Below are 102,500 nucleotides of genomic sequence, written 5' to 3'. Positions count from 1 at the left end.
CAAATATCATTGCCTCAAAACTGTATACTATATACCGTTTATATAGCAAAGAATAATGGGTTATGGTTTATGGACATTATTAAATAATAGGCTATACACAATATTTACCTATATTTACAGAATATTATATATAACATAACGTAATCATTTTATGAGCAGCTTTTTTTCCTTCTATTGACAGGATAACCCCATGCATCAAACAGTAATAACAGCAGGTTTAAGGTGGCCATTATATCAGAATGTAATTTGCATATAGCCTCATTCAGATAATGTTAGGCTATAATGATCACTTTAAAATATATATATATATAAATATATATATAGGAATGTAAAACACCGTCCTTCATGAAAGACGCATGAATTTCAAGGGGGGGAAATTATGAGATGAGAATGTAAAAAGTATTTTATGACATTGTAATGTATAGGCCTACAATATAGCCATATATAGGCTACCGACACCATTTTTATTATAAGCGTATAAGCCTAATGCCTATATAGTTTAAAGAAGGAACATATTGTTTGTTTGTTTTTTAAATCAGATAAAAAGAGAACGAAATGTTTAATAACGTTATTTTATTTTATTTCTATTTATTTTTATTATCCTCCCTGTTAACATGAATCACAAATTTTCGTATATAATGTCAAATTCTTCAATAAAAGATTGATTATTTGATTAATACCCACCTGTCCAATAGAAACAAATTAAGCCAGCTAGAGAACTATAATGATCTTTAAACTTTCACGCGCAAGCACGTGCACGTGCACACGAACACACACACACACACACACGCACACGCATGCAAACGCACGCACACACCCACACACACGCACACACACACGCGCGCGCGCGCACTTCCTGAGAGGAACACACCCAGTTGTGCGCATGCAAGACTGTTTTGGTTGGAAGCACGCGAGCGCACGCGACGCAAGTCTGGGCGTTGGTTTTGACACTGACAGTGAAGTTGAAAAACCAAAACATCCATGTTGTGTCGTCGAGGTCTGGTTGGTTATACCCTTGTCCTTCTTTGCTTCTTGTCTGTTATAGCAAGGTGAGGCAGCTGATGTCAATTTCATTGTTTTTGGAAACGCCATTTTAAGATTAAGGATTAATTGCCCGTGAATGTTTGCTATAGCGGCCTATACATATTTCAAATGAACTGCATAGCCTATTATTGGAATAGGCTAAAAAAAAAAAAAAAAAAAAAAGAAAGAAAGAAGAAAAAGAAAAAAAAAGAAAAAAGTAAATGGGGGGGATTTCCCCAAGATATGAATGCGGATAATAACAATAGTCTGAAGTGTGCATAATTTCTGGTTGCAATCGCAGGGGATGAAAATGAAATCAAGATGGAGAACGTGCGTGAATTGTCCAGGCCCATATTATATATATATATATATATATATATATATATATATATATATATATATATATATATATATATATATATATATATAATAATGTTCATTCCCGTTTAGAAACACTGCCAGGACCATTGCTTTGCAGACTCCCTTGCTTGCAGTGTATATAGTGTTCCACAACAACTGTATGCTATGCCTTCTATGCAACACAGATATATATATTGTGCACGCATTCGCTCTTCTATATTCAAACCTTCAACAGTTATATATATATGTTCAGAAATAAACAAACCCACTCCGATCAGGAGGTGATCATCTGAAATGAGGCGTTGCTGTCGGGAGGAAACCTCATCATAACTCCATTTTTGAGGTTTTTGATTTATTTATTTTCATAAATCAGTGCTATTGAACACCCTTTACGTCTGTGGGTTGTTTATAAACATATTGGACCACTGGAAAGTAGTAAAAACGCTTTGGACAAAACCTCTTAACGCCATTGGACCCTCAAAATGTCTGCTAAAGCAACTAACTCCATTATACCTCTCCCACCTCTCATGGAAATAATTGACAATATATAAAGTCCCAACACCAACTTTGATGAGGCAGTATTGCTTTGTTTAAAATATATATATATATAAGGTTTTCTTAATTTCCTGAAAAATGTATATATTTTTCATTTCCTGATAAAAAAACATCTTGGAGTTATATGAGCTTTTCTCCCGACAGCAGATATATTCTATATACACGCCGTTCTCCTCCTCCTCCTCCCTCGGCTATAATAGGACCCTCACCTTGAGCAGGTATCTGTCCAGGATCTCCAGGCCGCAGCTGGCGCACACGCTCTTCGTCTTCCCCGTGTTGGACGGCACCGAGCTGGCGGTGGAGGTGGGCGAGCAGGCCGAGGGCGTGGAGGAGGACGGGGGACTCGGCGTGGAGCGCGTGTCCTCCTCCTCCTCCTCCTCCTCCTCCCGCTCCATAGCGGACCTCTGGGACTCTCCGTCCGAGTGAGACTACAGTATGTATGAGGACATCATCACTGCTTCCTTTAGAGGCCTGATTCATAATTATATTACAAACCTTATATATATATATATATATATATATATATATATATATATATATATATATATGCATATACAAATTAAAGTATAAACAGTCCAGTGCGGCTATATATACTCCAGGTTCGTAAAAGGCCGCTTACAAAAAAAAAAATATATATATATATATAGGCTATAGCCGATTCAACATGCTTCTAACAGACAGTGAATCTCGCACATGAATTACAGATATAGGCCTATTATTCGTCGATGCCATCGGAGAAATATTGAGCCTATAATATATATTTTGAATTCGAGCGTATATATAGCCTATATAAAATCCTAGATATCAATTTCAAGTATAACAAACATCTCACCATTGGAGTGTGTTTGGTTTCTACACAGCGCGAGGATCCCGGCGTGTTGTGTCGCTCCGTAGAGATCACCTATGATAATAATAATAATAATAATAATAATAATAATAAGACAATACGGTTCAGTCACTTTACTCGTCCCATCTATAGTCCGCTGCATGGATGTATGGGACTGTTTGGGACACATGCATCTGCAGACAGCTCCCCCCATACGCTTCTACTTATAAAGTAATTCTGACAATAATACAAGTCACAACTATATAAAGGTTAAACTCGTGATGTGTGACTGAGGGCCCCCGCAACAAAAGCAGTCGTTTTTTTTAATGAAGCTAGTTCAATTTGGACAGATTTTTTTTCTCTACCCTTAACCCACCCGTGCCTCTTATTGGAGTATAGCTTCATCACATTTTCCTCGCAATTCAGGATATGAGGGAAGGACAAAAAATAATAATAATACCTGCGATTACAAATAGCTTAAAATGCGATGGATAAGAGAAGAAGTGTCAATTTCAACTGTCAATCAGGGGGGAGGGGGAGGCCAACGAGCCATCCAAAGAATTGCACATTTGATTTTTAATAGCTGCAATTAAAATCCAATTCTTCTCGGGGCGAATTGGCGAGGCTCAAGTGGGCTATGTGGACTGCAAATCACGCTATTCATAAGAAGAGTGTTGCATGCGGGCCTCTTCACACAGGCGGCCTGGCATGGCGCGCACAGCTGATCTTAAACACACACAATAAGCAGTGATTCTTTATGACATCACTATAGACACAACAATATCCACACACACACATGCAGTCGAAGCTGCAGGACAGAAATGGCTGAGTTGCAGCTATATAGGGAAGGAAGGAGGGAGGCGTCAAGAAATACTATCATTATCGATTATTTCGTATACTATATTTTAAACGTTATACGTGCAATATATTGGGTGATCCATAAATGTAGAAAAGGCGGTTCAGCTAGAACTGCATGGCCAAACAGAAAAATAGGCCGAACCAGTTGCTCAATATATCAGCCAGCCTCCATGATTGAAGCCATTTTACGCACAACAAGTCATGCCTTTTCCGAGTTCCAAACTTCCAAGACAGATCGAGATTACAAAAAAAACAACGACAAAAAGAAAAACAACAACAAATGTAGTATACCTGCTTGGTGGGAATTCCTTCGGACAGGATCTTATTTCCCTCGGACAGAGGAGGGGGGGACAACACCTCATTCTTCCAATACATGAACTCCCGTGGGTTACTCTGCGTGCGTGCGGCGGCCGGGTCTCCAAACTCGGCGCGTCTTCTTGGCCGCCCCGGCAGCAGCTGGGGAAACTTTCGTGCTGAAGAAGAAGACGAAGAAGTAGAAGAAGAAGCGATGGTGACCGTGACCACTTGTACCATCCGTACCATGGGGTCTTCTGTAGGCAGCGCGCCGTCTTCTTGTTGTAGCGCAAAAAATGTATTTTAAGTTGTTTATCGTTCTCCACAAGGCCAATGCAGTCTCTCCCTCCTTTAGACGATCTTCCGAATCCTTCCCCTTCCTCTATATACTCACAACCTATCAAACGTCAAAAAGTTGTGCAAAGGCGACCAGGGCTATGCTCGCTTGCTGGCTTGATCCTCCTGCCTTATTTAGAACAGACAGAATTCCTCCTTTCCTCCGTTGCTCTCTCTCTCTCTCTCTCTCTCTCTCTCTCTCTCTCTCTCTCTCTCTCTCTCTCTCTCTCTCTCTCTCTCTCTCGCTGACTACAGGAAGTGAATCAAATTGAGAGGTTGGCAAAGTTTTACTCCAAAAGGCTCCACAGACAGACTGCGTTATGCGAGACGAACGGCGAGAGAGAGAGAGAGAGAGAGAGAGAGAGAGAGAGAGAGATGAGAGAGAGAGAGAGAGAGAGAGAGAGAGAGAGAGAGAGAGAGAGAGAGCATAATATGACGAAACGAGCCCCTATACTATATATGTGTGTAAGTGTGTTGCTCAGCAGTGCTGAAGTGAAAGTTGATCTGCATATAGTCTGTCTGGCTCTGGCATCATGCTATAGTATATATAGGCTATAGTTATGTATACGGACGGGGGAGGGAGCGGGCGAAGAAAGACGGTTTGCCGTTATGATGACAGTCGATCCACTTTCTCAGCATCCGATCGTGCATGGATTATATCATGTCTGACGGGACGCGGCGGGCTTATCATGTTAGAGAACGCCTTCATGCCAGCAAACTATGCTAAAACATATGTAGAGATGTTATGAACGTGTCTGTTACGATGTTATGCAAATAATGCCATTAAAAAAGATCAGTTGCTTTATATATATATATATATGGTATGTAAATTAATCAAACGAAGAAACAAACAAACAGCCAGCGAAATTATCCGCATGCAGTCTGTCTGTCTGTCTGTCTGTCTATAAAGCCATCTCTTTCAAATCCATCTATTAATAATTATGATTGAACATCTGAAAAAGATATAATACAAAATAAAGTAGTATCTCTCTCTGTGACTGTCTGTTAAAGGCAAGCTTCAACTGAATGGTATTGGCTTATAGGCTATAGGCCTATACGTTTCCTTATAGACTTTCTAAGAGGTCTGCTCTGCACAAACAAGTTCCAATTAGACCAAACACATGCAAACAGTATCCTACCCTATTATCACACTCTTCTTCAGCATCCCTGCATATAGTTTCAAAACAGCTCAAAACAAATGGAAATTATTGACTAACCCATGCGATGCGGGGTCTCCTATAATTACAGCGAAGTGGCCCGCACTATACAGCTAGGCTTTGCTCGAATAGTGCATGTTATTTGTTATTAAATGAAGACAACGTTTCGGCCGTGAACGGCCTTCATCAGGTGATAGTAATCAGTAGGCTATGTGATAACCCCCCTTATATCATTTATTAACACAAATAAACACTATTGGAGCAAAAAGCCTGTGTGCATGCGGACCACTTCTTATAGGCTGTATATCTACCTTTGTCTAGCACCATGCCAAGAACTGGATGTGCGCAAGCCACGCGCTTTTTAAACTATTATCCTATAATTAGCATAGATTTCATGTTTTTTTTATTTTTTTTATTGTTTTATGAAGCAAAAAAGATCATGTTGAGGCTAACTTCATGTAAACAAAAGTGCAAAAATAATAGGCCTATTCAAGACCGTTGTTATTTATTTTTTATTTATTTTTATGTCAAATGGCACAATGCAGGATCTTGGTTGCTCGTAGCCTCGTTGGCCTTGGATTCCCCGTGACGTCACTGCATGGTGGACGGATTCCCCATGACGTCACTGCATGGTGGACGGGTTCCCCATGACGTCACTGCACAGTTGGTAAAGTTGCGACTCGTCTGGTTTTCCACCCACAGCCCTCCCATGAGGTCCACAGAGTAGAACTAAATTGTGGCATTTTATCATGAACTATTATTTATTATAGTGAGGACCAATTGAAGCAGACCTGGGCATTAGCCTACACGGCCCGGGGGCCAAATGCGGCCCTTTTGGCTGACTCTGGACCGGCCCGTGAAAGGTTATAACTTGGAATTGTTGGAAATTAGAAAATAAATCGTACATTATTTTTCCTGCCGTGAATTGCGTCATGTGATTGACTTATGTTTACCATTGTTTTGGAAAATTGTATTGAATAAATGACATATTCTTGTAAGGCAACCTCACTTTTTCATTGCCTAATAATAACATAGCTATACTCTTAACAGCTTGTCAAAACAATGCCATTTAGGAATTTATTGCTTTTTATACAGACATTTAGTATGTAGAATTGAGTTCAGCCTTTTGGCCCTCAACAATATTTTTTGTTTCTCATTTGGCCCCAATTGAAATAATAACTTCCCTCCCCTGCAGGTATGGTTGAAAAGAGGTGAAGTGGTCCTTTAATGGAAACGTGGTTTTAAAAGCTGATCTCCCGCACTTGAAAATGAGTTTTTCTCACGAGTCACGTGAGTATAGGCTATAACCGCTATTATCAATACCTTTTAATATATTACCCTAAAATAGTTATAAAATAGATCAAAGTGCACAAGATGATTTCTTAATTCCACAAACATGTTATACCCCAAATTAACCGTCCTTAATTTTCATAATTTAGGGCCTAAATTATGAAAATGACCTCACCCCTATATATGGGGTGGGGTATAGGAGGATTAGCTCGCAAAATAGCCTATGCATGGGCTCCATCTTGCGCCACCCTTATCCCTAAACTAATTTGCCATTTTTTACTATTTTGAAAATAATTTCAAAATAGTTCAACTGGCCGAACTACACCTACGTGTTGTGAGCTTGTCCATCAGCTATATTTGAACTATTTTAAAAGGTTTTTACTTTTTTTAAATAGTAAAAAATGGCAAATAAGTTTAGGGATAAGGATTAAGGGGTGGCGCAAGATATAGCCCTTTAAGTGTGCACTGCACCTATAGGCTAATAGCCTAAATCTTAGATATATGTAAGTGCAGTGCACACATTTATATAGGCTATTTTTCGAGCAAATCTCACCCCATTTATATATATATAAGATAACGACCAAAAAACAACATAAAGGATATATTTTGAGGCATAATACGCCTTTGATATTCTTTAATTTGTGGAATGCCGCATGCATGATCCAATTAATTCTTTCCATTAATCCTTTCCAATGGCCGAAATGTATAGGGTGTATGTTTTCTAATCAAAATTTAAATCTCCAAAGTAACTAATAACTAAAGTTTTCAAATAATTGTAGTGAAGTAAAAGTACACATTTTGGCTCTGAGATGTAGTGGAGTAGAAGTAAAAGTATTGGAAATACTCAAGTAAAGTACAAATACCTCAAAAGTATTATATTATATTTGTCCAAATATTTGCATGGTTTTGAAATCAGTTATCTAATACAGTGCATGTATCCTTGGGAGAAGGGGGGGGGGGGGGCATTAGTGGCATTTTTATCTCTGGGACCCCCAATTTATATTGTAAAATCAATGTGAATTTTACTTTGAGAGTGTATACCCGTTTGGTTCCATTTGTACACTCTCAGTATACAGACCCATGAAGGGTCCATTTGGTTCCAAACTACAGTGCATCCGGAAAGTATTCACAACCCTTCACTTTTACCACATTTTGTTTTGTTACAGCCTCATTTCAAAATGGATTAAATTCGTTTTTTTCCTCATCAATCTACACACAATATACCCATAATGATGAAGTGAAAAAAGCTTTTTCAAATATTGTGTTAATTTATTAAAAATAAGAAACTGGACAATTGTACATAAGTATTCACAGTGCCTATACTTTCCTCCAGACGTAACGCTTGGCATTCAGGCCAAAAAGTTCTATTTTGGTTTCATCAGACCAGATAATCTTGTTAATAATGGTCTGAGAGTCGTTTAGGTGCCTTTTGGCAAACTCCATGCACGCTGTGACGTCCGGCTGTCATGTGCCTTTTATTGAGGAGAGGCTTCGGTCTGGAGGAAACCAGGCACCGCTCATCACCTGGCAAATACCATCCCTACGGTGAAGCATGGTGGTGGCAGCATCATGCTGTGGGGATGTTTTTCAACGTCAGGAACTGGGAGACTTGTCAGGATAGAGGGAAAGATGAATGGAGCAGTGTATAGCGATATCCTGGATGAAAACCTGCTCCAGAGCGCTCAGGACCTCCGACTTGGTCAACGATTCACCTTCCTTCCAACAGGACAACGACCCCATATAAGCACACAGCTATAAGATAATGAAGGATTGGTTTAAGGACAACTCTGTGAAAGTCCTTGAGTGGCCCAGCCAGAGCCCAGACTTGAACCCCATTGAGCATCTCTGGAAGGACCTGAAAATAGCTGTGCAGCGACGCTCCCCGTCTAACCTGACAGAGCTTGAGAGGATCTGCAGAGAAAAAGGGGGAAAATACCCAAAATTCAAGTGTGCCAAGCTTGCAGGATCATTCCCAAAAAGCCTCAAGGCTGTAATTGCTGCCAAAGGTGCCTCAACTTAGTACTAAGTCAAGAGTGTGAATACTTATGTACATGTGTTTTTCCAGTTTCTTATTTTTAATAAATTAACAAAATATTTGAAAAAACTTTTTTCACTTCATCATTATGGGGTATTGTGTGTAGATTGATGAGGAAAAAAACTAATTTAATCCATTTTGAAATGGGTTGTAACAAAACAAAATGTGGTAAAAGTGAAGAGGTGTGAATACTTTCCGGATGCACTGTATATCATTTAGCTGGGGACCCCCTGGAACTCCCTCAGGGAACCTTGCAGGGGGTCCTCAGTTAGCAGATAAAATACATGCAGGGTTTTTCAATGAATTAAACAAAAGTTGAACATAATCGTGATCCGCTCGTGATTCAGGCAGCTATAGTTTACTGAGAAGTTGTTTGCCACTTCACATTGTTCTATAAGGTCTATAAGGACCCTGAATAATAAGTACAGCTCTCCAATAAGGTAGGCTACTAATATTCTTTATTGTTCCACCCATGTCTCAGGCCAGGTCACATCATGGTAATGACACATTATAATATTATTATTATATGTCCTATACAGTCCAAATCAATACACAGGCTCTCACACAACACATAAATGGTTTGGACTATATATTCAAATTCTTTAAAACACAACATTTGTGAAAATGCAAAGACAAATATTTCATACACGCACGTTAACTTAACACAATATTTTAATATAATTTATAATAATATCTGACAATAGCATAGCTATATAGGATTCCATAACTTCAATCAAACATATTGAGAAACCTGAGTGTAGTCTGCTATGAACCTCTATAAGAAACCATGCACGTCTCTCATTAGACTGTTTGTCAGTGAATGGTGGACAGTTCTGGACACTGTGCTTCATCATTAGCCTGGATCCAGCCCAAAGGCCCCGCCCACTCTCTGAGTGGACTGCATCTCTTGGTCTGGTGTTGCACTGTGAACCTATCATTTCTTCGGTACAAAAATGTATTATCCAATGAGAATCGGTGGTGGGGGTGGGTCTAACGAACAACCAATCAGTGCCGAGGCCCGTTTTCAGCGTCAACACACATGAGGAAGGAGGGGAAAACAACAACAATGGCTATTGGTTGAGGGAAATTCTAATCCCCCCCCCCCCTTGAAATTGCTCAGACAGGAGACAATGTCAGACTGAAGCTTCAAGAAAGCTACAGTCTGATAATCAGGCTAGTGCTTCATGTGGTGTTCGTCCTTTTGGTGATTGCCATCTGGGGACCCCCAGGGGTCCTTGAGGGAGTTCCATGCAGGGGGTATATATACCCAGCTAAATAATTTGGAACCAAATGGACCCTTATGGGTCTGTATCTCTGAGAGTGTATACAAATGGAACACTCTATTCCATTTGTACACTCTCAGAGTTCAATTAACATTGATTTCACAATATAAAGGGGGGGTGGGGGGGTCCCCAGAGATAGAAATGGCATTGAATGGGGGTCTGTAGCCTATAATGCATGTCAAACTGGGGGTCCTTGAAATAAAACGGGTTGAGAATCAGTGCTAGTGCCGTAGAAATCTTCTTATGGGGGGTCCCTGGCATATCTCTTCAAATGGGGGTCCGCGGGCAAAAAAAAAAGAAGTCAATTCGGGGGTCCTTGACATGAAAAACCACTGAACTACAGCACAGTCATATTTGTCCCAGTGTTAACAGTGTTAGTGAGAATTTGACAGTTGAATTGCCTCCCAATAAACATATCTAAACCTTTTTGGAATTTCAGGGGCCCCAGTTTGACATGCATGAGGCCAGTGGTTCCCAAACTTGCTCATTGCAAGGACCCCCAAATTGACACAAATTAGCCCACGGGCCCCCATTTGAAGAGATATGCCAGGGACCCCCCATAAGAGAAGATTTTATGGCTAGAGCTGCAGTGATTCTCAAACCATTTAATTTTGACCCGCATTTAATGGCATTTCTATCTCTGTGACGCCAATTTATATTGTGAAATCAATGTTAATTTAACTCCATTTGGTTCCATTTGTACACTCTCAGAGTTACAGACCCATAAGGGTCCATTTGGTTCCAAACTACCATTTAGCTGGGGACCCCCTGGAACTCCCTCAAGGACCCCAGGGGGGTCCCTGGACCCCACTTTGGGAACCACTGCATTAGGCCATGCACCACCCATGGAAATTGTATTGTATTGTATTGTATTTTCTACACAGTAACATCTGCAGCTTAACTGGAAACAACCACTCAAGAGTAAGGGTCCACTTGGTTCCAATCAGTCATTTAGCGGGGGACCCCTTCAAACTCCCTCAAGGACCCATGGGGGTCCTTGAACAACACGTTGAGAAATAGGGGCTGTAGATTCACAAAAATGTCTTGGTCTTCAGGTGCACCGTCACCAAACCAGACAGTGGCCTTGTGGTTAGAGTATCCGCCCTGAGACTGGGAGGTCGGGGTTCGATCCCCGGCCGGGTCATACCAAAAAATGGGACTGTAAAAATGGGACCCAATGCCTCCCTGCTTGGCACTCAGCATCTAAGGGTTGGATTGGGGGGTCAAATCTACTAATCAAATGATTCCCGAGCGCGGCACGGCTGCAGCTCACCAGCTGCGGCTCACTGCTCCAAGAGATGGGTCAAATGCGGAGAACACATTTCACTGCGATAACGTATGTGACAAATCGTATGACTTTGACAAAAGCACGGCGATAAGACATTTAGACCTGAGGACGATTCTACAAATGCCTTCTAAATCCTGACAGTTTTCTGTCAGTGGCTCTCAAACATTTTCATGTCAAGGACCCCCAAAATTATATGAAATTGGCCGCCGACCCACAATCTGGAAATATGTTGTTCCAGGGAGGGACCCCCCCAAAAGTCAAGATTTTAGTTAAAAACGTTCGCTCTGAAAGAATATATATTCAAAGATTTGAGGCACATTTTCACGATTTTTCTAAAATAGCAGACCTACAAGCTCGTACCGTGGCACTCTGTGCCGCGCTGTGAGCTTGTAGATCTATTTTTCAATAGCTAAAGCATAACATAATGCTTAAAACACAAAAAGGGGTTTGCAAAACCCCGTTAATGTTAAGTGACAAAATTGACAAAACAGCACAGGTGTGGCATACAAACTCCTATTTATTTAATTTAAATAATAATCAAAAATAAAAACGGAAATAAAAAGCAAGAGTTTTTGGGTGAGGTAAATATCAAAAACGCACAGCGGGCCAGTAAAAAGAGTTTGGTTGGAGGATCACAAAAAAATCCCCTCGGTGAAGATGAGAGAAATATGCACACACAAGGAAGAACAAAGAATGTATCTCTGAGTTGCTATAATGTCATGTAAAATCTGTAACTGCACGTTCAACTCTTTCACAACATCAGGACATTAACTTCAAGTACAGGTTCATTATTGTTTACATCCTGATTAATGGACAAGCACTGCATAATGTGAAAGAACAACCTAGTAAATACTGTATCTGTGTACTGTACAATATGCTCTGTACATTTTAATGCAACTGGACAGTCCCGAAGGCAGCACGTCACCCGTTTTCAACCTCATCTTCGTATAATTTGACCTCTCATAATAAGATGGCACACTTTCCGCCAACTCAACGCAGCATCTCATGAGTTCAGAACCATTCCGTTCAGAATGACTTGCCCTGTGGAGAACCCAGGCCTAATGATAAACTTTATTCTTCCTGGAAAGTTTACACGCTGAAATAGAAGTCATTGTTCTTGCTTCAATAGCATAAAAGTTTGAAATCTTATATGTCCATTTCTCTCATTGGTAGGGTTTTGTTTACGGGCCTTCTTCCTAACATGTTAATAGGTTTTTTCCAATGTCCGCAAAGTGCATTGATTCAACTCCTCTAACTGCATGTATACGACCAAACCCTTTGGTGTGGCTAGACTGCAACACCTTCCTTGGTGGCGTCATCGATGACTCCGTTTGACAGCAGGTTGGGTCGGTCGACGTGTACGCCGAAGCCTTCACAAATCATGCCGACACGAAGCCCAGTTTCTGAACAGTCCAGAAGACCACAGCCCTACTGAACAGTCCAGAGACCACAGCCCTACTGAACAGTCCAGAGACCACAGCCCTACTGAACAGTCCAGAGACCACAGCCCTACTGAACAGTCCAGAAGACCACAGCCCTACTGAACAGTCCAGAGACCACAGCCCTACTGAACAGTCCAGAGACCACAGCCCTACTGAACAGTCCAGAGACCACAGCCCTACTGAACAGTCCAGAGACCACAGCCCTACTGAACAGTCCAGAGACCACAGCCCTACTGAACAGTCCAGAAGACCACAGCCCTACTGAACAGTCCAGAGACCACAGCCCTACTGAACAGTCCAGAGACCACAGCCCTACTGAACAGTCCAGAGACCACAGCCCTACTGAACAGTCCAGAGTCCAGAGACCACAGCCCTACTGAACAGTCCAGAGACCACAGCCCTACTGAACAGTCCAGAGACCACAGCCCTACTGAACAGTCCAGAGACCACAGCCCTACTGAACAGTCCAGACCACAGCCCTTACTGACCAGTCCAGACCACATCCCTACTGAACAGTCCAGAGACCACAGCCCTACTGAACAGTCCAGAGACCACAGCCCTTACTGAACAGTCCAGACCACAGCCCTTACTGAACAGTCCAGACCACAGCCCTTACTGAACAGTCCAGAGACCACAGCCCTACTGAACAGTCCAGACCACAGCCCTTACTGAACAGTCCAGACCACATCCCTACTGAACAGTCCAGAGACCACAGCCCTACTGAACAGTCCAGAGACCACATCCCTGGCCTACTGAACAGTCCAGAGACCACAGCCCTATACTGAACAGTACAGAGACCACAGCCCTTACTGAACAGTCCAGACCACATCCCTACTGAACAGTACAGAGACCACAGCCCTACTGAACAGTCCAGAGACCACAGCCCTACTGAACAGTCCAGAGACCACAGCCTATACTGAACAGTCCAGAGACCACAGCCCTACTGAACAGTCCAGACCACAGCCCTTACTGACCAGTCCAGACCACATCCCTACTGAACAGTCCAGAGACCACAGCCCTACTGAACAGTCCAGAGACCACAGCCCTACTGAACAGTCCAGAGACCACAGCCTATACTGAACAGTCCAGACCTACTCTGAGACACAGACCAAGTAGACAGAAATTGTGCCATCTCAAAAGGACCAATTATAGGACGATAGGTTGAAAACGGGTGAAGTTCTCCTTTACAAAAGGAAGAGAGAAAGAAAAAAATATATACTTTGAAAAAAATCTTTTTCAAAGTATATTTTAGGTTGTGGCTCCTGAACCAGTACTATAGTTAAACGTAACAAGAGTGATGAGATAGCCCGGATTATACAGCAGGCAAGGGCATGGCGTGGTTGGTAGGCAGATATACGGTAGCTCAAACTGGGAAAAAACAAACAGTTAATGTGTTTTAAATGACTGAAAAATGCGGGAATATAAATTAAAATCGTTACAGCCCTCTCAGTCTTCAGGAAACTCAATCGCCTGCATAAAAAAAAAGTGCATTATGAGTCACCAATACATATTTGACATTTACGATGTTGCCTCATTTGTATCTCCAGCTAAAATGATATTGAATACATCTTAATTCATTATTCATATCACCCTGTCCTACTACAGACTGAATTTAGATTCAAGTTTAGCAGCTCGATATTATTTTCTTGGGTGGTTTGGGCACTATATATAAAATATATATCGGTATACAGATTCATAGGTACAAAGGAGACCTCGTTTTCCCCCTTTGGAGTTTCCCAGCAGGTTAAATTTAGGCGGGTTTAGTGTGATTATGGTCTGGGTAAGGATGTGGGAGGGCTTAAAATGAGTGCCTCTTGGCAGCTCCATCTGGCTGTGGACAATTTAAACCTGCCTGGAACCCAGTTTCTAACTGGAGTTGGCTTTAAACAACCCTCCCAGATTCGTGACCTGAACTTACTTAACAAACCATACCTAAACATAACCATTATCTAACCCAGTGGTTCCCACATTTTTGTCATGTCAAGGGACCCCCAAATCGACACTCTTTAGCCCGCGGACCCCCATTTGAAGAGATATGCCAAGGACCCCACCCCCGCCTTAAGAGAATATCTTTACGGCTCTAGCACTGATTCTCAACCCGTTTTATTTCAAGGACCCCCCAGTTTGACATGCATATTAGGCTACAGATGCCCATGTAATGCCATTTGTATCTCTGGGACTCCCAATTTATAATGTGAAATCAGTGTTAATGTAACTCTGAGAGTGTACAAATGGACCCGTTAGAGTGCATTTGGTACCATTTGTAAACTCTCAGGAGTTACAGACCCATAAGGGTCCATTTGGTTCCAAAATATTATTTGGCTGGGGACCGCCTGGAACTCCCTCAAGGACCCCTGGGGGTCCCCAGAACCCCACTTTGGGAACCACTGATCTAACCAAACGCATAAAACAGAGCCATTTTTTTCTTTAGCTTTATACCTGAATTTAGCTCAGTGCCACTCGGCTCTGGCCTTTTGTGCAAAGCATTGTGGGTATGACAGTGCAGGTTCAAGGAGCCACTAACCATTTACTTCCCTTGCATCTTGACTGATGGATAACGGGTGTGCCGACTGGAGTCTAAAAGAACATCTCACCTTACTGCAACAAATATGTAAAAAAAAAAACATTCATGTACTTGGTACCTGGTGAAGAAGAAATATATGCAGTGAATCAAAAAAAAAAAAAACACAGACTGCAGTGCTGACCATTTAACCCATTCTGACCCGAGATCAGATTCTAAAAATGTCTTCTACATCCCGACAGTTTTCTGAAAAAGCTATGCTTTAGCAATTTAAAAATAGCAGATCTACAAGCTCATAGCACGCCACCGAGTGGCGCGCTACGAGCTTGTAGGTCTGCTAGCTTTGAAAAATCGAAGAACGACTGACATAGAAACATAGCTTTTTTAGAATCTGATCTCAGGTCAGAATGGGTTAAGCTTTCACTCTTATCGTTCATGATTTACATTGCATCGTCAACAAAGATGGTGAGCGAGTGTGTGTGTGTGTGTACTGTGTGGTGGGGTTGGGGTAGCTGAGGATATCCAGAGAGAGAGAGAGAGAGAGAGGGAGGAAGGAGGGGGTCATCTTCGATAGTTGCGGAAGGGCCGGCTCCGGTTGCTGTTGTTGTGGTGGTGTCCTCTGGAGTACGGCTCCCAGCGTTTCCTCTCCGGAGGCTTGTTGTAGACGTAGGGCGACGGGCCGGCGTACTCGTCGTCAGGGTTCTCGTCCATCATCTGCAGCTTGGCCTCGATGGCGCGGATCTTAGCACTCGTACTGGAAGGAGGAGGAGGAGGAGGGAAAAGAGGAGGCGTTGGCAACGGCAATAACCCATTTAGACCAGACGTCGAAAAAGTCTTCTAAATCATGACAGTTTGCACATAATTCCCCAGAATTATATGCATTTGTCCACGGACCCCCATTTAAAACTATGTTGTTCCAGGAAGCACATTTGTTTTGTTGAAAACGTTCGCTCTGAAAGAATATATATATATATTCAAAGATTTGCGACACATTTTCACGACAGCAGACCTACAAGCTCATAGCTCATATACGAGCTTGTAGATCTGCTATGTTTCAATAGCTAAAGTATATAACACAATGCTTGGAAACACCAAAAAAGGGGTTCCCGCCCGAAATGGGATAAACACAGGAGGGTTGCAATACAAGTGCTGCCGACGGTGACAAATGGCTTTGCGAGGAGACAATATGTGGGGAGAGTGTATGCGGACTGGAGAGAGGGACACAATTATAGATTTTCCCCTCGTTGTGGAACGAAAAAGGACAGGACATTCTTTCCCCCCCCCGGGTGGGTGAGAGTGGTCAGAATTAGACATTATAGATTACCAGTTGCACTGCGGGGAAAACTGTGGAAGAAAAACATTTGTTTAAATTAAAATGCAGAAAAGCGAGGGAGACGTCACGTTACAGTGGAGGCAAAATGGCGAGTGTATGAGATAGCAAATTAGAGTTTGAAAGAAAAGGGCTGACAGGGGAGGATGGGAAGAGAGAGAGAGAGAGAGAAAGTCAGGAGGGAAATAGTGTGTTTATGTTTCACCTTTTCCTCTCTTTCCCCTCTTGTGCTGTGCGGGGGAAGAGTGGTTTTGAAGTTTACATTAAGTGAAGTGTGGAGCCTTTCCTGAGGTGTGCCATGTGAAGGCCTGCCCCCACCCCAAACACACACACACACACACACACACACACACACGCACGCACGCAAATTCCGGACAAGCCGTTTTCTTACCTTAAACTGACATTATTATTATATTCACGAACGAGTAGTACAGGTGAAAAAAAAAAGGTCATAATTCCATCTCGAGCCCACCGCAACTCCCGAGCGTGAGCAGTGGGTTTAACGGTATAAATTGCTTATCTTTTTAGGTAGACATTGTCTTTCATGATGTTGCATTAACCCATTTTGGTGTTAGCATCATGTCGTGCTTTAGCTATTGAAAAATAGCAGATCTAACGGCTCATCGCGCGCCACCGAGTGGCGCGCTACGAGCTTGTAGGTCTGCTATTTTTGAAAAATCTAAGAACGACTGACATTTTTAGAATCTGTTCTCAGGTCAGAATTGGTTAATCAGACCAGTGTGTGTCCAGTGGAAACCTCGTATGAATCTGATCTCAGGTCAGAATGGGTTAACGGTATAAATCGCTTATTTTTTAGGTAGACATTGTCTTTCATGATGTTGCATTAACTCTCCACAGTGTTTTGTTCCAGCAGTTCAACCCACCGTGCGTGCTCGGAGATGCGGTGTGCTCGGGATGGAGTTATGACATCTTTCACCTGTACCATTCGTTCTTGGATAAAACATCAGATTAAGCTAAGAAAAACGCTTGTCCTAACCCTAACAAAAGAAAAACACACCCGTGTGAACCGAGTGATGCAACTCCCCTCTCCCCCCTCCTCTCTCTCTCTCATTAGCAGGCAACAGTGCAGCACTAATACTCTCTCTCTCTCTCTCTCCGTTTCTGGCACAACAGCGCCCCTACTGGTAGTCAGTCATACTGGTGCTCATGAACACACACATAGGCACATACATAGGTGAACCAACACATAGGTGAACACGGACATTGCTGTTCCTTGGAGTGGTTGCACCACTCAAAATCTATGTGTCTGCGTGTGTGTGCGCGTGTGTGTGCAACACCAACCTAAGGTGGTTGGTGGTCACAGGCCCCTCCTCCGCTGCGGCGCTGCTCGATGGCTCCAGGCTCTGTGGCATGGTCTTGTCTGTACGAAAACCTCCTTCAAACCTCTGAAGACACACAGAATGGCCAGGCAGAGAGACAACAAGGCCCCGATACAGACAGGAGGAGACATGTGGAGGAATAGACGGAAATGAGACAGACACACAGACAGACACACACACACACACACACACACACACACACACAGTTGCAAAAGGATGCAAATAAAGCAAGCAATGTATGAAAGACAGACGGAGAGGAGAAAAAGCAGAGGGAGGGAGACAGACAAAAGCAAGGTAACAAAGAATCAGACGTTTATAATTCTACCAGATCAAAAGGAACAAGGGTTTAAGTTGAGAATGAACTGCAGCTTTCCTCCCCACACGGTTGAAATGCCACCCCGTTAAAAACAGACAACAACAACAGACAATTACACATTAAACATGCATTATTCAAATATTGTGTTTATAAGCATGCTCAGCCCCAAGCTGGCGCTCAAGAATTCAAGTATAGGTTTTTAGCACAGACTCCAATCGAGTCACAAAGTCACACCCTCAGGTGAAGTCAGCTTGGGGTTAGCTTCCACCTCTTAGCCAGCCAATTTTGATTAGAAAACATACATTAACCATTTCGGCCATTTGAAAAGAGCCTATATACAAGCTCACAATGCGTCGCATGTAGATCGGCTATCTTCAATAGATTTTCTACACATTTTGAACTTGTGAAATGGGACATTCTGCAATATGAACACTACATTTTGATGCCGATACTTTTGTACTTTTACTCAAGTACATTTTCAATTCCGTACCTTCACTTGTAACGAAATGGTTCTAAATTGCAGTATTGGTACTCAATTGAGTACTTTTGTCCACCACTGCGTCTTACAAATCACAAGCTCAAGGGGGGGCGGGGGGGGGGGGGTGGATATAATGGGAGCAGCCGGAGGATCAATAATAACCCGGCGAGGCTGCATTAATTCTTCTCAAAAACATCCTTCCAAACCTCCCGGCACCACCACCACCAGCAGCCAACACAGCATGCTGCTAACAACCTGTGGAGGATAGAGGGGGGAAAGAAAACACAAAGGGAACCGTTAAGACATTTGATTATTAATGCTCGACTCTTGATTGGTCAAATCGCTGAATTCAGCTGTGTCATTTCTGGATATTGACTGATCGGGCCAATTCTTTGGTCGTTCTTTTGACCAAATACCTCAAAATTGATATTGTGACAATAATAAGAATTGCATTTACATCACATCCAGACATTCTTTTTGCCTTAAAAGAATGCCCAACATAAGGACGCCAACTTCAAAGTGGCTTTACGATTTGTTTAAATTGAGACGATTATAAAATTATTTCCTTTGATCCACATAAGGAGTCGGACAAAAGTACGAGAGCGTGCACACACACACACACACACACACACACACACACACACACACACACACATCTTTACATATTACAGTCTAAAAAGAGAAGTCTAATATATGTATGCCCAAGAAGAATAGGTCTAAAAACAATTAGGTTTCCACCCTCCTGGACCCTTCCCTAGATCCCTTCCATCCACTTCTAAAGCTATGCATCAACCAACATGAAAACAGATACTTAGTAGAGTTCTCAATCTCTGCCCGAACCCAACCCGGCCCGACATTTTCGGGCTCTGTGATTTTCTGTGATTTTCTTTTGTGTTATTTTATTTGTATTTTCTTTTTTTTTTTACATTACAATAAAAATAACAATGTTGTTGTTTGTGTAATGTATTTATGAAGAGGGCTGAGCTGGTGAATTTTGGCGATTAACTTTTACAGTTTAGGCTACTATATTATGTGACCGGACTGCATGGTGGAGGAGGAGGCAGCAGCAGCGACCCAAATGAGTTGCTTAGTGCTCAGCATCAAAGTATATAACTTAAGTTAACTTGCCATATGCTTAAATGTTCTATACGACCATCGCTTCATCTGCAATAGCTCGTTTTGGAAACGTCGGGGCTTAACGAGACACTGCCGTCTCGTTGAACCCAGCTGGGTGAATAACCTAAATTACCTAAATCAACGTCACCACGGTAAATGCTCCATATGACTATGAAAGCGCTAATGTTAATGTTCACTGCATACACGTAATATAGTTACATGATGACCAAGCAATGTTTTACAGTCCACTGTAGGCTACAGCTATTTGGTTTCCAAATCGTAGTGCGGTACAGCAATTTAATTTCCCCATCGTAGCGCAGCGCGCCTCATTGTCTGCCCAAAAGAACAGATCTGAAAGCTGTCGACACGCAACCGAGCGGCATGTTGATTGTTTGTATGTCTGTTAGACAACGCACATTACGCGTGGTGGTATGTGGGTTTGAGAGGCAATGACTAATGTAAACTATATAGGCCTACAGTAGCCTAGTAGATTATAGCCAAGTTAACAGTCATAATATTGTATATAGCTCTGTTCGGGACTGTTGCACAACGTTAGCCAACGGTGAATGATGAAAAAGTTGCACTTTGTTAACGAGGACAGTATTGGACATATTAACTGCGTCACTTCAGAGGATCGCTGCTACTTTGATTCAAAGATGTTTACTCTCCCCTGGAAATCGCTGGAAACCATTAGAATGTTGGAAATGGAACATTATCAGCCAATTAACGCGAGTTACATAAATCTTTTATTTCGGCGATTAGTCCGTTCACACTCGCCTCAATAACATTTGAACCATGGCGCGAGGCCATATAGTGGCATTTTTCTTTTTTTTCACTCTGGCTTTTTCGGGACTAACATTATGGTAATGTTTAGGGTCGGGCCTAGCCTCGGGCCGACCCAGTTAGGGTAGGGCCGGGCCTTAATTTTCAGGCCCAATGAGAACTCTAATACATAGTACAATAGTGCTCTCTCTGTGACATCTGACACCACTCCCTAAAACACACATTTTAAGACTGTTATTAATTTATAATTATCTGTCCCAACATTTTGCTGTTTGTACTTGTACTTTTAGTCTGAAATAGATGTAATATATAGTAGAGTGTTTATACTAGGCCCCTAGCCTAGTGCTATTGTGTGTGTGTGTGTGTGTGTGTGTGTGTGTGTGTGTGTGTGTGCATGCGTAAATGTTTCATGAACAACAATCATGTCCGTCACAAAAGTATAAACTACAAAACTAAAATGTGATTTCGCAGTGGCATCAAAGATGCATAGCCTGGTTTCAAGGAAAAAGAACAATGAAAATCTCACAGCCAACATTCCATCATTTGACATTCTTGGACTTGCATATTTGCATGCAGGTTAGAGGTTAAAAAAAAAAACCCCAACGGACACTAGTGAATGACATAGGGAGTTCAAAATAATGTAATGGTCAAATGAGTCATAATTAAAGATTGGGGATGTATTCCCCGCTTGTATACGATATGATATAGTGAAAAGAAGACTTCCGCAAAGACTGTTACTATTCCAAGCAGGTGCGTATAGCAGACAAGACGGTATAGATATAGGACGAATCTGGACAGATTGGACCAGCGCCTAACACTTGGCAGGTTCAAGAGAATACTTTACTAAAGAGCAATGCAATGTTTTGGTCGCGAGACCTTCCTCAGGCCTGAGGAGACATTGGAAGAGTAAGCCAGGTTAAACCAAAATGACTGTTAATGATCTGATTTATTGTACTGTGTGTTGTCTTTGAGGCAGCTGCATTGACCTTGACCTAGCCTTTCTTTCTGTGTGTGTGTGTGTGTGCACGTGCGAGTGCTTGAGTGCTGGGTGTGATTTGTCCCTATACAGGATATCCCTTCACCCTTGACCAGCACGCTAGCTGTCTATTGTCAAAGAGACATGGGTTTGGCCGCTCGTATCCGAATAAATGCACTGTACCTCTGACCGACTACTGTCCCGTTAGCATGGTGAGATACGATGACAAACAAAATGCTAAAGACGTGTACAGGCGTCTTTTGGTCTTTTTTTTATTGATATATCCTTTCCTTGACATATCCTCTCCTTGCACGCCTTGATTCGCTCATGCGTTCTGCCGTTCACTTCCCTGTTTGCGGCTCCGAAAGAATTGCTCCTAATCTAGGGAACTCTCCGTGGTTTTGACCAGATGGGCAATATGTTCCGTCTTCATTTCTGACTTCAGCATGCCTCTCGTTTGGAATATTAACGCTTCTAGAGAGAATTTAGCGTGACCAGCGCGAGGTGAGAATGGAAGATTATGCCTCACGTAATCTTCCACAGCGCCGGCGGAAGGCGGGGCTTTTCAGAGTAAAATCTGCCATGTTTGCTGGCACGCTAGCGCCTATATTTTGAAATATGCTAGCGCGCCGCATCCGCTGTGTTGAATTGTATGAACACACAGTTGTTGTTCCCATGCTTTCCGTGTGTATCCTCGCCATGACAATTAGAGGTGAAGGATAATTGAGCAAAGTCTTTCACCTTTCACACCAGAGACTGTACGCTGTTTATAGTTAAGGGACGCAATGAAACAACGACCTCTGCATCCACGGGATGCACTACTGTACCGTTTTTTATTCTAGTTTTTTTTTGTTAGCTTTAGTTATAATAATCATTTCTTCTTCCGTTTTCTACATGAATATAACAACATTATAACCATATAAAATGAAATGGGAGTTAAATGCTGCAATTTGTTTGTATTCAGACCTGCACAGGGACAGTGCACATAGACATCAAAGGGGGCTTCAGCCCCTGCCCTTCAACCCGTCTGTAAAACTGTAAATCTGCTCTCTCCAGACCACGAATGCAGCATTTACTACATGGTGAAAGAAATGCAAATGCCACTCCTTTCCTTTCCATGCCATGCCGGAATAATTCATTCAGGAGAATTGCTTCTTTTATGAAGTCTCCTGAACTTGAACACATTTTGAAATCCATGTCGTTACACCACATCTCCACTATAGCTAAAGGGCTTGTAGATCTGCAATTTTTTGTCCAAAAGTGCCCTCTTACGGGATTACAGCCCCCTGCCTCTCCAACACTCTCTGCACGTCCCCTGTACTTGTCCTGTACGTCCCCTGTACTTGTCCTGTACACATCACTTGCCGCATTTACTGTTGCCATTGACACTCACCTTTACCTGAGCGTGTGCCCAGCGCACGACCAACTTCTTGGATAAAGCTAGCTTCCCATTTAGACACCGGATAGCCCTCTCTGCCTCCTATATAGACAGACAGACAGACAGAAACACATGCTTCATTTGAATGACAATCATAAAATCAGCCAGGATGATTGCACTAGTGTCATTAAATCATTAAGTCTTTACAATGCCGGGGGGATAGCTAAAGGCGACAATAAATGATGATGTATTGCATTACTTAGAGACAGAGCGAGAGAGAGGCTGGCTGCCGCCATTACAAATGATGATAATTTACTGCAGTGTGTGTGTACCGAGTGTGTCTGTGATAAACACACACTTCCTCTGTGTAAGCGTTTGGCAAATGAAAAACGCTTTTAGAGCATACAGTATGAGGACATCTTTCCTGGAACTGTACACTTCATTCACCTGTTCCTCCTCTCATCTCGCACCTGATTTTAATTAGGGACACACTTACGGCGGGGCTAGACCAGGCGCGTTGCGTCTCCGTCACGTGCGTCAAAAAACGAACCGGGGCAATTTTAATGCAGTCACGCAACGCAACACTTGTAGATCTGTTATCTTACTGGTACACATTAGGCTGCAATCACACTGCCCGTTTGGCGAATAAACGACTTGGGTTACATATTGTGTGATGTTATACATGTTTTGGAGGGAAAAAAAAGTTTTTCATTAACTAAATCAATAGCCAAAAACAATGCATAGCCAACAATATGTTCAGGACCCTTGATAAACTCCAGTCCAAACCTTTTCCAGGACTCTAAAATGTTTTTTTTCCGCCCAATTTCAACATATTTCCAGGAATTTCATAACCGTGGAACAATAGTAAAATATTTCTGCCCCCCCGAGATGTAGCGGAGAAAAAGTATTGAAAATTGGAAATAGACAAGTAAAGTAAAGTAAAAAAAATCCGCAAAATTGCACTGAAGTAGAACAGGTACAGTACTTGAACATGCAATGTAGTTAATTTCCACCACATGTGAGTCTGATCCTAGAGAACCAACATAGAGGTCTCCCAGGGTCCATTTGGTTCCATTTGTACACTCTCAGAGTTAAATTAACATTGATTTTACAATATATACACTGGGGTCTCAGAGATAACCGTAGCCTAATTCAGGTCAAACTGGGGGGGGTCCTTGAAATGAAAATGGTTGAGAATCACTGCTATAGCCGTAAAAACCTTTTATCATGGGGGGGTGGGGGAGGGTCCTTGGCGTATATTTTCAAATGCGTGGCTAATGAGTGTCAATTTGGGGGTCCTTGACATGAAAAACTTTGGGAACCAGAACCACTGGTACCACTGGTACTGTATGCATACATGCACGTATGTACAGTACGTACGAACAAGTGTTGTTTTCGTCGACTAAAACTAAGACGAAAAATGTTCGTCGACTACCTTTTTTTCCACCGACGAAAGCTAAATGGAAACTAAAATGAAAACCAAGCTGTGATGACTGAAACTAAGACTAAATTTAGTGACAATTTCGTCAACAAATGAAAACTAGACTAAAAGTGGACAAGAGATCCAGTATAAGTCATTTTACACTTGGTTGCATGCTGAAAATAGCAGATCTACAAGCTCACAAATGACGACGGCATCGGAAACTAGAACAACACTAGCACATTCCAGGTGACTAAAATATGACTAACACTAAATGAAGCTTCAGTTTAAAGATTTTTTATCGCAAAAACAACACTGTAGTGGAACAGACAGTCAGGTATACGTACCTCTCTGGTGTGGAAGTTGACGAAGCAGTAGCCCCGAGGCTGTCCCTCCATAGGCCCAGACTTATGGAACAGAAAGTCAAACTGTTTCACGCTGCCGAACCTCTCCAGCAGCTTCACCAGGTGGTACCTGGGTGGAGAACGGCATAGATATAGATATAAATAAATAAAAAGAGATGCCTCATTGGCCGCTGCAGTTCGTCGGAGCGTTGTGTGTTGAAGGAGGGGCCGGAGAATTTACACTATAAGGAAGTACGTCGGAAGTGTGGAAGGCTACGTTACGTCGCGCTGCCACTCAAGTGATTACTTAAAAAATATTTTTTTAAGAATTACAAGAAGAATGGCCGAAGAAAAGGTGAAAGTAATTTAGATTATGTAGTGTTGAATTTGTGAAAGGTGCTTTTAGAATTTTGACCGATCCAATATTTGATTGAAAACAATTTAAAATGATTTGAACTCTGTCACGACACCTAACTCACTCACCCCAGGCAAGCCCCCAGGTCATCGTGACATCAGCCCAGGTCATTGTGACATCACGTGACATCAGAGATGGATATATAGTAAATGTGACCTGCTGTCGCAGTTAAGCCCATTATGGGGATCCCTGATGTCACCAATATTGGCCAGCAACTCATCTGACCTCAAACCTCAGATATATGGATATATGTCAGAACCTGTTCTGATATTCCATATGTTGATCCTTCCCCATCCATCCTTCCTCGTCAATGTCTCCCTTTTGACTTATACCTGTCCATTCAAACTAGGCGGGCCTGCCCCAAAGTTATTAGTGCTGCCGGCAGCCGGCGAAAACTAGAGTTCTGAACGGGCCAGAAAACTAAGGCCCCGGCCCTACCTGGGCCCTCATCAAACCCCTGTACACTCAAGAGAATGTCCCCGCTACCAACCTTAGATTTCCATATACTGTATTGAGCTGACCTGATGTTGATCTGACCTCATCAAACCCTGTACACTCAAGACATGCTCCTTATATGGGAAATACAGAATGAATTCTAATTATATTTAGGCTTGGATAATTTCACATCGCTGCATTGCATTGCTGCACGGCCGAATCACGATGCATTCATTATTTTTGGGGGGACACAACAAAACATGCTATTATTTTTATGTCTCATTGACGCTTGATGTATTTGTCTGCGGGGTCAGTCAGCTGTAGCAGGAGGCCTAATGAGAATGCCAGCTTTCTCCCCCCAAACACCTTGTTAGCTGCAGGACGGCCGGCTTGCAGGCCGGGCTGACAGTAAATCTCTCATTGAGACAATACAGAGGATACAGTAGCAGGACAATGAGGGAATAAAACAGAGGAAGCATTAGTCCGTCCGTCCGTCCGTCCCCCAGCACAAACAAGTGACTGACTGGCTACAGCTGCCGAGCGCCACGCTATACTACTGAACACGGATCATGCGCTCAGTGGAAGAATATGCAATGTGTGTGTGTCGGAGAGCTCACGTGTGCATGTGTGTTACTGATCAGCGCAACACAATACGCCCATGAGAAAGTTTCTTGCGGAGGTGGGACCAGCCCGCCCGCCTGGCCGGGCAATGAGTTCAGGGTCACCTGCTACGTCCACATCCTTAAGTATCGCTACTGTAAACATCTGTCATCTGGGCTATGGATGAGAAAGCTTAGACTGTGGAGTCATATGGATGTGTCATATGGATTCTGATTGATAGCTGGTGTGTTGCGGAAAGTTTCTATGAAATAAGCAAGCTTAAAGCTCCACAGACATAGCATTACACTTATAGTACGGTACGGCAGGTGGAATACGCTTTTATGAAGTGCACTTTATCAAGAGAAATTATGAACCAAATATATATATACAATATACATTATTAAGAGAATTGCCAATTCACTTTTTTTTTTTTTTTTCAATAGCGCTTTTTTAGGTTAGGTAAAATCGATATTCTCTACTTGACCCTGTGACAGGGCAGGCCTGAGAATGACCCTCAGGTGTTTGTATAAGAGTTCCAGAGACATTTTGGCTGCAGCCTTTTTTTATTGTTCCGTTGCTGAAACAAACGGTTATTTTTAATCCTGGAAAGCTTTCTCTGTCTCTGGGTGTGTGTGTGTGTGTGTGTGTGTGTGTGTGTGTACGGCACGCCCCAGTTGAGTGACCATGAATGTGTTTTAATGACGTTAATGTGTGAGCTAGCATTTGCATGTGTGAATGGGATCGGATGTGGGATATGGGGGTGAGGTGTGGGGGGGGGGTGGGGGCTGTATGTATGTCTTCCCCCCAGTCAACAGCTCCCCAGAGGACTTCAGTCCAAGAAGAGAGTTTCTCCCTTTCCCAGACAACACCCTGCATTGAGGCAAGGACCCCCCCCCCCCCCCCATGCACCGTGTATGGCAGTGTTGATTTCGGCGGCTAAAACTAAGACGAAAAATGTTCGTCGACTACCTTTTCTCACTGACGAAAACTACATGGAAACTAAATGAAAACTAAGCTATGATGACTAAAACTATAAAGAATACATATACTGACAATTGTCAACAAATAAGAACTAGACTGAAATGTTAGGAAGGGACTAGTGGACAAGAGATCCAGTATAAGTCATTTTCAGTGTTGTGACTAACGCCCTTACATGCGTTACGTTACATAACGTAATTACTATTTGCAGTAACTTGTAACCTAACGCTTTACATTCCCCATTCCATAACGGCCTTATAGTTATTGTGCGAGCGTTACCCGCGTTATGGCGTTATGTCAACTTATGTGATCAGTGAAAAGTCTCGCAGTTCCGTGAGTCTATCATACTACATCATGCGTCTCTGTGCTGCTGACTGCAGTGCAGAGAGAGAGCACTCTGTGTTGACAGTTTCGTTTGTGCTGCCTCTCATACTAGCCTGAGTCAGCCCACATGGCTTACACCCTAACATGATAAAAGCACGTCGCAGAAGAGGTCATTGATTGGCTAACGTAGGGACAGATTTCAGGGTAAGCCAATCAGAGACAGTCTACAGGGTGGGCGGGCTTACTGGGTTTTGTAAACAGTAACAGTTTTATTCACAGACACACGAACCCTTGTAACACATACATAGATACTATACACAGACAGAAATCGCCGGTAGAACGAAAATCATAATACAGTACCACACGCTAAAATGGCAAATGCGGAGCATGACAGCGAGATCGGTTGCTTTGGGAGTTGGAAATTTAAACACTATTTTGAGTACTTGCGACCCAAGGACGACAAAAACATTGAGGTGAAATGTAAATTGTGTGGCGGACATAAAACATTGTCCTCAGCCAAAAAAAGCAACGCAAACCTCCTAAAACACCTCAATACAATCCATGAGGCTACGAGACTTGTGGAAGTTGTGGCCAGGCCCATACCCATAGAAGAAGAATCTGATGGACCAACACCACCAAAAGTTCCAAAACAGACAAAGATTGATTTTACACAGCAGAAGCATCAGCATGTCACCAAGAGTCATCTTGACAAAATGATTGCAAGGTATGTTGTTGAGGAAATGCTTCCCCTCTCAACCGTGGAGTCTGTTTCTTTCAGAGCACTGGTCAGCAACATACCAGTGAAAGCAGGGCCAATGTGCAGAAAAACATTTTCAAAATACCTGGACAGTGAATATTCTAAAATGGAAGATGAGCTCAAAAATACATTTGATAAATTAGAATATCTCTCGACCACTGCAGATATATGGACTGCAAATAACAAAAGCTTCCTTGGTGTAACTGCACATTGGATAAATCCTGAGACCATGCAACGTGGGAAAGCAGCCCTGGCATGCAGAAGGTTCAGAGGTCGGCATACTTATGACAGTATTGCAACTGCACTTGATGATATTCACTCATCTCATGGCATATCACAGAAAATTACAGCAACTGTTACGGATAATGGATCCAATTTTGTCAAGGCCTTTAAAATGTACAGACCACGTGATGAGGAGGATGAAGATGATGCAGAGGATGATGATGAGGTGACCTTTATAGACATTGGAGATATACTGCTGAATGGTGCTGATGATGCTGAAGTGGATGATGTGATTGCTTTACCCCCACATCTGAGATGTGCATCACACACATTAAACCTCATTTCGTGCAATGATATGGATAAGTGGTTGCAGTCAACACCTGCAACAAAAGCAGTCTACAGAAGTGCTACCGCAAAGTGTGCTGGGTTGTGGAACAAGACCAGCCGATCAACAGTGGCCTCAGAGCTCCTGGAGGACATCGTTGCAAAGAAGCTGCTGGTACCTTGCACAACCAGGTGGAATTCGTTTTACGATGCCCTGGCTCGAATCTCTGGGATACCGCTGGTGGATTTGAACACCCTCTCCTCCAGACTACAGCTGAAATCTATCAATGAAAAGGAACATCTATTTCTCAAAGAGTACTGTACCGTCATGAAGCCACTTTGCAACGCACTGGACATTCTTCAGGGAGAAGAAAACTGCTATTATGGCACACTCCTACCCACACTGGAAACGGTGATGTCCAGGACTCTGGAAATGAAGAATGGACTGCAAATCCTTGTTGGCCTACCAGATGCAGTTGTGGAGGTGAGAACTGTGATTGCCAATTTCATTTTATAAATGCACTCACTTGGGTAGGCTGTGTGACAGACAGCCTACATGTGGATGTGTGAGACAATAAATCTGCAAAGCATTTTAGCTCTAAAGTGTAAATGTAGGTTAGACGGACCTACACATTTTGTGGCCCTGAAATAAAATTAATTATGGAACTATGCATGTAAATGTATAATGCATTTTCCTTTTCCCCCTTAAAAAAAAGCTATGCTCATTATGTACAAATTATAATAAATACTAAATAACTGAATAATGTTTTGTTTTTGTCTTGACTCTTGTTATATATACGTACATATCATTTCAGGCAATCAAGACAAGATTCACAACTGTTCTTGAGAGTGAAGATGCTGTCCTGGCTGCGGTGACACTGCCAAAGTTTAAGCTCCGCTGGTTGCATGACAGGGAGAGGAAAGACCAGGCGAAGGCAAGGCTTATCTCAGAATGCCGAAAACAGGAGCAGGAACCAACCAACCAACCAACACCAGAGCAGAGCACTGGGGCTGCCAAAGAGGGTGACTTCTTTTCCCTTTCAGATGATGAGGACATCTCTTCCCCTGCTGAAATTGAAGTAGCTGATTACCTCAAATCAGGAGCGACAGGGATTGACACTCTTAACAAATTTCCTTTGATAAAGAAAATATCTCTTAGATATAATGCAGCCACTCCATCCAGTGCCCCAGTAGAAAGACTCTTTAGCCTGGGTAGCCTGATTTTATCTCCAAAGAGGAACAGGCTATCAGATCAAAAGTTTGAGAGGCTTCTCCTCATGAGATTCAACCATTGGTTTGAGAGCTAGGAAGGAAGAAATTAACAGATGGAGAGGAGAGGAGATTTGGAGATGGGTACAGACTCAGAGAGAGAGAGAGAGAGAGAGAGAATACATTATACCACCACTAGTGCCTTCTGCTGGAGTGTCTTTTTGTTTTGGAGTATTGTGTAAGGCTTAAGCCATTTGTGTTATTTTTGTTAAATACCTCTTGTGCATTATTTGCAAATCAGCAGCCTTACTGAAAATGTGAAAAGCATCTCAATGTGCTTATTTATTTTTATTTATAACTTTACGGTGTAAGAAGAGTGTACTCATTTTATTTGATTTTATTTATTTTCTTCATATTGCACTGACAGCACCATTTGTTAATTGTTTTGAAGGCAAGTTGAGGCTATACAATAAAGATGCCTGTCAAAATTCCTGAACATGTTTTATTGTTCCACTACATTTCATAATGTTAGGAGGGAGTTGTGTTTTCTCTTACTGTGCGAAAAGTAAAGTAAAGTAAAGTAAAGTAGTTACTTTCATAATTTACAGGTAAAGTAAAGTAACAAATTACTTTTTTAGATAAGTAACGATAACTATAATTCCTTACTTTTTAAAAGTAACTTCCCCAACACTGGTCATTTTACACTTAGTTGCATGCTGACAATAGATCTACAAGCTCGCGACGCGTTGTGAGTAGATCGGCTATTTGCAGCAAGTGTAAAAAACAGTCCTTACGACGACAAAACACATTTTAGTCGACTAAATCAACTGTAGATTTAGTCGACTAAAATTGTATGATATTTAGTCGACTAGAACTATAGACTAACACTAAGACATTCCAGGTGTCAAAAATGTGACTGAAACTAAATGAAAACTACTGAAAAGACTATGACTAAAACTAAATCTGCTGCAAAAAAAAAAACACTGGTGTATGGGACTCAACTGAGCCCAGCTGGGTAGAGGATTGAGGAATTGTGTGTATGTGCGTGCAATCCGTGCATGCATGGTACCAGCTCAAATCGACTTTCTTTTTGGATTTCCATCGATGAGAATTGTGGATAGCATCACCTGCATCAAAGTTCCAACTACCGAGATAATTGTCCGATTCGTCACTAGCGTCATTGCATCACAATGTACACCTCCCCTATACTGCATGGAAGCTAAATAATCAGATTCCTAACCACTAAGTTTAAACTTGATTGAAACAAATCAATATGGAGCCACTGCATGGTCCATTTATTTCTCACCTAAATTTGACTTTTCTGACAACATTCGAATCAGGAATTATGCATCCATCAAAACCGTTAAAAAATAGAATTGCATGAATGCATATTGAGCTTGTAGATTTCCTATTGTCGCTCAGGTTCACGTATTTGTAGAGATTTTAATGAAAAACACAACACTTCTGGATAGAGCGCCGAAGTCCTGACGTCACTCGCTCATCCCCTGGTTCATGGAAGTCATTTCTCTATGGAGAATAACATGGGGTCATCTTAAAATACTCTAATATAAGCACTGTGGTCCAAAAATAAACAAACTGTCTCTGCGTTATTGTCCGAGGTGTGTCTCTGTATCGTTTACGACCGTCAGTCACATTTGATACAGTCTGTTTCTAGCGAAAATGTAACTAATTGAGCAGGAGTGACAATAGCGTTTTCTCTCAGTCAGTTGATTCTTCATATCCATCAGAGTGAAACGGCCGGGGATGACATGTTTACTTTTCAAACATAGTTCTTATATCAGGCTATCTAAAAATCCCCCTATGGGGATTACAAGGCAAATTAAAAAAAAAGGACATGAATGAACCAGTGGACTTAGCACCCTCTACCGATATTGACGTCAGACTTCGGTGCTCTATAAGCAAGCTGGTCCACAATGGTCTCCTCCGGGGGGCTGTAAAAGGCTCCGGAGGAAGAGAAGGGAGGAAGGGGAGGAGGAGGTGGGACGGGTACCGTGCAGTGAAGGGGACGTCGAGGGCAAGACGAGAGGTGAAGGAAAGGGAGGACACAGAGGAGGAGGAAGAGGGGAGGTGAGAAACAAAAGGGAAGTGCAAAAGTAGGAGAGACACAGGAGGAGGTCAGAGGAAGACACAAAAGGATAAGACATATAGAGAAGAGGGGGGGGGGGAACGGGATCCCGGCCCCAGTTTGGTACAGAAAGGGCAGGCCTGTGGGACACTATAGAGCAGGGGTTCCCAAACCTTTTCAGGTCAAGGACCCCCAAATTGACACTCATTAGCCCCGCGGACACCAATTTGAAAAGATTTGGACTGAGGCCGATTCTAAAAAAACGCCTACTCAATACTTTTGAGTAGTTTTCTGAAAAACTTTTTATATAGCATCACATTTTTGAATACTGTACATACTGTACACCAGTGGTTTTCAACCTTTTTATACCACCACAGAAAATATATATGTCTCTCCAAGTACCACCATAATAATTGTTTTTGTTCCATTCCTAAGCCAATTTTGCTGCTGCTCTGAAGAAACTCTGTCTAATCAGCACAACTGATAATATTTCTAAAATGTGATTTATCCGTCCTCAAATCTTCTAACACTGCTAGGCGTGTCGTCATGCTCATTTCAGCACGGCCGGAGAGCCTATTTCAACCAATTGCTTGGTCAGAAGAACTACCTGTATTAATATAAATATTTCATTCCACTTTTGTCTTTTTTCTTCTTTTCTCTGCGTACCACCAGAGGGGGGCTCAAGTACCACCCTGGTTGGGGACCTCTGCTGTGCACTACAGAACCCCCCAAAAAGGGGGGCAACGTCCCGAAGGGTTAAAACCAGGGGGGCAGTCAGACAGATATTTTGTGAAGCCACTAAGGAAATCGGGATTTCCTGAAAGTTCATATAATGGCCTGTTGTGGCGCTGTCATTGGGCCCAAAAAAACCCCCATAGCCCCATAGAAGACCATGTATTTCGGCCCAACTTCACCTAGACTGTATTACCTTAATAAACATGGTCATGAATACTTTCTGCTTCCAGTCACTAGTTTAAAGTCTCATTTCTAATGTCATAATATTCTTTTTGGAAAATTATGGTCCCATTTATTTAAAAAAATGACCATAAAGTTGCGTATGTTCTGAGGGGCGTGGCTACCGTTACAGTCTATGATCAGGATTCCCCTCCCACTCGAGTCAAAATAAAAACCAACTAAGAAGAAGGGGGGGGAAGTCCCGCCTCGTTGTCTGGGCCAGCCAATGGCCAGCTGGGCCAAAACGGCTCTAGAAAGATGGCGATTTACAATTCAAGGACTGACAGGCTTCATTTTACGTTCATGTTAGACCCGGGGAACGCTTTGTCCATATTTTTTACAGTCTATGGTTAAAACACCAAAAAGGGGGTTCCCTGCGCTTCCCGCCCCAAAACGGGTTAAGACATTCAAGTGCCATTTCCCTTTAATTCATCTCGGTTTTGATATTGGCATTTCTTTGTCGAGTCATTTGGCCACTCTAGGACAAACACAAGGAGCAAAAGCCTATGCTGTCCATGAGCTAATTAATCTTCCCAATCAGCAGCAGGGGCCACGGGCATTTCTCTTGTTTTCCCTCCATACGGTGTTAGCGCTGGGCTATTTAAAGAGAAGCAGAGCAGGCAGAGGGGAAGGAAACGCCTGTCTAGACGCCCACCAGAGCTGAAGCCCATACATTCTCCAGCAGCCCCCCCCCCCCACCCCATTACCTCCCCCACATGGGCACAAACCCCCCCCCCCCCCCATTACCTCCTACCTTCTCTACATCACATCATATTATGAGAGGACACACACATAAGGGCATGTGTAAAGTCAATGCTACGATGTGCACTGCAAATACATACACATTAAAAAAAGTTGCCTACATTGACGCAAAGTCAAAACATGCATGCGTCTCGTGCACACACACACACACACACACACACACACACACACACACACACACACACACACAACACACCTTTGCTGGTGCTTAACCACTTTAACATGGGTGTCCCCATTTTGGGAATGTCATTACAGGCGAAAATTATGTGTTGTTTGTCGTTCTTTTTTTTCATTTATTATTTTCTTCTAAAAAAGACAAAGTATAAACCCAGGGCATTAAGTGTTTAAACGGATTAACACATACACACACGTGTGTGCCCAAACAAACACAAACACACCCCCCCCCCCCTCCAGGTTGACAGAAGGAGAGTAAACAGGGCAGGTGAGTGAGGAATGATGGCTGCCCCTCAGCAGAGCAGGTCTCCACGCCTCACTGCCTTTCTTTCACACACCCAGCCCTGTCTGCTAAGTCTCAGCCTCACACACACACATACACAGAGTTAATCAATCATGCAAGTACACACAATGTACTGCCTCTGTATAAGGCAGAGCCAGACAAGGTAAAAAACACGGTCTGAGGTTCATAACAGGGGCTTCCTTAAAGCGAATCAAACACTTGTTGCTGCTACATTCAAACACTAGCCTCGTTATTCATTCCATTAGCTGCGTGTGTGACTTCTATAGCAGTGCTCGCATAATGCGTTGGATCTTTTAGGATTGTTTTTTTATTATTCATTTTTTTCATTTATTGTGTTTGTGTTATCTGGTAATCTTGGATTATCTCATCATTACTGATCTTTCTAGATCCTTTTCAAGCCCCTCTGGGCCTTTTGTGTTATCCTTTACTGTACTGCTGTAATGTTATCAAACATTTTAAGTAGGGATGTCCCGATACTCTTTTTTCATTTCCGATCCGATCCCACAATTTCTGCGTTAGCCGATACCGATACCGAATTCCGATGCCAGTGTTGTGATCTCAGCTATATACCTCATGTTGTGTTTATAGCAGACTCCTCACTCAAATGTGCACTTGCAGTTTGGGCAACTCTAAAGCAAACTCCACATGCCCCAACATTTTATTTACCTGCCATAGTGCCACCCCCTTACCCCTGTGACGGATCGGTGGTTAGACCGGCATATTCGCCGATACCGAAATGACAAATATGGGCCGATACCAATACTTTTCCGATACAGTATCGAGACAACTCTAATTTTAAGTAATCAATCAATCCTGGATGCTGTGTACTCAACTAATTGTGCCTTTTCATGTAACCTACACTTATTAGCTGAATTCTGAAAGCTTCCAATCGTAAGCATACAAGTCTATCATGTTAGTTCATACTAGGATTAACTATTAAAATGTATTGATCAAATTCTCTCAGATTCACAAGAGACTTCTAATCAGCTCTGATGCATGCCAATCAGCCAAAGTAATCCTGTTCAAATAATTCAATTTGATGTAACAATTATTTCATCTTTTATCCTATATACTTTGTTGTACAATCAATAGAGAAAATAGACAGTCCACAATAAAATATACATGGTGACAAATTGTCACAAATTTTGATTATTTTTATGTATGGCAATTTTGCCTATATTAACTCTATAATTGCGGTACCATACGCATTCACTTTAAAAGACGGAGTTTGAATTCCTTAAAACATAATTTTTGGGGGGAAAAAATAAACATGATGAAACTACATGATGCAACATACATGGCAAAGAGATACAAGGTAATGAGATGGGGGGGGGGGGGGGAGGGAGGAAACCCCAGGTCCCTCAAGACGATAAATAAACTTACTCCGTGATTTTAGGGTCGATGTTCCCGATCCATAATCGATTCCCGTCATGACCCAAGCTCTCTGAAATGATGGAAGCATTCTCCACAGAGTCTGCCGCAGAAGACATGGATCCTCTGAGGGATGGGAAGGTGTGAGAGGTCTGAGAGAAACAACAACATGACGAAAGTAAAATAATTTAAAATAGATATTGAACCGACTAAGACCCGAGGTCGATTCTACAAATCGGTATTTCTCTAATCTCTTTCAGAATTCAAAATGATTCAACATATTTCAAACACTTTCGAGATCTTTCTAAAATGTTCACAAATAGAAGACGTACAAGCTCTCAGCGTGGCACGAAGTGACACGCTGTGAGCTTGGAGATCTGCTATTTTTGAATAGCCAATGCTAAAATGGAAAAAGAACCACCGCTCATCCGCTGAAAAAACTTAAGAGGTGCTGGAGCCACAAAGGGCACATGATAAAGAAATAAAGGGAAGCTCCGCACACAAGCAAGCTTTCGGTCTACTGACCTTCTTCAGGCATAGCCAATGCTCAAAGCTAAAATGACATTTTATGCACAGTAAAAACATTACCCAGTGTCAATGTATCCATTTGTATTCCATTGATATGAATGTACTGTATATCGCCGACCTTACAGGCATATGCAAAGGCTCAACTTATGTAATTTAGACAGCATGTTATGTAGACATAGCACTCTATAGAGCATACTACATAGTTTCATTGTACAGCTATTCTACCATTAGACGGATGTTAGGTTCTTAGCTTACTTGTGGTTTTTGATGACTATTTTTCATGTATTTGATGTATTACCATGTGTTGTTCTTGCTTACTGTAAAGCGCTTGTTGCTGGCTGTGGGTATACAATGTGGACCTTTGGTGTCTCTGTCTCAAGCTAAACAAAGCAAGGACCCTTACAGTCAATTTATTTGGTTCCATTTGGTTTGGACATTCTGAGTTAAATGAACACTGAGGATTTTACTGTAATAATGGTCATTAATATCCCTGAAATTAGAACAACACTGTGCTGTCCTGAGACTATTTTAAACACAGTTGACTGCTAATCTTCCGGGGGAAATTGAACAGTAACAACAATAAAACAGAGGTGTATTGAACTTATATACCCCAGCAATATTTACGTTTACATAACGTTAGACCGAATCCTGAGAGGAAAGACGACAAATACTCGTATTCTTTGGACTCTTCAAATTCGAAAACAAACGGGACACTTTAATACAGATATTTGTAATTGATTATTACCAGCCAGGCTCGATCCGAGCGTTAGCTTACTAGCTAACTAGCTAAAAGGCTAATAATAACACAAGGGTGATTGTTTACACCGAAAGATGCAGCAGGCTAACCACCGTCCAGCAGCAGCACATACTTTACCTCCTTGTTCCGTAAAACGTGTCCTTTGTGGAGAATTATATTCGGCTTGACTAAAACACACAAAATGTGTCAAATATTAATGAAGTATGACGATCGGATCAGAAGGGTTCCCCGGTCATCTCCCACGGTGTCTCTCTCTCTCCCTCCCCGGCTGCTGTGCTAACAGTGCTACTGCTAAAATACACTCTCTCTGTCTGTATGACAACAACGGCGCACACTGATTATGTCAGGAGTGAGAGACGCTTGGTTTGTTGTACACAGCAGTGAGTGGAGGCTGGAGCCCCTTTCGGAACCCCTGCCTCCTGTCTGCCTCATTTTTATCAGCCAAACAGCCCAAACCTTTTCATGTCAATTAAGTACCCCCAAAATTACACTCATTAGCCTGCGGACCCCCACATTTGAAAACATATGCCATGGACCTCCCATAAGAGTAGATTATTACAGCTCTAGCAGTGATTTTTCAACCATTTTCATTTCAAGGACCCCCCAGTTTGATATGATATGATAATGCAACAGGCTAAGGACCCCCATTTCATTACATGTCTAGCTCTGAGACTGAGACCCCCATTTATATTGTAAAATCAATGTTAATTTAACTCTGAGAGTGTAGAGTTACAGACCCATAAGGACCCATTTGGTTCCAAACTATCATTTAGCTTGGGGACCCCCTGGAACTCCGAGGGGGTCCCCAGAGTGGGACATTTTTGTTTCCCAAAGTTCCCCACTTTGGGTGTGTGAGTTCATCTAAAATCCACCCACACCTCAAACCATACGAACCTCCCCCGGTCCCGGTCGCACCGTTATGATGTCAGAATCGAGGTGTATGTTTGGGTAAATATTACCGAATGTTTTCTTCTGCCATGCGTCGGCATATATATACACATCTCATGTGAAGACAAGTAAGTGTCTGAATTGCATATCCTCTATATTGGACCACTCAAATGACGTGTTATCTGAGGAATATAATGTAACCATAACCATAATTTGGTGGTTTGGTTTCCTGACTGTGTATGTTTGTTGCCACCATCATTCACATCGATTCGACCTTATGACCGACCGCTGTCTGTCTCATATCTATCTATCTATCTATCTATCTATCTATCTATCTATCTATCTATCTATCTATCTATCTATCTATCTATCTATCTATCTATCTATCTAGTTTCTAGTCAGTAATTAATACGCATTTAAAAATATGTTTAAATTATATCAGCCGTGCGTTTCGTTTGTGCACACACTTTGACCCGATTTTGATTGATTGATTGATTGATTGAAATTAACAGTTTGCAGAATTACAGTACATTTCAAGCACTAACTCAATACAAAGACTGTTAACTGTAAGCGTTACACTTGTTTACAAGAGGGTCCACCATGTTCAATTCATCAAAACGTTTAGAGACGTACAAATAGACACTTCTATAGTCAAAGAACAGAACAGGAATTCATCATAAAGGAAGCAAAAAGGGAAAAGAAACACATACAGTGAGGGGGTAAGGGGGGGGGGGGGGGTTGACGTTCATATGGAGTCAGTAGTTCAAACCATTCTTTTGATTCATTGATTGATTGAAGTAGCCTATTTATTATTAACAGTTTTCAGAATTACAGTACATTTGAAGCACAACTCGATACAAAAACTGTTAACTGTGAGTAGATGACACCATACAATTTGCAATTTAGGCATTTAGCAGACGCTCTTAATCCAGAGCGATTTACATTAAGCAATAACAAAAAGCATGGCATACTTCACGTACATAAAGTATCATGAAACATGCGTAAGCTAAGAACGTAACAGTGGAGTATTTATATAATAAAACTGTATATAAACTATACATACTATACTATATTATACTATAGCCTACATATGTACTATAAAGTGCTGTGACTACATAAAATGCAATTCTTGTGCTATCCAAGTCTGCATAAAGTGCTATCTAAGGGGCTAGGGCAAGTGCTACGGGCCATGATGGAGTCTGAAATGGTGGGTTTTCAGACTACGGTGGAATATTGGGAGTGAGGCTGCAGTTCTGATTGTAATAGGAAGTGTATTCCATAGTTTTGGAGTTGGAGCCATAAAGCATTACACTTGTCTTGTTTACAATAGGGTCCACCTTTTTAAATTCATAACGTTTAGAGACGTACAAATATACACTTCTATATAGCCAAAAACAGGAAATCATCATAAAAGGGGAAAAACATATACAGTGAGGGGAAAAGGGGGCAGGGGGATTCAGATTTTACAGGGTCAGTTTCGAATTGCAGCTTAGGTGCTCTCTGAGAGCGATTTTGAAGGAGTCAAGGGATTCACATGTCTTTATGACTGTTGGTAGGGCATTCCACATTTTTGTGGCATAGGAGCGAAATTAATTTACTCCCTTGTTTGTGCCAAATCTGGGTTGCACATGGTTTGTTGAACTCCCTCTGGTGTTGTGGGTGTGGACTTCATTGACATTAAGTTAATATTTAGACAGGTACATGGGTATCTTGGTGGTGTAGCGAATCTTGTGGACCAGTACCCATTGCAAGATGCTGTACTCTGTCGTCAACCCTAAGCCTTTCCAGCCTGTCAAAGTGCCAGGTGAGGGGGTGAGGCCCAGTTGTAGCCTGACCAGTTTGTTTTGGGAAGTCTGGAACCTTGTTTTAAGGGCCTTTGAGGTGCTGTGGTACCAAGAGGTGCATGCATATTCGAAGAAACCTTGTACGAGTGCTCCTGTTATTGTTAGGGTCTTCAAGGGGTTTTTGTTGATCAGTGAGGAGATCCTGTATAGGAATCTTGTCTTGTTGTCTTTTTTGATTACGTTGGTGGCCATTTTATCACCGGAAAGATTTGCCTCCAGGGTGGAACCTATAGGTAGGTAATTTGATTTAATCTTTTCGTGTAATAATATTGTCACCCACTCTAACGAAGAAGCCATCTGACTTGCTGAGATTACTATTTGATCCAAAAAGAATGGATTCAGTTTTTCCCAGGTGTAAAGATAGTTTGTTATCAGCGAGTGTTCCGTTCACCTCCACCATGTGTTCTTACCCCTCCATGTAGGATTGCATCCAGCAGCAGCTTTTTCAAAACCAATTTATTTTAGCTTGTTAACCAGTATATGGAGTTGTTCACGGTGTCAAAAGCCTTTTGGAGGTCCAGCATGACCATGCTGCAGTATTTGCCAGCATCCACTTTGTGTTTGATGTGGTCACTCAAACAGAGGAGGCATGTGTCAGTGGAGTGGGATGTTCGTACATACATTCTTTTGTGACATTGCAAGATACTTTTCAACCTGTTCATAGACTATTTTTTCCATCACTTTCGAGATGGAGCTAAGAATAGAAATATGGCGGTAGTTGCCGGCGTCTAATTTGCTCCCTTTCTTGTGCAGGGGGGTTGCTTTGGCCAGTTTGAAATCTTGGGGGACCTGTCCTTGTTTGTTGGAGAGGTTTATTATGTGGGTGATGATTGGAGCTATAGAGATGGCCGAGTCTCTGAGAGATTTGGAGGGAATATTGTCATGGCCTTGTGGGGTTGAAGCCAAGGGCACTCCCTTTTTGAAGTACCTCCTAAGTCATTGGTCCGACAAACGACAACCTACCTCACTCAAACCCTAACCTAACCATAACCGCAAGCACGGGAGCAGCGCATAATGCTCCGTCGGAATTATGTGCAGATTCCCAGTTGATTGATTGAAGTATTTATTAACAGTTTGCAGAATGGGTAGTACATTTCACATGAAAGCACAACTCAATACAAAGACTGTTACTGCGGTCGGCGAACGACACACTGATAAAGCATTGTAAACACGTTGTAAACACTTGTTTACAATAGGGATGGGTCCGATTAATCGATTAATCGATTATCGTTGATAGGACCCGAAATCGATTATGAAAATTAATAATCGATAATCGTTTTTTTTTTTTTATGAAAATCGGTTGGAAAGGCAATATTGTCATCCAAACAGGACAGGGCTATAGGCCTACAAAAGTGTGCCTGGGATGTGTCTGTGTAGCTGCATGACTGAGAGGAGTGTGAGTGGAGATTGATTCCAATCAAGATACAGGTTTGGAGGATTTAACAGGTGTTGGGAATTTACCTAATCAGGCCTAGGCTGGGGTTGCTATGGTGATCAATTGGATCAACAGTGGTCCAGGGACCACCAGTGGTCCTCATTTAAAAGATGGAGTTAGTAACCAAATGGACCCTTATTAACTCTCAAGAGTTACAATTATTGTTAATCAACTACATCAGGGGTTCCCAAACTTTTTTGACTTAGGTACCCCTTGGGGGGAAGATTTCTTTTATTTGAGGGTTCATTAAAAAAAAAAGGTTTTTCTTTTATTAAACCCCCCCCCCCCCCCCCAAAACGATTAATCGATTAATCGTTAATATTGAATTATACAAATCGATTTTAATTTTGGACACATTTACACATCCCTAGTTTACAACAGGGTCCACCATTTTCAATCCATCAGCAAAAAAAAAATAAGTCGAGCATTCGCCAACACGCCCTACCGGACCATACTACTATTTCTCGGTATGATTTTCTATTTGAACGATGCGGGCTTTGCCAGCTGGCTCCTGAGACTGACGAGGTGTGTTTGCAGCTGCAGGCAGCCGTTTCTGTCTGAAATATACAGGATATGTATCTACAATGTCCTGCCGAACACCTGGGCTACACCTTTTCTGCGTGACTTCCCCTGAAGGAGATCTATCACCACCCCCCCACCCCACCCATCTAATCTGTCTCTTCTAGCACTGACAGCATGATAAGACGGATCAGCAGGAAACCGGCTTCAAGCCATGCATATGTGTTTGCTACTGAAGGGCCTACTACTGCCTACTGAGCCCACACTGACATATATTTATGTAGAGAATATAATCTTCATCATCATTGTTGGTTACGACAGTTGTTTTATTTTTAATTAATTACAAGTCATAGGCCTACACATTCTCTGTACTAAAAATCAAAATGATCTATTGACAGGACCTGTTATTTTCCAGCAGCAAGTGCGTGCACGCCATTTGCATTTATATTATAAATCTAGTATGCTGGAGCGGAACCTGCATGAGAAATCAACTGTTTAAATAAATAAGCTTTATAAATCTACCTTTTTCTATTTGGAGATGATCAGTAGTGCAAGGCGGGGTGATGGATATTTAATGTGTAATACTTGGGTCTGACGGCCCATGGTCTGGGTTTCCACAAATCTGTTGAAGTGAAGATATTCTTTTCAGAAGGCAATATTATTTTTGAAAAAGACGCACCGCTGAGACAACCTTGGCCACCAATGATGCGGAACCAACCAGGCTGCATTGAAGTGTTAACATGGCTGCATGCTGTTGGTATTAAGGCTACGTGTGGGGGTTTGATGATATCGGCCAGTAAAAGGAAGTTTATTGAGGTTCGTTGACAAACGAACATTGTCAGGCTTTATATAGATGAAAGTGCATTGATACAGTCTCACTGGATGGAGCAGGCGGTGATCTGGAGTGCAGATTACACTTAACATCGCTCATGTGGTATTTGTGCTTCATGTGACACACACACACAGACACACACACACACACACACACACACACACACACACACACACACACACACACACACACACACACACACACACACACACACACACACAACCACCAGCAGCAGCCTCACGTCATCTTATCGTGAAGCCAGCCAGGCCCCTTTTATTATGGCTACAGGAGCAAAAAAAACCACAAACACATTTTAGTGGCCAGTGTGTAAAAAGTGTGGCAATACATTTGGCCATCAGTATCTCTCCACCTGCGTGGGAGAGACAGCTGAGACAACCACAACACGGGTCCGTGTTTTCCTCTTGCAGCATTCAGGGCTAAAAGATTGTATGCTACGCCAGACAATGGAGGATGTCATTGGCTGTATAACACTGCAGGCTGTTCACACCCGTTGGCTGTGAAAGACGGGGGGGGGGTTCAGCGAGTGTGCGTGTGTGTTTTTCCTTTTAAAGCCTTTGTGTCTCTGAATGCGTATGTACATGTGTGGATGTTTAGGGTTCAGTGATACATGCTCACGGTTGAGGGGTTGGCAGTCGGGAGGTGGCTCGTCCATAGAATTGAAAGTGGCTTTGGGCTCATGGGCATTGTGTTTTCCAAACGGGAGTTCCCCTCCCTGGAATGTCCAAAGTAGTGTGTACACTACAGGTTGTGAGGTGTAAGTATTGTACAATGTGCATATTTTGTCTTATGTACTACTACTGTAGTTGGAGGAAGTTATAGAAAGGTAATGGGGTATGATGTTATTTTGGGGACCGCCCATAGTTTCGAAGTCCCATTAAGTCATGAACATGCGGAAAGGTTGGCGAACATGCGCTGCTCCCGACATGTGCTGCTGGTTGGCGAACATGCGCTGCTGGTTGGCGAACATGTGCTGCTCCCGACGTGCTGCTGGTTGGCGAACATGTGCTGCTCCCGACGTGCTGCTGGTTGGCGAACATGTGCTGCTCCCGACGTGCTGCTGGTTGGCGAACATGTGCTGCTCCCGACATGCGCTGCTGGTTGGCGAACATGCGCTGCTCCCGACATGTGCTGCTGGTTGGCGAACATGTGCTGCTCCCGACATGTGCTGCTGGTTGGCGAACATGTGCTGCTCCCGACATGTGCTGCTGGTTGGCGAACATGTGCTGCTCCCGACATGCGCTGCTGGTTGGCGAACATGCGCTGCTCCCGACATGCGCTGCTGGTTGGCGAACATGCGCTGCTCCCGACATGTGCTGCTGGTTGGCGAACATGCGCTGCTCCTGACATGTGCTGCTGGTTGGCGAACATGCGCTGCTCCCGACTTGTGCTGCTGGTTGGCGAACATGCGCTGCTGGTTGGCGAACATGCACTGCTCCCGACATGTGCTGCTTGAAGAGCAGCACATGTACTGCAAGTTCAGGAAGCTCTTGTTTGACAGCAAACATGGTCACGATCTGTAAAGATTAGTGACGTCTAGTTTGGGCCCAGATCAAGTCAAACCAACACTACTAGTCAGATCTGGCCGAGAGCATTATCGCCTGATTTCAACCAACATAAATTCTGCCCTCTAATACGGATGTCCAGAGAGAGTCCGATCGAGAGTCAGATCAACTTAAGTCATTTATCATAACTAAGTCAGACCTGGCCCTGAATAAGCTATATTATTTCAACTGGTGGAGACGTCCTGGAAATGACGTAAAGATCATCCCTCATATGGGCTGTGATCTGGCCTAGTCCTGAACGTCATCATAACATAACGTTGTTTGGTTTGATGGGTAAAGTTGAACATATATATTTTATCTAAAAAAAAGAGTTCTGTTTATTGAATTATCTGAGATAGGTTTTACATACTCACAGGCATGTACAGTACCTAAGCAAGTAAACAAGGTGTAACGAAGACTCTCGCTTCCAGTCATGTTGTTGGATCTGAGTAGTTGCTCATTGGATATTTAGTCCCCATATATGGGGATATCCGACTAGGACGTTGGGCTATAGGCCTATGACATGTCTTGTATGACAATCCCTATATTTGGCCCGAGCCGACCTAGTGCTGATATCAGATACATGTGGTAGAACCATATATGGATAGATCTAACTGGCTTAGTCATCGTGACAAGCATAGTCGGAGAATATATAACAAGGGAGAAGGCAGAAGTCAAGTCAAGTCACCTTTATTTTTATATAGCACTTTCATCTTTCACTTTCACTTTCATCCAATCAGGATAGAGAGCCAAAAACGAAACCTAATGTTTTTTGACCCCCAGGGGTTAACTGGGGACAGGGAGGAACTCCTTATATGGTCAGCACACTCTATAGTAGAGAGGATTATCACAACAAAATAAAAAAAATAAGTGATATTTGAATTAAGTGAAATCACTGAATATACCTTTAAGATGAAGAACTTTACTTTTGATCTTGTAGCTGTAATATTTTATCTTGGATGTATTCTTTGTGTTATGGTTTCTTTAAACAAAGTTTGATTTGACTATTGTAATGAATTAAGCAGTTGGACCCTCTGCTGGTTGATGTAGGATATTGCTTTCTATTTTCACCATATTGAGGCGAAAAGAACAGACAATGGAAAACATCCTTGGAAGACTTTTATTTTATTTTTATGAAATACATATCTAATAATCTAATATCTTCTGCCCCCCCCCCTTTCTATCTCTGTCTTTTTCTTTTTTAAATACAGTAATGGCTTTGAGTCATTTGAATCTTCTGCGGCCAGTGCTATGCCGATCCCTGCTGCAGCTGGCCAGGTGTCCCTCATCGGCAGGTAGTGCCAGGGCCAGCGGCGCGCCACTTCTCTGCCACAAGGGTACTACTGGCATCCCTGATTTCTGCACCAGGTCCTATGCTACGAAGAAGGCTAAAGGTCAGCTACCATTTTATCAGTTTATGCAAGGTGGTTGAATGTCCAGGTAAACATGAGTGTTCTTTGGGGGGGGGGGGGACACAACAGTTCAAGTCTGGCTGTTGTCATTTATCCACTTAAACCCTATATACTTCAGGGGTTATGGGGTTAGGGCCAAGTGCATACCCCAGAGGACTATACTCGGGCGTCTACATACTTGGTGTTTTCCTCTACACCAAATCTCTTCCCCTGAAAATAGCCAATCTACAAGCTCACGTTGCTCGTCACGTCCCCTCAAGACTGACTCGGAGCTCCGCAAATGCAAAGGGAATTATTCGTTTATTTGTTCCTTTTCCCTTTTTGCCGATGGGTTCCCAGATTGCGTTGCTTGTAGATCTCATGACAAGAATGTTAGGGTGCAGATGTTAGGGTTCATGCAGTTACACTCTGACTACTTTGAATTCCATGTCACGACAGTGTTATTGTACGTTACATATATTGTTATAGCCACAGTGTACTGTACGCACACTTTATTTTCTATCGTTTTTTATTGTGAAAGTACAGTAAGCTTATTGAAACAAACCACTAGACTTCATAGTGAATTTGTTGTTTCACTTGGTTCTTTGACATTTCTTGTGCTTAACTCAAATCTTTAGCTTAATGGTACCAGATCTGTATCCAGGGCAGAAAATCTACCTTCTGTCAAAAATGTTCTTTCCATCAAAGGTTGTCATAGGCCTACTGGGATGAGCTCCCTGTCACACTGAGGGAGATCCAACACTTTCACACCTTTTATTTTATTTTTATCCCACGATTTTGTAACCCATTTTTCACCCTTGTGAAATAATAAAAGAATAAAAAAATATATATAATCCAAACTCCTCTGTCAATTGTAAACGAACGGTAACATGAATGAACTCTTCAAGCCTGACACTTGTCAGAAATAAAATCAACCACGGTTGATTTGATTGATCATAAAGTTAATGTGACTGAGTGTGCGTATGGGAAAAAATATATAAACTTCACAGATTATAGATCACTTGGAATTATAACAATCTGTTGAGTATTGCCTGAATAATGCCACTAGTGAAATCCCAACTATTATCGATGCGCATGGGAAAAAGCGATGCGATGCCGATGGAGAAATCCCACATAGTTAAATTACTTCATAGTCATGCTGCATGCGCTGTTGGTCGATAAAGAATTATAATCCAAGGTTTGTCAATCATATTATGGTTTATGGTTGAAAGTAAACCATAATAAGTAAACTTTAAGAAGAGATCTGCAGTCATTGTGCTGCAGACAGTGCAGAGTGCATGAGAGCTGCTCTGCTTGCTAATTGAGTTGACATTTGCGCAACCTCACTGCATGGCATTACAGTAATTAGTTATTTGCCAGCACCTGCTCCAATATAGGCCTAAATCAAACTTTATTTATATAGCACATTTAAAACAATAGAAGCTGACCAAAGTGCTGTAGGCCTACAGGCTGAAACAAGTGGAGCATCACCATCGGCGCACAAAAAAAAACAAACACAGGCAAATAGTATAGGCTACATAATTACAATAATACGATCAGGTGCAATTAAATGCCAAAGAGAAAAGGTGTGTTTTCAGTAGAGATTTGGTCTGGGTCTGTAGGAGCTGCTCTGCTGCATGGGAGTTCACAGTGATGGAACAGGTCAGTCTTCAGACAAGAAAAAAAAAAAGATGTCGCTGGCAACGGCAAAATCAGTTCTCCGCATCGCCAAAATAAATCTATAGGCCTAGTTTCATTCGTGCCATTATACTCAGCCTATATGCACAACGCAGCGCATGAGATTGCAGATCTTTGAATTTTCGGTGCGCGCACTCACCATGTGAATCCAAGCAGGTCCTCACAAGTATAGGTACACCGCCAGGCTCCACAAGGTTCTCAGCGCAATGGCGCATCGATAAAAGTTGGGATTTCACTAGTGGCATTATTCAGGCAATACTCAACAGATTGTTATAATTCCAAGTGATCTATAATCTGTGAAGTTTATATTTTCATTTGGGTGTAAGTAATGTTTTTATATTACTTATCAAACATGGTAGCCTATATTTAATGTCCACTGAGCTGTGGTGCGCTTGCCTACACTCTCTCAATTAGGGATTTTCCCAGCAGTCATTTTCACTCTCGTGTAGCCTACAACCTTTATTCAAATAGGGTATTTTAAAATGCAACCACACTTTCGATTTATTTTTCCTGGCTCCTGGGACTGCAGCTGCACTTGTTCAGTTGACTTCCTTGTTGTTAACACGGGGAGAGAGGAGGCATTGTGATGTGTTGCGAGGCGCGAGCATGGCTCGTGGACGTGGACCAAATGGGCCGTCTCGCCGAACAAAAGCGGCCGCTTTTTAAAATATGACTATTCAATGTTTTATTTCAAAATCGATTCCCGTGTGTATCGATTGAACGTTGATTAATCGATTTCTTTGGGTCAGCCCTAGTACCTACCCTAGGAGACACGGGGGGAGAACATGCAAACTTTCGCCAACCCCGCCTCCGGTATGGGCACTGATGACGCGGAGGAGGAAACACGCCGCCAGCAGCACCCACAGCACCCACAGCGTCCCGAGCGGGAATCTAACCCAGGACCATCTAGCTGTGAGGCGACAGCACTACCGACTGTGCCATCGTGGCTCCACTTTCACAGACAATTGAAACAGTGGCTAAACTAGATAAAGTGCCAATCGGCACAGGTCTCCACCAGGATTCTTCCTCAGGCTAGTGGGAATATGCGTGCACAGTTTCATCGCAATGAATCGGACGCTGCATTGAGGAGTTGTGGCCATTTGCTACATTTGCTAGGCAATCGTGGTCAATCAGGATGGAATATGAGAAATCAAACAAACCTGTCTTGATCACATGACTATGGAGATCATGTGTACCGATTTGTGTGAAATTTGGATAAAATCTGAAGGAGTAATAATAGAAAATGTGTTTTACATATGTGGGCCTCCTGGTGGCGCTATAAAGAGCAGATGTGAAAAATTCCAGACAAAGGTTTTTCCTTGGCCTCTAGGGAGTTGGCATACAAAGTTATCCACAGATCCGTGCAGTTAGAGGTAAAAACACTTTTCTGCCAGTTATAGCGCCACCTTGAGGCTGAGTTGAAATTGTTCATGTGGCATTTTGTCCTGGGCCTAGTGGGAATGTGGGTGCACAATTTCACGGAAATCACGCGATGTGCCTCCTGGTGGCGCTATAACAGGCCGTTCTGGAAATCTGAAAGACTGGTTTTGTCGAATGGCTCTAGAGAGACTGTGTACCAAGTTGCGTGATGTTTGGACAAAATCTGTAGGTGTACTGTGCAAAAACTTGTTTAGCACAAAGCGGCCTCCTCAAAGCGGCCTCCTGGTGGCGCTATAACAGGCCGTTATGGAAAGTTTGGGGCAGAGGTTCATCGTTGGCATCCAGGGAGTGTGTGTGCAAAATGTGGCATCGACCGGGTTAACGGTGGCCGAGATTAGCTGGTCACGGACACACGGACGGACGGACGGACGGACGGACGGACACACAAACGGACGGACGGAGTGCAAAACATACTCTCCCCTAGCCTTCGGCTGGTGGAGACAAAAACAACCAGTCTTGTATCAGTCCACAATAGAGTTGGCATACCCTAGCAATAGTTTTTACAATTTTGTAACCCGTTTCTTTCACCCAGTGTCAATTATCTAATCTAATCCTGGGCGCTACACTTCCTCTGCCAACCTGGGGGCCCGGGGGGGGAGCGGACTGACCTCATGCTTCCTTCTATGCATGAGGAGTCCAAGCGATAGTTTTTTTTCCTCTTTTTGTTCAATGTCCTAAAGGGACTACGGATGGAAATGAGCATCTCTGCTACATTTTACGCTATTTAAAAAAAATTGTAATGTTCATTAACTCCTCCCGGGCCTAAGACGCTATCGGACGACTATTAAACGTGATTAAATATCGCCTATAGGACGCTATCGGACGACCCCTTAGTTTCTAGGTTATGGCGTCCATCGTCACTAAGCAACCCTTAGCTTCCATGTTGGTCGTCATCCATTTTACGTTCATTCAACAGATCCCGCGCTGGACACCATCCAAAAAACTCAATCCATTGAAATTGCCCTCAGATCGAGGTGATCCTACGAAACTACCATGTTTTTGGAGGTGAATAAAAAAAAATGGCTACCGCGCTGATGCCTTCCAGCTGTTTTGATGGTAACACACAGATGTAGGCTGCACCACTGATATGCTTCCGTGTGTGTGCAAGTGCCTTCATTTTGATGGTTCCGGCCTCTTAACACCCTGAGCGCACAGGACGAAGTTCTCCGCCCTTTCCTTTAGTAACGCCCAGCGCTCAGGACGGAGATTATTTATATCAAAACCGATCGCATCGCTCCACAGGCTGGGAGCGTCTGTTGCGCAACATCCAATGTTGCATCGAAAATGTTCCCCCACCATTTTAGCCGACGAGATCGAAAAATCTTAAAACGTGAATAACTCTTGATCTAAATCATTCCGTCCAATTCTAAGAATAATCACACCCGTGTGAACTGAGTGGTGCAACTCCCCCCCCCCCCCCTCTCTCTCTCTCATTAGCAGGCAACAGTGCAGCACTCTCTCTCTCTCTCTGTTTCTGGCACAACAGCGCCCCTACTGGTACTCATTATGGTGCTCATTAACGTCACACAGGCACATAGGTGAACACGGACATTGCTTCCTTGTTCCACTCAACATTTATTAGTGTGGCAGGTAATGACAAATAAGCGCCAGTAGGGGGGGGCATGGATAGATATTCAGTATTTTAGCTGTGACGTGAGCGCCCCCTCATGAGATACTTCCGGGTCCTACTTTTGTGTCGCTTTTGTGTCCCCATGGAGTTATACTGTGACGCTCCGTCGGACTAAATCTGAGACGAAAACAACCACGAAAGTCAAATTTTACCGCTTTCCTCGCAACAACAAAGCGGCGCTGCTCTCCCAAATCTGGCTGTGACAGGCCGTCTGCCCAACATGGAATACTATCGCCATTTTATTTTATTGTGTCAAATAAATCCTCATAATGCAAACTAGATTCAACATACTCAAGCCTGCACACATTCTAAATATACCCCAGAAATATTTTACCGATCAAATGGACTGTTGCCACCTTCAATAATAATGATAATAATAGTCTTTATTGTCTCCACATCATATATTTTTGTTGTCATGGACACTTGAACAAAACATTAATAATTCCACTCGAGTTGGAAGCATTAAGACTCATTTTAACCCTCTATGGCTTCCTTTCTGAAAAATAACGTCAATTTAAAAAGATTCACGCGTTTAGATATTCTATTTACAATGGGATGCGGACGGGAGCTGGTGCCACTTGGACCCGGACGTAACGTAGCACTACAAAATGACGTCAGACTTAAATACTGAATATACTCTGTCCCGTCCAAAACCCCAAAGAAACAAATAAAGTAAAATAATTTGCTTCTCTCTCTCTCTCTCTCTCTCTCTCTCCACAGCCAAGGGGAAAGGTCAGCCCTCCAAGGTGACCATCAACTTTGCCCTGGTGGAGGACATCATCAGTCTGGATGAGGTGAAGGGGGACATGACGGCTGTGCTCGACGCGCTGAAGGACGACTTCAGTCGAAACCTCAACATTCGGTCGTCTCCAGGTAGAGGGATAAGTAGGAACAACAAGGGCCCCTCAGGTCCACAGATAGGAGCGTCTGTGATGGTCGTGGTGACGCTATATCGGGCAGATGCAAACGAAATGCACGGCAAATGTTTTTTTCCTTGGCTTCCTTACTTTAGTTATTGGAAAAATGGCAGATCTACAAGCTCATAGCTTGTAGATCTGCCGCGCTATGAACTTGTGGGTCTGCTATTTTTGAAAAATCGTGAAAATGTGCCTCAAATCTTTGAGTTTCAGTTTCTAACTCAAATCTTTACTTCTGGGGGGGGGGGGGGTGGGGTTCCCGGGGGTCCCGGGGGTCCCGGGGGTCCCGGGGGTCCCTGGGGTCCCTGGAAAACCATATTTTCAGATGGGAGTCGGCGGCATATTACATAACATTTTTGGGGTCCTTGACATGAAATATTGAGAACCACTGATATAGAAACAGTTCAGGAGACTTTGGGGTGGGGGGGGGGGGGGGGGGGGGAAGCAATAAGGGCCTTCAAGGCACCTGTCTTAATCCTGGTCTCTTAAGCGTCCTTGGGTTTCTTGAAAGGCGCTATATAAATCCAAGTTATTATTATTATTATTATTATTAAAACTACCTCCCCCTGGCCTGCCGGGGCGCCTGATGGAGGGGAAAGGAACTGGTCGGAATAACGTGTCCCTTCCACGCGCTACGTCCGGCCGGGGAAATTCCCTCTGTCAGGTGAAAAGAAGCAGCTTGGAGCTTGGACTCCTCATGCATAGAAGGAGGCATGTGGTCAGTCCGCTGCCCCCCCAGGTTGGCAGAGGAAGTGTAGCGCCCAGGATTACATTAGATAATTGGCACTGGGTGAAAAGAAAACTGGGTTACAAAATCGTGGGATAAAAATGTAAGTAAAACAAAAAAAGGCACCTGTCTTGTGTTTGGAAATGCATTGGCGCGGCCATTAAACACAGACATATGACAAACACAAGACGGGTGCCTTGAATGTGTGAACACAGCCCAGTAGGGGCTTATGCCGACACCCCGCCCGGCATTTCTTCCACCATAGCAAAGGCTGCATTCGTGGTCTGGCAGGGGGCTGAAGCCCCCTTTGATGTCTCTGTGTGTGTGCACGTCCCTATAGTCTGCATAACCAGGAAGATAGACAGCCACGTTTTCACTTTCATTTAAAAGTCAAGGAGTGGTCTGTTTTCCTTGCATCTACCTGACAAAACTGCCTCAGGGCTTCTATGGTTTCAAGAGCCCTATGTGACCTTACCTTGACCCCTGGTTGACCTCGGTTTCCTCAACTACATCCAGGTCATGACCCCCCTGACCTTTTTGGATGTGCCAAATTGGGATACTGGGTTCAGGAGTATGTCGGGTTGGAGTGGGCGGGGGGGGCGGTGTTGACAGATCGCAAGAGAGAGAGGGGGGAAAGAGAGCAACTGTGAGAATTGCTCTATGAATTTAATTTCACAAAGTTAGATTAATTGAGATGTATAGTGCAATGGCGTTGAATGCCACTTCATCTGAAATATGTGCTTGATTTCTAGCAGCTCCATTTTCATTCATTCATCCATCCATTAATTAATTAATTAATTAATTAATTAATTAATTCATCCATTCAGCCTGGTTTTAGTTCCAGTCCATAGATGGAGCCTGGTTTTAGTTTCAGTCCATAGATGGAGCCTGGTTTTAGCTCCAGTCCATAGATGGAGCCTGGTTTTAGCTCCAGTCCATAGATGGAGCCTGGTTTTAGCTCCAGTCCATAGATGGAGCCTGGTTTTAGCTCCAGTCCATAGATGGAGCCTGGTTTTAGCTCTAGTCCATAGATGGAGCCTGGTTTTAGCTCCAGTCCATAGATGGAGCCTGGTTTTAGCTCCAGTCCATAGATGGAGCCTGGTTTTAGCTCTACGCCAATAAGTGACATAGGCTTCATGTTCATCATGGCCAAATGATGAGTAGCTAGTTTAATACAGTCTGACATTAATGTCTTCCAAAGTCTGAAAGTCTGTGTCACTCAGTGTCATCACTAGTTTACTAGTCGACTCGTTGTTTAACTACCTATTATTATTATTATTATTATTATTATTATTATTATTACCATTTAAAAACTGTGTACATTGGTGAATATAATCTACAACAAACAAAACGAGTTGTTGAATAGTTGACTAGTTGTTTAAAGCCCTAGTGTGTGTGTGTGTGTGTGTGTGTGTGTGTGTGTGTGTATATATATATATATATATATATATATATATATTAGGGCCGGGACTAATTACGATTAATTAACTACAGAAAAATTAATGCATTAAAAAAAATTACGCATTTTAATCACACTATTTCTTTCACCGCCGGAACGTTGTCACTGGAAAGTTTTCAGACGGACCTGCGCACCAAGTGTCCGTGTCCTCTTCAGACAATAACACCACCAGACACCGCAGACAGTTCACCAGACTGGGGGAAGCCGCTGAGATCACTTTGCTTGTCCCCGTGGATTGGAAATAGGATTTAAAAGGCTATCCGATGGTAGCGTGGATTACAGCACAGTTTGTGTGCAATTATTCAATAAAGAATTATTACCCCTATTACTACAAAAACAATGTTTTATTGCTTAAACTTATGTATTCACTATTCATTGATTCACTAGTATACCAAAATCCATTTGAAAAAAATGCTTTCTCACTGTTCTCGGGGTCAAATAATGATATGCGATTAAAATGCGATTAATCTAGATTAATTAATCGCAAAGCCTCTGATTAATTAGATTAATTAAGTCCCAGCTCTAATATATATATATATATATATATATAATTATTTTTTAACGATTAAGATTTTCCGAAATCTCTATCTACCCTCCTGTCTGAGTCTGTCTGTCTGTCTCTCTCTATCCGTCTATCCGTCTGTCTGTCTGTCTCTCTCTCTCTATCCGTCTGTCTGTCTGTCTGTCTCTCTCTATCCGTCTGTCTCTCTCTATCCGTCTCTCTCTCTATCCATCTGTCTGTCTCTCTCTATCCATATGTCTGTCTCTCTCTATCCATATGTCTTTCTCTCTATCCATCTGTCTGTCTGTCTGTCTCTCTATCCATCTGTCTGTCCTTCTCGTCTGTCTGTCTGTCTGTCTGTCTGTCTGTCTGTCTGTCTGTCTGTCTGTCTGTCTGTCTGTCTGTCTGTCTGTCTGTCTGTCTGTCTGTCTGTCTGTCTGTCTGTCTGTCTGTCTGTCTGTCTGTCTGTCTGTCTCTATCCTCCATCTGTCTCTCCCTCTCTTCTCTGTCTGTCTGTCTCTATCCTCCATCTGTCTCTGTCTGTCTGTCTGTCTGTCCCTCTTGTCTCTGTCCAGCTGCACAGTAATCCAGGGAGGCAGCAGGATTTAAAGCTGACAACAGAATCTCACTGACTGGAGAGATGAGATGGTGGAATTAAATGACGTCAGATGTCCACACGAGTGTGTGTGTGTGTGTGTTCCATGATAGTCTCATCTGGCTCTAATTACATGAGAGAGAGAGAGAGAGAGAGGGAGAGAGAGAGGGAGAGAGAGAGGGAGAGAGAGAGGGAGAGAGAGAGAGAGAGAGGAGAGAGGAGAGAGGAGAGAGGAGAGAGGAGAGAGGAGAGAGAGGAGAGAGGAGAGAGGAGAGAGGAGAGAGGAGAGAGGAGAGAGAGAGAAGAGAGAAGAGAGAGAGAGAGGAGAGAGGAGAGAGGAGAGAGGAGAGAGGAGAGAGGAGAGAGGAGAGAAGAGAGAAGAGAGAAGAGAGATAGAGAAGAGAGAAGAGAGAAGAGAGAAGAGAGAAGAGAGAAGAGAGAAGAGAGAAGAGAGAAGAGAGAAGAGAGAAGAGAGAAGAGAGACACCTTGGCAGAGGGTAGAGGGCTGTGCCGAGAGAAACGATTAATACTGTGGCCCATTCCCTAGGTCTGGCCACACACACACACACACACACACACGTTACGTTGTAAGTAACTATTATGCTTCGTCGCTGATGGCTCCCCTAGCCTGAAAAGCAGCCGTTTCCATGGAGACCTTGATTAGACGTCTTATAGGCTAAGGAAGGCTTGTTGTATTAATTTAACCACTTAAGCCAAGCATGTACTGTATTTCGTTTTTTTGCGCTCGATATGCAAGCTTACATTTAACCTTATCTGTAATTATATGTAATTTAAATCTAACTGCATACATGTATCTATATCTACATGGAGTTCTCAAACCCATGCAGGCCCGACCCGACCCCACGTTTTCGTGGCTGGGCCCGGGACCTATAAAATCACACCTGTGTGACGTGAGGGGCGCTAATATATATTAAAGTCTAACTCATGTTGATTAGGTGATGTGATGGTGATGTAAAACAAAACGGTGCCAACGCAAACATTAACCCATTCTGACCTGAGATCAGATTCATACGAGGTTTCCACTGGACACACACTGGTCTGATTAACCCATTCTGACCTGAGATCAGATTAAAAAAATGTCAGTCGTTCTTCGATTTTTCAAAAAATAGCAGACCTACAAGCTCGTAGCACGCCACTCGGTGGCGCGCTATGAGCTTGTAGATCTGCTATTTTTCAATAGCTAAAGCATAACATGATGCTAACACCAAAATGGGATCCCGTTCAGAATGGGTTAAACGCCATTAACAATAAAGAGACAATATGACGTAATGAGTGCACATTATGAACGTACATTCTCCCTTCGTCGTCAATGGCGTTTACAAAACAAAACATTGAACTGAAGACAAACATTAAACCTGTATATAGGAGGGGCTAGCACCCCTCAAACATATATATATATATATTTATCGCGGTGCTGACTGGCGTCACTTTTACTCTGTGTAGAGCCAGGGGCGTAACTACACAGTCAGTAGGACCAGATGCAAGCTGGTCAGCGAGTGCCCCCGACAGCACACTCTCTGTGTGCGCACGCACGCGTGTGTGTGTCTGTCATTGCTGCATCTCTGTATGCATTTATAATTCTATTTTACAGACGGCACGGGTGGGTCGGCCGTGCCCCCCCCCCTTGCCTCTGGGCCCCCCACGCAGTTGCGTTGTCTGCGTAGCGCTAGTAAACGCCCCCGTGTGGAGCTCTCAAATTCTGCCCAAACCCGACCCGACGTTTTAGGGCCGGGTCGAGCCTAAAATCTATTCTAGGTAGTCGGGCAAGGCCGGGCCTCTGGCCTGATCAGTTAGGGCCCAGTTAGGGTCTGATCAGTTAGGGAGCAGGGCCCAGTTAGGGTCTGATCAGTTAGGGAGCAGTCCCCAGTTAGGGCCTGGTCAGTTAGGGAGCAGGCCCCAGTTAGGGCCTGATCAGTTGGGGAGCAGGCCCCAGTTAGGGCCTGATCAGTTAGGGCCTGAGCAATTGGGGCCTGATCAGTTAGGGCCTGATCAGTTAGGGAGCAGGGCCCAGTTAGGGAGCAGGGCCCAGTTAGGGCCTGATCAGTTAGGGAGCAGGCCCCAGTTAGGGCCTGATCAGTTAGGGCCTGAGCAATTGGGGCCTGATCAGTTAGGGAGCAGGGCCCAGTTAATGCTATAGTTTTTAGTCCCGTCAGGTGTAATGACGAATGGAGACTTAAACATTTAGCCTAATGGCTTCTCTCTCCTCCTGACCTCTGTGGTTTAAGACATGACTGTCTGGCCTCTCTAAAGCGTTAGCAGATGCATGGGAGGTAAGACAGACAGACAGACAGACAGACAGACAGACAGACAGACAGACAGACAGATATGCATAACGTTTATGGTAGGTAACACAGACAGACAGACAGGCATAACGTTGCTGAGACAGACAGACCGACAGGCATAACGTTTATGGGAGGTAACACAGACAGACAGACAGGCATAACGTTGCTGAGACAGACAGACCGACAGGCATAACGTTTATGGGAGGTAACACAGACAGACAGACGTTTATGGGAGGTAACACAGACAGACAGACAGGCATAATGTTGCTGAGACAAACAGACAGACAGGCATAACGTTGCTGTGACAGACAGACAGACAGGCAGGCATAACGTTGCTGAGACAGACAGACAGACGGGCATAACGTTGCTGAGACACAGGCATAACGTTGCTGGGACAGACAGACAGACAGACAGACAGACAGACGGGCATAACGTTGCTGAGACAGACAGACAGACAGACAGACAGACAGACGGGCATAATGTTGCTGAGACAGACAGACAGACAGGCATAACGTTGCTGGGACAGACAGACAGGCATAACGTTGCTGGGACAGACAGACAGACAGACAGGCAGGCATAACCTTGCTGAGACAGACAGACAGACAGGCATAACGTTGCTGAGACAGACAGACAGGCATAACGTTGCTGGGACAGACAGACAGGCATAATGTTGCTGGGACAGACAGACAGACAGGCATAACATTGCTGAGACAGACAGACATGATAACGTTGCTGAGACAGACAGACAGGCATAACGTTGCTGAGACAGACAGACAGACAGACAGACAGACAGACAGACAGACAGACAGACAGACAGACAGGCATAACGTTGCTGAGACAGACGGACATGATAACGTTGCTGGGACAGACAGACAGGCATAACGTTGCTGGGACAGACAGACAGGCATGACGCTGCATCCTAACTAGATGCCTGAACCACCTCAGCTGGCTCCTTTCCAGGCGAAGAAGCAGCGACTCTACTCCGAGTCTCTCTCGCGTGACTGAACTTCTCACCCTATCTCTAAGGGAGATGCCAGCCACCCGTCAAAGAAACGGCCGCTTGTATTCACAACCTTATTCTTTCGGCCATGACCCACACATCCTGACCATAGGCGAGAGTAGGAACACTTCATGACCATAGGTGAGAGTAGGAACACTTCATGACCAGAGGTGAGAGTAGGAACACTTCATGACCATATAGGTGAGAGTAGGAACACTTCATGACCATATAGGTGAGAGTAGGAACACTTCATGACCATATAGGTGAGAGTAGGAACACTTCATGACCATATACTGTAGGTGAGAGTAGGAACACTTCATGACCATATAGGTGAGACCGTGAGAGTAGGAACACTTCATGACCATATAGGTGAGAGTAGGAACACTTCATGACCAGCGGTGAGAGTAGGAACACTTCATGACCAGCGGTGAGAGTAGGAACAAAGAGTGCTCGGTAGACGGACAGCTTTGCCTTCTGGCTCAGCTCTCTTTTCAACAGTGCGGTATACAGGCACACATACCGGTGACAGGAACGTGGTGCACCAGCTGGGATGAAGGGGCTGTTTTGAGTCAAAACAGGTAGACAGAGACTTTGGCAGCCAGATAGACAATGTGTCAGTCAAATAGTTTGGTGTGGTCCGTGAATGAGCAGGTCGTCACTGTATTAATCGTTTCACAGCCACACCTTTCATATTCTGTTATATTCTGTTTCATCTATGCTTTCCGCTGTGTCTCCATGTGCTCCTAATGAGCAAATACTAAACGTGTTCTTTGCCCTCAAAAGCACAAGGATAAAAAGGTTGTATAGAGACAATTACGCCATTGGCTCACCTCCCCTTCACCCTGAAACATCTACACACACACACACACACACAGAGAGAGAGGTATAAAGACATAGTCCTCGTATGCATGTGCATACGCGCACGCATGAAAGCGCGTACACACACACACACACACACACACAGCCGCAGACCTCACTGGGCAGGGAGGGAGGCAGTGATGTAAGACAGAGAGTTGGAGGAGGAAACAGCCTCATCTGAGGTTAGCCAGACGGAGGGAACGGGAGAGATGGATAGATGGAGGGAGGGAGGGAGGAAAGGAAAGGGTGGTGGAGAGACGGAGTGTTAAAAGAAAGAAAGACAAAATACATACGCTCACTTCTGTGAAAATGCACCTCTCGTTTGTGGTGGATAGACCGCATACAGATCACGGAAAGAAAATCGCACAGTGGTCTTTCACTCCATGCTTATTACACACTTCTACCGAGCCGCGGCTCACCATGGCTCTGATCATTACCAATGGGCTTTGAGTTTTTTTCCAGTATTAGTTCTCCCTTGTTAGCCATTGTAACCACTTGAACCTCAGCATCCATGATATTCTGGTGGCGGAATATTAGCCAAAAGTATGGCCAATCTACTAGCTCACAGTAGCCCGGGCAGCCAATAGGCTAGTCTTTTGTTCAAAGTGGGACATAGTTTGTTCTATTGGCCTAAAATATGTAGACAATATTTTAGGCCAGGATTCACAAATGTGTATTATCCCATTTTCGGGGCGGGAACCCCTTTTGGTGTTTTAAGCATTATGTTATACTTTAGCTATTGAAAAATAGCTTGTAGGCCTGCTATTTTTGAAAAATCGTGAAAATGTAGTGCAAATCTTTGAATATGTATTCTTTCAGAGCCAAAGTTTTTAACTCAAATCTTTGTTTCTGGGGGGGGGGGGGGGGGTCCCTGGAACTACATATTTTCAGATGGGGAGGGGGGGGGGGGGGTCGGTGGCCAATTACATATAATCTTGGGCGTCCTTGACATTAAAATGTTTGAGAATGACATGAGGTTTTTGTGAAAACGGCCTAAATGGGCTATACATTCATGAATCTTCCTGCTGACCGGCTGTCTTTTAGGGGGTTATATGTGACTAGGGTTGTCCCGATCGGATCGGGTGATCGGAAATAGGGGCTGATCACGTCATTCTCAAATGATCGGAACGGGAGCCAAAAAAAAATCGGGACATACCTAGTATCAATATTACATCCATATCATTACATTAGACTGGAAATTATCTGTGATTTTGGGATATTGTACTATTGTGATGTGGCAATAAACGTGTTCTATAAAATATAAATATCGGATCGGGAAGAATCGGTATCGGCAGGTGATCGGAAATGGGGGCCTCATGTTTCTATATCAGTGGTTCTCAAAATTTCATGTCAAGAACCCCAAAAATTACATGCAATATGCGACCCCCATCTGAAAATATGTTGTTCCAGGGACCCCCCCAGAATTAAAGATTTGAGTTAAAAACTGAAACTGAAAGAATATATATTCAAAGATTTGTGCCACATTTTCACGATTTTTCAAAAATAGCAGACCTACAAGCTCGTAGATCTGCTATTTTTCAATAGCTAAAGTATAACATTATACTAAAGTCGGCTCTTCGGTGCTACTGAAAATTTCGTCACTACAGCGCCGAAACAGCGGTAAAATAGGAGTATGAATTGGCCCTTATTGCAACAGCACCACGCTCTGTTCTGTTGTGTTTCAGGGGCTCTGGAACCACATTGTGGTGACCTCTCTGTTCTGTTGTGTTTCAGGGGCTCTGGAACCACATTGTGGTGACCTCTCTCTGTTCTGTTGTGTTTCAGGGGCTCTGGAACCACATTGTGGTGACCTCTCTCTGTTCCGTTTGTGTTTCAGGGGCTCTGGACCACGTCGTGGTGACCTCTCTCTGTTCCGTTTGTGTTTCAGGGGCTCTGGACCACGTCGTGGTGACCTCTCTCTGTTCCGTTTGTGTTTCAGGGGCTCTGGACCACGTCGTGGTGACCTCTCTCTGTTCTGTTGTGTTTCAGGGTCTCTGGAACCACATTGTGGTGACCTCTCTCTGTTCCGTTTGTGTTTCAGGGTCTCTGGAACCACATTGTGGTGACCTCTCTCTGTTCTGTTGTGTTTCAGGGGCTCTGGACCACGTCGTGGTGACCTCTCTCTGTTCTGTTGTGTTTCAGGGTCTCTGGAACCACATTGTGGTGACCTCTCTCTGTTCCGTTTGTGTTTCAGGGTCTCTGGAACCACATTGTGGTGACCTCTCTCTGTTCTGTTGTGTTTCAGGGGCTCTGGAACCACATTGTGGTGACCTCTCTCTGTTCCGTTTGTGTTTCAGGGGCTCTGGACCACGTCGTGGTGACCTCTCTCTGTTCCGTTTGTTTTTCAGGGGCTCTGGACCACGTCGTGGTGACCACTGCCGATGGGAAGTTCCCCCTCAACCAGCTGGGGCAGATCTCCATGAAGTCACCTCAGCTCCTAGTTGTCAACATGACCAGCTTCCCTGAAGTAAGGAGCTCTCTCTCTCACTCACTCACTCACTCACTCACTCACTCACTCACACTCGCACTCGCACGCGCACATGCACAAATTCTGCAAAAACGGCAGATCTACAAGCTGTGCATCTTTATGCCAAAGGGAAACGGGAAATACTAGAGGATCTAGCATAGAGCCGTGGTGGGACTCCAGTCAAGTTATATACTGCATTAGTTAAACTCTCCAGTCTTGGTGAAAACAGACTCGAGTTCAACCGTCTAAACCACATCTCTTCACCGAAAATAGCAGATCCACAAGCTCAAAACGTGTCGTGTGTGGCGTCGGTGACGATGCGTTTTGAGCTTGTAGATCTGCTATGTTTGAGGTGCTATATGTTCCCTGGGGTTCAAGTGGTTAAGGTATACGTTTTTTTTTTTTTTTTTTTTTTCCTGAAACGTGACCTGCCTTTATCTCCAACTGGCTCTCTGATCCTACGTGATTGATCACTAGAGTTCATTGTTTTTTTGGGGGGTAAAGTGTAAGAGCGTTTGTGCGTGCGTGCGTGTGTGTGAGCTGTCACAGAGTAGGAAATGACCTAATTTTACCCTCAGGTCGGGAAGGAGTGGATTATTTGTTCTCTTGTGACTTATTTTCTCTCCCTGTCCTTCTAAGATGTTGTTATGCTAATATGCTATGCTAATCATGGTTTCAGATGCAAAAAATGCAGCCAAGATGGAAACTCAATACACATTCTAAACGTGCATTGTTCCAGCATACAGTAGAAATAGCTCAGAGACGTTTTAGGATTTCAATTTAACACCCAAGATTTTTCTTTATCTGATTCCTGTCGATAGCTTGACTTTGAAATAAGGCATTCATGAACAATTGAGTACCGACACCGGCCCATTTTCAGAACGACATTCTTTCCAGCACTCTTTGCTGCCATCTACAAAAATCACAAAGATCAGACTATGTTGTAATCACGCCTGAGTGTAAAAAAACCAAAAGGGCTTTTATCACCATTGTCGATTCTATTTTCCATTTGACATCCTTTCACTGTAGCAGCACAGCAAAAGTTAACCCATTCTGACCTGAGATCAGATTCTAAAAATGATTTTTCAAAAATAGCAGACCTACAAGCTCGTACCGCGCCACCGCTTGTAGATCTGCTATTTTTCAATAGCTAAAGCATAACATAATGCTAACACCAAAAGGGGTTCCGGCCCAAAATGGGTTAATTTAAACCCCAGAGGGTTTCCTCTTCTGCCCTGGCTTTGAATGCATTTTTATTTATTGTTTTACCATTGAGCTTCATCAGGCGTCTAGTGGTACTATACAATAAGTACTGTAGCCTACTACTTAAGTACAATTTTGAGCTTTATTGTACTTTACTTGAGTATTTCCAATTTCCAATACTTTTACTTCTACTCCACTACATTATTGTCAGTGTACTATTTTGGAGTATTGTTGTATAATATTGTATAGTGGCTTCTGGAGGTATTTTTCACGGATGTATTATTTGGCTGTTGTATAAGTTGACATGAACAGTGTAGCGTTGAAAGTGTAAATATGTATTCTGCCTCTTGCCCCACTTGAAAAAGAGACGCAGTCTCAATGTGTTTTTACTGGTTAAATACATTTTTATATATATATTATAATATATTATATATTCTTTCAGAGCGAAGGGGGGAGGTGGGGAATTACATATCATTTTTGTGGTCCTTGACATGAAATAGTTTGAGAACCACTGACATAGAAACATGAGGTTTATCAGAAAACTGTCTTTGTCTGATTTCGAAGACATTTGTATAATTTGGTGTCAGTTCTAAATGGGTTCAAATGAGCTATAATGTTTTGGTGGTTTGTTTTTGTTGTTTGACATTACCATGACATTATAAAGGCCAAAACAAAAGTATTAGTCAAAATACACCTCTGTGCTTCCAAAGAAATATTTCCTTGAAGTCGGAAACAATGGATAATTCGGCTGATCTTGACCTTTTTGATTCTCTTTGCTCAAACCCTAATGATCACACTTATTAAGCCTTTTTTTCCCTCTTCGAAATAGCAAAAATAGCTGATCTAAAATTCAAAAAGTGTAAAGGTGGCATACCACAGTGTCCATCCGTCCCCCGTAAAATGCAGAATACAGGCACATTGGCTATATTGTCCTGTCTCTATTAGCCTTTGGGCGCCTTTTCGCACACATTAACCACTGTCAAACCGCCGTCCCTATTTTAGCCATGTTATTATAATGGGGGGGGATTATGAGTATTTTGCATTGCGTCGCTACGCATTGGGAGCTTGTTATTCGGCTATTTTCACGAAACCCATTTTGAACGAATGCTACCGGCTTAAGTGGTCAATAGAACTGAAGCTATTCAATCTGTCACCTATGTCGGGCTCAGTGACCCTTGTGTTAAATATGCCCCACACCCATTATTTCACACACAGACCTGACCTATAGAGACCGCACACACACACACACACACACACACACACACACACACACACACACACACACACACACACGCACACGCACGCACGCACACACACAGTCGTAGCCACATGCTATATACTCTACCAGCCTCCACAACGTTAACTCATGGCCCAACATGGAGGTGAGTGCGCAAGCAGCGCCCAGAGCGGCTAATAGGCTTATAATGATGCCTATCCATTACCCTAACGCTCCGGAGGCCCTCGCCATTGTTTTTCCATCCATTCATTAACAGGAGCCTGGGAAGGTACAGTGGAATGAACAACAGACACACACGCCGGGAGGCTGTTGATCTCAGCTAGAGGCAATGTGGTGTACTGTATGCATTAATTAATTAACCACTTTCAGCCTGCATGCCGTACCCTGTTTTGGGCAAGTCGTTTTATAGGCGAGGAACAAAATATAAAAAAAAAAATAGCTGATCTTAGTACAAGCTCACGCCATGCCTTGCTATTATTTAGAATACTGGTTTAAATTGTTAACGACATGCAAAGATCAGGGGCTGTGTGTGTGTGTGTGTGTGTGTGTGTGTGTGTGTGTGTGTGTGTGTGTGTGTGTGTGTGTGTGTGTGTGTGTGTGTGTGTGTGTGTGTGTGTGTGTGTGTGTGTGTGTGTGTGTGTGTGTGTGTGTGTGTGTGTGTGTGTGTGTGTGTGTGTGTGTGTGTTGCGTTTGTATGTCTTTCTGTCTCATGTATGTACAGTATGATTGTGCTATGTTTGTGCATTGCGTAGGAATCGCTTGCAAGGCATCCTAGCCCATTTTAAACAGTGTTTCTTAAAACACTGCGTTTCTGCGTCCACACACACACGCACGCACACACGGACACACACACGCACACACACACACACACACTCACTCCTCTCTGCTGCCCTTGTTGCTTTGAACTGGGCCGTCGGGCGTTTGATGTAAAACTTCAGTGTAATTCCTCTTCCTCCCCAACATATTAACCAGAACATGCCTGGCCTTTCCAGAGAATTCCGCTCGGGTTTTCCGTAACCGCTGGACTGGTGAGGGAGGGCGGTGGGGGGGGGGGGGGGGGGGGGGGGGGGAACGGTGATGAATTTGATGCTGAGAACAATCAAACATAGGTATGGGTGGAATCGATCACCCTGCACTCAGAGAGAAGCAACCGAAGAACCAGAGAGGGAGAGGGGAGGGAGGGCCTGCCTGCATTCCGGATGGGTTTCTAACAAAAGGGGGAAAAGAAAAGAAACTGGACCTCATGAATTAATTTAATACATACAAATAAATTCCTTTAATCTCACTGCCATGTTCTTTTTTTTTCCCCCAGTGGAAAAGACGAAAAAGGCCCGAGTGAGAAATCAGAGGAGGCTAGAAAGCCTTTTCCCTGACATTGCACATTTGCGCTCTCTGTATAATGCCTGGGCTCGGGGAATTGCCAATGCGGTTTGCAGGAGAGGTTTTGAGGAGTGTGACTCTCTGGTTTCCGTGGCTGTCGGAGGGACTCAGTGGATTTGACTTCATCTCCCTTTCCCTTCTTTTAACTTCAGCACTCGTAATATAGTGGTTGCTGCTAGGCCAGATTAAATTCTACACGTGCTTTTTCTTTTTCCTTTTACACGTGTCTAGTGTTTAACACGTATACTGTTGGCATAGCGTCACTGTCGGGCAGAAACCTTGTGTATCCACTATCCAGAAGCTATGTTGTACTTTGTCACATGACGGCACTGCATGAAAATAGACTATGTACGTGTACGCATTGTGTTTTCAGCTATAATGTAATGGGCTAAATAGAGCGCTGAAGTCCTGACGTCACTCGCTCATCCCCCTGGTTCTGAAGTCCTGACGTCACTCGCTCATCCCCCTGGTTCTGAAGTCCTGACGTCACTCGCTCATCCCCTGGTTCTGAAGTCCTGACGTCACTCGCTCATCCCCCTGGTTCTAAAGTCCTGATGTCACTCGCTCATCCCCCTCGTTCTGAAGTCCTGACGTCACTCGCTCATCCCCTGGTTCTAAAGTCCTGACGTCACTCGCTCATCCCCCTGGTTCTAATGTCCTGACGTCACTCGCTCATCCCCCTGGTTCTGAAGTCCTGACGTCACTCGCTCATCCCCTGGTTCTAAAATCCTGACGTCACTCGCTCATCCCCTGCTTCTAAAGTCCTGACGTCACTCGCTCATCCCCTGGTTCTAAAGTCCTGACGTCACTCGCTCATCCCCTGGTTCTAAAGTCCTGACGTCACTCGCTCATCCCCCTGGTTCTAAAGTCCTGTCGTCACTCGCTCATCCCCCTGGTTCTAAAGTCCTGACGTCACTCGCTCATCCCCTGGTTCTAAAGTCCTGACGTCACTCGCTCATCTCCTAGTTCTAAAGTCCTGACGTCACTCGCTCATCCCCTGCTTCTAAAGTCCTGACGTCACTCGCTCATCCCCTGCTTCCAAAGTCCTGACGTCACTCTCTCATCCCCTGGTTCCAAAGTCCTGACGTCACTCGCTCATCCCCCTGGTTCTAAAGTCCTGACGTCACTCGCTCATCCCCATGGTTATAAAGTCCTGACATCACTCGCACATCCCCTGGTTCTAAAGTCCTGACGTCACTCGCTCATCCCCTGGTTCTAAAGTCCTGACGTCACTCGCTCATCCCCTGATTCTAAAGTCCTGACGTCACTCGCTCATCCCCTGGTTCTGAAGTCCTGACGTCACTCGCTCATCCCCTGGTTCTGCCTGGTTCACGGAAGTAAGTTCTCTATGGAGAACAACATGGGCTCATCTTAAAATCTTTTCATATAAGCATTGTGGTCCAAAAATAAACAAGCTGTCTGGGTGTTATTGTCAGGGAGGTGTCTCTGTATCGTTTGCGACAGTCAGTCACTCATATAATGATATGATATACAGTCTGTTTCTAGCGAAAATGTAACTAATTCAACAGCAGTAACGAGTAGATTTATTATAAATAAAATAAAATTTCAAATAAATGCACAGATCATTTGTCTCGAGATCTGTAGCTTCGAGATCCGCCAGGGAAGGGAAAACGAAAGTTTAAAAAGTACATTTGTGTTGAGTTCTTTCGCTGGTTCAACTTATGCCTCTTCTGAGTTGGAGCGCAATGCGCGCATGCATGCAGAAGCAGCGCACGTGCGCAAACGCGTGCATGTGCGCTCAAGAGCGAGCTTGTGCAATGCATTATGGGGCAGATTTTCTTCGCTGTGTTTTTGTAGTGACCATCGGATGCTCCCTACAATTCCCGGTGCATTGTGGGATACTTCAGTCCACTACGTTAGGGTGCAAAAATGCTCACTACACATTCGGACACTATAACAAAATGGCGGAACCCCAAAGTAGTGCACTTTATGGGGCATAGGGAATGAATTCGGACGCAGCCTAGGTTTTCCGTAGGTATCTCTGAGTACTTCTTCTCAGCCACACCCCTAGTCCAACCCCCAGATTCTTAGCCACACCCCTAGATTTATTGGATGTGCAGTGTGGCCATTAAGGATTTGCATTATGCAACATGTCGTATCGCGTGCCTTGTATTTAGCAATGCTAAGAACGTTGCACATTGCTGAACTTGGTCTGTCTCTGGATGGTGCAGAATCTGTGTTCATGTCAAGGTGCTGTCTGTATTTGTTAAAATTAAATGTCTGTGTATATTTGCCAGTGAATCACTGTTTAAACATACATCTTTGCCTTAAAAGAAAAGATCCTGCACTATCCATCCATCCACACACACAGCCTACAGTATGTTTCACACAGAAATCTTTTCTTTTGATTGTTTAATAGTTACTGTATCAAAAATTTAATAAATTAAGTAAATTAACGAATATTTGTATTTTTATTTGTAAACGAGGACCGAAATAAACCATTCATTCATTCATTCCCAATGCATGCTTCCCATAGACATTTCAACAAATATTTATTTAAGCGTCGTACAAAGTCAACTGTGAGTTGTGACACATCATGACAACAAACACAATATTTTGGACCAAACAAATAATTACAAGGAAGAAAAAAAAGTGTTTGTTGTCATGATTTGTCACAACTCGAGTATGGCTTTGTACGAGGCCCCTACTGAACAATGACAAATGCTCACAAGAGCCTGTGATTAATGATATCTATATTGGACGCATTCGAACAGATACTTTCTATTCTATTTTTTTTTTTAGGACATACAAGGTTTCCACCAGACGGAGTCGACATGCTGAACACACACGCACACACACACACACCCACACACACACACACCACCAGACGGCGACGACGACAGGCCAAAGTGTTTCTCTGTTCCAGTCTGGTGTATAATTAAGAATGACAATAGGAAGAGGTCACACTACTTTGAAATCAGATTTAATTCTTCGCCCCGGGGGTCATTGATATTTCTGAGCGCTACTATAATTACAATCTGAATTTAGTGGAAGTCCAGTAAGTCCTATAGACTAAAATATCTTAAACCAAACTCGGCATCTTAAGAATGGACAGAATGTAAGGTCCTTTCATGTGGAAAGGGACGAGTAATTAAACCCTTGTGACTTCATGCAGCGGACAGAATGCTGCTGTAGTTATAGACTATGTCCAATGGCTACGTGTCAAAGTGTCCGTGAGCAAGACGCGTGCGTGCGTGAGTGCGTGCGTTCGTCAATGGATTCATGTGAAATGCTTTGGAAATAGGCGCTATGCAAATAATGTTTACCATGGCATGTACCATTTGTATGATCTCAACTTCACCTGTTTGATTCCAACTGTGGTGCATGTCCGTCCCCCTCTCCTCTCTGCATAGTCTCCTGTCTCTGTCTCATGTCCGTCCCCCTCTCCTCTCTACATAGTCTCCTGTCTCTGTCTCATGTCCGTCCCCCTCTCCTCTGCATAGTCTCCTGTCTCTGTCTCATGTCCGTCCCCCTCTCCTCTCTACATAGTCTCCTGTCTCTGTCTCATGTCCGTCCCCCTCTCCTCTCTGCATAGTCTCCTGTCTCTGTCTCATGTCCGTCCCCCTCTCCTCTCTACATAGTCTCCTGTCTCTGTCTCATGTCCGTCCCCCTCTCCTCTACATATTATCCTGTCTCTGTCTCATGTCCGTCCCCCTCTCCTCTCTACATAGTCTCCTGTCTCTGTCTCATGTCCGTCCCCCTCTCCTCTGCATATTATCCTGTCTCTGTCTCATGTCCGTCCCCCTCTCCTCTGCATATTCTCCTGTCTCTGTCTCATGTCCGTCCCCCTCTCCTCTGCATAGTCTCCTGTCTCTGTCTCATGTCCGTCCCCCTCTCCTCTGCATAGTCTCCTGTCTCTGTCTCATGTCTGTCCCCCTCTCCTCTCTGCATAGTCTCCTGTCTCTGTCTCATGTCCGTCCCCCTCTCCTCTCTACATAGTCTCCTGTCTCTGTCTCATGTCCGTCCCCCTCTCCTCTCTACATAGTCTCCTGTCTCTGTCTCATGTCCGTCCCCCTCTCCTCTCTACATAGTCTCCTGTCTCTGTCTCATGTCCGTCCCCCTCTCCTCTCTACATAGTCTCCTGTCTCTGTCTCATGTCCGTCCCCCTCTCCTCTGCATAGTCTCCTGTCTCTGTCTCATGTCCGTCCCCCTCTCCTCTGCATATTCTCCTGTCTCTGTCTCATGTTCGTCCCCCTCTCCTCTCTACATAGTCTCCTGTCTCTGTCTCATGTCCGTCCCCCTCTTCTCTCTACATAGTCTCCTGTCTCTGTCTCATGTCCGTCCCCCTCTCCTCTGCATAGTCTCCTGTCTCTGTCTCATGTCCGTCCCCCTCTCCTCTCTACATAGTCTCCTGTCTCTGTCTCATGTCCGTCCCCCTCTCCTCTCTACATATTCTCCTGTCTCTGTCTCATGTTCGTCCCCCTCTCCTCTCTACATAGTCTCCTGTCTCTGTCTCATGTCCGTCCCCCTCTCCTCTCTACATAGTCTCCTGTCTCTGTCTCATGTCCGTCCCCCTCTCCTCTACATAGTCTCCTGTCTCTGTCTCATGTCCGTCCCCCTCTTCTCTCTACATAGTCTCCTGTCTCTGTCTCATGTCCGTCCCCCTCTCCTCTCTACATAGTCTCCTGTCTCTGTCTCATGTCCGTCCCCCTCTCCTCTCTACATAGTCTCCTGTCTCTGTCTCATGTCCGTCCCCCTCTTCTCTCTACATAGTCTCCTGTGTCTGTCTCATGTCCGTCCCCCTCTCCTCTCTACATAGTCTCCTGTCTCTGTCTCATGTCCGTCCCCCTCTCCTCTCTACATAGTCTCCTGTCTCTGTCTCATGTCCGTCCCCCTCTTCTCTCTACATAGTCTCCTGTCTCTGTCTCATGTCCGTCCCCCTCTTCTCTACATAGTCTCCTGTCTCTGTCTCATGTCCGTCCCCCTCTCCTCTGCATATTCTCCTGTCTCTGTCTCATGTTCGTCCCCCTCTCCTCTCTACATATTCTCCTGTCTCTGTCTCATGTCCGTCCCCCTCTTCTCTCTACATAGTCTCCTGTCTCTCATGTGGTAGAAAGGCTCAAACTGACCAAAATACATGAACAGAAACCTAGTGAGTATTGAGATGACAATAGAGCGTCGCAGCCCCGCCCCATTTCATGACCACGAGACGTTTCATAAAGTATTCATTTAGAGACCTGCGTAAGCCTCGGTCAAAGCCAACTCGGATCGTGACAACTCATGACAACATACACAATTTTTTGGAGGCGAACAAATAATAATAAAAAAGTAACCTGCCCTTTTTTCCTTCTTTCAAAAATATTTGTTCGGCCCCAAAAATGTTGTCATGAGTTGTCACGATCCGAGTTGGCTCTGACCGAGGCTTACACAGGTCTTTAAATAAATACTTTAGGAAACGTAGATGAGAAAAATGAGGGGGCGGTGCTGCAACTGTATATATATATACAGTCATCATACTGACCATCAGTGTCGTGCACAGACATTTAGAGGGGCAGGTGCTCAAGTGGAAAAAAGGGCACGTTGTGCAGCGTGTGGAACCGGTTGGTTGCCTTAATAGTGTGAGATTTATAGATTTCGGTTTCGGGGCATAAATAATATATTAGAAGCTTTTTTATCAAGAATTGATCAATGTCACCATGGTCCGGTCATACTGGTCATACAAAAAAATTAAAAATATTTTTTCTAAAGGGCACATTTGCTGTCCAGAGGGCAAAGGGCAGGTGTTCTAGCACCACCTAGTGTCTATCTGTGCACGCCACTGCTGACCATATTCACGTGGCGGTCATGAGAACAAAATAGTCACCAATACAACAAACAGATTGTGTTTCTCTCCGTTTAACGGTTAAATCGACCTCAGTCCAGAATGGGTTAAACTTTAACCCATTCTGGACTGAGGTCGATTAAAAAAAAAGGCTTCTAAATCCTAATCTTTTTCTGAAAAAACCCATGTGTCTATGATCAGTGGTCCTCAACCTTTTTCATGTCAAGGACCCCCAGAATTATCTCTATTGGGCCACGGACCCCCATCTCAAAATATGTAGTTTCAGGGACCCCCCAGAAGCCAATATTTTAGTTAAAAATGTTCGCTCTGAAATATATATTCAAAGATTTGTGCCACATTTTCACGACTTTTCTAAAATAGCAGAGTGGCGCGCTACAAGCTTGTAGATCTGCTATTTTTATGAATAGCTATAAAGTAGAACAGAATGCTTAATACACCAAAAGGGGTTCCCGCCCCAAAATGGGTTAAGAATGTTCTGGATAATTCTGTCCGTGAAGGACTTCCTCTTTCTGTCTTTCTCTGTAAGCGCACACAAACACCACTTCCTCTAGCTGATGTACAAGCTCACAGTGCGTCGCCGTGCTAAGCGTTGTGAGCTTGTAGATCGGCTAAGATTTTCCACCCACGGGACTCTCTGGTCCTGCGAATAAGTATAAATCAGTGCTTTTGGGGGGTCACGGGGGGTCAGGGGGGGGTGGGGGCACTGCAGCCCCTCAGTCTTCTCCCATAAGGCCAAGGTCTGACAGTGGCCTGAGGCACTTCCACCCCAGAAAACCCATAAGCGCACACATACACACCTTCACACTATAGCCACACACACACAAACGCAGACACACACACGCGCGCACACGCACACCTTAATGATTGCCAGCTGGGGCCTGCAGGGCCACTACCTGCAGTTGTCTGGGCCATGTCCATTTCCCCCGGCTCTAGACACCTATCCACTTAAGTGTGTGTGTGTGTGTGTGTGTGTGTGTGTGTGTGTGTGTGTGTGTGTGTGTGTGCGTGTGCGTGTGCACGCCCCCTCCAGGCCACAGCGGCTGCCACCCGTGCCCTGAGAGAGAGTAGCATGAAACTTAACCCAGAGGTGGACGGGGCCATCATCAAGGTGCCCATTCCCAAGTGAGTCACACACACACACACACACACACACACACACACACACACACACACACACACACACACACACACACACACACACACACACACACAGAGCCTTGAAGGCCACACTTCCCCTGCCTCTGGTCTTTTTCTTTTACTCTCTCTCTCTCTCTCTGTAAGTCCCTGGTTTATACCACTTATGTTTCCCCCCCCAACAACAACTCTCTCATTTCATTCACTCCAATGGTCCGTTCCACTTTTACGTCTATGTTCCTTCCTTCTCTTCGTGTGTGTGTGTGTGTGTGTGTGTGTGTGTGTGTGTGTGTCCATAGCTGTTACTGGCACGTTTATTTGACTTGTACTCAGAGTACAGTACGTGTGGAGAGACCCCTGCTGTGTTGTTATAGGCCCAGTCCCTCCATTCTGTTCAGTGTAGCTCTCTCTCTCTCTCTCTCTCTGGGTCTGGATCCATTTTTGGTTCACAGACAGATAGGTTTTTATGGGTCGTGAGTAGCCTAAATATCCCCTTTTCTTCCCCCTATAATTTCATTGGGAATGTTTTGGAACCACTGCTCAATACCGACCCCTCTGCCTGTCTTTCTGCGCTCTACACACACACACACACACACACACACACACACACACACAGAGTGTTTATTAGTTCACATCTTCATAGGTGTTTATTTGCATGCATGCATAATATACTGCTGGTCTATCTGTGTAGGTATGCCTGTGTGTTTTCACATGCGTATGTATCCGGGCCGTGTGTGTGTGTGTGTGTGTGTGTGTGTGTGTGTGTGTGTGTGTGTGTGTGTGTGTGTGTGTGTGTGTGTGTGTGTGTGTGTGTGTGTGTGTGTGTGTGTGTGTGTGTGTGTGTGTGTGTGTGTGTGTGTGTGTGTGTGTGTGTGTGTGTGTGTGTGTGTGTGTGTGTGTGTGTGTGTGTGTGTGTGTGTGTGTGTGTGTGTGTGTGTGTGTGTGTGTGTGCGCGTGCGCGTGCGTGGAGCAGCAGCAGGTGTTAATCTGGCAGAGGAGGGACGCCAGAGCAGGCTCGCTTCAACGCCTGCAGTCAGTCTGGGCTCGCACCGAGCCGCCACTCAATCAGTCTGGGCTCACACCGAGCCGCCACTCGCACCGAGCCGCCACTCAATCAGTCTGGGCTCGCACCGAGCCACCACTCGCACCGAGCCGCCACTCGCACTTCCATAGTCTCTCGATTGACCCTGGAATCGGTAATTAGGCCGTATTGTTTGCAGTAAATAGACACTACCCCCGGTTTGTTTACAAATTAGTCCCAAAGACGGATACAAATCAAATAAAGGAAGGAATGAAAGAAAGGGGCCGAGTTGAAATATAGGAAGTTTTTTTCCTAATCCTGCGTGAGGAGAAGGAGTCCTACGTACCAGCAGATGAAAACAAAACGTCGTGGAGTTGGAGCTGACAGTCGGAGTCGCTATCAACGGCTGTCGCAGTCGGGCGGAAACCTTTAATCTGCGAAAGCGTTTGCTGTTCAGGAAGTGAGGGGGAAATGAACCTGCCTTCCCAATGGCCTTATAGTGGGGTTCCGTCTCCATGTTAAATTTAGTTGTCATTTACAACTCATGTAAAAGTTTCACTTTCAGTACTAATTTGAAGGTGAGGGTCTATAGAACCATTTTGGTTCGAGTGGCAATCACCAAAATAAAATAATTGGCCTATAGGGGGCGTAGTCAGGTGCCAACCCCCATCAGCCCTACCAAAATATGTAAACTGTTGTAACTTTTGATTAAATTATCCAATCTGAACATATGATATATGTATGGATTCACAATCAGGAGTAACATTTGGTACTTGAACCTTATTAGACATATAATATTTGTTTCCACCCAGTATTGGTGTATATCCACAAAAATAGCAGGAAAAACGAGCTAAAAACTAGTAGTGGGGTCCCTAGACAGACCGTCATTTACAACTCAACAAACGTTTAACTTTCACTTCTAATTTGTAGATAATGACCTATAGAACAATTTTTGTTCGAGTGGCAAGTCTACAAACTAAAATATATATATATTTTTGCCAAATTTCCAAAATGGCCAAAATCGGAATTATGTTTATTTGAAAAATTAATTTTTATTAATTAATTAATTTTCTTATATTGCTGTTTTTCATTTGTTTTTCTTGCTATATCAAGTTAATCCTGTGTGAGGAATCAACTGGATTTCAAATATTAATGTTTTGAATAATCTGATATAGAAACTAAATAAAGATGGCTGCCAATGTACATTGAATACTACATTATGCCTAACTTCTATCCTGTTGAACCTAGAATGGTGATGTTGGTGCCTATACCTATCATGAATGACTAATTGTATAAAAACAAAATACATATAATAGGACAATATATAATATTTCACACAAATGAGACAATGCAGTACATATGTGGGGAACAAAAGTTAGATATTGGAATATAATACACCACTCCTGTGTTATATATTTTTTTTAGTTATGTACTGCCACTATAGGGGGCAGAGTAGCAGGTTTGTCTTAATTGTTCAGACTTGGTAGCTTGTTAGTTATAAGACTGCATACTGCAGAAGAGCATGAGCTGCACTGATTGCTCTCTTGTGGTATTGATATTTTGAAGGTAAGCAAAAAAGTTAAACATGTCATGAATGATCCTAAAGTGTTTTTTATGAATATGGATAGTCATTGAGTGCCACGATACGGTCTTCTCCCAGCGCAACTGCCTTGTCGATTATCTCTTGGGTGAGTTCTACCTTCTGGAACGAATGGTCTGCTACATATGTTTCTTCACCACAAAAGAGACATTTATTACGATTAACAGGTGCACCAGTCCGGCATGATCTTCTTGCCAATGCCACAGCACCTCCAGAATGCCTTTTTTTTTTTTTTTTTTTTTTTTTTTTTTTTTTGCGGCTTACGCCTTTTATTGCTTTTTGAAGGGACAGACAGTAGGCTGACAGGAAACGGGAGAGAGATGGGGGGATGACATGCAGTAAAGGCCGTGTCGGGTCCGGGAGTCGAACCCGCGGCACACTGCGACTGGATTACCAGTCCGGTGCCCAGACCGTTACGCTACGGCCTGGGCCCAGAATGCCTTTTTTTGCACTGTCAAGTGCTGTTGCCCTATACAGATGCGGACAAGTTGTATGCCAGAATGCACGATTTAGCTTCATGGATTCTACATCTGGAAGTTCAACGTCTGGGTGGGGAGAAGCGTCAATTGCTCTGAACTGACTTGCAAGGCCTATATGATGTCTGTGTAGGCTCCTTCTCTACGACTGGCAACTGGATTTGTAAGAGGGCAAACAAGTCTTTCCTCAGTTTGCTTTTGGCACAAAATGCACAACTGCCATTTCGTTGTCCCAGCCATAACAAACACATACTTTATCCAGGTTTAGTTTTCTGTTAGGGTCATATCATGAAAAAATATAGAAAATATTATATTAATATAGCTACATTCACATTCACATATAGCTACATTCACTATTGTAATAATAATGAAAATAATACAAGAGAGTGCAGCTCATGCTCTTCTGCAGTATGCTTAGTCTTATAACTAACAAGCTACCAAGTCTGAACAATTAAGACACACCTGCTACTCTGCCCCCTATAGTGGCAGTACATAGTATAACTAAAAAAATGAAATAAACAAATATAACACAGGAGTGGTGTATTATATTCCAATATCTAACTTTAGTTCCCCACATAATTATGTACTGCATTGTCTCATTTGTGTGAAATATTATATATTGTCCTATTATATGTATTTTGTTTTTATACAATTAGTCATTCATGATAACATAGGTATAGGCACCAACATCACTATCTATCGCACTTCAGGATAGAAGTTAGGCGTAATGTAGTAATTCAATGTACATTGGCAGCCATCTTTATTTTGTTTCTATATCAGATTATTCAAAACATTAATATTTGAAATCCAGTTGATTCCTCACACAGGATTAACTTGATATAGCAAGAAAAACTAAGAAAAAACAGCAATATAAGAAAATTAAGACATTTTTCAAATAAACATAATTCCGATTTTGGCCATTTTGGAAATTTGGCAAAAATATATATATTTTTTAATTTGTAGACTTGCCACTCGAACTAAAATTGTTCTATAGGTCATTATCTACAAATTAGAAGTGAAAGTTAAACCTTTGTTGAGTTGTAAATGACGGTCTGTCTAGGGACCCCACTACTAGTTTTTAGCTCGTTTTTCCTGCTATTTTTGTGGATATACACCAATACTGGGTGGAAACAAATATTATATGTCTAATAAGGTTTAAGTACCAAATGCTACTCCTGATTGTGAATCCATACATATCTCATATGTTCAGATAATTTAATCAAAAGTTACAACAGTTTACATATTTTGGTAGGGCTGATGGGGGTTGGCACCTGACTACGCCCCCTATAGGCCAATTATTTTATTTTGGTGATTGCCACTCGAACCAAAATGGTTCTATAGACCCTCACCTTCAAATTAGTACTGAAAGTGAAACTTTTACATGAGTTGTAAATGACAACTAAATTTAACATGGAGACGGAACCCCACTATTATTATTTATGCAGAAGGGAGTTCCAACCGCACCTCTAGCCTATGGCAGGCCAGCCTGGTGCATCTCAGAGGCCTCTAGCCTATGGCAGGCCAGCCTGGTGCATCTCAGAGGCCTCTAGCCTATGGCAGGCCAGCCTGGTGCATCTCAGAGGCCTCTACGACCTCTACGACCCGGTGTCGTTGTTTTGGGGCCTGTCACAGGCAAAATAATGGCACGTAGACAGTAAATATGGCATTCATTTATGAAATGGAAGGACAATAAACTACATAAAGTGCCCCTCTGGGCACAGGTCTCCACCAGGGCAAGTCAGGTTGTGGCCTCCTGGTGGCGCCATAATAGGCAAATGTGAAAAAGGGGTGGCATTTGTTCTTACGCCTTTTGATGGCAATTGGATGATTTCAGGCGTTTTGTTCCAAAAAATTGTTTTGCAAAAATCCACCTGTTGGTGGCGCTATAACAGGCCAATGTGAAAAGGGTGGGATATATTCCTCAGTCTAGTTAGTAGGAAAGTGTGTGAAAGATTTCACGTAAATTGCACGCTGTGTTCATGATGTGAGGCTTTTTGTTCAACACGGGCCAATCCTGCAAACGTTGAAAGCCAATGTTAGCCAATTAGGATGGAATATGAAATATCGGTCTTGAGCACATGACTATAGAGATATTGTGTAGCGATTTCATTCGACAGAATCTGGAGGATTTATATCAAAAAATGTGTTTTCCAAAGTCGGCCTCCTGGTGGCGCTATAACAGGCCGTTGTGGAACATTTGGGGCAGAGGTTCATCGTTGGCATCCAGGGAGTGTGTGTGCAAAGTTTTGCACCGACCGGGTTAACTGTGCCGGAGATCAGCTGACGGACACACACGCACACGGACGGAGTGCAAAACATACTCTCTCCCCATGCCTTCGGCCTGGTGGAGACAATAAATATGGAGATACGTTTCTGAATGACAGGACGATATGTGACCTTGATATGTGGTGACTGACTGGTGGTGAATGTCTACAGGACTATACTAGATTTCCATTTCTACAAACCCACATGTAAGGACATCAATTTATCAATAGAAGAGCAGAGAGACCACATCCAACCAGCACAGCTGTGTTAGTTTGTTGTGTTGTATTTACAATACATCTCTGCTGTCGCTGAAGAAACCACCTAATATAACTCCAAAAGGGATACAACTCCAGGAAATGAAGAAAACCTTGTGTATATAACAAACAATCAAAGTTGGTATTGTGACTTTATATTGTCAATTACTTGCATGAGAGGGATGGGGGAGAGGCTCTGGACTTTTTTAATACTTTTCATTGGTTCAATATTTTTTTGTAACCACCACGCAGAAGTAAAGACATCTCTCTCTCTCTCTCTCTCTCTCTCTCTCTCTCTCATGTCTCCCTCCAGGGTAACCCGTGAGCACCGTGAGAACCTCACCAAGCTGGCCAAACAGTTTGGCAACAAGGCCAAGGACTCGTTGAGGAAGGTCCGCGCCAACGCTCTCTCACGGGTCAAGAAGGCCAAGGACGGGCAGTCGGAGGACACCATACGACTGGTGGAAAAGCAGGTAGGTTGTCTCGGGTGTGAAGGGGCGTGAGGGGTTCGAATCAAGCCCCCCCCAGTGAGGCTCTCCAGCGTTGAAGCACTCGGCCCTAGTGGTTGGAGCGTGAACTGCAGGCGGGAACCCGTGGATTCATGACGAGGACACCCCGTGCAGCAGCTGGGCTTTGACATTGAGCACTCTGTCGCACTTCCGCATTTGACGAGGTCAAATGCGGAAGTAGACGGTTCTTCCGAGTGCTTCAAAACGCCACTGAGCAACTTCCACTGGAATTAATAGCGGGGGAACTCTATTGTTCGAATCCACCGTGTGTAAAGGGGCGTGGCCACAGCCGGGACTAGGGGTTTGAATCCACCGCCTGTAAAGGGGCGTGGCCACAGCCGGGACTAGGGGTTTGAATCCACCACCTGTAAAGGGGCGTGGCCACAGCCGGGACTAGGGGTTTGAATCCACCGCCTGTAAAGGGGCGTGGCCACAGCCGAGACGAGGGGTTTGAATCCACCGTGTTTAAAGGGGCGTGGCCACAGCCGAGACGAGGGGTTTGAATCCACCGTGTGTAAAGGGGCGTGGCCACAGCCGAGACGAGGGGTTTGAATCCACCGTGTGTAAAGGGGCGTGGCCACAGCCGAGACGAGGGGTTTGAATCCACCGTCTGTAAAGGGGCGTGGCCACAGCCGAGACGAGGGGTTTGAATCCACCGTCTGTAAAGGGGCGTGGCCACAGCCGACACGAGGGGTTTGAATCCACCGCAGTGCATTCTGATTGGCCTAGCGTCTATGACATAGACTCTATTTTAACCCATTAAGACCTGAGACAATTCTACAAATGTTTTATAAATCCTGACAATTTTCTATCCTAACGATTTCCGTTTCTATGTCAGTGGTGCTCAAACTATCTCACGTCAAGGACCCCCAGAATTATATGCATTTGGCCGGGGACCCCCATCTGAAAATATGTTGCTCCAGGGACCTCTCCAGAAGCACATTTTTTAGTTAAAAACGTTCGCTGTGAAAGAATATTTATTTGCGCCACATTTTCACCATTTAAAAAAATAGAGGATCTACAAAAAATACAAGTCAGATTTTACTTAAATACCTTTGATCTTTAATTGTGTGAGCTTTGTATAGATATGTTCAAGCTGTTACTTTGGTCTTGTTTATCTGTAAAGACAGACCGATTTAATCTGAAAGATTAATTCATCGGAACAATTAATTAATCGGTCTGATTGATTAATCGAACCGATGCCGATTAATCTAAAAACAACTAAAACCGGCCAATACTGATGTGTTTGGCGATTATTCTCCCATCACTAGTTTTTAACTAGAATCAGGCTGTGAGTATGTATAGATCTGACAGTTTCAGGGTTTTTTTCCTAAATTGATTATTTTATTAAAATACAACGCTAACGTTTTTTTCCCCCTCTTCTTCTCCCTGTCTGCTCCTCACAGCTCCAGCAAATGACGGATGGCTTTACAGCCGACGTAGAGAAACAGCTAACAGCGAAGACCAAGGAACTTTTAGCGTAATAAAATAACCCAATTACCCGTGGCAGAACCAGGGCTGTAAAACCAGATGGACGTTGGATTCAAACTCGCGACGCGCAAGGAGCATGTGGTCTGTGCGCCAACTGACCAGGCACCCCCTGGATCCAAAGAACATTCAGTTTGTTTGATTCAGTCAGGCCGATAATAATGGAGAGTGATTGGAGAACGGAAGCCCTATTTAAAAATATGTAATCATTGCTGATCCATTTTTTTTTTGTTTGCATAAATCAGTGCTATTGAACACCCTTTATGTGTCTGTGTGTCGTTTCGAAAATATTGAACTAATGGAAAGTAGTAAAATACGCTTTGGACAAAACCTCTTAACTCCAGTGGACCCTCAAACTGTCTGCTAAAGCAGCTAACTCCACCACCTCTCCCCCTCTCAAACTGTCTGCAAAAGCAGCTAACTCCACCACCTCTCCCTCTTATGCAAGTAATTGACAATATATAAAGTCCCAACACCAACTTTGACGAGGCACTATTGCTTTGTTTTCTAAATGTAAGGATTTTTTAATTTCCTGTTTTTTTTTTCATTAATTTTTTTCATTTCCTGAAAAAATTACATTTTGTGGTCTCTTCCCGACAGCAGCGATATGGAAAAACAGCCGTTCCAAGCTCAATGCCACCCATTGTGAGCTTGTAGATCGCTTATTCTTTCATCGGCAGATATTAAAAGACATCCTTTAGAAGTCATGCCCAGAATAGGGACGCCGTGGGGTCCATGTGGTTTAGCGGAAGGTGGTTCTGGAATCACGTCGGAGCCTATTTTGTTTTTATTCTCCTGTATTTACCCAGGGTAGTAGCTGAGCACATAAGTGCTCATTTTCAGCAACGCCCTGCACATAGAGACACACAGACAGACACACACACATTAAAACCTGGGAGCTGACCATGCAGTGCAACCACAGTCTCATACTGTTGGCCACTAAGCAGCTCCACTGGAGCAGGTTGGGGGTGCAGTGCCTTGCTCAAGGGCACTTCAGCGGTGGTGGGTGAGTGATGACCAATCACTTCCCGACCCAGATTGTTCCTGCCCGTCCGGGGAATCGAACCGGCAACCTTTCGGCAACAAGGGGCGCTCCTCTAACCAGTGTTGTTTTTTGTCGACTAAAATTAAGACGAAAAATCATTCATCGACTACCTTTTTTCACTGACGAAAACTAAATGAAAACTAAGCTATGTCTATGACGATTAAACTAAGACTAAATATATCGACAATTTCGTCATGAAATACTAAAATGCTAGGAAGGGACTAGTGGACAAGAGCAGTATAAGTCATTTTACACTTGGTTGGATAGCTCAAGCTTGGTCTACAAGCTCACAACCCGTCGCGCTGCGACACGTTGTGAGCTTGTAGATCGGCTATTTTCAGCAAGTATAAAATCTGCCATTACGATGGCACCAAGGCCCGCCAAAAACACATTTTAGTCGACTAAATCACCTGTAGATTTAGTCGACTAAAATTGCATGACATTTAGTCGACTAAAACTAGACTAACGCTAATACATTCCGGGTGACTAAAATGTGACTAAAACTAAGTGAAAACTATTCAAGAGACTATGACTAAAACTAAAAATAGAAATTTGCTGCCAAAAACAACACTGCCTCTAACCCTTAGGCCAGCGCTGCCCCGAATGATGGAACCGAGAAGAGATGCTCACAAACAGGAGCTCAGTGTGAGGGGGGGTTTTTGGGGGCTCCAACCCCATGGTTTTTCCCAGGTATTAACCTATTTTGGACGGGAACCCCTGTTGGTGTTTCGAGCATTCTGTTATACTTTAGCTATTGAAAAATATCAGATCTACAAGCTCATAGCGCTACGAGCTTGTAGGTCTGATATTTTTGAAAAGGCTTGAAAAAGGGGCCGCAAATCTTTGAATATATATTTCAGAGCGAACATTTTTAACTAAAATATTGCCTTCTGGGGGCGGGGGTCCCTGCAACTACATATTTTGAGATGGGGGTCCGTGGCCCAATAGAGATAACCCTGGGGGTCCTTGACATGAAAAAGGTTGAGCACCACTTGACATAGAAACATGTTTTCTTTTTCAGAAAAAAGGATTTAGGATTTAGAAGCCTTTTTTTTTTTTTATCGACCTCAGACCAAAATGGGTTAAAGGTTTAATGACATTCATTTTAATTTATTTTTCTTTTTCTTTTTTCTTTTAGGTTTTATGACCTCAATTACACCCAAAAAACCTGAACTTTGAACATTCAGTGGATTTTCTGTGGTCTGAAGTTTTCTTTGGGGTTTGGAAGCCTTTTGAGCTACAATGAAAACAGGCAAAACAGTGAAAACAGTGACATCTGCTGGCAAATCCCATTGACATATATGGGATTTGCAGGATCTTACATCACAAACTGCCGGCAAATCAGAGCACCTGTTTGAGCCAGAAAACCCCAGATCACAGAAAATCTACTGAATGTTAAAAGTTCATGTTTTTTGGGTGCAATTGAGATTAGAAAACCTAAAAAAAATACCTTTTTTTTAATGTCACAATCCCTTTAAGGGTTCAGAGACTGAGCCACACTAAAATGTCACGGTCTTGCTCTTTCGTTGCCGGGTGATTAGTCTGCATTTTTAATTGTAAGCAGCAACAAACGGCAGTTGGCATGGAAATAACAACAGCCAACGCGACTGCCAGTCACCTCCCGTCTCTGCCCTCCTCCCTTCTTAACTCTTCCCGTCTTCAAACAAACACGGAACAGTCCACAGATTGACTTTTAATGGGATTTGTGGGCCTCCTCCTAATCAAACCCGTTGCCACAAGGGGCTAGTCTGTTTATACGAAACAAGCGCACCCGCGCTGAATGTAAACTGGCTGTGGGTTTATCTTGGTAGTGAGAATGGGAGTCGAGGCAAAGAGGGGGGGTGCTTTGCGTTCCAGGAGCCGTCCTGAACAGATATCATTAGTGTGTGGCCAAACATTTGTTTCACATTGATTGAAGGGGGTGGGTTAAAAATAAATCCGCTTTCTGGGGTGAAAATAATTGTCTTAACCCGTTTCGGGTGGGAACCCCTTTTGGTGTTTTAAGCATTTTAGCTGTTGAAAAATAGCAGATCTACAAGCTTGTGTGCCGCGCTACGAGCTTCTGCTTCTTCTTTTTTTTTGAAAATGTGGCGCAAATTTGGAATATATATTATTTCAGAGCGAACATTTTTGAACTCATATCTTTGCTTCTGGGGGGGTCACTGGAACAACATATTTTCAGATGGAGGGGCGGCGGAGGCCAAATACTATATAATTCCAGGGGTCCTTGACATGAACATGGTTTGAGCACACTGACATAAAAACATGAGGTTTATCAGAAATGATCATGATTTGTATAATCGTCCTACGGTCTAAATGGGTTAAATTTCTTGCCCACCACGTCTACGATTGATAATGTAATAATATATAATGGCTACTCTGTAAACACAATGAAGAGGGAAAAGAAACATTATTGATGGACCCCATTAAAGAAATAGTGCTTTGTACCTTGTGTGTGTGTGTGTGTGTGTGTGTCTCTCTCTCTCTCTCTCTCTGCTCTTCTCTGAATGGCTGCGCACACAAACACACACACACACAAAGCCATCGTCCGGAATCGTACAGCGAACTGTTCAAAGTTTACTACATCATGAGACTAACGTATTACTAGTTTTTACTTTTACTAGTTATTACTATTACTAGTTACTAACGTAACTCCCCCACAATGGTTAATCCTGACTATCTGGAAGACACCAATAGTATAAATAGAAATGACAAATGGACTGCATTGCAACGTAGTTCACATTTACCCATTAACACACACACCGCAAAAAACACCATCATCATTTTTCGACCGCGGTCGAGATCATGGATTTCACAATGCCATGCGGGACTTTCCGGTCCTTCATTGCCATCCCCCAGTTCCTGCTTACTGATGCCTGTGTCCCTATAGCGATGACATCGGGGAACGACAGTTTTCTACCTCTGGTCTGCTTTGAGGCAGGACTCCAGAGAAGAAGGGAAGATATTACCTCATTGTAAGCTCTGTAGCAGTGGCCGGCAAACTGTTCTTCTGGATCGGACTAGTGAAGAAACACAGGGAAGGTTGCCGTATATTAGATCAATAACACAAGTAAAACGCGGGAAGCGAACACAGCTCGTAAATTGCAATAACAATTAGAATAAATTACATACATACTTTGAAGGGTTTTTTTGTACGGGGGGGGGGGCTGGGTGCGTTTTCGCATTTTTTATTCACTAATAAATTCATTATTAATTTATAATTAATATGGAGGTAAGCCCTCCATATTATGGTCAATATTATGGGGGGGGTTCGGTGGCGAATTACATATATTTTGGGGGTCCTTGACATGAAAATGTTTGAGAACCACTGATAGAAACATAGGGTTTCTCAGAAAACTGTCAGGATTTAGAAGACATTTGTAGAATCGTCCTCGGGTCTAAATGGGATAATGGGATTAAGTACAAAGCAGGCTTGCTTTACACATTACATTTGATTGCGGTACACACATACTGTAGGCTACTCACACCAATGGCATAGGGGAGTGAGATGCAGCACATGCTCTGTTGCCCAGCCCGGCATGCAGTCAAGGTGTTGTCTGAGAGAACCTTCTCAAACACCGTTATGAACTGCTCATTTGACTGTGTGTACTCCATTGAGGCAACCTTAACGGAATGGCTTTAACCCATTTCGGGGCGACTGTGGAGGTAGGAGGTAGCCTATAGAGAGCAGGTCGTCCAATGATCCATGGGTCGGTGGTTCGAATCCCGGCTCCTCCTCCTGTCTACATGTCGAAGTGTCCTTGGGCAAGACACTGAACCCCAAATTGATCCCGATGTGCAGGTTGGTACATCACATGGCTTCCGCCGCAATCGGTGTATGAATGTGTGTGTGTGTGTGTGTGTCTGTGTGTGTGTGTGTGTGTGTGTGTGTGTGTGTGTGTGAATGGGTGAATGTAACGCACTATGCAAAGCGCCTTGGATAAAGGCGCTATATAAATGCACCATTTACCATTTAGGCCTGACGTCGAAATGTAACAGTTTTCTGAAAAACCTTACGTTTCTGTATCAGTGGTGCTCAATATTTCATGCCAAGGACCCCAAACATAATGTAATATGTAATATCATAATGCTTTAAAACACCAAGAATGGCCATTCCCGCCCAGAATGGCTTTAATGCATTGGCTAAGCCAGTTGGTTCTCTTAACGGGGGTCCGGTGGACCTCAAGGCTGTCCTTGAGGGCTTTCCGGCGGGCGTATATACCCAAAATAATGCGGAACAGTTTAACAACCGTAACCTTAAAGGTATATTCAGTGATTTCGCTTAATTCAAATATCACTTTTGTTTTGTTGTGATAATCCTCTCTACTATAGAGTGTGCTGACCATATAAGGAGTTCCTCCCTGTCCCCAGTTAACCCCTGGGGGTCAAAAGACCTTAGGTTTCGTTTTTGGCTCTCTATCCTGATTGGATGAAAGGCTTATTAGGTCCCAGCCAAAAACGAAACCTACGGGTTTTTGAGTGAAATCACTGAATATACCTTTAAATAGTTCATCGTTTTGGCTTTGCAAGCCCCCAACACGTCACACCGTCCGGGACAACCTTGTGCGTTTGTTGATCAACTATTTTCCCAAACATTTAGGCATGTACATCTTCTCTTATGGGGAGAACATCTTCTCAGAAACATCAATTTATGGGTCCTTACCGTCCTTGACATGGAAATGTTTGAGAACCACTTGGGCAAGGCCTTCTCTCTCTCTCTCTGAATTGCCGTGTAGCCTACTAATGGCCTAAACAGACCCGAGTCGTTGGATAAACAAGAGTTTAGCCGTGCCGGGACAGAGGAGGGGCAGGTTGGAAATGGCAGGTTTTTGTCGGTGATTCTAGGTCCATATGTCAGCAATTTGGGGCATTGTGTACCTTGGCTTAAAACAGAGGCTTCATGATCGATGGAGGGGTGAAAATCTCCCAAGTCCCTGGCGCAGAACACAGGCGAGCACGAGGAAATTGCTTTCAGCTGATAGCTTCACTTCGGTTGACATCTATCAAGTGAATTACCCCCCGTTCCTTTCAAATGTTTAAGCCCCGCGGGTTTATGCTTTGCCGTACAACGGCGTGTGCCACCCTCGAAAATAGCCGATCTACAAGCTCACCAACTCCTGTAGACTTTGGTGTGTGTGTGTATGTGAGTATGTGAATATTTTTTGCAAATTATCCTTCACTGTCACTTTAGCGAAAAAAAAATATGGCCCTGGTTTGTGGCCCTTAATGCTTACTAGCCTACTATAACAGCACTGCCTTTTAACGTGCGTGTGTGTGTGTGTGTGTGTGTGTGTGTGTGTGTGTGTGTGTGTGCGTGCGTGTGCCCCCATGGAATGCTGAAGGTGACATGACATTCTTATTGTATCGCGACATATTCCTTGATTTTGTGGATGTAACTTTGCTGCACCTGCACTATTTATGTCCTTGCGCGCGCGCGCGCGTGTGTGTGTGTGTGTGTGTGTGTGTGTGTGTGTGTGCGTGTGCGTGTGCGTGCGTGCGTTCTATGATGAGTGATAGTGTGATATAGAATAATTAGGTTGTGTAGTAATACATAGTAGGCTAATATTGGTATGTGTAGCCTATATATAAATGTCGTCAGGTGTAGCCTATAGTTTCTTAATGACATAATTATAGAACCGTGCTTGTGTATGTGATTGATCTCCTTGTACACTGTCATAGGTATGCAGAGTGAAATCGGTGGTTTAAATTCTGAGGTCTCAGGGGACCCCCTAGCGTTCGCATTTAACCTCACATACTTCAGTCGTTTATTTTATTATTATTATTATGCAGATTGCTGCCCCAGTGCAAACTGTGCATCTCAATCTAACAGCCACCATTCTACATGTGACACGCATGGTAAAGATAAGCCTTAGGAAACTTAGGAACCAAATGGACGCTTTATGGGTCTGTATATATCTCTGTACACTAGTTAAATTAACATTGATTTAACAATATAAATGTGGGGTCTCAGAGATAGAAATGCCATTAAATGCGGGGTCCGTAGACTAATGCATGTCAAACTGTAGGGGTCCTTGAAATGAAAAGGTGTGAGAATCACTGCTAGAGTCGTTAAAAATCTCCTCTTATGGGGGGTCCCTGGCATATCTCTTCAAATGGGGGGTCCGCGGGGCTATTTGGGGGTCCTTGACGTGAAAAAATGTGGGAACCACTGGTATAGAATCTAGATAGATAGTGTTTTAGTTGTTTTCCTGTTGTCTGCAACCATACTGTACATTCACTCTGTACCTGCCGGCCCTGTTTTTGGAGCATATAGTATAGCCTAACATCTTGAAACTATTTTCTTTTTAAATAGCACATCTCACAATGCAGGACACATGATCTTGTAGATCAGCTATTTCCACTACTTTTGAAATAGAGCTTAAAATGATATTATATAAAAATGGAATTGGGTAATTGTATCGTCTACACTGGCTTTATTTTGTGAGCATCTCTCCCGGTCAGTTTTTTGCTTGATTCAGTATGCAGATATTTGATATTTATTTTCCATCTGCCACGCCTCCCTTCCTTCCTATATACACAAACCCATTTGCAACTTCAAACTCCATTTAATCCATCATAGATTCCTCGACAACACCTTGGTTCTGGTGACTCATATAGTGCCTCCTAACGTGTGTTTTTCCAATTACCTTTTTCCATTTATCTTTAATCCTTTGTGGGGAAAATGAAAAAACTTAAATACTACATATTTGTTTGAATGAAATGAATGAATAAAGTAATCGGAGAAGAAAAACATGTTATACTTATTACAAAAACAATCATTCTGTTAAGTACCATAGTAGTGTTAAATGTTCTGCAATCCCACCTGTCATGCCAGCTGTGGTATGAAGCCCATAAAATATAAAAATAACATTAATAATTCAGATGTATTGTACCTTTTGTAAAATTCCAATTATTATTATTTATTTATTTGTCTTTAGACTGAACTGACAAAAAACGTCAAACCAAGGCAGGAACAAAGCTATATGAAATTATACCCATGAAAAAATCTGTATATTCCATTTATTCTCTCTTTCTTGAGCTCACTCTTTCTTCCCCGTTGCCCTCTTCAACGTCTCCTCCATATCTCTGTACTTTCCATGCAGATCATATTCTTCTTCTGTGTTGAATTATTCATATATTTTCCAAGCATTTTGAGAGAGGCTTGTGACAATGGTCTAGCCATCATACGATAGTGTGGTGGTGAGTGGGAAGGTGTGTGTGTGTGTGTGTGTGTGTGTGTGTGTGTGTGTGTGTGTGTGTGTGTGTGTGTGTGTGTGTGTGTGTGGCTGTGTGCGTGCGTGCGTGTGCGCGCGCGCGTGCGTGATCACACACACACAGGTGATCGGTGTCCCCCTGGGCGCTATACTGGATCCTTTAGTATTTCTGTACCAAATCTCTTAGCCCAAAATAGCTTGTAGATCTGCAATTTCATGTGGTTAAGCGTTGGGCAGGGCAGAATGGAATCAGTGCCTCATGTACGTACGCCTCTCATTCCTTGCCTCCCTCCCGTCTGCCTCGATCGCGCTCTCTCTCTCTCCATCGCCCCGTGGAGTGTCAAAGCTCTCTCTCTCTCCATCGCCCCGTGGAGTGTCAAAGCTCTCTCTCTCCATCTCTCTCTCTCCATCGCCCCGTGGAGTGTCAAAGCTCTCTCTCTCCATCTCTCTCTCTCCATCGCCCCGTGGAGAGTGTCAAAGCCACCCTGAAGCTCTCATCAAGGATCTAATCAGCGTTTCAATGCAAAAGAAAAGAGCGTTCTGCTCTCGTGGGGATGGTGGCGAATATTGCGATATTCTCTCAATAATTGCTGCATATAAATTGGATTTTAAAAATTAACATTGATCGTGTGAAAGTGTGCGTCTTGCAGCCCTCCCTGTGATGCAATAACGAAGCGTAAAAGAATACACACATTAATATGTATGTTGACGGTATAGTCTGAGTTATATTTAACATGGGCTTAGCTCTGCCAAGCATAATGTGGAACACGTTTTCTCTTGTTGGCCTGATCCAGGTGCTGCTGCTCGCCTCGCGCATGCCTTCAAATGGGGAAATAGTCGACCATTTTAGGAGGAAGTTCGACATCCTAATAATCAGGTAAACTAATACCAGGCTATGAGTGAGAGTGTTTCCTTCCGTTCCGGACCTCTTGGCATGTCAGTTATTCGCAGAATTGCCCCCGTCTGGGTCTGTGAGCCATTTCGACTCAAATCGAACGCGCACGCTTGCCCATTTAGAGAGGGCCACAGCACCGGCCCCCTTTGGACAGCCTCTATATGCACAAGGAGAGCTCGCCAAACCCATCCATCCAGGGGACCCACCACCACCAGACTCTCCAACGCGCTCCGCTCCGCTCTCTCTCGACCCACCTCCCCACTTTTCAATCCGAACAAAGCGTTCCTCAGTCTAAAGTGGTTAAACTGTCATTTCAAATCGTCTGGACATCGTGATTACCGGCATGGGAGGAATTATATATTTAGCTTTATGTCCGTCGCCATTTCCTCCCCCCGCCCGTGATCTGAAGTGACCGAACCAGTAGTGCCCTCGATATCACTATCTCTGAGGAGTTGAAACCTTTCCTCAGGAGACCAGTGTAATCAAGGGCTGCCAGCTATAGCAGGAGGGGTTGAGTTGGGGGGTAGAGGTTGGTCCTGCAACAGGAGGGGTTGGGTTGGGGGGGGGGGGGGGGGGGGGTGGTATAGAGGTTGGTCCTGCAAATATATAGGCCAGTGGTTCCCAAAGTGGGGTCTGGGGACCCCCAGGGGTACCTGAGGGAGTTCCAGGGGGTCCCCAGCTAAATGATAGTTTGGAACCAAATGGACCATTATGGGTCTGTAACTCTGAGAGTGTACGGACCCTAACGGGTCCATTTGGTTCAATGTGTACACTCTCAGAGTTAAAAATGGAAAAAGAACCACCGCTCATCCGCTGAAAAAACTTAAGAGAGGTGCTGGAGCCACAAAGGGAACATGAGAAAAAAATAAATGGAAGCTCTGCACAATCAATGTATTTATTTCCTTCTTCAGGCATAATCAAAAAGTGACATAGGACAGAATATATGTTCATCACTTGATTGGATGATTGATCACACCTATGTCAAACATTTGAATGATAACTCATGGGAGTTGTAGTTCTCAGTGAAACTGCAAGGCACCCAAAGACACTAAGACTCTTTCTCAACAATGCCACAAAGCCAACTTCTCTATTCTACTCTCTCTCACCGACATGTCTTCATCAGTAACGCCACTATACCAACTTCTCTATTCTCTCTCTCTCTCTCTCTCACACAAGACACTATAAAGGTCATTGACCCTTTCAGTTCAACCAGGCCTTTCTGAAGGGTTCTATCTGGTGCAGAGCTGTGCTTCAGAGGGTCACCACAAACTACCCCGACCTCGACCTTGACCCTGACCTCGACCCTGACCCCAACAGCCTACAGTCCAATAAATTGTCTTAGTATAAAAGTGTGAAGAGAGACTCTTCAAAGACTTCAGTACAATTAAAACAGCCTTTCTTTCACACCATCAGAATGAAACAATACAAGGAAGAATCATTTAGGAATGCTTAAACATTCTGCTGAGAAAGAGCCTTCCTGCCCTGCAGGTTCAAATCAATCGGAAACATCAAAGTATGAAACTCAAATGACTGTAGTTGGGACTTCTTTAACTATCTATATATACAGACTTGGGGGGAAAAAAGTGTTAATGCTCGATTCAGTGACTTGAGCTAAATTGTGTAGAACGATTAGCCTTCTCCTGACGTCACTCCTCCGTGATACGGGGGCGCGCACACATGCAGCTTTTTGGCTACTAGCTAGCTCTTAATCGCTCACACCTGCCCAAGTTTGGGTTGGGGTTGTGCATGTCTTTTAGGGATTTAGGGATTCCGTTATGAACGATTAAAAATCGATTCATAATTATTATAATCATTATTTTTTAAATTCTGGTTACAGTTACAGGAGCTTTCACTACATGGTGTCTGTGATATGAAATGTAAGCTCACCCTAATCACAGTAAACATCATGTCTTCAGTCATTTTCAAGTTACTGTAGTATTTAGTCACTTCAGTTCAAGACTGGAGTAGATTGTGATGAAATCCTATGTATGGAATCGAGAATCATTTTGAATAGAAAATCGTTTTGAATCTGGAGAAAACATGCTTTTGAATAAAATAAAATAAACGTTTTTGGATTGAGAATCGGAATCGAATCGAATCGAATCGAATCGTGGGACACCCAAAGATTCACAGCCCCAATGTCTTTGTTCTCTTTTTCTATATGTGTCAATCCACCGGCATCATTGCTGATGTATTACTCATTTTTTTCCCAATTTCAATGAGCAATACATCATATGAAAGGTTACAGTGTGCAGTTTCATAATATGTAAAGAACTGAAAAATGACCATGTCCCCCTTGCATATCAAACCACTGTCCCCGGTCACATATGTGTCAATCCACCGTTGTCATTGCTGGGGAAATTCACACCACAGTATAGCTGCTTTCTGATTGGCTGGAAGCAGTGCAATTTGACCACATCGCCGTTCTCTCAAAGAGTCCATCTTCAAACGTCCTCTCTTGTGACTTCTGTCCGATCAAGCCAGAGGAGAGCAGTCTGAAAACCCACTACGATATCTGAAGACGTGTACACCTCAACTGGAGTCAACTCAACTCAGAAACTCAACTCAACTCAACTCAATTCAACTCAGAAACTCAACTCAACTCAGAAACTCAACTGAACTCAATTAAACTCAGAAACTCAACTCAACTCAATTAAACTCAGAAACTCAACTGAACTCAATTAAACTCAGAAACTCAACTCAACTCAATTAAACTCAGAAACTCAACTCAACTCAGAAACTCAACTCAACTCAATTAAACTCAGAAACTCAACTCAACTCAACCTAAAATGTCTGAAGACAGCATCTACACCACACCAGAGCCGACCGACGACACTTATGAAACCCTCAGTGTTTCTGCTCCTGAGAACACAGCACAGCCTGGAGGTATAGAACTAACCGACTACGAAAACCTCCGAGGTTCTGACCCTCAGAACACAGCACAGCATGGAGGTAAAGAAAGAATACTATTACTACTACTAATAATAATAATAATACAATGATTTAAGTATAAACACATCTATCGATCTTACGCAATAGCAGTTGTCGGCGCAGCCAAATCACAGTGCCTCTCTTGTCAATGCTTTATTGGATTTGTTTAATGGTACATTAACCTTTATTCACATGCAATCATATTACTGTAGCAACACAATGCATGTGCTCTGAATTAATGTATAAAATAATTATTGAAAATGAAAACATCTGATGTTTACAACATTCAGGATTTAAGAAGAATTTCTTCAAAGCTGTTGCATCGTGTGTGGGGCTGCTCCTATTGGCTGGCATCATTGTCCTGGTCATACTCAGTGAGTAGCATTTTATAAACACTACTGTATCTTTATGTCTCATATTTGAGTCAGGAATAGTTTGATTGATTACTTTATTAACAGTTCACCAAAAAGAACACATGCGGGAAAATAAAGTTCAATACAAAGTCTGATATTAGAAGATTTGGTGTGTGTGTGTGTGTGTGTGTGTGTGGCGTGCATGCGTGCGTGCGTGCAATAAATCACAACATGACGTTTAGGAGTGCATTGACGCAGAGCATAATATACAGCCCAAATTATAGACATTTGTCCGACAACACCAAAATGAATGACTGCAGTGTGGACCTTTAGGACCTGGTCCTGTCTGCTAACTGTCTGTCCATGTGGACACATAGATACTTTACAATGACAAACGCTACATGCAGGCGCGGAGATACTGGGGGGGAAGGGGCCGGGCTGTCAGATGATCGATGGATGATTTTTTTTACACAGTCACTCACGACAGATAAAACCTGTGGGCCCCCGCGAATCCCGCAATTAACCAGATAGCAAAATATGAATGTCTGATGAGCTCTCTCTCTCTCTCTCTCTCTCTCTCTCTCTCTCATCATATGCAGTTGCTGGGACATGGTTTTTTACAGTAAATTGAGAGAGCAACTTATCTGCAGTTAAGCGATGTTACGCGACGTATGGCAAATGCAATAAAGTTGGATGTAAAACTAACTAACTAACTAGTTTGTTGATTATCCTTCTTGCAGATTTGACTAAACAGAGAGACCAGTGGAAGACCAGTTTTGATGAGTTACTGACCAGACTTAACAACCTGACTGAACAGAGAGGCCAGTTACTGACCAGACTTAACAACATGACTGAACAGAGAGACCAGTTAGAGACCAGACTTAACAACCTGACTGAACAGAGAGACCAGTGGAAGACCAGTTATGATGAGTTACTGAGCAGACATGACAACCTGACTGAACAGAGAGACCAGTTACTGACCAGACTTAACAACATGACTGAACAGAGAGACCAGTGGAAGACCAGTTATGATGAGTTACTGAGCAGACATACCAACCAGACCGAACTGAAGAGGATTCATTGTGGTCAGTGAGACGTCACTGTGTTTATACATTCTTATATCATGTTGTTCATCATTTTGTCTAATGTGTCTAACATTATATTTTGTTGTTAGAATCACATGGATTTACATTAGGTGGTGATGGGTGTTACTACATCTCTACTGAGAGGAAGACCTGGGAGGACAGCAGAGCAGACTGTACAGCCAGACAATCTGACCTGATGACCATAAAGAGCAGAGAGAAGCAGGTGCAGTGTGTGTGTGTGTGTGTGTGTGTGTGTGTGTGTGTGTGTGTGTGTGTGTGTGTGTGTGTGTGTGTGTGTGTGTGTGTGTGTGTGTGTGTGTGTGTGTGTGTGCGTGCGTGCGTGCGCGTGCATTAGTGCATGATGTAACCTACTCCATTTAGTTGAGACACACATCTAGTATTGCACAGATTGTACTTCAGTAACCAGCTGCTTGTCTGTCCAGGACTTTGTTGTCAGACTCGACAAGACTGTGTGGATTGGATTGACCGACAGCGAGACAGAAGGCGTGTGGAAGTGGGTGGATGGAACACCACTGACCACAACACCGTAAGACTTTACCTTCATTATTCTACTGAGGCCCATTCTAAAAACGCCTTCTAAATACTGACCTACGTTTTCTGAAAAACAAATATTTATATAGCAGCATCACACTTTGTAATACTGTACATACTGTACAGAACCCCAAAAGGGGTTCCCGCCCAGAATGGGTTAAAGAAAACATTTTAACTACATTTATTTTCAGCAAACTACATTTCACATTATTTCCTCTTCATATTTATTTCTAAATGGAATCAAAGGCTATAATACAACAGTTACACTGTATCCGTTGTCTATTTCATTGTCCAGTTAATTTGTACGTAAATATATAATCATTAAATATATTTTATCTGAATGTTTAGGTTTATTTTAATCATGACTTCAAATTATATTATAATGTAATATAATTTGAAGTCATGATAAAAAAAAAAAAAAACATTGAGATCAAATCCTTGTTGTGAAGGTATTGTAATGTATTAATGTGTCTACTTCTACAGGTACTGGGGGCCTGGTCAGCCTGATGACGGTGGTGAAGGAGAAGACTGTGCTCATGTGTCTTTTGCTAAAGCTTTTGATGGAAGATGGTTCGACAATCCATGTGACAGGTTGACACGCACTTGGATTTGTGAAATAGTTTTCTAGAGTTATGCATTAACTAGTAATAGTTATGTGTATGTGCAGCACCTGATTAACCCTTTGTGGTGCCTGGTGCTACCGCCCGTCAGGGGGGGGGGTCTTTTTTTCTGAGTACACCAAATAGACAATGAGCTTGTAGATCTGCTATTTCGGGAAATGTTCCCCCCAGAATATTCATGCTGGGGTTCAAGAGGGTAATTCATATTTCTATTATTCAGATAAAGGGGAGACTATGTAATGTCACATGTAATCAATGAATAACAGCCATCCGTTTCATTTTAACACCACAGAATCAGAATCAGAATCAGAATCAAACTTTATTGTCACATCCCATTACAGGTAACATGGGTGAAATTCTTGTTTGTGCAGGCTCATCATTGCAGTTAAAAGAAAGAAAGTACATGACTAATCTACATGGTACAATATGTATGCATATAAAAAATAAATAAGGTGATGTAGCCTATGTGTATATACAGAGTAGTCTCTACTAAAGGAGACCAATCCGTTCAGTCTGTGTGGCGTCACCAATCCTAGCTCTTGTTCAGCAGTCTAATTGTGGACAAGTAGAAGCTGTTCAAGAGTCTGGTGGTGCTGCTCTTGATACTCATGTAGCGTTTGCCCGGCCGTGGGCGTGGAAGTGGTTTGAACAGGCTATGGCTGGGGTGATGGATGTCCCTGATAATGCTCTCAGCCTTAGCCACACAACGTCTCTCGTGTATTTCCTGGAGTGGGGAAAGCTCCCCTCCCACGATGCGCTGTGCTGTTCGCACCACTCTCTGCAGTCTTTTCCGTTCTGCAGCGGTGCAATTTCCGAACCAGGCAGTGGTGCCGCTCGTCAGAACACTCTCGATGGTGCTCTTGTAGAACGCTCTGAGGATGCGGGGGCTCACAGACTGATAGATCAATAAAGTGTTTGTGTTTGGAAACTGGGTTTGGTCCAAATCAGGGTTGTTAAATGGGTTATACGACTTCAAATCACGCAGTTCTGGGTCTATGGCCCCAAGTTATGGAACACCCTACCACTGCACCTTAAAAGGGCGACCTCCCTTGATGTTTTTAAGAGCAAGTTTTGTATTGCTATTTTTATTTGCTAATTGTATAATATACTGTGTATTGTAATGATTGACCTCCTTTTTGTTTCCGGCATTCCGCTGCTTGTTATTTTTTATGTTATTTTATTTTTTATGTGAAGCACTTTGAGTTGCATTTTATGTATGAAAATGTGCTATATAAATAAAGTTTATTATTATTATAGTTACCTGTTCAATCCGAATGATAGCCACGGTATCCTCCATGGCTCTGTTCTTGCGTTCTCGGGTCAGTTCGTAGTAGACTTTGCCGGTGCAGAAAACCACTCTTTTCACCTGCTCAGCGTTGGTAGATGCAGGCCCGTCTGGTATTATGCGCTGGAAGTTGGTGCCTGAAGAACATGTACAGTACAGTACAACATACAGTAGGTACTAGGAACAAGTAGTACAGTTAATACTGCGGAGATTAAAATAGGGTGCATTTCTCATAACACAGTTTATAGTTAAACCATTTTGGTGTTAGCATTATGTTATGCTTTAGCTATTGAAAAATAGCAGATCTACAAGCTCATAGCGCGCCACCGAGTGGCGCGCTACGAGCTTGTAGGTCTGCTATTTTTGAAAAATCGAAGAACGACTGACATAAGAAAACTGTCAGGATTTAGAAGTTTTTTAGAATCTGATCTCAGGTCAGAATGGGTACTGTTTAAGTGCCAGGGACGTAATCCCGTAACCCCGACGTCTTTGCAATGAGTGCCAAAGACGACAAGACGTAAAAAAAAACAAAAAAAAAACACCCTCTCTTTTTTATAATGGGAGAATTGGCACTCAGAGCCTAAACTGGTGACCACCAGGTGGCGCTGAAGGAGTTAATAACTTACAGGAGTTCTTACTGTATGGTGTGTGTGTGTGTGTGTGATATGAAATGTGAGTTTACCATAATCACAGTAATCCTTAATCATATTCCATCATATTCAAACAAAATCACTGTATTTTATTAGATATTATAGCCATTTTCTCCAGCTCCCTGTGGTGCATGAACCCCCCCACCACTATTGTGTGGGTTGGGTCTCTGATGGACCCGCCAAGCACAATAGTGGTGGTCCTCAGGTTGCTCTTAGTCAGGATGGTGGTCCCTGGGTCAATAGTGGTGGTCCCCAGGTTGCTCTTAGTCAGGATGGTGGTCCCTGGGTCAATAGTGGTGGTCCCCAGGTTGCTCTTAGTCAGGATGGTGGTCCCTGGGTCAATAGTGGTGGTCCCCAGGTTGTCACAGAGACATGAATTCCATTAAACGTGGGTCCGTAGACTAATGTATGTCAAACTGGGGGTCCTGACACAGACAGGTTTCTGAACTGCCCACAGCCCTCCTATGAGACACAGACAGGTATCTGAACTGCCCACAGCCCTTCTATGAGACACAGACAGGTTTCTGAACTGCCCACAGCCCTTCTATGAGACACAGACAGGTATCTGAACTGCCCACAGCCCTTCTATGAGACACAGACAGGTATCTGAACTGCCCACAGCCCTTCTATGAGACACAGACAGGTATCTGAACTGCCCACAGCCCTCCTATGAGACACAGACAGGTATCTGAAGTTAACTGCCCACAGCCCTCCTATGAGACACAGACAGGTTTCTGAACTGCCCACAGCCCTCCTATGAGACACAGACTGGTTTCTGAACTGCCCACAGCCCTTCTATGAGACACAGATGGGTTTCTGAACTGCCCACAGCCCTCCTATGACAAACAGATGGGTTTCTGAACTGCCCACAGCCCTCCTATGACAAGAGACACAGACAGGTTTCTGAACTGCCCACAGCCCTCCTATGAGACACAGACGGGTTTCTGAACTGCCCACAGCCCTCCTATGACAAACAGATGGGTTTCTGAACTGCCCACAGCCCTCCTATGACAAGAGACACAGACAGGTTTCTGAACTGCCCACAGCCCTCCTATGAGACACAGACGGGTTTCTGAACTGCCCACAGTTACGGCTCGCTCCTCCTCACCTTCACATGCAAGCACTGCTTAGCCACTCCCCCTCACTGACCACTCCATGGCTCTACTCAGCACACCTGCTCTCCTTCACCAATTCTCTGCACCTGTCTTCCATCCTGCAAATCAAGCACTGCCTCTACAAAAGCCCAGTCTGCCCTTCAGTCCACGCCAGAGCTTCACATGTCTACACGTATGTTAAAGTACAGGCCAAGCCTTATGGCATTGTTAAACTGAGTTATAGTGCTAGTTACAGTATAGCTTTACGCAGCTATTTTCCAAGCTGTTCGACTTTACACAGTTGCAGCTCCTGCCTTTGTTGTTTTGTCCCGTGGTGGTGCTTGTTTTTCCTCTGACGCTTCCCTCTCCTTCTCCTCCTCCAGTGCTTGGATTCCCACGCTGAGTTTTGCCAACCCGGAGAGCCATCAGTCTACTACAACCCCACGCCTTTCCCTAAATACCTTTGTGAATAAATTTGCCGTCAGGTCCTCACCTGAACAACGCCTCCTCTCTTGCTGTGCGCTTGGGTCACACTTTACTAAATATAACAATTTTAGCATGAAGATTAGTGAGGGGTGAGGACCAATTATATTAGGAAGATAAGTTGAAAACTGGTGAAGTTGTCCTTTAATTGTTGATTGCTGTGTGTGTACAGTGACAGCGTTAAAATTGCAAATGAGGGTAAACCTCAATGCTCTTTGAGAGGGAAAAAATAAATACAATTTAGAGAACCACTATAGTTTAGTTGACTTTCTAAAGGTGATGTTTTGGAGAGCAGATGAACAGGAGTGGACTGTTAATCTGCAATGTGATCCTCCATTCCTCCCACGTCTGAGTTCAGCATGGCTCCTCTCAGCTTAACTTGACTGGGTGGCTAGATAACTGGCTGGCTGTTGGCTGGCTAGATAACTGGCTGGCTGACTAGATACCTTGCTGGCTGGCTGTTGGCTGACTAGGTCACTGGATGGCTGACTAGATAACTTGCTGGCTGGCTGTTGGCTGACTAGGTCACTGGCTGGCTGACTAGATAACTGGCTGGCTGTTGGCTGACTAGATAACTGGCTGGCTGACTAGATAACTGACTGGCTGTCTAGATAACTGGCTGGCTGGCTGTTGGCTGACTAGATAACTGGCTGGCTGGCTGTTGGCTGACTAGATAACTGGCTGGCTGTTGGCTGACTAGATAACTGGCTGGCTGACTAGATAACTGGCTGGCTAACTGTTGACTGACTAGATAACTGGCTGGCTGTTGGCTGACTAGATAACTGGCTGGCTGTTGGCTGACTAGATAACTGGCTGGCTGACTAGATAACTGGCTGGCTGTCTAGATAACTGGCTGGCTGGCTGTTGGCTGACTAGATAACTGGCTGGCTGTTGGCTGACTAGATAACTGGCTGGCTGACTAGATAACTGGCTGGCTGACTGTTGACTGACTATATAACTGGCTGGCTGTTGGCTGACTAGATAACTGGCTGGCTGGCTGTTGACTGACTAGATAACTGGCTGGCTGACTAGATAACTGGCTGGCTGTTGGCTGACTATTGGCTGGCTGGCTGTTGACTGACTAGATAACTGGCTGGCTGACTATATAACTGGCTGGCTGACTGTTGACTGACTAGATAACTGGCTGGCTGTTGGCTGACTAGATAACTGGCTGGCTGACTAGATAACTGACTGGCTGTTGGCTGACTAGATAACTGGCTGGCTGACTAGATAACTGGCTGTTGGATGACTAGATAACTGGCTGGCTGACTGTTGGCTGACTAGATAACTGGCTGGCTGACTAGATAACTGGCTGACTAGATAACTGGCTGGCTGACTAGACAACTGGCTGGCTGACTAGATAACTGGCTGGCTGGCTGTTGGATGACTAGATAAGTGGCTGGCTGTTGGCTGACTCGATAACTGGCTCGCTGGCTGTTGGCTGACTAGATAACTGGCTGGCTGACTGTTGGCTGACTTAACTGGCTGGCTGACTAGATAACTGGCAGCAGGCTGACTAGATAACTGGCTGGCTGACTAGATAACTGGCTGGCTGGCTGTTGGATGACTAGATAAGTGGCTGGCTGTTGGCTGACTAGATAACTGGCTGGCTGTCTAGATAACTGGCTGGCTGACTAGATAACTGGCTGGCTGACTAGATAACTGGCTGGCTGTTGGCTGACTAGATAATTGGCTGGCTGTTGGCTGACTCGATAACTGGCTGGCTGGCTAGATAACTGGCTGGCTGACTAGATAACTGGCTGGCTGTTGGCTGACTAGATAACTGGCTGGCTGACTGTTGGCTGACTAGATAACTGGCTGGCTGACTAGATAACTGGCTGACTAGATAACTGGCTGGCTGGCTGTTGTCTGACTAGATAACTGGCTGGCTGACTAGATAACTGGCTGCAGGCTGACTAGATAACTGGCTGGCTGACTAGATAACTGGCTGGCTGTTGACTGACTAGATAACTGGCTGGCTGTTGGATGACTAGATAAGTGGCTGGCTGTTGGCTGACTAGATAACTGGCTGGCTGACTAGATAACTGGCTGGCTGACTAGATAACTGGCTGGCTGTTGGCTGACTAGATAATTGGCTGGCTGTTGGCTGACTAGATAACTGGCTGGCTGACTATATAACTGGCTGGCTGACTGTTGGCTGACTAGATAACTGGCTGGCTGGCTGTTATTGGCTGACTAGATAACTGGCTGGCTTGGCTGTTGGCTGACTAGTTAACTGGCTGGCTGGCTGACTGGCTGACTAGATAACTGGCTGGCTGGCTGTTGGCTGACTAGCTAACTGGCTGGCTGGCTGGCTGACTAGATAACTGGCTGGCTGACTAGATAACTGGCTGGCTGTTGGCTGACTAGATAATTGGCTGGCTGTTGGCTGACTAGATAACTGGCTGGCTGACTATATAACTGGCTGGCTGACGTTGGCTGACTAGATAACTGGCTGGCTTGGCTGTTGGCTGACTAGTTAACTGGCTGGCTGGCTGACTGGCTGACTAGATAACTGGCTGGCTGGCTGTTGGCTGACTAGCTAACTGGCTGGCTGGCTGGCTGGCTGGCTGGCTGGCTGACTGACTGACTGACTCACTGGCTGACTGGCTGGCTGGCTGACTGGCTGGCTGGCTGGCTGGCTGGCTGACTGACTGACTGACTGACTGACTGACTGAATGATTGACTAGATGACTGGCTGGCTGGCTGCCTTCCTGACTGACTGGCTGGACGGACGGATGGATGACAGGCTGGCTATACTGGCTGCCTGCCTCCATGGGGCCCATATGCAGCAGGAAGGAAGTGGAAGAACTCAGGAAGTGCTGTTCAGAGCTTTCACCAATCATATCCATCACAGTACAGGTGTGTGTGCCACTATGTGTGTATTTACGTGTCAGTGTGTATTTGTGTGTGCATGCGCGCGCGCGTGTGGGCTGGGGTGCATGGTGTGTGTGTGTGTGTGTCCATCACAGGGCTTGTGTGTCCAGGTCTGAGCAGAGGGACCTAAAGAGAGAGAGAGAGAGTCATTACAGCGCCGGGCTGCAGGCAGCCGCCATGCACTTTAACTAAACATCTTTTCTATCAAATAAATGCTTCCAGGTTACTGTGGGTCTGAGAGGCAGCCCCTGGTCCGCTCGCCGCTGCTCTGCTGCAGCTCATCTGATCCCAATTACCACACGCGCTGCAGTCTGAGCAGACCAGACTATTCATATACATTTATATAGTAGGGTTGCAATTGTTTTATTACAATTTAGGCTTTTAGCAGACGCTCTTAATCCAGAGCGACTTACATTAAAGCAAGAACAAAAACATCATAAATGACTAGTTTTCGTGAATCGTATACGTAAGCTAAGAACATATAACATAACAATCAGTGTTGGGGAGTATTAAGCTACATGTAGCTGAGCTACGTAGCTGAGCTACATTTTGCTGTAGCTTGTGGTATTTTAGCTACATTCATATTTGTGTACCTCGTCAAGTAGCTCAGCTACCTTTTGGGTCATTTTTTGTAGCTTAGCTACTCAAGTTACAAGCTACAATTTTGGGCAATAACATGAAAGAAATATATTAATTTTGACCATTGGTTGCTGTGTTAATTCTTGTACTAGAACCCCCTTTGAAAAATCAAGGACTGTTCCTTTTTCTGATTGCTTTGAGGGCATATCAGCACTTGACAGCTGCCTCTAATTGGCCTCTGATTGGCCCTGGTATCACAGGGTGGGAGGGGTCTCCCAGGGGGGAGCAGGGGTCTCCTAGAGGGGAGGAGGGGTCTCCCAGAGGGGAGCAGGGTGGGGGGGTCTCCCAGAGGGGACCAGGGGGAGGAGGGGTCTCCCAGAGGGGAGCAGGGTGGGGGGGTCTCCCAGAGGGGAGCAGGGGGAGGAGGGGTCTCCCAGAGGGGAGCAGGGTGGGGGGGTCTCCCAGAGGGGAGCAGGGTGGGTGGGTCTCCCAGAGGGGAGCAGGGTGAGGAGGGGTCTCCCAGAGGGGAGCAGGGTGGGGGGGTCTCCCAGAGGGGAGCAGGGGGAGGAGGGGTCTCCCAGAGGGGAGCAGGGTGGGGGGGTCTCCCAGAGGGGAGCAGGGTGGGTGGGTCTCCCAGAGGGGAGCAGGGTGAGGAGGGGTCTCCCAGAGGGGAGCAGGGTGGGGGGGTCTCCCAGAGGGGAGTAGGGTGGGGGGGTCTCCCAGAGGGGAGTAGGGTGAGGAGGGGTCTCCCAGAGGGGAGCAGGGTGGGGGGGTCTCCCAGAGGGGAGCAGGGTGGGGGGGTCTCCCAGAGGGGAGTAGGGTGAGGAGGGGTCTCCCAGAGGGGAGCAGGCTGGGAGGGGTCTCCCAGAGGGGAGCAGGATGAGGAGGGGTCTCCCAGAGGGGAGCAGGGTGGGGGGGTCTCCCAGAGGGGAGCAGGGGGAGGAGGGGTCTCCCAGAGGGGAGCAGGGTGGGAGGGGAATCCCAGAGGGGAGGAGGGGTCTCCCAGAGGGGAGGAGGGGTCTCCCGCATGTACATTCTCAATTTAACACTGAAAAATAAAAAGTAGCTGAGCTACTTTGAGCTACTTTTTCCATGTAGCTGTAGCTTTACAAGCTACATCTCTCCAGGGGTAGCTATGTAGCTTGATCAAGCTACTGCCATGGTGAGCTACTTGTAGCTTTACAAGCTACGCTTTCAAAGTAACTTGCCCAACACTGATAACAATGAACTGATAGCAGGGGGGGGGGGATTTAAATGTTATGATACCAATTATATGATCAATCAATTGATTGTCTTCAGGCTTTACGTTCCTACTTTGCAGTATCAAAATGAAAAAAATCATTATTTTCTTTAAAATTTTAGTTTTTAATACGAGTTTTCTGCCAAGTTTTCTGACATTACAGTCACGCCTTGGAGAACGACTGTCTTGTGGTTCTCAACCTTTCACGTCA

The 102,500-nt window shown here is 44.0% G+C and overlaps 3 protein-coding genes across 8 annotated transcripts in view; 1 reads left to right on the top strand and 2 right to left on the bottom strand.

Moving 5' to 3' along the window:
• The window catches only part of lhx6a (LIM homeobox 6a), a 41,399-nt gene extending 36,999 nt beyond the window's left edge, over positions 1–4,400 (bottom strand). For 3 of the 5 annotated variants that reach the window (XR_014570995.1, XM_083793907.1, XM_083793908.1), the window contains exons 1-3: positions 3,914–4,400; positions 2,771–2,839; positions 2,148–2,366 (exon numbers count right to left, since the gene is read on the bottom strand). Coding sequence is in view for 4 of the 5 variants with exons in the window: in XM_083793907.1 (XP_083650033.1) it covers positions 2,148–2,366; positions 2,771–2,839; positions 3,914–4,165 (540 nt within the window). In the remaining variant the exon portion in view is untranslated. Of the gene's footprint in view, positions 1–2,147; positions 2,410–2,770; positions 2,840–2,902; positions 2,923–3,913 lie in introns of those variants that run through there. The other 2 variants (XM_083793909.1, XM_083793910.1) reach the window with 2 other exon arrangements.
• An 11,282-nt stretch (positions 4,401–15,682) lies between these two features.
• rbm18 (RNA binding motif protein 18) lies at positions 15,683–37,243 on the bottom strand. The gene is made up of 6 exons (XM_083793025.1): positions 37,067–37,243; positions 35,677–35,790; positions 24,753–24,879; positions 23,007–23,087; positions 17,901–18,004; positions 15,683–16,022 (listed from the first exon to the last, which is right to left on the bottom strand). Exons 2-6 carry the CDS (start codon positions 35,781–35,783, stop codon positions 15,830–15,832), a joined length of 612 nt encoding a protein of 203 aa, XP_083649151.1. The 5' UTR covers positions 35,784–35,790; positions 37,067–37,243; the 3' UTR covers positions 15,683–15,829.
• Positions 37,244–37,859: 616 nt separating this feature from the next.
• Positions 37,860–80,908, top strand: mrrf (mitochondrial ribosome recycling factor). Of its 2 annotated transcripts, XR_014570905.1 has the most exons (8): positions 37,860–37,965; positions 45,241–45,423; positions 50,909–51,061; positions 60,898–61,016; positions 71,670–71,761; positions 77,703–77,862; positions 79,305–80,199; positions 80,705–80,908. XR_014570905.1 is itself a non-coding variant. In XM_083793019.1 (7 exons), exons 2-7 carry the CDS (start codon positions 45,243–45,245, stop codon positions 79,380–79,382), a joined length of 783 nt encoding a protein of 260 aa, XP_083649145.1. In that variant the 5' UTR covers positions 37,860–37,965; positions 45,241–45,242; the 3' UTR covers positions 79,383–80,463. The 2 variants fall into 2 exon arrangements, 1 of the variants encoding a protein (XP_083649145.1); XM_083793019.1 differs by lacking the exon at positions 80,705–80,908 and having other exon boundaries at positions 79,305–80,463.
• The last annotated feature ends 21,592 nt before the right edge of the window (positions 80,909–102,500 follow it).

This window comes from Protomyctophum parallelum, assembly GCF_964188405.1.
Source record: "Protomyctophum parallelum genome assembly, chromosome: 21".
Lineage (NCBI taxonomy): Eukaryota > Metazoa > Chordata > Actinopteri > Myctophiformes > Myctophidae > Protomyctophum > Protomyctophum parallelum.
This window is presented reverse-complemented; position numbering and strand designations above follow the sequence as displayed.

Bases quoted from the DNA above. Each gene is read 5' to 3' on its own strand.
- rbm18 (XM_083793025.1), bottom strand. From the start codon at position 35,783: ATGTCTTCTGCGGCAGACTCTGTGGAGAATGCTTCCATCATTTCAGAG. The intron at 24,880-35,676 runs GTAAGTTTATTT...TTCTCCACCCAG, and splicing joins ATCGACCCTAAAATCACGGA to GTACCACCTGGTGAAGCTGC. The intron at 18,005-23,006 runs GTAAAGGTGAGT...GTGTGTCTTCAG, and splicing joins TGCGCTGGGCACACGCTCAG to AGGTTTGAAGGAGGTTTTCG.
- mrrf (XM_083793019.1), top strand. From the start codon at position 45,243: ATGGCTTTGAGTCATTTGAATCTTCTGCGGCCAGTGCTATGCCGATCC. The intron at 61,017-71,669 runs GTAAGGAGCTCT...CGCCCCCTCCAG, and splicing joins ACATGACCAGCTTCCCTGAA to GCCACAGCGGCTGCCACCCG. The intron at 71,762-77,702 runs GTGAGTCACACA...GTCTCCCTCCAG, and splicing joins ATCAAGGTGCCCATTCCCAA to GGTAACCCGTGAGCACCGTG.